Genomic DNA, 144,179 nt, shown 5'->3' on the forward strand with positions numbered 1-144,179 from the left:
TTTTTAAGCTATTAATGCGAATAACAACGATAAATACCTCAATTATATATCTTCTCTAGCGGTGAATTTCTTGGTAAATTGACTTCGTCTTCTTCTATTTGCATTCAATTATCTGCTCTTCTGTCAGCCGGCTACGTTATCGTTTCTAACCTGTAAAAGCTGATCATAACCATATTAAATAGTCTCTGTCTTTGGTCATTTGTTTTTTTAAATATCAATTGCATTTTCCCCCCTACTTTTACTCAAGTTTGATTTTAATTAGTTTCTATTCGTTTTATAAATGTATTGTTGTTACAATTTCTAAATAGATGCAATGTCTTTGCCTCAGTTTGACACTCACATGGTAACTTTGCCAACATGACACGGCCCGTTGTTGATGCGATGGAATCAAAATTAGGAAATAAAATATAACTGCATGGAAATATAAATAAACTAAAAGTGGAGAAAGCAAGGTTTCATCTTATGTAGCCATCTAGAAAGATCAAGGATCATATAAATTATATAGATTAATATCTTCAAGTGAAGAGATATCTAAAGTGAGAAAAATAAAAATTTATTTATTCTTAATTTCAAATTCGAAAGGGAAACTCTTTTGTTTTGGCTTTCTTGGACCGAGCTCGATCCTATCCTTAATTTACTGCCGAACTTGTTTCCAAAACACATTTAATGGAGATCTGATTAAGTTATTTAAATTTTGAATAAATGAAAGGTGATGAAGTAGTCAATGTTTTGTAGGTTCATAAGTCGTCCTAATCTGTTTGTGTCTTGAGGCCTGTTTCAACCACTCCATTCTTTTATTATTATTAGTTCGTATGGGACCATTGGGGTATGAGACTTGAGAGTGTCCTGATCTGGCTCATTCGTTTTTGAAATTCCATTCCTAACCGAAAGTGAAGTGAAATATATAACTAAGTCTAACTTATTGCCAAGTCATAAACACGATAAATTAAACATCAGTTATAATCAAATATAAATTTGGCTTCATCACATAAATTTATGTTGTCTATGTCTTCGAATAATGTACATGATTCTTGAACTCTTGCTGCCCCACTTCGTCACGTAGAATGTTTAGGAAATGGCGTTTAGTGTTTCACAAGGAGTTGACGACTTCAACCGTTGAAGATTGAATTTGTCACTGAATTTTTATCAAGGGTTACCCGTACAAAATTATCACCCCACTATCTTCCAATGCAAATTAAGTATGTAAAGCTTTGATTTAGATTTATCACGTAAGGATTTTTTTATAAGCTTGAATGCTAGAAAAAATTATTTTAATTGAAATGATTTGAAAATAATTTACAGTAAGTTTCAAGTTACTTTCATAAATATAAGTTAATATACTTCACTCAAACTCTTTTAAACGTGTCTGTTTGTATATTTGATACATCCAACAATTTAGTTTTGAAGAAATAAATAATTCATAAGAACTGTGAAGGAAATGAATGAGTCAAGTGCTATTATTATGTTTGGAAATGAAGAAAAAGTGTTGTTACGAAAAGGGAAGAAGTAAGGAAGTAAAAAGAATGAGAAACGAGAGAGAAAAAAAAAACAAAAAATATCATGCTTTCCATACCATTGATGAGATTGGATTACAATGTTACTAGAATTATGTAACCTTCATAAGCTCTATTTTATCCTCATTTAACGCTCAATAATATATTTTTAATATATATTTTTTATTTATTTAAAATAAAATAAAGTTTAAAATAATACTAATTATTATTTTTAATCATTATATATATAATATTTATACTACGAAATAGTCTAGGAATAAAAAATAAATTAATCTACTAAAAAAATAAATTAAGAAGCTTAATAATTAATTTCAACAAAATAATTATTTTTTAGTTTGTATGATTTTTATCTCTCCAGACAAATAGATTTAATAAATCTAGTATTTTATATTATTGATTGAAATTTACTATAAACTATAAACTATGAGTGGAGGTTCATTAATTAAAGACTGATATCACATAATTTTATCTTTGTTTTCTATAAATGTAGCCAACAATAAAGAGTTTTTAAAAGAGTATATATTAGAGAATATATTGGTAAGATTTGAACTAGGTTGGAAAAAAATAATTAAGTAAGTTAATAATAAAGGAAAAACAAATTTTAACTCAGAAATGCAGTACATCCTTAGAAATAAAATGATGTCAATTCGCTTCAACATGACAAGGTTTTTTATTGACGATTTTCAGGTGCAGGTGTTTGATCCTTCTCATCCTTTGCAAAGTTTATGTAAAGATAACATGGTATTTTGCATTGGTATTTATTCTGATCCGTAGATTTAGGATTTCTTGCCATACTTTCTCTGTATATTTTCTATTTTGGCAAATATAAAAAAAATTGTAATAAAAAAAGAAAAAAAATTCCCAAGAAATAACTGCTGGTTTTTTAAAGCGTTCTTCCTCCAGAGTCAATGCACAATTGGCTAATAGCCATCCTGAATGAAGAAGGGTTGCCACATGCTACAGATAAGGCCGTCTAAATCATAAGGTCAGTGAAACTTGTGCCTTAAGTTTTATTTTATATATTTATTAGACTATTTAATATTTATATAATAAATGTTAATTATTTATAGTGTGTACTTTGTCAAGCTTTTTAATGAAAGAGAGCCCTATCCGATTTAGTAGTTAGTCTATTCTTTATTATCTACTTAACTTTTTCAAATTATTTTTTTATTAGATCAATTTATTTCTCATATTGACACTCAGTTTTTAACAACTTTAACACTATAAAACTATTTTTAATTTTTCAATAAAAATAAAATTTTGGATAAGGATGAATTGTAAAAATAGTATTACTTTTGAAATATTTTTTTCATTAATGGCCTTGCTTTGTTTTCAGAATTAAAGATATTGAAAGAAATGACAATGAAAGAAATTAACACTCTAATATAAGTATTAAATTTAACAACATTAAATAAAGATTATATTATTGTCTAAATGTTTGTATTGCTTTTGAAATATCATTGACAACATTTATAAGAGTTTCGATAGTTGAAATTCTTTTAAAAAAGAAATTAATTACTTAAATCGTATCTCAGATCAACAATATTACGAAATATATTAAATGACCGGCTATATTCTATATTTAACTAGAGTGAAATATTAAATTACTTAATCATAATATTTAAACAAAATGATTTTGTATTTTAAAAAGATAGGAAAATAAAATAAATAATTTTTATCATATTAAGTCTCTTCAAAATCAATAATTTTATCTAAGGTCACAAAATTTTTATATACAAGCTTGGCTACAAACAGGGTATACTATTTAGCAAGATCCAGCTATTTACCGTGACTCTTGCACAAACTGTATTTTGTAGTCTAAATTTATTTAAGTATAAAATTTGTTTAAATAAATTTAACAAAAAGAGTGATTTTTTTTAAATTAAAATTATAAAATATTTTAAAACTTTATCTTCTTCTTCTCTAAACTACAAAAAAAAATTGAGAAATATATGATCATCTTTATTATTAGTCATGCATGTATAAATAACTTCATTTTCAAAAAGTCTTTAGAAAATGAAGGGCAACATAAGCCATACTGTCTAGTGTACAAATAAAAAGTTTTTCAATCTTTCCCTAACTTCATTATATCTTTTGAAAGAAAGATTTATTGAGTAAGAATTGTCATACCAAAAAAATCTAAGGTCTCAAATCATGTAATATTACAATTATTTTTCAACTAATCTCTTAAAGTCATCATCTTATAATTCTTATTATCATTTTCAATAATTTAACTCAATTTTAAATGATTACATCTCACAAATGCTTAAAACAAGTGACCTATAGATAATACATTTGAAATATTTAGTGGAATAATAATCTTTAGTAACCTAGTAGCCATTAATGAGAAATAAAGACTCCTCAACTTTTTATAGTTTAAAGAGAAAAAAGTTAAATTTTTTTAAAAATTACAATTTTAATTTAACTAAATTTTTTTAACTTAAACAAAAATAACTTTTTTACTAAATTTGCTTCAGTAAATTTTTTTAACTTAGATGAAAATTATTATTTTTCCAAATTTTGTCTTTTAAGAAAATTTAAACTGCTCATCAAAATTACAAACGATTTGTATCCTATTTATTTTATCAAACAGATTCTCCGTTCTCGTTTTAATGTATCATAATCCATTTATTTGAATTCAGCCTCGCATGAACGAGGTGATTGTTTACAATGACCGCAATATACATGTGCTAAGGATTTTGAAAATTACCCAAGTCTCTTGTAGTCAAGCCTTTGCTTACATCATGATCTCTAGCACTGATGTCTACTCTTTGAATATAGCACATTCGTTTTGTGAAAGAAAGAAAAAATTCAAGGGGTAGTTATTAGACGCTATATATCCCACAAGTTGAACATATAGAAGGACACATGATTGTCGATTTGCATATTTGTTACATTTCCTGGTTGGGTAAGGTCGTGAAATTTTATTTTAATCCCCAAAAAATGTTTTCTTGGAAACAAGTCTATTTAAATAAATTTTATTTTTTATTAATAAAGAATTATAATTTTGATAGAACTGGACCTGAGCTAGCGGAATAAAATACTGTATATACTGAAATTCTGCTACTGATACAGTGGAGCAGATTTGTACAAAAATAGTGTGACACTTGCTTTCTCTATCCACAGAACATATAAAAATGAAAAAAGATAAATAGACAGCACATTTAGATTCACGTCGTACATTTATAAACTTTTCAATATGTTTCTGAAATTAGATACATAGAATTTTTATTTTGACAATTCGAGAGGGAGGGTCATACATTTTTGTTAAAACTTTTCTTTCTTGTTCTCACTTTTCACATGCATAAACATTCTCTCCTTTCGTCGCTCTATTGTGTTCAAAAAATTGATTAGGATGACTTTATTTTCGTTGTGTCTAACTCAAAATTTTGATATTGTTTGCATCTAAACCTAACCCAATTGAAATTCATAATTTAAGAGATATAATTAGGTTAATTCAATTTATTTGACATATCTAATATTTTAAAAGAAATGTAAAATCAAAATTGAGGTATATTTTAGAAGAGTTTTGTTATTCTATACGAAAATTAATTGTTCAAAAGTACTTGAATATATGTGAGCAGTTTCTATTGGTTGTACGAAGGCTAAAATAACGAAAAGTTATCACGTGTGCATGAAAGAAAACATGGGAGATAAAAAAAACATGTTAATAATTAATAAATAATTTTAATACATACGAGAATATTAATTACATCTATTAATCTGTAAATTACAAATCTTAGTAAAAAAATAAAGATAATATATATAAGTGAAAGGCTAATACAACATGATACAACAGACTGGAGTGGATTCTCTAGCTTCATGGCAAATGAATATCCCATACTATAAAAGGTGTTAGCTTTTTGTAAATTGATGTACGTACTGCATCTTTTCCTGGCAACCACATCGTCGAAGTCAGTTATCTTCACTGATTACAGCATGTTTAAATCAATCAATTACAGCCAATATAACAAAGTACTGATAGTGGGTCTCGTTCTGATTCTACTTTAATTTCGTACAGTAGCATTATCTGAAAGTGAAGTGCTAGCTAGTGGAGTCATCACCATCGCTGCTTGTGGTCTTCCACTTCTTGATTTAAAGCCAAATATGTGAGCCCACAGCAAGAGAAGCTAGACTCAACGTTGAAAGTATAGGAAGAAAGGTGATTGGAGCTCCCTGAGTGTACAACATGTATATCAATTTAGGTGCTTCCCTAATTCCTCATCTTTTGAATACCACTCTGTTCATTCTTCTTTTGGTCTTATTATAAGATATTCGAAAAGTGCCTACATGACACTGTTCTCCTTGCTTGTTGCACATCAATAAGTTAATATGAGGCTACTACCTTTATGCGTTTATGTAAGGGTAAGGCTTTTCTAAAGTACAAAAAATAAAAAAGGTTATTAATTTAATTTCATGTATATAATGATACTAATTTACAAAAGTTTAAAAATAGACCATTTCTTAGTTTCTTATTTTATAAATAAATTTATCTTAGAGAAAGTTTTTCCCATGTGTAAATTTAGTTGTTAATACCAAAATTCTGAGTTTAGATTAATAATGTAATGTAAAATAGTAAACATATGATGTATCAATTATATATATATATATATATATATATATATAATTATATGTTAATATAATAATAGTGTAAATTTATAGTATATAAATATATAATTTATTTTTTATTAGACCAACCTATACTAACAGAATTAATTAAGTCCAATAACTAACCATTGGTAATTTATTTTTTTAGTCATACAGGACAAATTATTCATTATGTCAAGTGGACATACCACATTTATTTTCATAAATGATAACTTGTAAAATTATTTTTATCGATTTTTAGAATGAACTTTACATACTTTACAATTAGTATGTAAAATAAATTATCATTAATGAAAATACGAGAAGAATAATTTTCAGCACTCTCTAAATTATACTTCGTGAAACCTCCAAGTTTAATTCCTAAAGGAGGAGAGGGTAAGTCGAGAAAAAAAAAGTAATGCCCTGAATAAAAGTAAATTAATTAACAAAATTGTGCTTAATGTGTTTCTAAAGTGTGTTTTAGAGCCTCTAATCCAATTCACAAAAACCGCACAACATACAAGATTAATAATTGAAAGAAAAAAAGATATAAACCTAATGAATTTATTAAAATTAAAAAATATAGGAGTTAATAAAATAATAAGGTTGCTTATTATCATAATACAATCAGATCAATCAGCCGCTTTATTAAAGATTGTAAAGAACCAAACCAATAAAAGTAGCAAATAATAAATAATGATATAATATGGATTTGCAATAGTAATGAGCTGATTTCAAAAGCTACTGCAATTTGATAGGTACAACCTTAGAGAGAGAGAGAGAGAGAGAGAGAGAGAGAGAGAGAGGCCCAAATCAAAGAAAGTGGGAGGCATTTATCTGTCGACAACTAAAAACTTTGTTTGAGGTTGAAACCTTCAAGACAGGAAGAACAAGGCCAAGTTTACGTTTACATTCTTTACCTTAAAAAAATATGGATAAATAGCTAAGACGAATCATTGATTCCTTTCGCGTACACATTTGTATTCTAATCACACAAACGAAACACGGTTCTCAACATTTGGGCTGGGCTTCATTTAGACGCTCCATCCACCAACCCCTATCTAATCACAACATCAAAAGGTCAGTTCAAAAGTATTTGCTTCACTCAATTACTTACCCTCGTGCATATTGGAACATTAGGTAAGAATCACAAGTCAATTTTACCGACCACAAAATCTAGTGTTTCCTATTTATATTATATTTAGTATTTGAAGAATTGCTAAATTGTATTTAATATTGAATATGCGTGTTTAATCTTTTATTGTATATTTATTTTGCATTGTTGAAATGCTCTTGATATTTAATATTGTTTAACTTTAAGCTTTCTTGATTGATGAATATTTGACAAAAATAAATAAATTAAAACTTGTATCTTTAACAATATTTTCATTCCAAAAATTTATAATACTCATACAGTTACATTTTTTTTTCACTTGCAACCAGTTTAAGAGGGAGACCACTAAAATATATGCTTTAGATCTCTTTCTTATTGTAATTGTATATAATTAAATTATAAGAATAATAAAACCTTTGAATATACCAATAATATTGTTAATGTTTCATATTTTCTTTTCAAAAAATATATACAATTTTAAAATATTACTAGTTATCAGTAAGAACACTAATTAAAAGTAATTTTTTTCTTTAAGAAATATATTCTTTGATTTATTATATTTGAATCTCTCATTTAAAAAGCAGGTCTTTCATTTTTAACGAAAATAAAAAAAGTTTTTTATCCTCTAAAAGTAGACTTCTTATTTTATGTTAATTATTTTTTTAAAATGATCTTATAATTTAATTTAAGTTTACTGATCCTCTCCTTACTATGATAAAATCAAACTTTTACGGATCTTTTTCGAGTTACTTTTCTCAAAATATAAATTTATTTAATTCTCTTTAAACACTCTTTCGAACATATAATAGGTAATGAGGGGAACAGACAAGTAACAGGATAGAGAAAACAAAGGTTTATTGTTTGGAAGTTTAAAAATGATAGTTAGAAAGAAACCAAAATAACTTTATTTCACGATTTTCCCCTCAATATTATGTTCTCGAATAATAATTGGAATAAAATTAAATAGGATATTTTAAATTCACATAATTAAAAAATATAAAAAAAATAATTCAATATTCTCTTATCTTTTATATTATCACAAATTCTTCTCATTTTTTAATTAAACACTTATGTTCTTATATATATATATCCCGTATCTTTATTTATTTTCAAACAAGGAAAAATATTTTTTATTTCTTATATGAAGTTATCATTGTTCCGCTGTATTAAAAAATTATTTAGTTAAATACAGTATCATATATAATATAGGAAACTTATTGAGTATGAAAAAGTAATCTTAATTATTGATATTATACAATGGTAAAGTTAAAATAATGTATAATTAAATTATTGTATTTATAGCCGACTTTGCTAACTACCTGCTATGTAATATAATTTGAATATTTGTTATCATTTTCATTGATAGTCACTGGACATCTGTAGGCTTTGAGCCGCAAATTTTAGTGTTAGAATGGCATATCCCGCAGTCATCTCGGAGGAATCCATTATTATTATATATTTTTTTGGAAATCACATGTCTTAAAGACTACATGGAAAAAGGAATAAAAAAATATTTATAATTATTGAGCTTAAAAAAAGTAATTTTAAATTTTTAGTTAATTTTAATAAATTTATGTCGTGAATTAATCTTCATACAATAAAAAATATTAAATTAAATTGATTATCTTAATACATTTTGATTCCAACTTATATTTGACAAGCAAGTGGTAACCACGAGCTTAATTAGCAAGAATATCCTCATAATATGTTTTTCAGAGTTTGATCAATGCCTTTAGATTTACTACAGTGTTCAAAGAGCAAGTTTTAAAAGGTGTTTAATTTGACCATTAGCGAAACGGAACATTTTATTATGAACTGTGCTGATTAATTACTTTGAATCTGTTCTACCTTTGGAGAAAGCACATGTATTCGCTCAGATATTAAGCTTTCAAAAAAACAGTTCCAAAGGCCGACGACAACAGATAATATTATAAGATCGACAACTTGACGATAAGATATATTTTAATATTGAAAAGAATTTCAACTTGTTTGAATGAAAAATATTTTACGTAACTGTGCATAGATAGGGCCAAACACTTCGGTTAGAATATAGAATAATCAACAACTTGTTCTTAAATAACACTATGATAGGAGGATAAAAGATATTATATTCTTCATGATTCAACCAAAATAGGAATTGAGTTGCAAATATGATTCGCTCACTATTTGTGCACGTGAAGATTTCTTGCCATCTTTATCTCGATTATTTATTTTCCACATATTTCAAAGTTTCATGAGGTAAATCCATTGTGGGCCTCTCATGTTCAAACTAATATTGAAGATTTTAATTTCGAACCAGACTGTATTATGTGGTAGTAGAGAAAAGGGTGAGAAGACTCAAAGATTGCGGTGCGCACGGGTTGGTAGCTGGCACGTAGTGACTAAATACATGTTTGCAAATAATGTCAATTGAGAATTTTTCAAGTCAAAGTCATATGTCCTACTTTGTTACGGTCATCGGTCAGCTTCAAAGCCTCTGGTTACGCTTATGCCATGTTACGTGGGTTTGTCTCCCCCATCACCTGTCCCATTAAATCATTTTTCTCAATGCCCAAAAATATTTAGCATCCCTCTTATTTTATATTTTCATCTGTATTTGCAATCATTAATATAGGGATGATTTGTTTGCATAATATTCATTATTCCCCTTCTCATTAATAACCATAATTTAATAACATGCTACTGGTAAATGTGCTCCTGCAAACATTGTTAATGCTGTCCAATTAACGTTATGAATGATTAGCTTTTAAAACACATTCATAAAGACACAAACTATGTATAAATTCGAGGGCAACTCAGGACATGACGAAATGATCTATAGTGAAAAACAAAAAAACATAGTTGGTATGTTTTTTTCTTCTAGATTATTGATATCTTGACACTATATTGGACATCTAACTATTTTAATTTAGTTTTAATCATCATGAAGAATAAAGTTCCCCTTTAAATTTTAAAGCTAGCAGCTGTTGAATTTTTAAATAGGATGAAACTTATTTGTTATTTTATAAGTATTATTTATATTGTTATTTTTATTATGATTAGATAAAGCTAATCAGCATTCCCTTCCTTTTTCGCATAATTAGTTTTCATAACATAATATTGTTAGTTTTGTTTAACTATCACCGTCATGACTTTTTTAAGGTGAAAGCAATTCACGTATTAATCCTAAAGTTATAAATATCTACTACTTTGATTTTTTACGTAACAAAATCATACTTTATAAAATATCATATACATCAATTGTTATTGTGCAATGGAAAATGTAATAAAAATATTAATTAGATAAAGCTAATTAACATTCCCTTCCTTTTTTGCATATTTAGTTTTCATAACATAATATTGTTAGTTTTACATATGATGATGGTTTAACTATCACCGTCATGACTTTTTTAAGGTGAAAGTAATTCACGTATTAATCCTAAAGTTATAAATATCTACTACTTTGATTTTTTACCTAACAAAATCAAACTTTATAAAATATCATATACATCAATTCTTATTGTGCAATGGAAAATGTAATAAAAATATTAAATTAAAGTATATGGTATTTTATAAAATTAAGAACCAAAATAAGAGTTTTGGAAAATTAAAGATCCAAGTGATAGCTACGTTTACAATTTTAAATTAATTGCTCAAAGATTTCATCAAACTCCTACTCTTCTCCTCTCAACGAATATATTTTCATTTATAGTGTGATAAATGAACAATACTCTAAGAAAAGTTAAAAATTTAAAGGGAGCACTTATGTAAAATTTGTTGTATAATGCCAAGTAATTAATAAATATCTCTTTTCAAAGTCACACATTACTTGGTTCATATCTCTTTTGTTGGGAATAGAGAATGAGATCCCAACCTCGCCCCCATTGAGGATTGGTCATTTGTTAGTTTTATGAAATCTTTCCAAATTAAAGTTCTTCAATGCTACAATTTAGTGTTGGATGTCGACAGTAAAAATATAGTCAATGACAACTCTGGCAAGTTGAGCATGAAAATAGAAGAAAGAGACCCAAATTCCTAAACTACTTGTCGCAACCCCACAACTATGACCATACTTCTAATCGCAAAAGACATTTTTTTATAAAAAAATAATATTTGTTTTATATTTATGTTGAAGAGATTGTGAGAAAAAAAAAATATTGAACTCTCCAACTATTTTAGAGATTCATTTGAAGGGTATTTTTTTAATTGGGTTGCCAATCGGTTGATGTTGGAAACAGAATGATTATATGTATTCTAAAATATCTCCTTGCCGATTATCTATAATTAATTAAGGAAAACATAAACCAAACCCTGCATTTGATCAAATAGGTTTTCCCTGATCAAAGTCAAGTAATATATTTTTACACTTTTTTTCACCATACGTATATATATCACGTTGTAGCCACCCTTTTCTCTGCCATTTTGCCAAAAAATAAAGAAGCAGGGAAGTAGGGGTCGTTTTCTTACAAACTTTATGCCAATTAGAAATTAGGATCAATGCTTTCATGACTAAATTTACTAAGTTTCATAAAATCTTTGAGAATAGTCCGTTCAATATAGAGGGTGGTCGTATGTAACACCAAAAAACTGTTAGCAATTAAATATGTTCTTATTAGTATAGTTTTGTATGATATAAATTATTTAATCTGTCAATGTAAATATTTTAAGCTTATGCTATGGGCATGATATATTTATTACATTATATATATATATATATATATATAATTCAAAATAAATAATATATTAAAAAAGTTCAAAATTTTACCATAGTGAACATGTAAATCATAAAAATGGTAAAATAATCATCATTAAACTTGTTAATATATTATTTTTAGAAAATATTTTCACTTAATTATGTATAAGTCTAATTGTAATATCCATCCTTGTATTTTAAATTAATTATCATAATAGTTCTTTTAATTTTAATTAATCATATAATTTTTATAGTTTATCAATTAATTAAACTATTTTAAAAAAATTATTTAATAGTTATTTTAAATATATCAAGTATGTGATATACGATTGATGTATAGAATTTTGTAAAATAAAGTATAGGAAATGTTTGTTTAATTATTTAAGTCTCAAGCAAAGAATTAGCAGATAAAACTTAAATAATTGAGTTAAATGTATTTTTGGACTAGTTGTTTGGCCATCCACCAGTAACTAAACCCGATTCTAATGAATGTGGAACTTAGCAAGAGAGTAGCTGTTTTTAATGAGCAACACCTAATTTAGAGATAAAATAATGGTCAATTAGGCCAGTGATTGATGATGTTTCGGTAATGTTAATCCAAAACTAAAATGATGAAATGTAAAAGGGAAAAGGTTTTGTTGAATTGTGATTCGCAGATACTGGTGTCTGGGAAGACATTAAAAAGCATAAAGCACAGTTACTGTTCGATGCAAATTGAGAGTAGTGGGGTCCTCTCGTAAGTTGTTGGGTGTGTTATTGAATTTGGAAGAGACTTATCCACAATGCAGACCTCGCAATTGTGTCCACAACCGGTGTACCCGTACTGTTTCATTCGTGTCATGCTCCGAATCGTCACCCTTCCTCGCCATCGTTTTTCACCAATATCTTTTTATATATATAAATATATTTTTACTTACATTCCTCACATGCTGCTGCATAATCATCTTACCCATCCATCAATTTAAATAAACAACTAAACTTTTGTGTTATTCTTATCATGCATGAATTAATTTTTTCTTTCAATTTCCTTTATCCAAAATTACACTATATTTATTTCATAATTATCATAATTTTTTCATACATGCTAAATTAAAAAAGAAAAAAGAAAAAAGAAAAAGAGGAGGCTATATGTAGAGTATCCATTGACTAATTATTTTAATAGGACAGAATTTTCAGAACCTCATAATATTCCTAGCGGATCCATAAAAATGCAAAAGAAAGAGCTGAAAAGAAATGAAAATAGAGATAAAACGGTATAAGCAAAGATCCGGGGCGATTATTCAGCGAAAGACAAGGGAGGGAGCAAGTTGTCTGCAATGGTAAGACAAATGACGTCACAAATGTGCAATTTTCATCAGCGAAAATGGACAGAAACTCATAAACAAAGAAAAGAAAAGGGACACAAAATAAGCACGTGACAAAAATCCCCTTCCACACCCTTGCCGTTTACACTTTACACATGCGAAACTTCACCGAAGCTAACTCGACGACCCCAACACGATGCAAAAAAGCAATATAAAATAAGTCTCACCATCCACAAATAAATTAAAATAACAAAACACAGAATTCAAGAGATAAATCCAACCCCAAGTGCATGAACCTAAAGCCCCTATAAATTCCCACTTCCATTTAACCCTTTGAGTTCGAATATTCAATTCAATACCTTCTTTTAAAAAAAAAAACCACATCCCCACATCCCCACATCCCCTCGTTCCCATTCCAATTCACTCACTCTCTTTCGCAATACTAAAACCGCTAACCGGAGATGTACGGGCAAAGTACCTACGAATCAGATTTGGCCCTTTTGGATTCTATTCGCCGCCACTTGCTGGGCGAGTCCGAATCCATATTCGGAGCCCCGACGAGTGTTTCCGGTAACGCCCGTGTCTACTCTCGGAGCTCCAGTTTCAGCAGCTTGTACTCGTGTTTGAGTGATAATTGGGGCGAACTTCCGCTAAAAGAGGACGATTCCGAAGACATGGTGCTCTACGGCGTGCTCCGTGACGCCGTTAACGTTGGCTGGGTCCCATCTCTCGATGCCCGGTCACCCGAAAGCATTTCGTCGGATTTTCCTGCCGAGATTGCGGTTAAATCCGAGCCTGATGTGATGCCGCCGGCGAACAGTCCCCCAGCGGTTGTGCCCGTGATTTTGCCGGAGAAGAAGGTTTCTCCAGCGAAGGGGAAGCACTACCGCGGCGTGCGGCAACGGCCGTGGGGGAAGTTCGCGGCGGAAATTCGGGACCCGGCGAAGAACGGTGCTAGGGTTTGGCTTGGAACGTTTGAGACCGCTGAGGATGCTGCGTTGGCTTACGATCGTGCCGCGTACCGGATGCGAGGGTCGAGGGCGTTGCTGAATTTTCCGCTTCGGGTTAACTCCGGCGAACCCGACCCGGTTAGGGTTACGTCGAAACGGTCTTCGCCGGAGCGTTCGTCTTCGTCGGAGAGTGGGTCGTCGGCGAAGAGGAAGAAAGTGGGGGTGACGGGTCAGGGGCAAGTGGGAAGTCAAGTGGCGGAGTGTACACGTGGCGAACAGTTATTGGTTAGTTGATGCATAGTGCAAAGACAAGAGCCAATGTGGTTCTGTACTTGAGAAATTTTAGGGGAACCAATACTGTTGTGTTTATTAAATACACTTTGTAATTATCTGAGAGATGCGTGTGTGGCACTTACCTACCATCCAAGCCAATTTTGGAAGCAAGAATAAAAGTGGAAGATGAAAGAGAAAATTTTAGTAGAGATGATGGTGACCCCTCCAGAAGAAAAAATGGGGGTGAGAGTGGAAAATAACAAACAAATGATGAAATTTAGAAGATAACGAGGGAAGGTGAGGTTGTGTATTTTAGCATTGTGAATACCAAATTTGTTATTTGTTTGTTCAACATTAATAATGTGTTAATTCTGATAAATCAGACAAGACCTTAACTTTGATTAATCTATGATTGATTGTTGGCAATTGTCATTCTGTAAAGTATGAATCGCTAATTGGAAATCAAACACATCAAAATAAAAATATTGACACCAGTGATTAAATATACTAAAGCACAAGACAAACGCACTGAATGTGAGAATGGGTTGTAGCTATAACTAGCATGTTAAAAACTAATGCTCACTACTTGTGAAAGTATATAAATTTTATTAACTTTAATTTTTAGATATAAACTTAAATATTTTATTATATAAAATTGTAAAAGTGATAAATACTTTTTAATAAAAAATCATTATTATTAGTTACTTAAATTTATTTTTAAAAATTAATATTAATATTTTTTAAGGCATACATATGTTTTCATCATATCTTTTAACACAGCTAGTGCACCACAAGTTGATTTAAGGCAACTCACTAAACAAATTGTTTGCTTAACTTCATAATCGTTCATTATATGTTTTCGAGAAGACATGGGGGGCAATTCGGCATATGCAGCCTTGCATTCACACGTTGAAGAGCAAATAATGTCATGGGCCTTTTTCTCTATGCAAGAAAAATTGAGTCCCTAGTTATATTAATTTTAAATTATTTATTATGACACTATTTTTACGTTATTATTAGACGTTTAGGTATCACGTTATTCATCTAGTGGAGAACCCCGGAATAACAAAACAAAACATAGTAGTAAACATTATTTTTTAAAGTTAAGATTCTTATAATAATTCAGATTATTCAGTTACAATACAATAAATTATTTAAATATTTTCAAAACACGTGTGACCATATAGTTCACATTTTTCTTAATAATTTATCGTTTATTTCTGCATTATGAATAAAACAAATAAATAACGTTTTTGTTTCGTCTTTTAATGGAAACATGGTGTCCCACACCACTGTCATGGCCATCATGGTTGCGATAAATGTTTTGATTTTAAAAAACGATAAACACTTATCAATTGGTTGATAAGACCGTTTCGAAAAAAAAAAACCAATAAGTATCTCGCGCATTGGAAGATATTTTTAAATTTTAAATAAATACAAATTAAAATAATATTATAAAATATTGTAAAAAGTTACTTACAAAATTGTCATTTACTTACAAATAAAAATGATCAAATATTAAAATAGTATTTATTAATATAGTTTTTGTTTTAAAAAATGTTAGTATAAACTTTAAAAAATTATACTAACATATATTATGTATTACACTAACACTGGATATATTAATAGCATATATTAATATTTTCACAAATAAAATCATTTGTTAGTATTGTATATTATATTGATAATATAAATTTTTAAAGTTTATCCTGACAAATTATTTTTTATTAAACAAAAACTATACTAATAAAATTTATTTCAATATTTAACAAGTTTGTTTGTTGATAAATAATACTTTTTTAGTGATTATGCATAAATTAAATATGTAAAAGCTAAGTAGTTTAAATTTAGGATAAAAATAATAGATTTTAAAAAACAATTTAAAAATACTAGTTTCGATTTTATTTTTTTTTGTTTAATCATAGGCACAATAATGTTCAAGTTGAAAACATCTATAATATGATGAAATTATTTTTTCCATCATTTTTTTCATATATAAAATTTAAATTCAAAATTTTATTTAGGGAGAATCAAATATCTACTACTTAAATCAATTCCTGTTAATTAGTGAGTATGTTAAGATTTAAGGGAAAATATTTTAATATAGTCGATGAAAAAATAATTAAAGCTTGTGATCAATTCAAGGAAATATTAATTTATAAAATAAAAATAATTAATAATCTGTGAATGATGAGATATGATAAATGTTATTTTCCTTATAGAAAACGATAAACACTTGTATTGACTGATTAAATGATTTTGAATAAAAATTACCGAATTTATAAGATAGATTTTCTTGTTCATATGTGGTAATTGTCTGGTCAGAATGAAGAAAAAGAAGATGAGAGTAATTAAGCAAACAAGTGAACATATGTGAAATAAACCTTTAATTAATATGATTAAATTACTGAGTAAAATTGTTGTGGTTTGAGATAAAAATGTTAGGTGCGCTTTATTTGGCTTTGGAAAGAAGTCCAAGCAGTGTTCTGGCTTATTCTCTCATATAATTTAACAAATTCAATTCAATCAAGTATATGCAGGAAAAAATAGAAGACGAGTTAAATTTGGACTCAATGTAGTAGTATCTTTTATATTAATACAATTGAATATAATGTGTTTACACTAATAATAACCCATATACGTGTAATTAAAATGAATACAAAATAATATTAAATGTTAATCATTGAAATTAATGTAACTATTAAATTTATTGAATGGATGCATTTATTATTACCAAATGATAGTTAAATATTAAAAAACTAACTTCTGAAATATATAGTGAAATGTATATAAAAATTAATCATCATCAATTATCACTAAAAAACTACTTTATAAAACGTTGTTTAAAATGAACAAACCAAATGCATAATAAGATAATTCAGAAAAAGAATTGGTAAATGAGTATACTAATTTATCACTTGATTATTATGTTTAATTGTTATTCTAAATAAACTATAATGAGTTAATTTTAATTTAAATATATATTATAAATATTCTTCTTTTTTATATTATATATTATTCATAAGATATACTTTAATATAATAAGAAAATAATGATATAATTTCTTATTAATATAATTTTAAGATTATTTTAATAAAATTATATGTTAAATTCTAATACATTCTTATTTTATGTATAGTGAGACAACGTCTGTGAATGAAATAAATTCTTTGATACATAAATTTAGCTATAACTTGATGGTGCAAAAATATTAACAATTAAGAAGGATAAGTTATTTCAATATGAATATGAAGAGAAGAGGCCATACTCATTCTTTTATAAATTTCATTGACTATATTAATAACTAGAGTATTGGCATAATTAAAAGATCATTAAAATAATACAAAATTTTAAATAAATTTCGTAAAAGAACTAGTAATTTATGTCATGAATAATTAATTATATGATATATTTCAATAATTATATGTGTATATATAACCATATTATTAATAAAAAAAATACATATGATATTATAAATATTGTTTATTATAATTCATTTATAAAAAAAATCCTTAATTAACTAACATGTACTATGTGTTTAGTAACGAGTGAAATTAGAGTCACGCTTCTTCAACTGTATATTAATGCGTTGAAAGAGGATTTGAAAATCTCAAGAAGATAGTTAATAATTTTAATGAATATTTTTATCTTATTTTAATATTTTCAATACAATCTATCAAAGTATTACTAAATTTATTTAATAAATTTCGTAATTTAATTAATATTATAAATTATAAAAACTATTTAATTAAATATTTTACCTAAACAAACATCACATTACATTGTTAAGCCTAATATTTCCTCGTTTGAGAAGCTAAACAGCGTTCAAATTAGTTTGTTTATTTTAAATTTAACCCACTGCAAATGCAATTTTCACTTTCCAGAAAACGTTACATTGAAGTAAAGCAACTCTTCCTTTCTTTCAATTGGCGTCATAGAAACAAATAATTGAGGGTGTTGGAAGTTCAAGGCAAACAAGTGTTCTTAGGTCTCGCCAACGTTAGCACATTTATTTAGGCATAAATGAAAGAGTAAGAAATTAGCAAAGATAAATAAATATATTCAATCACAAATTCTATTTTTTATTATTAATTTATTAGGACACTGATAAGCGACTTTTCCGATTGAACAGTTTTAGAAGGATAAGTTACATTTTATGAGAATTCTCCAATGGTGATGAGGTTAACCTCAACCGCCAAAAAAAACATCGCACGTGGGTTCTTACGACAACAGTATGTAAGGCCTTGCAGGTTTGTCGCAGCTTATCCTCAACCTTTGACTTTCAAACTTTGACCTGACTTTTCTTTCCCCTATGAATTTTCAACGATTCTTGATCGCAAATGAACATTTATTTTTCTTTACTTAAAAGCAATAAGAGAGAAAGGTAGAAAAAACGATATTCTTTTGAGCTTTTTCAATATTTTGAACGCAGTATATAAACATGTACACACACACAGAGAGAGTCCCCCAAGAGAGTAGCTTTGAAGTATTAAGAAATTGATATAAACGCCTCCTCAGGCACGAAATTGGTGAAATCAATCACTTTCAAATTAGACTAATTTGGACTCATATTCGGGTCCAATTAAGCCTAAAGCAGCAAATTTGGAATTGGATCTATCCGACCCGGACATGTGACAATTTGGATATAACAGTTTAGACTCAGACTCAGCCAATATTTGGGGAATCAAGCACCCAAGCAACTACTTCTCATTGTTAGGAGAATTTATTATATGATCTAACGTGATTACGAGTATTGTTTCAGTCAATCACCAAATAATATACAACTGTTTTTAATATTTTTTATAAATTAAAAAGTTATATAATGTGTTGTTTGGTGGTTAGTCAAGATTACAAACATACAATAATCTTAGACTATAAAATAGTTTCTTCCTTACCACAGTGTTTATGGCATATTGTATAAAGAAGACGTCCATCAATTGTCAAGTATTTCTTGGTTGACTCGTGCAACGCATAAACTATACTAATTTCTTCCTCAAAGTTAACTTTTAGACGTGTTGTATGTATTTTATAATTTAATGTTATGTTAACGTATCGCTGAATTTAATATAAAACAAATAGACGACTGTTGTAAATGCATTTTGATGATGATACGATGTTATGTTATGTTTACTAGGTTCCAAATTTTGCAAAAAGTCTTATATTAAAAACTAAGAAAAATCTCAACCAAGATTTTATAAAAAAAAAATGATGGGAGCATATTAAATATTATTTATTTATTTATTAGATATTGTAACTAACTTAAATCGTTCCCCTATCAATAATATTACTGATTTAATTAGTTTCATATTCATAACATTACTATTTAGTTCGTTACTCAATAAACTTAATACTAAATTTTTTATTTAGTCATAAAAATTACAGCAAAATACATTTTTTAAGTTCCTTTGAGAGATATTTAAATTATAGTTTCCCTGTAGATTATTTTGAAATATATGTACATCTACTAAAGGAATAGCATGTAATGCATTTTAATTTATTTTAATGCAAATAAGTCTTTTAGACATCTTATTCCCTCTCATTGCAATTCTTGAAATTTAATTTTAAATATATATTATCAAATTTTGAGTTTAGAAGATGAAATAAATATTTGATAAAAATTCAAATTCAATAGTAAAAGTGTTAAAAAGCACATTCCACACCCTAAAATACCAAACAAAATAATACAAGTTCAAAATTAATAGTTAATGATACTTGAAGTTGCAGAAAAAAATGTCAACAAGATGCACATTTATAGTTATTCACTGTTGTTATATATATTGAGGGGAGGATGGAAGACATTATTCTAATGTTGTTAATTAATTTATATTTAATTATTAAAATTATATTATTTTAAACTTTAAGTTTTCAATATGTACAAATACATTAATATGCTTTTTAAAAAGGAATATGTGGTTGTAAAAAATAAAAATAAAAAAGTTAACTGGATTAAGGATGTCCTAACAACTACTAACCGAAACCAAAGAGTAGAATAGTAAAGATGTCCCTATAGCTCTTTATCCTTGCCTAATTGGGCATATATTAAGATTTGAACAACATGTATGGCATATTATGGCGCATTAGTGATAAGGGCTAAAAATCACAACTATATATGGTAGTTTTGGGAGGAACTAGTGGGCAAAACCTCGTCATAGCTTTGATTTAGGGACAGTAACAATTCTGTTTAAGATATTTAGCAAAGGTTACAGGAACCTTCCTAAGACTACTAGGAATATATGAATATAGTATCTTAATGATAAATATGAAAAAGGGTTTTGTTGGAAGAGGTTGTATTGATTTTGATAATCTCTCCATCTCGAAAGGAAATGACTTATGATTGACATTTGAAAGATACTTTCAGTGTAAAAATCCAAAACGAAACTATATGAATATAGCAAGTGAGAACGACCTATATTCAAATGGATTCTATACAGTACTACTATGAACTTAACTCATACAAAACTATAGCCTTTTAACTCTAAGCTTTCTCCAAGTGCATTCAGTGTTTGCGCGAGCTGTTGCTACCTGAACAGTGTACATCACAGGAAAATTAGATATATAGATGGGTCTGATCCAAGTTGCAGATCTAAGAAACAGTTAAGTGAATTAGTCCATACAGATAATAGACCTGCATATAAATAATTGGGCCTTTAACTTTAAACTTGTGGTGTAGAGGCAACTGTGCAAAAAAAAAAAAACAATTAAAACATAATCACAGTTAAACCAAATTGAAAAAATAATTAAAATAATGTAAGCCGAATTCTAAATTGAAAATAGGTGAAAATTTTTCTAGCTTAATCTGTAGTCTTAAAGTTTGAGGTTTCCTAAATCCATCATAGGGATACCTGTGATTTAAAAAAAAAAAAAGATTGATTTTAAACCAAATGTTTAAAAAAGGTTTGAAATTTATTTTATTTTTACAAAATTAATTTTTAAAACCAATCTTAAACTAATTTCAAAATAAATTTTGCTAAAAAACAGTTTACAAAGCAATCAAATATGGTTTCTGCCAAAGAATTTATTTTATAATTTAATATTTGTCCAATAAAAAAAAATACATGTAGATTCGTATAAAAATTGTGTAATCACCTTTCGTACTATTTAGCAGTTCTCAAATCTAGTTCATATATTTGGTTTTAAGGATTTGGTCAAAAATCAAACCAACCACGTCCCAATACTAAGCGCATGTTTTTGTTACTTTAGGATATGACTATTGCGTTATCAATGAATTTTGTTACTGTGGAGAAGAACGGTTCGAAAAGAACAAATGAGTCGTAATATGTCCAATATTTGTAGTTACTATTAGAACAAAGACCCAAACAAAATAAATTTTCCCTTTGCTTGATAAACATCAACTCATATAAATTGCTAATCTGATACAATGCTCTATGGACCACTAATCAGGTGGGTCGCTCTCTTCTTTTTTATTTTTGTACACAATTTGATATTAGACAGTTGACTTTATCTAGACTTTTGGACCAGAAAGAAAACCCTTCATCAAAGTTCATGGGATTTCTGACCCAAAAAAAAAAAAAAGCAAAATAAAATTCATTGAAGATCTCAACATCAGAATGATGTCTAATATATTTTCATTGCATAATTTACAATCTTCTTATTTTTTATGTCTATATTAATTTTCTAAATTACTAAATAAAAAACATATACATTAAATATGTTTTATATTTTTAAGATAATAAATACATATACTGTTTTATTTAATACTTATTTTATAAAATATGTAAAAAATATTATTAGAAAGTTAAATTAGAAAATATAACAAAGCTCACTCTTGGTAAGAACTAAGAAACTTAAAATTAGAAGGGGAAAAAAGAAATGGAAAGGGATATTCCATAGGAATGTTGAATCTTCTAGTAAACAAATGACTCAACCAAGTAAGTGAGGCACTCGTGATGAATCTTTCATAAATTTTTATGTTGATAAATAAACTAAGTCTGATTTGTGAAATAAAGTTTTGGTTTGTACGGGGTTTATAAAAACAAGGGACACATAGTTGTTATGGAATTTTTTAAAGAATTTTGATATTCTCTTATTGTTGAATAATAAAATATGATCAAAATGTAAAATGAAAAGCAAATTTTTATTAAATATAATTAGTGAAACTTATAGCTAATTATACTGAGTTTTATTTGATAAAATGTGCCTTTTTTTTGTAACATGATTATATCTTGTTATTTAGCAAGAGAAGATTTTAAAAAATTGATAAATGGGGCACGAAGGCCTGAAAAAAAAATAATAAATGATATCAGCCGAGGAAGATCTAGGTCTTACATTATACTTCATATGAATCCATTGCAAGCTATATGGCCAGCTATTTTGCACTCTTTTGATTTCTCTAAAAACATGAGCAATGCTAATAAATCTACATTAAGTTTTCAACTATAGATTAATTTCTCTTATCAAAGGATAGCTATTAGTCCTGAATGAGTTGATAAGTTGAACAGTGACCTTAGACCCTAATTTAATTTTGATACAATTAATCTTCTTATTCTTCACAAATGAAGGTCTTATAAGTAACACTAGAAGATCTATTTTTACAAGCGAACACGATTTTATATAGATTACTCATGAAACTTGCCGTAGACTCTTCCTATTGTTTAGGTTAGATAGACAGTATATAATTGCATACTATATCTAATTTGTTATTCTAATATGCATTAATAGTAAAATAAAATAAAAATCTATCTTGCTTTTATGCTATCTTACTTTTATCCTATTCATCAAACAGCCCTTAAAATTGTCACAAAGAGAAAGTGTGGGTGCATTGGAAGAGTAGTACTCTTTGAGACTTCCTGTTTGGACATAGTAAAACCCATTTGGAATATTGGGTAATGAAAGAGTGCTGGTTGACTTATACGAGTATGATGTTAATGCCTCAAAATGCACTGAGTCATCGATGAACATTTCACCGCCAAAATGACTTTAGATTGGCCAAGTTCTTGAAGTGGGCTATGATAGCAATCTGGTGTATTCAAGACCATGACGAAATTGGTGGACCAAAAAAAAAGACCAACATCAAATTAGGCCTACATTTGACAAAAAAAAAACTGAAAATGAAGCCCACAAGACTATCATCTTCATCCTTCCCGTAACTTCTTCAATGAGCTAGTCCCAGTAGGGTTTAGAATCCAACTACCAGGAAAAGTCTAACCCTTTTTGAAATTTGCCCTTGACATTAAAAGAAAAAATATTATTATATACTTTAAAATACATATTAAAATAAATGTTATTCTATATTGAGAAACAGTAAAAATCAAGCATTTATAAAAATATAAAGAACTTGTAAAAATAATTTATAATTCTTGCAAATTCTTTTTAATTTATTTCAATAAACTTCTTAATATTATTTATTAAACTTTTTTTTACCTTATTATTATAAATTCTATAATTAATTTATACCATAAATTCTTATGAGCTAAAAAGGTATCAAACAAATACTTAATTAAACTATGTTTTGCGTTATGGTTTTGGGAGTTCAATTAGTCCATTCGTAATATTCATAAAATTTACTCGCACTGCATCAGTGCTTAGCGAACGATGCTCAGATTGATACATCCTTGAATGAAAATAATAATAATAATAAATCAGAGCATAAATACATGGAAAGTGAATAAAAAGCTGCATGGATGACTGGGGATTATACTACAAGTAACTTCAAGAATTGCTTCCACAAGACCCCAAATTGGCTGCCTTAATGTCCATCCCTGGAATTCTTTGATATTGCAATGACATTGAAGTTGTGGGAATCAGGATTTTTCTGGATCATGCTCTGGATGACTTTAGCTGCATCCTGTTGTAAATTTAGATATACAGTAGTAATTAAAAATAACAGAGTAATGAAAGATACATGTAAGAAGGATAGCAAACCAAGTAACTTCAGCGGTTGAAAATGCCACACACACATCACATATATACAACACTAAAATCCTATATTTATAATGGTGTATGCGGGTATAAATAGGTGGCAGTAACCAAGTCCACAAGCTAATAGTTAGGCACCTCTCCATGGTTGGTCATGGCACGAAACACTGGATTTTCTACTAAACAAATCGTTGACTACTTGTTGCACTATAACTTCAGTAGTTAGTCAGTCAATTGATGTAGATCTAATAGTAATTGCATTAGATCATGATTAGACCATGGCTCTGTTCGGGTAAGCTCGTGGATAAATCTTTATAAGAGAAGAAAAAATAGAAAAGTATGGTTTTTTTATAAGAAGAGTTTTATTGTTTTTTTATATTGTTTTTCTTCTCTTAGGACAACTTATCCATAAATACACCCAAATAGGGCTCAAGCATAGTCCATAGTGTTAAAACAATTTCTACCGTTTATCAATCCCAAATTCAATTTTCTTGTAGTAACAGTATGAGAGAATAATTCACCAATAATCATACCAATTATCTCTTTGATCATGGATTCTTCACCAAAGCTCTTGCATCTACACACCTCAACAAAATATGGTTGCAAAATGTAAGCATGAACACCTTTCAAAGGTTTTCCATTCCTTGATGACGAAAAATGTTCCAAATACATATTCTGGAGGAGCTGCCCTTACCGCAGCACCACCTCACAGCAGATTACCATCAAAACCACTAAATCTTTGTACCCATATCAGCTGCTCGCTAGGCTCAAGGAGAAATATGTCCTTGACTTGTTGAAGACTAGAAAGACTGGATGCAAGCCAGCGAATACTCATTTAGAGAGAAATTGGAAGCAAAAATCCAGCAAGGATGAAGGTCTAGTAAACTAGGGATAGCTCCAAAGGTTGTTTGGGAAATTGAAACATTTGATAGTTACAAGGCCTGATATTGCCTTTAGTGTAAGTATAATAAGTTAGTCTATGGGTCAATGCTCACTTTGACATCTCTAATCTCAAGGGAACTTCACAAAGGAATTCTATTAACGAAAAACAAGACAAGGGACTCTAGGTCAACTAAAGTTAGTAGGTCTGCATCTTGCTATTGCGTGTGGGGAAACCTTGTTACATGAAGAAGCAAAATACAATCAGTTGTTACAAGGAGAGCATGGAAGCTGAGTTCATGGCAATAGCACTGGCAAGTGTGAATTAACGTGGATTGAGAGACTCCACAAGACATTAAATTCTCTAGAGGTCCTAGGAAGCAACAACAAATCAGTAACAAGCATTTCACAACCCTGTCCAGCATGATCAAATGAAACATGTAAAAATTGATAGGAATTTTATCAAAGATAAAATTGTTTCAGGAGTTTTAAATATCTTCTATATTCCAACAGGACACCACGAGGCAGACATAATCACCAAAGCATGATGAAGACCCAGGTTTGAAATTCTTATTTGGCACAATGGAAATGATTAAATATCTATTCACATGGTTGAGGAGAGTGTGGAAAGAATCTTGGTCATGGGAGGTATCACTTAATGCTAGGAGCAGTAAAGGTTGTACCATAATCTCTATCCTGATTGCAAGCTACTGCAGGTTAGGAGTAATTTCCTTACTCTTTCAACGCAATAAGGAGAATGTCTTTCTAAAGCCTTTTGTTCACTAACATTACAAAAAGCACTATCTATCGATAAAATTTCTCCTAAAAGATGGATGCTTCAATCCAGTTTAAATGCCAAAGCTACTTTCCAATAGAATTGTGGCCTTCATTCATCATTTAAATTCAAAAGTGATAACAGTACTACTTGCAGTTGTTAACCAAATCAAATCTTTTTGCTAAATACAAGTCATTAAGGAACATTATACCCTTAACATTAAAAGATATTTACCCTCAACAAAGTACTTGGGGAGGATGGACCTTGAGGTATCGGTCCCAACTTTCTTCCATCAAGCTCATACAGTTCACCTGCATATTATGATTGCAGAGAATTTAATCAGATAAAATGTAGGCATGCAAATGGGAGAACAATAAATTGATCCAGACATGTAAAAGATACCAGATAGTTTAGTTATAGGCTTTATGCTGCTGGCTCTTACGATTTAGGGTGTCCTAAGGTACACAGCTTAATTTATTAAATAAACTCCAATTACATATAGTCTTCTACTATAAATTTGACCATGAAACTTAATGGAATAAACTGAAAAAGGACTTATTTTGATTAGTTAGACTAAGATGCTTATTGAAATAACTTAAAAAGAACTTACGCAAATCATAAACCATTTTTATAATTTCTCTATAATCTCTTCTAAATGATCTAGGTTGTTACTATTTTTTTGTTTTGTTACCATTGTATCTGGGTATATTATTTTTCTCTTTTTACAAATACGACACGAGAAAATACTAATCAGTTATATAAAGAAATTACCATCAACACAAGTAAAGCAGATGAAATGGGTGTCCACATTTTCTGATGCCTGCATTACAAATAGTTTAGGGAAAAAAAAAGTCAGACAAGAAAGGAAATTATTTGAAATAAGCAATTTTGTTTGTTGTCTCAGTGTAACAACATTTGATATGAAAACACTTTTGACAGTTACATCTCCTAAAATCTCAGTAATTTACATTTTTAGCTTGTTGAACCCACCTATCTATGTGTGTGTTTGTAATATATATATATATATATATAGAGAGAGAGAGAGAGAAAGAGAGAGGAAAGCTGATAATTTTTCAGTTCACATTATGAAAAATAACTTTCCACATATGTTAGATGATAGCGTTCCCACTTTTACCAGATTTGCTCTCCCTAAAATACTACTGCTTATATAAAACTCATTCAGCTGGTAACAGAGATCTTAGTTACTTCTGATATGGATGCTAAAAACATTTATGAACTATTCTACAAAAAATATATTCTTAAGTCTAAACTATGACCCCCTCCCAGATGCTTTTAACTTGTGAGAACTTTTCGTTGATCATATGCCGCATACAACTGCAAAATCTTTCAACAAATGTACTACTAGTGTTAAGCACTGTATACTCTGGCTACACAGAGTTGGGAAAGGAGATCAGGTATTTTCATTCATTTTGCGCCATCCACACACCAAAAAAAAAAAAAAAAACTTTATGGCAATATGATTTAAGTATTTGTTCATATATTCAAAATAAAAATTATTTTTTATCCTTGACATAGCATTGTGATTATATCCTTTTGACCTAGATAACTTTTCTCTTGCTTTTTCTTGTACAAAAGAAGAAATTCATTATAACAAAAATGAAATGCTACTCAGTTCCTGAGGTTCCCTCCTAATGGGGCTAGGGAGGGTAGATGTGCGTAGCCTGGCCTCCTAAGTGGAGAGACCATTTCTAGGATTTGAATTTGCAACTTCCAAATCATAAGGCAACAACCTTATTGTTGAGCCATCACAAATATCATTAAGATGAAGAGAAGAATGTTACAATGAAAAGTTTGGGGGATAAGGTATCCTCCATCATGAAAAATAAAACAAAGAAAAAAAGAGAACACCAAAGTTACAAAGCTACCCAATCCCTCTGTATATCTGTTCCGAAAACCCTGTTAAAAAGACCATGTTCTTCACACCTAATAGAAACCAACAGCCTAATTGTATCCCAATTAAGCTACTAAATCAATGAAACCTCCTTAAAATACAATGATTATGCTGTACCCTAACCAAATGCATCAATAGAAGCATAGATTACACATTGCCACAAAAATTTAGCATTTTAGCTTCTTTACTTACACCAAAATCACTAAAGCTAGTCACCAAACATTGGTCCAAGTACTGGGCCTGTAAGCAAGAGGCTACATACATTTTATGCTGAGTTGACCATACTACTACCAGCATAAGCAAATCATTTTGAAATTTCAGAATAGCAGCTACTTCTATTTTAAAAAGAAACTTCTTAGTCCCCTTTGGCTTGTAAGAGTATGTCCTCATGTTTAAGTCATACAAATTCAAGTAGGAAGCAGTATCTACTTATAATTTTCTATCTCAAATGAAGATAAATGGTTATTTGTATGGGATGTGACAAGTTTACAAAGAACCATCTTAGTACAAACTCAGTTACCCAACTTAAATTTGAACATCGGTTCAAATCTTTAGTCCAAAAGGCCACTTCTAAATTCCCAGGATAACTTATGATAAAAGAATCTAGAAATAAAAACTATGATATGAAACTCCCAGCTCAAGTATCAGTTTATCATTTCCAAGGATTATTAATGATAACAAGTCAACAAACAACTAATATTAAAAGCAATTTTTTCCAATATTATTGAATATATTTTAAAGATAAGAAGGCCAACGCCAAACTGAACCTTTCATCACTAGAACAATATCACTAATACATCACAACATAACGCCCTCCCTCCCCCCCTCCCTCAATTTCCTGTTGCTTTAAATTTAATCAATAAAGTTAAAAAGTACCGTTGTATCACCAGCAGTGGCTGCTACTGAATGAGCAACTTCCATCTCTCTGTCATTCTCAAGAAATACAGCCCGCTGCAAGATACAACATAGTTAGAAAATACCAAATGAACATTATATTTAACTGACCAATATTGTCAGTTGCTTGCATTTATGAAATATAAGAAAGAAAGAAAAGGAGGTTCATGTAGGAAGAAAAACCTGGAACGGATCCAAGTTTGCAGTAGATTTAAAGAACTTATCGAAGAATGACCCCTCAACTGGTAACCACAAAAGTAACACAAACTGAATAAGATTTAATGGTTAATGCAATAAAAAACATAACTGAATCTATGTGAATTTTAAAAACTTACTAAGCTTGACTTCAGAAGTTATGTTCCCAAGTGCATGAAGAAGCCCGATTGTACCACAAGCATTACCCACGGTTTGCTTCATATAATACACTCTACTGCTACATTCCTACGCCAGAACAAAAATAAATCAAGGCATGTAGCTAAACAATTAACTATACAATATATGCTACCTAAATTTCAAATCGATCAGATATTGTTGAATAAAGTAATCAACAAAGCTTGTAAACCAATCCAACAACACAATACAGTCAAACAGAATGCACAATTCTTTGAAACAAGGAAAACGAATCCTCAAAATTTGATGAAAAGATTAGATAATTAGATATATCCACAAACCTTTTTTTCACCGTCCTGTTGCAACCTCTCTTCTTCTGTCTGATTAGAGAAGTAACAGATAAATATGATATGACAGTAAAAATAAAAATAAAAAAGACCCCAAATGTTAGTGGGCGTGGAAACTAACCTTAGCGGTAATGGGATAAAGAAAAAGGACGGCAAGAACTGGCTTAGGAACCATTTCCAAAAGCTCTTCATCTAAGCCATAAACATCATAGCACTCAGCCTCATCCTCTGGAAGGCCAAGACCCCAAAGGAACTACGATTCACCGAAAACCAAATAAAAAAAATGTAAAATAAAAAATGAAAGAGAGAGAGATTGGTTTGCATAATTTGTTATATGAGTAACTATGTGTTCAATAATATACTATTCCAAATCTTTGAAAGATTTAGCTCCATGAAACATAAGGAAGAGAGAAAACCTGGTTCATGACGTCAGGGTTAGCTTCAAGAGGAAGCCACCTTTTCGCAGAAGGGCGTTCGTCTAAGGTGGCCATTTTTATTCCTTTCAAGTTTCTGCGGTTGTTTTTGTGCTCTATTTCTCTCTTCCAAGTTCTCAGTCAAAGTATATAACATAGCATACCACTGCAGAAGTGAAAGTGACGCAAATATGTAATTCAAAATTAAGAAAATTAATCTTGGTAATGTAACTGGCATACGTGTGTAAATTAATTAATTTTTTAATAAAAATAATCAAATATCATAAAATTTAAATGTAAATAATATTAAATTTTATATTTTTAATTAATAATAATAATAATATTATTATTATTATATAACAAATTTAGTAACATGAAACTGAGAAAAAAAATTATATACTAACTTAGTAGTTGTGTAATGTACAATTATTTTATTTTATAATAAAAATATAATTTAGTATTAAAAATAAATTTTATGAATATAAAATATTAAAATATATTATAAACATTGAAAAATAATTCTTTATATAATTATCAAACTAATTAAATATAATATATTAATAAAAATTAAATTGATTGTATTGCATATCTCAATAAATGGATATTTTATGCATGTAATATTATGTTAAAATGATTTAAATATAATAAATTTTATCATCTTAAAAAATATATATTTTTTCATAAAATTAAAAAATATAATTATTAATTTTTTACTAAAATTATTGTCAATAATAAATTAAATATTATAAATATAAAAAAATAAAAAATTAAATGATAATTTTAATCGTTAAAGTTTAAAATAAATTAACAAAATAATAAATTAAATAACTACAACCAGAAATAATATAATTTATATGTTATTTTTAATTGACTTTAATTTTAAAATATACAAATAACGAAATTTAAAAAGAAATAATTTTAATACTTTACTTTTAAGATAATAGACTCTTAATTATAATTCAGAGTTGATAAATAAAATAAAAAATATGTAAATTATATGAATTTTTTAAAAGTTATATATAATTTTATTTTTCACAACAAGAAGTCTTGTATTGTTATTATTATTTTGTCATTGATAAAAGTTTTACTTTGTAAAGACATTTAGAACATGTTTGATTACTGTTTTGAAAATAGTTTTTTATTTTTAAAAATAAATTTTAATACAAATTTATATTGAAATTTATTTTTAAAAATAAAAAATTATTTTCAAAAGAATAATCAAACATATCCTTAATTTTTTTTGCTTAGACATGAATTTTTATATTTCAAAAAACATTTTTAGTTAAGTTATAAATAAAAAAACTGTTTCAAATTCTTAAAATCTTTATTCGTCAATCTTATTAACCTAACAAATTATTGGACACAAATATCATTTCACTAATATTGGGATCAAACCAATTGATTCAAACTTATTTTTATAATATTTGGTTGTAAGTAAAGGATAAAGTTAGCATAGGTATTGACTGCAATTTGAGGATTTTAAAAAGTGTGGACGCTTATTGTCTCGGACTCATTTGAGCATTTACTCATTTTTCAGGACTCACTGAATCCTTTAAACTAGTGATGCTTCCTTTTAATTGATTATTTTATTTCTAATAATTAATTATTTAAATATAAAAATAAACAATTCAAATGAAAGAAATTAATGTAAAGTAATCATATAACATATTTAAATATAAATATTATTTTTATAATTCATTATAATATATAATTAAAAAATCACAACTAATAAAAACACATTAACCTTTTTTCTTTTTTCATCAAATTTGCTAAACACTCTAATTTAATTATAAATGTAAGGACTCGTGATTGATTTCGTTGTTATTATTATTATTTTGAGTTGAACATTAAATCATTTTTCCAAAATTTTATTTTCAAGTAAAAAAAAAAAAAGGTAAAGAACACTCGTATCAAAGATCTTATAAAAATAGAAAAAAAAAATAAAGACAATAAAGATGTACTCGTAAATCGTATCCTATAAATTAATCAATTTACCTATTTCAAATAGCTTTTATATTTTATTTTTCTTTGAGCTTTTTTATTTAATTATTTTTTATAAAAAATGTTATTAAATTAAGACTTTTTTAAAATTAATTCTTTATTTGGAATTAAGCTAATTGTGGTGGCATAAGGTTCATTATTATTGTTGATGAAACTTAATTTTTTTTAAATAATAAATTTTGCTAATAAAATTGTGAAACTTGTAAAATTTTAACCCATGTCAAAATTTTATAAATTTCATAAATATCATAGCATATATAATTTTAAAAAAAATTAAGTTTCACTTTGAAGATAAAAAATGTCATACCTATATTTTCATATGTGTGTGTATATATATATATTTTTTTTTCTTTTATTCGTGTTGTAATAGTTCGACTGCATACATTGAAATAAGTTGTGTAAGCTGTGTAGTTGCTGAATAAAGAATTGTACAATACTATACTATGTGGTTGTTTGGCTTGTGTTGTTAATAGTGGGGGTTTGTAATTAATTGGGTTGTAAATGCTAGAGTTATATGAATTTTTACAAGTTGAAATATAATTATGAGAGTTGTGCAATTGATGTATAAGAAGTTGTGAGTTGCAGCACGGTATGATTTTATTATTTTTATTGTTTGATATGACTAGTATGGAGGGTTTTGATTAGATATTAAATATTTTGATGTAAGAGTATAACAGAGCTTTTTTGTTGTAAAACTCTTATTATAAAGCCTTTATTCTAGAAGAAATGAGAATTCTAATGCAAGGTGTCTTATTCAAGCGAAGTGGTTCTCATTCAAGTGAGATTGAGTTGTGCTAAATTAGTCATTATACAATGAAAAGCTCTCTGGATCCATTCTTGTCCAAACAAGAATGCAACTCGCTCAGGCTAGATATCTCTTGCTCAAGTAAAAATAGTATAAATTTGGATAGTTCCACTATCTAATTTTTCTTGCCCAAGCGATGATGAGGTCGCTTAAGCAAAAGAAGGGCTCACTCAAGCGAGAGTGCGCGATCTGGAGGGGTATTTAAGGAACCTCAACTTCGAAAAATCTTCATTTCTAACTAGACTGTCTTTCTCTTTACTTTTCTTTTTGTTCTCTCACCTTCTCCTTTAGAGAAAACCTTCTTGAATTCAATCTTCTTCTACATCCAAGTGGGAACATCTATTTAGTGCAGATATAGGTGACTTCTTATGACTTAATTCTCCTATTCTACTCCTTGGTTCTTGATTTTTCTTCTCAAAAGTTCTCTATTTTGAAATACTAAGAGGATCTAAGTTCTTGGGCATTGTTTACTTATGAGAAGTAGGATCTAAGAAAATGCATTTCAGGTAAAGGGAGCTTACGCTGGAAGGTCTTCGTTATTCTCTTAGGTATTATGATATTGTACATAATCTTATTTTAGCTGAGAACAAGTTGATATATGGGCAAACCTTAGGATAGAACAAGGAATACGTGTGAAGGTTCTTTGTTGTTTTGTGAATGATATGAAATTGCCCATGCTTGAGGTGAATGTTTGAAATACTGTGGTAGAACATATAACATGCTGAGAAGTCATGATATATGTGCTGAAAATGTTTAATATATACTAAAATACTTGATTAATATTGTGAGTTGCTTGGTTTTATTGTAAAAATATATAAATATAGATGTGCTGCTAAGACTTAATGAAATTATATATATGGTTGTGCTGCATTATGTTAATTTTCATAATTCTAGAGTCGAGTTACATGTTTAGATGGTTAGACATATAACGATAGAAAACATTGAGTTGTGCTTTGACTGGATCCAAATACCGGTTGCTCCCAAATCAGAAACAGTTCCTTCTAGATTACTTAGACTATAAAACTAGTTGAAACTGAAACGTTGCATTTGCATTAGATGGGCTAAACTATTGTATTGATTTGCTGACAATTGCTAATATATTAAGTCGTGTAGATAATTATATAACAGTTGTATTTATATTATGATTATGGTTGTTTGATGTGTTAATTCACCCTTGCATTTTGTCTGTGTTGATGTGTGTGTTTTGCAATGATCGTACGGTGGTATGTGAGTAGATGTGACAGATAATGCATCTACTTCTCATGCGTAGGTCTAGCTGAGAAATGTTTGGAGTCATCATGCTTTTGGGATATTGTAACTTTATTCATTTTGTTAGTTTAGGTCTTAGCGGTGGATCTAGACTATTTAACTACAATTTTCAAAAAATGTAATTTTGTTATAATTTGTATTTTGAGCTCCATGTCAAGCAACTCTGATGTAAATACTGTTAATGAATGATTATATATATGTATATTCAACGTTTCATTATGAGGCCCTATTTTATTATTGTATTGTAAGCTTTTACGCTTTGTTAAATCTTAATCCTTTTCAAAATACATAAATTTTTTACAAAGATAAATTGTTTAGTATGTCATAGATCATTTTCAAAAAGAGGTCGTGACAAGAAACTTATTTTTGTCTCGATTACTTTGCCTTGGTTCTTGCATAATTGTTTTGTATGTATTTGCATCACCTGATCCAATATAAGACAAAATATAATATTAATCTTTAGTTCAAAATGAACTTATAGTAATCTAATTTGCAATAGCATATGTAACCAAATCATTTGGTTTCAAAACCTATGCTCAAAATAGTTCATACTGACTCAATTGCTTTCTCACCCTAAGGTCTAACACTTCTTTGGTTAATTCTCTTGAGACCAAACCTTCATTTTGATCATTCAGATAATAAATGTCAAACAATTTAGTTTTTAAAATATTATATTAGTCCTTGACTTTCATCTTTGTTGGACATTTTAATCCTTAGACTTAAACACCGTCAAATAATATAATATTAACATGTTGCGTTAAGTGATACATGTAAAAGCCATTATTCAAAAGTTTCCCACTTTTCTTTCCCTAAAGAACTCTAATTTTTCCTAACCTATGGTTTTCTCTTCCGTAACCCTATGGGTTGTGTTTAGAATGCGTTGTTTGCAAAGCTAAGAGGTATGTCACCTTTACACATGAAGAGACCTTAAATTGTGTTAGAGAGAATTTCAATAATGGTGCTGTAAAATGTGATTGTGATAACATTGAAGGATATGAATGAAAGGAGTTTTCTAAAATTTGATTACTAGGTGTTGTTGATAGTGTAAAAAATTTGTGGGCAATTTAAAAAATTGAAGAAACTTATTCTAATTTTGGTTTTGGGATATTGAAGGAGGTAATGAAGATGAAGAAAATGAGAAGATCCAAGGTTTTGCATGAGTGTTCCTCTTGGGATTTGTATTAAGTTCTTAAAGTTTCCAGAACACCAACACTTTCACTCTTACCTCCTCCTTTTCACCTTGGTCTCTTCACTTTGGTCTCCTCTTAGACTTATTGGAGGTGATTACCTAAACTCAATTTTTTTCATTCTATTGAAATTTTCAAAATTAACATGCATAAGATTTTAATTGATAACTACATTAACTTGAAAAAAAAATTTGGAAAAGTATCAATAAAAAAATGTAAATGCTAAAGGTGTCCATCAATATTAATTTTTAGTGGTGATAAGAATGAAGAAGAAAAAAAAGGATAAATAGGTAAAAAGTTTTAAAAACTAAAGAGTAAAATGCACAACAAATGAGAATCTTAAGGACTAAAATACATGTCAATGATGAAAATATACATCACATTATATACAATATCATTTTTAGCACGTAATTAATCATATATGTCACTTAACATAACATATTAGCATTTTGATAATATCTAAGTTTATAAATTAAAACACCCAACAAAAATAAAAGTAAAGATTAATATAATATTTTTAATATTTCAAGAAACTAAATTACTTTACACTAATTATCTCACTAATTAAAACAAAAGTTTTATTATTTTCTTAATGCATTATTCATTAGAATAGATGTTGTAGCAAGCCACATGGGTGTACTTGGTGGGACAAGTTTTTCTATATTGCAAAACTTAACTTCTTTTTTTTATAAATTATATATTATTATTATATTTGTAAAATTTTAACACGTGTTAAAATTTTATAAATTTTGTAATTTTAGTTATAAAATTTAATTTTAAAAATAAAAAATTAATTTTTTTTATCAATATTAATGACAAAACTTATGTCATGTGTTCAGATTTATTCCACATAAATTTAGCTTTAAAGAAGGTATAATTTGTTTTCTTTAAATAATAATTAAATAAAAAAGCCTTTTATTTGAGTATATTATTTTTTTAATGAATATTTTATTATACTTATGAGTCATGTATGACTTATCCATGCCAACAAACACGAAGGTTAGAAAAACGCATAGCGATTTTCCTGGTGGCTGAAGAAGTCAATCATCTTTCAGTGAAGAAGCAGAACAGAAGTGAACTCCAATTAACCAAAACAAAGAAAATGTGCGCTTTGAGAGTGTTGAGAAGGTCGGTGTGCAACACCTCCTACGTCAAAACTTGCAAACCCTATCTCACTCTCAATTTCATCGCACATCACTACCAGCACCAGATCCGTAGAAATCTTATTCTCCAATCTTCTGCTTCTCAATTCGTAAAGCTTCAGAAGCTCACTGGCTCTGATTCCGGTAATTTGTTTTCTTGCTCCATTTATCATCACTATAAATTGATTAAAAAAATTAAAATTAAGAGCTTGTCTGTTTCTGTTTTTAAGCCGTTAAGTATCTCTTTTTTTTTTCTTCTTTTGATTGACTTTCATTTCAATTTATTTTTGGACAGGGATTATCGAGGTTAGCTTGGACAGGCCTGAAGCTAAAAATGCTATAGGGAAAGATATGCTGCGAGGCCTAAGTCACATGTTTGAATTGATTAATCAGAACTCCTATGCTAATGTTGCTATGATCCGTAGTTCAGTTCCTGGGGTGTTTTGTGCTGGGGCCGATTTAAAGGTTTATTGTTGAATTTAATAATACTTAAGAGGAGGTGTTTGGAAGAGCTTATGAAAATAGCTTATAGTTTCCAAAAAGCTGTTTTTAACTTATTTCAACAAGCTTCGTGATATAGCTTATTAGAATAAGTTATTTTTAACTTATTCCTAGAAGTTTCACGGTGAAATTTATATAAGTCCTTTATGTAGGAAAAAAACTTGTTGAATAAGTGCTTAATTGTGTTTCCCAAATGCATGAAAAGCAAGATAAAACAGTATTTTGTCAATGCATAATAGATGGGGCATAATTTGATCAATTCCCTACTGGACTCTTGCTGTTGGGCAAGCTAGTATTGATTTACTTTTACTTCTTATATTGCTAGATTAGAGTAGTTTCATGAGCCTTCAACTGCTTTTGCGTTTATTGGGTTGCAGGAGCGCAGGGCGATGAATCAATCAGATGTTAAGGCTTTTGTGAATTCTCTTCGCTCCACCTTGTCGTATCTTGAGGTTAGTTCATGCCATTCAATTATTTACATATTCTAATGGTTATGTGCTTATGAACATTGACTATGTTATGAATGTATGACAGATTAAGCAACATTGAAAATAGGTGTTTAGTTCTATTCTGTGTCTTGGGCTGCCGTTTTTTTTTCTACTCCCACTTATAGTTTGTCCTTGTGTGGTAGTAAGAAGAAATTTTGGCGATGGAAAATCTATATATGTCATGTATTTTATGCTCTGGGGCTGTAGTTAATGCATTTCGTAACATCCAATTTTTTATACTTCCCCTTGAAACTTGCATAATATTTATTTCTTATTCAGGCTGTTTGTGTACCAACTATTGCCGTTATTGAGGGAGTAGCTCTTGGTGGTGGACTTGAAATGGCTCTGGCATGTGACATTCGAATATGTGGTAGTTATATTGCAGCACTTTTGAAATTGGATTGTATTTGTTTGTAGCATTGTTTGGATGCTTCAGAGTGTGATGCAAGTATTAGACTCTTATTTTATTTATTTTGTTTTTCTTCTTTCATGGCATAGGAGAAAATGCTCTGATGGGTTTGCCAGAGACAGGACTTGCAATAATCCCTGGGTATGCTGTATACTTCTTCTATGCAGCGTATTGTATCTTTCACACTGTCCATTATTCCATTGCAGCTTCATATCACTTCAGTTCTGTTATCAAATAATGAAATAAATAAATAAATTTTAACATAGTTTGTAAAGAACATACCTAAAAAAAAATATAGCTATTTATAAATATAATGGTGGATTTGAATAATTGAATTGTTTTTATTCTTTTTATGAATGAATGCAATAATGTTAGCTTTATATTCTTGTATTGATACAGAGCAGGTGGAACACAACGACTACCTAGATTGGTTGGAAAAGCAATAGCAAAAGATATTATATTTACTGGTCGAAAGATTGATGGAAAAGAGGCACTGTCCATGGGTATGTAGATTAGTCACTCAGCTTCTTTCTTTCTCTAATTAGTAAAGACATCATCAAGCAGAGATGTGTCGGAAGAGTATCTTGAAAACACACTACATGCTTAGTGTTTCTGTGAACTTACAATTTCACTTTAAAAACATTCAAGGCATCATAAAGTTATAGTTTATGTCTGTCAAATTTACTTTGTCTTGAGAGTTCATTGCCAACACTGGGGCTGTGTTAGTCTAAGTTGTCTCATGTTGAACTCCAGGAAAACAAAGTGAAAGATCACTGCAGTTGTGCAACCTTCAATGAAAAAAAAAAAAGAAGAAATTTTTGTCATCAGATATGAAATAAAACTTCATGCTGCTTGTTTTCATTAATAAAGTATACTCTCTTTTTCTTCCCCAACAAATATTATGATACAGAGCTTCATAACAATTCAATAATGCAGGTCTTGTCAATTACTGTGTTCCTGCTGATGAAGCTTATCCAAAAGCACTTGCAGTTGCTCGGGATATCAATCAGAAGGTATCTTCATGGGAAATGTATCATTCCAAAATTGATATAGCTGTGGTTTACGACATTTAGAAATGCATGGATCAGGGCTTTTGTCATTGAATGTCCATGTATAAATGACAGTGACTAAATTTTTAAAATGTTGATTTTTCATTTTTGTTCTTTTGAAAAAGTTGATCTATTAAGGAAAATAATAAGATAGCTCATGTTATTAAGTACATTATTACAATTTTACATTCTGTGCAAAGACCCACAAATGATTCAGTTGCTGCCATTGATCCGTGTGATCCATCTAAACTTGCCATTTAAGAGAACATTTTGATAATTTGTCCAAAATAACTTTTGATTAGAAAGTATTTTTGAAGAATTATTTATCGAACAATATTTTTGTATTTGAGAGTGTTAGCATAAAATTAATTTTGTGAAATGGATTATCGTGGATGCTATAAAGTGAAATTACTATTAGGTGTGAAATTTCTAAATTAAACAACTTTTTATTGAGAATGTGATTTTTGAGATTAAACTTAATTGTTATAATTAAAATTTTGACAGGGTCCTGTAGCTATAAGGATGGCTAAAAGAGCTATTAACGAGGGAGTTGAGACTGATCTAACATCAGGTTTATTTTTGGAAGAAGATTGCTATGATGAGGTGTTGAATACTAAAGATCGACTAGAAGGCTTGGCTGCATTTGCTGAGAAGCGGAAACCAAGGTATACTGGTGAGTGAAAGGATTGGTCTTTGCTAATTGGCTCTCTATGTTGCTAGGGAGGAATGTCTACCATGTAGATTAGAGTGATCTAGAGCCTGGAATCAACTTCATTAGGAACTTTCACTACGATGCTCTTGGGACAATCTTTTCCCCTTTGAGTACAGTCATATTCCCGAAGCTGAAAAGCGCCTCTAAAATCATGCACCTTGGACACTATTCCCACTGAATCAATCATTTTCATTTATTTTTTCAATGAAGTGGCCTTGGGGTTTTCTTCATCATTTATATTATTGTTGTAAAGGTTAATTTTTTCTTTTGGATTTTTGCCGGCAATAAATTAATCTGTTTGGGAACTTGTATCATACACTTGTGGTGATTCAGCTTAAAGAAAAAGTCCATTTGGATAAACAATATATTACTATTCAATAATTGATGGATGGTAAAACTGTTGACTTGTAGCTTGTTTGGACAAGCATTGGTCAACTTCAAAATCACGTTTGAGGAGGATGGAGGATGATGTTTGGTTGTTACAAACAAAATTTGCCTTTGCTCATAAGGATATGTTTAACAATGAAATTGAATGAGATGGAATGAAATAGTGTAATAAAATGAAATTATCATGCTTATTAATTTAGTCCAGTTTTTGAGACTTGTTTATGAATAAAATTAAATATAAAACCAGAAGTATTAGTGGTCTTATATTTTAATTTAAATTAATCAAGTGTCATATTTTGTCTCGACAATTGTTGTGGACCTCCAATTTAGTCATCAGCTTGTGACTAAAATCAGTATTGTATTTTATACGGTCTATTCAAATAGACATTAGTACAATCAATACCTGTACTAAGTTTTATCCTCTACTTATAACCAGATATTGAAAAAAAAAATAGTTTGATTCAATTGATCCAAAAATTAGTGAAATGATATTTGTGTCCAATTTGTTAGGTTAATAAATTTGACGGATAAGAGTTGGCTGTCTAAAAAAATCAACAAATTCATTAACTTAATAAGCTGTCTTCACTACACAAGCTAATATGGAATTTTTGGATCCAAATTCTCTCTAGTTGTGGCAGAAATTGAATATCTAATTTTATTTTTGCTTGAGCGAAAATACAGAAAACGATAAAAAAATTTTATGCAAAATTAGTTTAAGTGAATTATTTTAGCTTAAGCAAATTTTGTGCATTTGAGGAGATGAAGACTGTGTATAAGGGAAAGAGACAACTGAGAATGGAAAGAGATAAGGAGAGCAAGTGGTATAGGAATGATGGTAGAGGAAGAATAATATGGAGAATTAGGTATAGAGGAAAGATGAAGAGATAAGTATGGGGTAGTGTGAGAGTGAAAAGAGAAAGAAATGAGTTAGGCATAGAATGGAAGGAAGAGAAAGTTGGAAGAGGAAAAGATGAATTGAATATGAGAAAAGGAAGAAAGTTGAATATAAAGGCTAAAGAGTGTTTAATATGAAAGTTGAAGAGAGAGTGTTAAGCATCAGCAGAAGAAGAAAAGAAGATTGAAAGAAAAGAAATAAAATTTACTTAAACTAAAAAAATTAACTTAAACTAATTTTACATAAAAAAAATTATCATATTTTTACTTAAAAAAATAAAATTAGATGTTTCAGTTCTCGCTAGAACTAAAGAAAATCTAGATCCAAAATCTTTCTCATCATAAATGAAATAAAACTTCTTGTTACTTCTTTTCATAAATATAGTTTTGCATTGGTTGGCTATGAACAAATTAAAGACTATATATATACTAAGGTATTTTTTTTTTCAATTTAAAATTATCTAAAGAATTTTAAATAAAGAGGCCACCCAAGTTTAGTCCAACTGTCCAACAAGAAAATAAAAAAGAATTTTAGAAAGTACGATGAGAATGTGGGGTTAGATTTCCTCTAACAACTATTGGGTACTTCAGCTCATTTGTTTTTCAGTGATATGATTTTGGGGCAGACCAAGAGTAATTATTTAGTTAGCCCAAGATGCTTAAAGTTTTTTCTAAAAGTTATGAGGCTGCAGTACAGCTAAAGTTTCGGCCCTCTTGTACCTTAAGGTCGATGAACACCTTGGCCCACTTTCCTTTTGATCAATGAATTATGGTTCACCAAATATATATACCTCCCTTACTTTTATGTACAAAGCAAACAAATAATACCTTTAAAAGTTTATAAAAAAAATAAACAAACAAAGATGATAGGTGTAGTTTTTAAATGAAGTAATGTTTAGATATAATTACTGCTAAATTCAGACAAAGTTCGAGTAATTATATATAAAGAAAAGTATAAAATTAGCTTTATTTGTTTGTGTGCAGATACATAGTAGTTGAGACCAATCGGTAAGAATTTAATATAATAAATTTGATAAAAATTATTTTTGACATTAAAAAATGTCTTTATCTTATTAATTTATTTGTCAAATAATCAAGGAAAATAATTGTATATATGAATTATTATAATTAGAACTAATAAATTTATAGAAGACTATATTTAACAATATGTTATTTATTGTTGGTATGATAGAGTTGCATCCAACTTGTCCAACCTCAATATCTATAGGTTGAACTGAAGTTGTGAGGATTCAGGGATCCCTGGTTCGGCATTAAGAGTCCTAATCCTAATCATATATACTTTTTATTTTTTCTTAATTGAGACTAAATCATATTATCATAATATCCTTTGAACTCTTATTTTTAAGTGAAATCAGTGTAAATTTTCTGTAAACGTTTTTAAAGTTTAATATTTTTTTTTCTATTTGAAAATAGAACATTGTTTCTCTTTTTAAAAATTTTGTCACCTATATTATCACCTATAAAAAAAAAAAATATGTTTAAGATAGAATTTAGGTAAAATTACAAATTACTCTTTTTATTCTTTAATTTTAAAGTAAAGTTTTGGTTCATTTTAGTATTCTAACTTTTCAAAAAATTTCAAATAGGTCCTTTTTTGTTAAAAACTTAACTCCGTTAAAAAGTTTTTTATGCAACGTGTATTGTATATTACTATTCATCGTCTTTCTCTTCATATCTCTAATTTTGTTTTCGGCACCTTTTTTTATTCTTTCTTCCTTTTATCTTCATTTTCTTATACTCAAAATTTCATTTTCTTGCCACTAACACCAAGCACCCACCCCAAATCCCAAACCATAAATAACCTAACTTTTTAATACTCATTTTTCATAAAATTTCAGTCATCTTGTTCCCTCTTCTCTAATGAAAAATTTATGCTCTCATTAACTTCGAGTCTGAAAACTCATTTACGTTTGTTTCATAGTTTGTCACAATAGTAGGTTCATCCAACGCTGACGATTGTAAAGGAGATAGAATTGTCATCGTCGGTGAATCCACTTATTTGTATCCTAATTCTGTTCCGGTTGTATTTTTCCAAACTCACTTACCCTATTATTTGTACTCCGATTTTGTTCTTCTTATTCATATAAACACTCTTTCCAGGTCCTTACCTCACATGTATTCCTTCTCCTGCTGTCACTCCTCTATCATTTTCACTAAAGAAACAAACTATAAAAATATTCAATTCTTTTATAAATTAATTGGTTTATCAAAGATAAGCCTTAAATTTAATTAAAAGAAATGTGATTCAATTTCTTTTTACCAAAAAACTAGATAGTTAATAGAGGGTATAAATTTTTTTAATCATATTGCATTTTGTCTAAAGACATTCAAATCAAAGATAAAATTCTAGGAAAAGAAGAGGAAAACATGGCTAGAGAAGACTGTTCTTTAGCTTTGAATGTGAATTCTTTAACAAGAAAATTGAGTTTTGAAAATAAGAAGAAAATGAAGATGAAAGGGAGAAAGAAGAAGAAGATATGACAAAGATAAGATCGAAGATCTAAGGAGAAAGATGATGAACAATAATACACAGTACATGTGATATAAAATAATAAATTTTTTTAACAAAGTTAGGGTCTTTAATAAAAAATGACCTATTTAAAACTTTTTGAAAAGTTAAAGGATTAAAATGAAGAGGAAAAAAGTTAAAAGATAAAAATAAATTTTATACTAAAATTAAGGGACAAAAAAAGTAATTTTTGTCTAGAATTTACAATACGACAAAATTAAATTTTCAGCGAGATTTCTTTTCATTCACAGGGATAATCTTAATCTAATTCAGGTCTATTTATTTAAAATATAGGAAATTTATTGTGATATATTCTATACATTTTTTTAATTTTATAATTTTAACTTATCAAGAAGTACTAAAACGTTTTCTTTTAATAAAATTTTTTAAAAAATTACACAATTCTAATTAAAAATATACATAATTTGTAGGGAAATTCTAATTAAAAACACATTTTTTCAAAACATATATTTCAATTAAAAATATATTTCTTAAAAAAGACAGTTCAAACGAACAAATCCTCTGGCCTATACTTTAAAATTAAAATACTTAGCCAAAAAGTCTAATTAGACGACCCAATGACCAAAATCCATTTTTCTTAAAGAAAACGCAATTTCCAAAATTTTAAAATATAGTTTAAAACAATTTCAAGATATTTCCGTAAGCACTTTTTTAATATATAGCAAGCGCAATACTTTTCTCAAAAGTCAAAATGAATGACTTTTGAAAAAAAATATAAAAATACATTTTTCAAAGTTATCAAGACATCAACATTTTACTGAAATAAATCCTAAGCTGACAGTGGTGAAAAAGAAATCCACGAAATATAAAGAATTACTCTAAAATTATTTTTCTCCTTCAAAACTGCGTAATTGAATAATTAATAAGCTATAGACTTGACCATGGGATATTATTCAATATATCTATATGCTCCTGTAATTTAAAACCATGGGAAATGATTCGATATAATTAATATACTTTTAATTATAAATTTAAAATAGTGTGCAAATTATATGTTCTTGTACTCTTTTAAAGAGGAATATTTTTAAGCCTATAAACAACCATTGATATGGAGATTAAAAAATAGATTTCACATGCATGTAGCTTCACAAAATTTATTAATATTGACCAGTTCATTAAATAGTACTTTGATAGGAGTTAAGTATAATGATCTTATGCTAGCTGTATTAGGAGGGTATAATTAAATTCAAAGTCAAGCCGTTTATATCTATCTGAAAAAAATTTCCGAATCATGCTTCCCCACCCCAAACAAATGAATACAATTATCATACGACATCAAGATCAAGTTGTCGAGCAATTTTGAAACAAAACATTTCGTGTATTTCATTCCTTTAAAACATCATCTACAATCTACATTGTCAAGTCACAGTTAACCGCAAAATGAAAAAAATAAAAATAAAAATGGCATGTATATGGAAATAATGTAATATTTAATTTGATTAAAGTATTTATATAATATTTACAACCATACTTCTTTACCTTTACACGATAACAATTTTTAAAGAAAGTGTGAAAATTTAAGGATGTAACAACTTGATGTCGTCCTGCTTACTTCCCCGTCAACATCCTGCTTAGGTAGGTAAGAAAAAGCTTTCTTAAAACTCTTTTTCAACAATACGTACTCGGTTACGGAGACCATGAACGAGTGATCAACAATAAACAAATAGTACACGAAATATTGTTGATGCAACACATTATTGACAATAACGTTTGTAGTTTCCTTGCTGCTTATTAGCGAATCCATCACTGGGGAAACGGGGGAACAAACCGCTCTAACTTAGCCAAACAAGAAACAGATTAATCTGACCAAAATACTTTTGAACGTTGAAACCGATCCATTCATTTTTAATTTTAAGGAGACGAAGACCAATTAAATAAAGTGCAGTGTGCATGTTACACAAACTCATTCTATATGCAAATCTCACAGCCGCAAGTTATCAGTAATTGAATATCTACCAAACACCAGGCTCTTTGCCCCCGGATAAGGGTTGGCCATTTTCCATTCAATTCATTGCGAAGAAAATTCGAAATTATTCCTAAACCCTAACTTTTACTAAAATAATATAAAATCATCACATATACATAATTAGAATCGGAGTCAATTGAAAATTATAAATTTCTCATTTATACGATTTATCATAAATAATTTCTGAATGCTTCAAGTCGTAGTTATTTTCTTCGTAGTTGCAGCTTTATTTTTAATGATATAAAATTCATAAAAGATCAGTACTTTCATTGGAAAGCGAAGCACTCACACACAAACCACTTTAGTAAAATTTTTAACATTCATTTGTAACTTAATTTTTACACATCCTTAAATGATGTCAGATTTATTATTAAAAGGGTCTCCATACCCTACTGTTTCTCAATCGATTAATACATATATTATTTTGTGTTTAATTTATTGATTAAATAGTTTTTTTGTTAAGAATATAAATGTATAGTTGACTTGTATATATTTGTCAACTTACAACCGATTAGTATTAATTGATATCCTGTGGTAGAGTTTAAACACAGTTAGCTTTTACTTGTTTTGAGGTTGACCTGTTTTATTTTTATTTTTTAAGTTGACTTGTTAAACATTACCAACACAAACCAACATTCACGGAGGAGAAAAATATACACATATATAGTTAATTAATGGTACATCGGTTTAACTTAATTAATCTTTCAAGAAATACTCAATAATAACTTTTCGCGTAGAAATTTACATAATTACATGTGAAATGGTGGAAATATTATAATAATAGTGGCAAATGTAATTTATTCCATAAATGATCACTTGAGCTACCCAATCAAATTAGATTGATTTGGTAAACAAAGTGAAAGAACATCAACATATGTCTTGATCGCAAAGATATTGAGTCAAGCACCAAATAAAGCTTAGGTTCTTCGTAGTAACATGTCACACATGTGAACACGAGCTGCGACTCTGATGAGTAACGGCGAAGAAGCTACGTAGAATGGACTTGGAGGTTAAGGTTGCATCATGCTTTACTCTTTTTCATGCTTTGCATTATTTGTCTCTTTGGGGTGCCACGTGAAGTCGATCTCTTGACTCACTTTCCATTATAGTTTCAGCCGAATATAATTTGGAATTTAATAGAATTAATATATACTGCTATAGCGAGTTCTTATCAGAGGAGTCCCCAAATTTGTAAGGTCGTGGTCGTGGTCGTGGTCTTCTGGAACATTGGTCTCAAGCTGAAGGAGTACGAGGTCCAAAATCCAGATACAATGGATTTAGAGAACAGCCATAATAATTGATTGACACAGTGTCTTAACTTTCAATTTAAAAATTTAAAGCATTAAGTTTTCACCCTTTTTTTGTTTTATTCATTTTTTTTTAAGTATAACTCACGCACACATGTACAACACTAATTTGATAAAAATAAATAAAAAGTAAAGTAGAACTAGAAGAAGGAAAAAACTAGCTAGACTCCAAAGACATATATGTATTGAAAGCACGTGCCTTTTGCATGGACCACTGTGTTTTGCGATGCTTCAGAATTGCATGAGGTGTAGTTATTAAATGGAAATTAAAGAAAAATTACAAATTAAATTTTATAATTGTTTTAAAATATAAGAGGTTATATAATTATCAATATCAAAACTTTTTATATCTTTAAATTTGGAATATATAATTTTAAATGTAATACATTATTAATTTAAATCTCTTTAACATATTTTTATACAATGAAATAGAAGAATTATTTTTATAAAAATATTTTTTATCATATTTTATTCTTCCTCTTTCTTGATTATTTATTATGGAGTATGTTTTTATTTTTAATTGTTTTTTAAAATTTATCTAAATTTAAAAGACGGGTACATTATACAAAACTTTCAATGTTTATTTCTGTTTAAATAGTTATAAATTAACATCTATTTTAATATTATTAATTATAAATTTTATATTAAATTTATATTTACAAATTCTTTCACGTATTTTCAAATACAATTTAAAGTTACCTCGATCATTGTCGCCCTAATTGATGCAATTGATTATTGACTGAATTCACTGTGTGCATGGAACACAGCCCTACGACCTAATAAATTCATGAGGTCAATATGGATGGAGCTTAAGGAACCGATTTCTAATAATAAAGTCACAGTCATTGGTAATCTAAAATTATAGAGAAAGAGAATGAAGACCATGAATTTGAATCCGAAGGAGGTTTTGAATGTTGATATTTTAATCTTAATAATTCATAATAAATTTTGTAAAACTTATTTAAATTTAATAAAATTAATTCAAAATTTCTAATGATGTAAATATTTTGATTTTATCATTTAATCATAAATTATTAATTTTATCAATAAGAATCATTAATTTATGTCATAGATATATAAAAATTACACCTATGATACATTAATTTTAGTTGATTGAAAATATAAAATCTAATATATATATAATTAAACTCAACTTATTATATTATATAAATACTTCAGCAAGGGTTTAATCAAACTCAAAAAAATGACTTATAACATTTATAAGTTATGATAATTTTTAATTTATTTTGATAAAATTTATTAAAATAAGCTTATGTAGTAAATAATATATTATTAAATAAGTATTGAATTAAATTATTCATATAAACCTTTTCTTAATTACATTAAAAGTTATCATGTATTTTTTATTAATAAATTATTTTTTAAATTCTGTGACAATGACAAGTTCATTTACATTACAATTCCCTCAGATCCCTTATTTCAACTCGAGCGTACAACTTTTCATGTGAATCCATTGATAACCAACCAGGTCTAATTGTACTTTAAAAAGTGAGTAAATAATTTAACCAACACTTGTACTTTTAAAATTACTTTTTTATATTTATGTTTACCTTTTTTTTTCTTTTTCGTTTTATTATTTCATTTTTATTTTTATCTCTTTTTAAATTTTTTCTGTCTCTCTTTTCTTTCTTTCTTTCTTTTTTGCTAATGTCTCTCTTTTCTTTCACATATTTAACATTCAAAATTTGAATGCCATGATATCATTTTCCATAATGTAATTTCGAAACACTTTACAAACTTTTTTTAAAATATTCCACAAAGTTTTATTTACTGTAGTTTGTATACATCCGTTCCATGCAGGAAAAAAGAAAAATACCACACGCGCACACGTATAGGAAGATGCTACAAACTAAAAACTCATTTACTAAGTCTATGAACAGATAATGATCTCGCGGTGTTGAAAAATACTGGCATTAGGTTTATGGGTGCAATCTGCAAATCTACTGATTTTAAAAGTTTTAAACTTTGATAATTATATTTTATAATGAAATAACATACTTAATGAATGGCATTTTGTACAATTGATTCACATGAGAATGGAATTATATAACTTTACATGCACTTTTATATTTTCTATTAATTCATGTAATTATTATATTTCGGTATAAGGGAACCCAGAAAGACATGCAGTATAAATTTGAAACTGCAAAATACTTAATGCAGAGATTAAAATTCTTGATTTACCTAATAAAAATAAATAAATTCGTGATAATTTCATATTAACCATGTTTATCACTTTTGTGTTCTGTAATTTGTCTTAATTATTACAAGCTTATGTTCTGACTTGGTCGGCGGTCCTGTATCAAGTCCAACTTCCCAGTACCTATAATCTTCTGTCACGTGCTACATGCTTAATTTATTGCATCACATCGTCTTTTTATTTTTCTCATTTTCATTTGCACAATATTTTATCAGTATAGCAATGATTTTCCTTCTTATTACGTGAGTTTTTTTTTTAATTCAACTAAAAACTAAATAAAGGATTCATTTCAACTAAACAAACAAAAATTAACCGTTAAATCTTACATGAATAATTAAAAATAAAATATAAAAATGTGAATTTGTATACGATGATGTAACATTTAAAAAATATTTGTTTTATTTAATTTGATACATAATAGAGAAAAAATAACTCCAAGATAAAAAAGAAAACTAACTACGAACCAAACGAGGTAATGGTGCCCTCGCATCATCTTTCCAAAAATGAAGACATTTAAGTAGTTTTAAAATTTGATTATAAACAAGAAATTATATAATTAATATTATTTCATTCCTAAATAAAATATTCCTGACTCAAGATATTCCCTATAATGAGAACAATTAATCTTAACATTATAATTATACATATATAATTAAGATTTATTAGATATTTAATCTTAAATTTAATAACTACCATCATTTAGCAAAAATAAATAAATTAATAACTACCATCGATCTACATATTTGTATGGAAATTTGAGAACCGTGTTCCGACCACCTGCGTGTTAACGATTGGTTTCGTTTTCCACGTTTACGTAATGGTCGGCGGTCTCCCTTTCTCAGCTAAATAGTGAAAAATAATAATAATTTCACAAAATGAAATCAAATATTCAGATAATATATTTTAATATAAAATGAAGCAATATTGTGCTCATCTTCTGACACATAAAAACTTCGGAGGTATAGTTTTCGTTATGGGTGGTATTGGAGCTTTGGAATCATAATTACAGTATGATAAATATACGTTGAGAAATTAATTTTTTAAAGTTAAAATAATAATTATTAAAGTATTGATGAAAGATTCATTTTTTTAAATATTTACTTCTTAAAAATAAACAATGTTAATCATACATTAAGATTAGAATAATCGCTGTTTCTGTAATTTTTGTTAGTAAGGTTAAGGCATCAACTTGGGAAGCATACATAGCCCGTTGCATCAGATGCTAAGTATCTATGGGGTTCGACTAAAAAGTTACGATGGATTCATCTTAATTTTTAACTGATTAAAAATGTTAATAAAATTATTCATTGCAGCTTAATCTGAACTTGAAAATACATAAAATACACTTATTATTAATAAAACATAGTTATTACAAATATATGTTTTAAAATAATATAAATATTAGGATGAATCACAAATATTTTAAATATAAATTAAACTCCTAAACTTATTCTTAAAATACACTTATTTTAAATTCATCAAAATTGTTTTGGACTAGAAACAGTCAGACAGATTAATAAGATGGGACGCCTCATGACGAATTAGTAAACGATTTGTGAACATGACTAGGGACAGTACCCGCGAACCCCCCAGTTTCCTTCTGTCGGTGGTTCAATTTAAAGTTAATATGATTCTTAAATTTGATTGGTGGTTAATTATTTTATAATATTTAATTTTCTTTCTGTTTAGTAAAATTTTCCGAAAAAACCTTCTTACTATTAGTATGCGATGTTTTAAAGATATTTATATATTTAAATATATAAAAATAATAATAAAGTATATTATATATAATATTACCGAGTTCATTTAATACTAAGAGAAATAAATGAGTGGTATAAATTATGTTCACACTTTACATAGTATGTTTGACTGAACTGAATCCGTCGTATTTGGAACCAGCAATTCCCACTGCACTTCGCAGTCGTGCTGCGGAAGAAAAGGATCAGAATTAATTAAAATGAACTGATTTAATTTAATTCGATTTTTATAATATTTTATCATATTTGAACTGAATTAACTATTTTAAATTAGTTTAAGTGTCTTTATCTACTTTGGTGAACCTTCGGTATACTTACATCGAAATCGTGAAACTCGATTTTGATTATTTACCAAATGGGCCGTAAAACTAGATTTGAAAGAACGTGATTTTATATTTATTTTAATTTAATGTTATTAATTGTAATTTTTTGTTACATTTATATTTGTAATTCTTTTTGCGTATTTTTTATAGCACACTTTTATTTATACACTTATCAATGGAGGTTTAGCGATAAACTTAAATTTTTTTAATTATTTATTATCTGAATTAGGCTTTTTTTCCTATATTGGATAAACAGAGAAACAATTTTTTTAAATAAAATATTTTTAAAATAAATTTATTGTCTAAAACAAATAATGTTGCGTGAAAAAAGTGTTGAAAGATGTAATGTTGATACAAAATAATTTTTTTTATTAAAAATATCTTCAAACTTCTTATCAACACCAGCTAAAAAAGGACACGTATTGTGCCACTAACAAGAAAATTTTAAAAAAATTGATCTAGGACTGCAATTTAAACACGTGAAAATTTTCTAATGTGTTAGACGATTTAGATCCGACTTTGGTGTCAACACTGATTAGGCCGACATGAATGTCAGCATGTTTAGGACTAACACATTGTTGATTGATTCACGTGGCATATTTTCAAAAAAAAAAATTTGTGTGCTCCCTCTTTTTCCTGCTTCTTCTCCACTTCATCTTCTTCATTGAGAAAATAATAGAAGGTGGTAGAAAAAAATATGCATAGTACTGGAAGAAGATATCATTTTATAGGATTTTGCTATTTTAAAAATTTGTAAAGTAAGAAGAAGTTATTTTCTTTTATATTAAATATAAATATTAATATATTTTTAAAAAAATAATGCTCTTTTTTTTGTTACTAAAATTTTTTTTTATAGGAACCATTAACTTTGAGTAAGAGTGAAGGGGTTGTTTGATCCAGCATTTGAATACCAAAGGTTAGTAAAAATTTAAATTATATTATTTTTTTTAATTTTTTGCATGTGAAAAATAGAAAAATATGAAAATAGAAAAATAAAGATATAGAAAAATAGAATAATAGGAAAATAGAAAATTATATTTTTAAATCAAAATTATCAAATATATAATTAAAATATTTAATATATTTAATTTTTATGTAGAAAACTGTATTTAAAAGTAAAAAAAATGTTGATATTATTTATATATATAAATATTATTATGTTAAAATAACTAAAGTTTAAACATATATAAATATAAATTAAATGAGAAATATAAAATAATTAAATTAGATAAATATATCAATTAGAATTATATGTGATTGTTAGTAGGTTACTAAAATAAATAAATATTTATAACAAAATAAAATTAAAATAATAAAAAATAAATATATTAATTAATAAATTATATTATTAAAAAAACTGCAATTGTTAAATTTGTAAAAATAATTTTAAAAAATATTTTATCACATAATTAAGAAATAGTAAATAATTTAAAATTTTAAAAGATAAAAATATAGTTACTAATCACTTAATTATAAATTTGATTATTTTGAAAAAAATTTAGAGTAAAAGAATAAGGAATTAAGTGAAAAAAACATAAATCTATTAAATTTTAAATAAAATTGAAAATGTTAATTTAAAATATAAAATACTGAAATCAAATAAATTAGATAATTAGTAATTTAAATATTTGAATCTTTTAAAAAAATTATAGTTATTTATATGATTTAGAGTCAAAAAATTGTCCAACATATAGTGCATCTCCTTGTATTTATGATTGTGATGAATGCAACTAAAAAAATTTAATTTTTGATCAAGATATTATCAATTAATAACAGTGTAGTATAAAATTATATTCTAAAAAAATGTTAACGAATCTGTATTAAACTCAATTAATGTTAGTTAAATTTTTTTTTAACAATTTATGTATTATATAAAATTATACCTGTTAATTGTCTTTGCATATCATTATTTCTTTCAATGTTTGAAATATTGATCATTGAATCAAAATTACAATCCAAATCTAAATCAATATCATAAGAATTGTCTAAAGGAATTTCTCCTTCATCTTCATAGTCATCATCTTAGTTATCTTATTCATCTGTAACTGTAGCAGCACATATTTATTAATAAATTAGTAAATTTGAAACATAATATTATTTAAATAAATATTATACATTACCTCTTTAGTTGCATACTTTTTTTCATTGTCACTTAACATTAATAGTTGGGAGTGATAATTTTAAACCTAATAATTATGCAATAATATGAGAAGTTTTACCAATCGCAATATTCATATATAATTCAACTACATTTCTTTAATGTCGTTATTGACATGCATTTATCATGCAGTCAATATTTTCATCATCACATACATATAAAATTGTGTAGTTTTAACTCCTTGCATCAACTAAAATTTATAAAATTAGTCTAAAAATTACATTACTGCTGCACAATTTCAATTTTGTATGTTTTTTTTCAGCATATCAAAAGTAATTTCACATTTTATTTTAATCATCTTCTTATTTCCTTCAAATACTATACCCTCATTTCTTTCGTACACTCTTCCATTCAAATATAAAATAACCATAATTTTAGTCATCTGCATATCAAATTAAAAAATACACAAAAATATTACAAAAAGAAATTAATTACTTTAACAAATACTAATAGAAAATATTACGAGAATATTAAATTAAAAGAGATTTATATTTACATTTTTAATATTGTATTTACATTAAATAAATTAACATAGTACCATAAATATTTTAATTTCATAAATTAATAATAATATTAATATTATTATTTCAAACTTAATTGTAAAAGTTAAAAAATTAAACAATAAATTAATAAAATTCTAACCTTCAACTTTTCCTACTCTTCAGCTTCTTTTAAATTTTTTTGCAACCAATATACATACGTCGATCTATATATATATATATATATTTTAAATTGGATAAAAATTAGTAGATAAAAAAGTGTAATATGATTTATCATTAGAATAAATCTGCAAGTTATGGCATAATACACTAGGCAAGTGTCAGTATCAAAGTAATGACAAATTGTAAGTGTCTAATAGACACATAAGTGTTTGACTACTACAACTGATACATTTATCTCGTAGCAAAAATTTAAATCAGTATCGATAATTTCTTTGCTAACACCTTTAATTTATATTAAATTGATTTAGTGTCATTATATGTAAGCTAATATTATATATTGTGTAGACTAAAAATTTTACAACAATTTTTTATTTCATCCTAGACACAACATTTGTTTCACATTCATCCTATTTGGAGAAATTTTTTGTCTGATAACCGCATATAGGAAAAAAAAAAACTCAGAATTATCAGTTAATAAAAACAGGCTGTAAGATTATGTCGATTTTTAGTTCACTGATACGTGGTTTTATTTTTATAATTTGAGAAAAGGTTCATGTTGATTGATTCAACCGCTTTTTAGGCAAAAGCATATTGTGGCATAAATATAAGGAATTGTAAAATTAAATAATAATAATAAAAAAGGAGATTGGGGCAATTTATTTAATTAATCGTATCCTTTTCTGAAACAATTGTGTTGTGTATATAACAATACGAGAGAGGTGATGTTAAAGTTTATTAGCTCGAATAATAAATTATTAAATGTAACAGTGTTATATACACAGTACTTAATAATAAATAATAACAATTTTAATCTTCATTTCTTTAAACGTTGGATATCTAAATTTTCTATAACTTAGTTATTAAAATATAATTTAAATTATTTTATCATCTGATGTCAATTAGAAAATTTTCAAATATAATTTTATAATAACTACAAAAAAACATAGTATTTTATCTAATAAATAAAAAAATAATTATAAAAAAATTAAATATCATGTGAAGTTTTGAAGTCAAAATATTAAAGTTAAATGTTATAAATATCATAATAATAATAATAATAATAATAATAATAATAATAATAATAAGTGATCAGAATTTGCACGCGCGGCTCGTGACTCGCTAGGCTTGAATTCAAAGAGCAAAGGGAATGCTCGTGCTCAACAAACATCTGTCTAAGAGCATTTTCAAATCAAAAAATAAAACTAAAAATGATACCTTCATCGAAAATTTTCAGATCAAGAAAATTTCAAGTCGGGAAAAGAATTTTCAAGTTCAATAAAATTCTATTACCATCATACTTTCATATTTTGAGTATTTTGTCCAATAAGAATATTTAACGATTAAAAATTATCATTTTAAAATAAATATAATTAAAAATATTATCTTACTAAAATTGGCTGCACTTAATGATACTTGATATATATATTTTTAATTTATTCATTGAATTATATTAATTGTATTTATTAATAATTATATATTAATTTTAAACATATAATTTAATAATAGTTTTTTTATTTTAAATAACATATTATACACTAACATAACATAATAAGTCAAAAAATAATTATATTAATTTGGACTTATTAAGTGTCGTTTATCAAATTTAATACCTAATGCCAATTCACCATGCTTCTTCCACATGCACACACAATGCTAATTTATACCTTTCAATAGAAAAATGATTTTGGCAAGGTTTCAGAAACAGATGCACTTAGGGCATTGCAAGTATTAGTTAATTGGTGGTTGACTACTAAGAATCGCACTTTGTAGAGTTATTACATTTACATATAATGTTTCATGTGTGGTACTATACGTAGTGTGGCACTATCAACTCTCCCAAAGTTAATTTTCACGGTGGGGTAACGTGAAAAGGGAAAAGAAAAGTGGGTGGAAATAATGGCTGTTAGGGCTGTTGCATTTATAAAGATGTAGAAAATTGAAATCGTTTTACTATTTTTTTAATCAATAAAAATATTACATTTCTATTTATATTTTTATTGAATAATATTTTATTAATTAAAAATATTAAATATTTTAAAGTACTAATTACAATTTTAAATATTTTTAATAAAAATACTACCAAATAAATTTTATTAAGTTTATAATATAATTTTACTGTTATTTTTTAATAAAAGCATTTTAGTTATTATTTTTTAATTAATGTTTGTATAACACCACTCGTTGATTAGACTCTATGTTTGCTAGGATAACATTTTCTTAAATGAAATAGAAAAATTGTTTCAAATGCGACATTATTAAAGATGTATGTGATGGGAGAGGGAAACCCATCGAATTAAAGTGTTAAATGTCTCTGGTTTTGAGCATTCCCGTTGCACGAATAATTTAAATTAATTCAAGTCAGATAGTGGGAGTTATAATCAGCACCTCGCTAGTGGAAACCACACAATAATTTAGTATTTCTTTTGTTTATATTGGGAGACAAGCAATCATAGATAAGGCCATATCCAAGGCTGGTCCCTTAAAATTTCTCACTATCTATTAACAATACACAGCTTTTAGGACTAAAATTATGTTTTTTTATTCAATATAGAGATTAAATTAAATGTTTTATAGAAAATAAAATAAAATAATTATAACATCTTTAAGAAATTATTACTTGTATTAAATCATTAATTTTATTTTACAATTTTTAATATTTAAATTTAAATAATCATTTAAATAAATTTCTGAATATTAGTTCTGAAAATTTAATTTAAATATTTATAAGTGATAAATTTTTATTAGCAATAGTTCAAATTTAAAAATATTAAAATCGTGATAATGTTTTTTAAAATAAAAAAATATTTATCTCTGAGTGTTTAAAATTAATCATTATTAAAAAATGTTTAAAATTCAAAGTACGTAATATATATGATAAATCATTTAAATGTGGAATAATTAATTTTAAAAATTAATATTAAAATTATATAATTCTATATTATTTATTAAAATTTATAATAATCACGGTAATTTGAATTATTTATATAGGATTAAATGATATATAAACACACTTTTGACGGGAATTAAAGCGAAACATAATCAAAGTAAACCGAAAAAAGGAATGGGAAAAGATAAGAAAACAATATCCAATATCTGACTAGAATTCAACTGCAACCGGCGGCATTTAGGTCAAAGCCTTGTTCATGTACACGTTACATTAGGCCATTGGATAAATTTATGTTATTAACAAACTGAAAAGCAGCGATCCCTTTCTTATGTATGTTAAAAATGGAAATATTTCCTTCATACCTTGTTCATTGTTAAATGACTAGAATGAGAAGCGAGATAAGACTATATATAAAAGATATAAATGATCAAAATAAAAATATAAAATGCAACAATAGCTAATATAAAAAATTAATTAAGTGATATAAATATTCAGTGTGAATAGATTCTACTTATTGTGTATATATATATAAGGATAATTTATAAAAGGGTTTATTTTTAAAGACGGGACAGACTCGTTAAAACTTTTGAATAACTAGCTAGGTTTTGAATGATTACTTGACTACAGCTTAGAATGCGAGTAATACTACGTCAGAAATTGTGTAATAATCGAGCCTCAATGAGTTCAGCGATTACACACACTACCTGTATAACGAAGATGAACGTACTAGCTAACTACAAATTCTTTTCCCGGAATTGCCTTTCGTGCAATTTGACTTTAACTGCTCTATTTATTTTATATTCAAAGTTCAAACTCTAAACAAAGATTCTCCGATCAAACTTTTAGGCCATGAACTCTTGAAATAATCAACTTATACATGTTACTACAATATGCTATGCATCAAAGATGTATATATATACGAGATCATTTGGAAAAAAATGCACGTATTATTTGGAAGAAAAATCACCTAATTTTAACTGAATAGAATAATTAAGATGACCATGTCGTTGAGAGGAACGAACCTGTTTTGACTTCAAAAGAAATTCAAGATTTCACACACACACAAATATGTATAAACACGTATTCGAGATCAACAACCATCTTCATGTTCTAATTATATTAATTATTAGACAGTAAAATATATCAACTATGATGTTTAAACTATTAATTTGTATGTTTAACAACCATAAAGGATACGAAAATTGGAAACACGCATGAACACATTCCGATGGGGAAAATTCGGTAGGGTGATCTCAACAACTATCTATATCATAGTATCAAATTTTAATCTTAGTTTTATCCGAAAGGAACAAAAGATCCGTACGCTAAGTTGACAACGAACAAAATTCACAACAGTAGAAGTAGTTGGCGTGATACGAAAAGTCAAACCCAACCGCATATTTCCAACTTAATACTTTTGACATCGTATTTCCCAAAGGATAAATCAGTCAATTCAGGCTAAAACCGAGTGACACCGTTTTGCATTCGTCGCAGTCGTTTGTGGAACATGACCATTGGCTTCATGTCGAAACGGATTCAATTTAATTACATCATGTTACTAAACCATCGCCACATTGAGTTCATTTTTAAATTAAATTATAACATTATATAATATGATATTTTAATTTTAAAAATTTAAAATCACCACATTACTTTCTTACTTTATAAAATTTTATTTTTATTAATATTTTTTAAGTATAAAATGATAAGTAAAAATAAATAAATAAAAATATATACTTTTTATAAATTAAGGATTAGTAGAGAATTTTTAAAATTTTTAAAACTGAATATCTGTATCATATAATTTCACAGTTTAATTGAGAAGTTGATTCCATAATAGTTCTATGAATAAGATTTAGCTTTCTTTCTTAAATTAATAAGATTTTACCTTGATGTATCGCGCACAATAAAATTATTTAACTATACATTGGCGAATTATTATCGTCTTTATCATCGTAAATATCATACATTTATAGTTTTAACAATGTATCAATTCATTATTAAACAATAATATAAAAACCTTTATCTACGATTCTTTTATAATTTATGTCTTCGGGTACATTCAAACTTGAGCTTTTATGAAAATAATTTATTTGCTTCAACCAAATATTTTGTTATGTTAGCTTTCTATTTTCGTAAAATGTTTATTAATTTTGAAAATTAATTTAACTATCATTCTATTAAAATATAAAGAATTTATTTTACTTAAAAAAAAATAAAATGTGAGTTTTGAGAGTAAAAAAATTGAAGAATCTCGTCTTCTTAAATAAATCTTCTTAACTCAGTTTTGCTAATAGAAATTCAAAAATTAACTTACAGGGCCAGAAAAAACTGTATAATGTTATTTTGTTGAACAGCATTTTATTATAACATACAACTAATGAAGAAAAAAAAAACGGTTTGTTTAATGATCACTGAAAATCGAACTAGAAGTCATACCAAACTCAAATTTAGGTGAAAAAATAAAAAATAAAAACTTAAATTCATTTGTAATTAATTTTTAAAATTTTAATTAATCATATTTAGTTCTCATTATTTTAATTATTTAAATTAAAATTTTCACTTTAAAATTTTGTTCAATAATTAATGAAAATATAGTATGTTATTAATTTATATAAATTCTTAATATATATATATATGCACAATATTTAGATAAAAATAATAAATAATATATATTATTAATTGTAGACCAAAATTTTAATTTAAAAAATTTCACTTAAGTAATTAAAAAATATAAAAACCAAACTAAAAAATAAAATCACGTGAATGAAAGTATAATTAAGCTAGAATTTAAAATTTCATTACCCAATTATTATTATTTTTTATTTTCACTTTAAAATTTTATATTGCCCATAACTTTCTTTCTTTCTGAAACAAAATAATGATAAAGTGCACCTAGAGAGAAAGTGTGTGATAACATAATATTTTCTCCACCTTTTATTTACTATATCGCCACGTAGACGATGACGATGGCTCTTTCCGTAATACACAAGCAAAACGGATGGCAATAACGAAACACCCTTCCTTTAAATACATTCCTTTGTTCCCTCCGATGTTACTTGGTTTAGAGTTGCAGCAGTTTCTTGGGCATCGAGGAATTGACGCTGTCTTCTTATCATCTCTTCATCGAACAACCTTCATCCTTATTAACCATGATGCAGATCAGCTCCACCATCCCAGCACACAATCTTCACATGTTCCAGACAAGACGCGCCAGCTTCAGATGTCGAGCTTCTCCGTTAAACCCTTCAACCAACCCAGTCCCCTCCTCAACCTCTTCTCAGTGTCTCAAACCCCTCACCTCCACCGACTCCACGCGCTTGCACCTCTCCAACCTTGACAAACTCCTCCAGAAGGAATCACCCCCTCAACAACCCCAACAACAACTACCCATTCCAAACGACAACCCCAAAACGACGGAGAAGAAAGCAAAAAACATTCTGGAAGGTCTCAATCTTGCGAGGCTGTGGCCGGATATGAAAGCCACGGAGGAAATGTCGCCGCGCCACCTCAACCGCCTCCAGCGGTTGCTTTCGAAGACGGCGGAGTATTCGCCGCGAAACGCTCTGGGAAGCCGGTGGAGAGAATACCACGGAATCAACGATTGGAAAGGCATGCTTGATCCTCTGGACGAGAATCTCCGGCGAGAGGTTGTTCGGTACGGCGAATTCGTCCAAGCCGCGTATCATTCCTTTCACTCTAACCCCGAAATGTCAGCGGAAGAACCCCCACTTCCACGTCACATGGTGTTACCAGATAGATCTTATAGGGTCACGAAAAGCCTCTATGCGACGTCATCAATCGGGTTACCGAAATGGGTGGACGACGTGGCTCCGGATCTCGGCTGGATGACCCAACGTTCTAGTTGGATCGGATACGTGGCCGTTTGCGATGACCGGAGGGAGATTGCGCGTTTGGGAAGGAGAGATATTGTTATCTCTCTCCGAGGAACCGCCACGTGTCTTGAATGGGCTGAGAATATGCGGGCCCAGTTAATAGACATGCCAGAAGGGACTAATGAAGAGGGCGAAGGAAAGGCCAAAGTGGAGTGCGGGTTCATGAGCCTGTACAGGACACGTGGAACTCACGTGCCGAGCATGGCTGAGTCGGTGATTGAAGAGGTGAAGCGGCTAATGGAAGTGTATAAAGGGGAAACCCTGAGCATTACGATAACCGGGCACAGCTTGGGCGCGGCACTGGCTCTGTTGGTCGCTGATGACGTCAGCAGTTGTAGCCCAGAGGTGCCCCCCGTGGCTGTTTTTTCCTTTGGTGGGCCGAGGGTTGGCAACAAGGCCTTTGGGGACAAAATTACGGCCCAAAATGTTAAAGTCCTAAGAATAGTTAATTCTCAAGATGTTATCACCAGAGTTCCGGGAATGTTTGTGAGCGAAGAGCTTGAGCGAAAGCTAAGAAACTCCAAGGTTGGGGGTGTACTTGACATGTTGGATGAGTACTCCCACACTGGAACGGAGCTCCGTTTGGATACGAAGATGTCACCGTATCTGAAGCCTGATGCGGACATGGCATGTTGTCATGACTTGGAGGCTTATCTGCACTTGGTGGATGGGTTCTTGGCTTCTAATTGCCCTTTTAGAGCCAATGCTAAGAGAAGCTTGGCTCGATTAATGCAAGATCAAAGTGCTAATGTCAAAAAATTGTATACTAGCAAGGCTAAAGCCTTGAGTGTCAACCTTGAAAGACAAGGCTCCTTTTCTCTCTCTGGTTGTTTGCCTAGTCCATCATAAACCATCAATGTGAATACAAAAAACGTTTTATACACCATGCGTTACGCATGTCTCTCTTGTTTATATTTATCGTCAATTTAACATGCTGCACTGTGCATATATTCTAAATCTAAGGGGGATGTTCATGAATATGAATTCTAAGAGTTATGACAGATAGATCTTGTAAAAGGATGATATCGAAACAGAGGTAAGTAAGTAGGGACACAGAATGTCAGTCATAATCTGAATAGTTTGAAAAGAAAAAGTGCACCAAACCCCGAAGAACAAATTTCATAATTTATCTATTGGGCGCCGAGAGCCACGAAACACCTACCGTGTTTAAACTGTTGACGACACTGGAATTCAGCGCTAAGATCATCATGATTACGAAAATGTTTCGTGTACAACACATTTTTTTAATGTCTTTTTTCCTTTTTTTTAGAATCTTTTTACGAATGAGTATATCAATATATATATTCAAAAATAAAATAAACACCATTAAATATAATATTACATTTGACATATATTAATTTTTAAATATTCAAATAACAGAATTATTACAGGTAATGACACAAACAAGTACTCGATCTAATAAATTATATTTATTTACACATTATTTTTTGAATATTTTTATTTTTATTTTTATTGACGAATAGTCTAAAGTTATTTTAAAATTTAATAATATTTTTTTTTATCAAAATACACATTAGAGATATATTAATTATGAAAATTCAGTAATAATATATTTATATAAAAATAATTTTAATTTCTTAATAGTTCTCTAAAAGAATAAGTTAACATTTTTTCTAATTATTTAATTTTCTAATATTTGATATTTCCTATTCTAGAAATTTATACTTTTATTAATAAATTGATATATTAAAATATCTGTGAAACTCAGTTATTCCTCTTTTATCTCATCAAATTTTTAAAAGATAAAAAATGAGGAAAAGAAAACATTCCGTTGTGTTAATTAAAAAAAAAAAACTGTTAGGACTTACATTTCTTTTTTTAAATTGCAAAATTTAGTCGTTTATCTATTTACATTTTGTTATAAACTATTATAAAAACATTTAACACATTTTTTTAATTGAAAATAAAATGTTTGTTTGTTCCTATTTCTTCTTTATTCTAATAAAAAATAGGAGATTAATTTGTTTTACTTTGTATTTAATATTTTTTCTAATTAATTCGATGCACGGCTAAGCTTCACACGTACTATTTTTACATCACTTTAACTCTGCTACTGGATTCATATTTTCTTTAGTTTGGGTGAAAACTAAATGCCCAGTTCTTATATTTTGTATTAGAAGACTATTTTTATTATTATTATTTTTCTTAATTTATTCAATATTCATTTAAGCTTACCAAAATTTAAGCAGACCAAAATTTGTTTTAAGTTATTTTTCTTTCATTTAAGTGGAATCAATCTAGCTTAAGCAAATAAAAATATTTAAGATATGGTACTATCTGTATAATATTAATTTAAATTATTTTCTATTAATTAAAGCAAAATCAAGCTCGTTTAAGCTATTTAAAAGTCATCTAAGTAAATAAGAATATCTAAAATATAATATTTTTTGTTTAATTTTTACTTAAAAAATTTATAATTTGGTTAAGCAAATTAGAGTTCGCTTAAATAAAAAGTATTTCATTTAAATGCGCAACAAGGTTTAAAATATAGTATTTTTTTGTCTAATTTTTACTCAACAATTTTAATATTCACTTAAGTGGAATTGTTATTGCTTAAGCAAAAGTAGCTACTACCATTCTAAATTTACTTTAACATTTGCTTAAATTGGTATAAACTTAGTAGTAGATTAATCACAATCTAATAAAGAAGTATTTAGGTTATAGACATAACAAAAAAAAATCATCAATATCTACCGTTATTACAGTATTAATCAGTTTAAAGAGTATTTTAAGTGAGATATTATTCAAGTTATGCCAACCCATTTCTTTAACTCACTCCAACCCGCTTGAGTTATCCAATTACAAGCTATGCTATAAATGCAAGTTGGCCAATAATGGACCAGGTATGATTCAAAGTTAAGAAACTATTAACTGGCTTATAGCTTAAATCCTATGTAGGTTACAAGCTATTCAATAAGCTTTGTGTTTTACGTACAAAATAAATATGGGTTATCTAAATCACCTCGTAAAGTAAATAATTCATCTTAAATAGATTAATATAAGTTTTTCTATAAAAAAATTGATACCTGATATAAAATGGTAGATGGTGTCATTTCCTTCACCACGCAAGGCAATATATACTCCTTATCAGCATTAAGCATTGCATGAAAAGCTTTTCTATGCAAGTAACATATAGCTTAGTTGTACCTTAAAATCATGATAACTTGTAAAAAATAATTGTGATTTAGACAATTTTTTTTTATAATTTTATAAAAGCTACAGGATCCAATTTCGATCCTTACTCAACTTAACTTATCTGACCATTAGAACATTATGCTAATCCAAATAAATTTCATCTTCAACAATTGAAATCTCAAAATATTCCAGAGCTTAATATTCTTATATTCGTGGGTATTGTTGCCAACACTAAGAAATAGAAATGATGGAGGGAGAAAAATCATTGCTGTTCCACTATCATATTTGTTTACTCCCCAAATTTAACTTTATTGATTACAATTAATAATTAAATGACAACATTTCAAAAGCATTGTCGATAACCCCAGGAATGATTTTCATTTTCTTCTCTCAATTTATTTGCTTATTTTTTCATCTAATCAATAAAATTATTTTATAATATAAACTTTATTTTAAAAGTATCACTGTTTTGAAATTTAATTAACTAATATTTTGTCCATTTCCTATAAAAAAATAGAGAGGATCTATTTTAAAATTAATTACATCCAATGTACCCGATATGTGATCACTCTAGCACGTGGCTTTCAACACACTGCTTTTTTTCTCTGCTACACATGCTGCACATACTTTTATTCTTTCTTTCTTTCTTTTCTCACCACAATCACAACATTTCAAAATTAAAAGAAAGGATGCTGCACGTTTTGTTTAACTATTTAAAAAACAATTATTTTATTGGGGGAAATTTTTATAATATTTTTTCTTAAAAGATAATTTCTTTCTTGAAATTATGCTTTCTTATCTCAAAATTTGTCACGACCCAAAATTTTGTGAAAAACCCAAAAGAGTGAGAGTAGAGGACAACTGCTACACAACACACGGTTTTCATGTTTTTCTTTGTTTAGGTTTAAAAAAGGATAAGTATTTAAGTAAAGCCACATCAACTATTAGATTACAAGATTAGTTAATGAAGATTGTTCTGCCTTAATCAAAAGTTCTGAGGTTAAGCTTTTAAAATATATTGGAAAGCAAACAAACTTATAGTCTAAATACTGGTGATAAAAAAAATGAAGTCACATTATTTGTAATGAAATAATGTAAAAAAAATAGGGTCACTTGGCAAGCTAAAACATGTGCGAATTAGTTTAATTACTTAGAGATTAATAATGGTTAAATTCAAATTCTGACACTCCACACAAATTTTGACCTTTTGAGTCAGCAAGAGAAAAAGAAGACAGAAAGGAAGTGGTGTGTCATCCAATAAAAAGAAAAACCAATGCCAATACGCTATCAAAACGGGACTTCGGAACTCACATAAGAACAACCACTAAAGTTCAAATTAATTGTTTGCGGGTGTTTGATTTTTTTTTTTTTGTTTAAGAGAAATGAATTTTTTTTGTTTAATTTTTAAAAATAATAATAAAATTCTTTTTATTAATCTTTCTGGAAACAATTCTCACTTAACATTTATTTATTTTAAAAATTAATTACCTTTTTCTACTAATTATTTGATAAAATTTTTGAAAAAAAAATAGTTTTTCTAAACAATTGTTCCCAAACATGTAATAAACGTGTTTTGCGTATTGTTATACTTATAGTCAACTAATCTGATCCATTCCGTATTTTATGAGTTTAAATTCAAGACATTATTATTATGGTGATTAGTTTTTACAACGTCAATTAATTAAAAAAATATAGTAAATAAATATGACTTCAAAATGATTATTATAAATATCATTATTTTTTTTCTTCTATTAGACAGGGCTTACAAAGCCCAAAAAACATAACACAACTAGACTAAAATTCTATGCCAAGAGACTTGAAGAGCATCCAATCTTAAAAAAGACTCTAGAGAAGTGGAAACTTTGTTAAAATAATAAAAAGACAACCTAATTTCATCTCCTAATTTAGCTATCCAATCAGCACATGATTAACTTCTCTAAAAATATGGTTAAATCTAATAAAACAGAAATTTCTAAGAAGGTCTCTAATTTCCTTAATAACAAAGTACAAAAGATGATCACTATTCTGAACATCAATAATTAAAAGAAGGACATCCTTACAATCACAATCAATTCAGAGAACATGAATATGATTTGAAATAGTCAGCTTAAGGCCTCAAACAAGATCCCAGAGTTTAGCCTAAAGGGGATTGCAAAAATGAAGAAACTTGTAAAACTAGTTATGAAATCGCCTTTGTGATTCTAAATAAGGCCTCTACAACTAGCTTTTCCTAAATATTGAAAGACAGAACCATCACTATTAGGTTTGAACTGCTTCTCAGGAGGGGTTGCCATCTAATTTGACCCTGAGGCTGCAGCCTACAACCATGAACAACACCAGAATTCCTACCATAAGATAGCAGATACTCAATCTCAAACACAATCTTATTCAGCAAACAATCATTGTTTAAAGGAAAATTTTGAAATATAACACAATTCCTATTCTTCCAAAGATTACAAGTAACAATAGCAAACATAGATTTCTAAAAAGGATACAAGGCAAAATTTTGAGAAGTCAAATTTAAAAGAAACCAATTAGTCAGCCCCATGCTAAAAAATGAAAACCATTTATTAAGAGGAAGGAGTTTGAGCCAAATCTGAGACGCCCACTAGCAATCCCTTAAAACATGAATCAAAAATTCTGGGGCAGCATTACATCTAGCACACAAAGGAGAGCTAATCATTTTACGATTAAATCTTTCTTCATTAGTTAAAAGTCTACCATGAGCAACTTTCTAAAGGAAAACAAATAAACTAGAAGGGCCCTTTCCAGTCCTAAATAAGCTCAAAAACCTTATTATTACTACTATTAACACTCATATTATCTTTAGAGACTAGATCATAGGCTGATTTAATTGAGAATAACCCATTATTATTAAGCTTCCAAAAAACTTGGTCCTTATTATTAGATAAAACATGCAGCTCAATAAGAGTAATTGAATCACAAATGAATCTAGGGAGAAATTCTTTATATTTCACCCAATCCCAGCTACCCTGTAGAGAATAAAGAGTCACTGGATCATCCAACTCATTCTCAAGAATAGGAAAACAAGAACAGCTAGAAAGCTTAGAAAACCCGGGGATCTAGCTATCCTGCCAAAATTTTACAGTCATGCCATTACCTAAAACCCAGCCAAGTCCAAGTGAAAAATAGTCCCAAACGACTACCATACCTTTTCATAAAGGCAAAGCATGCAGGCTATTGGGAACTCTAGGGGATTTGCCTAAGACAAAGCTATATTTGTTACACATAACCTGGGACTAAAGATCACTAGGATAAGCTACAAGTCTCCAACACAGTTTCATTATGAAAGCTTTATTGAGTATATTAATGTCTCTAAAACTCAAGCCCCCTTCACTCTTAGGTTTGCAAATAGTCCTCCAATTAATTAAGTGGTATTTCCTCCCATTTAATGAACCCTAAATAAATTTTTTACAGATTCTATCAATTTCTTTACAAACAGTTTTAGGAATAGTGATAGCATGCATAAAATAATTAGGAATACTCATTAAATAAGATTGAGCAAGGGTGATTCTGCTAGCCATAGACAAGGAATTCATTTTCTAAATTGAGAATATCTTCCTAATTTTATCTATAATGAACTGAAAATTTGCTCTAGTAGGGAGCAGGGGGCTAATAGGAATACCAAGATACTTACCAAACTGATCAGAGCTCATAATACCTAGTCTCCTACTCAGATCCATTTGTAGGACATAATTACAACATTTAGAAAAATAAACAAAAGACTTGTCCAAATTTACAGAAAGACCTGAGGCAGAGCAAAAAGTATTTAAAACTTCAAAAATAATACTAGCATTGACAGAATCAGCCTTAGTAACCAAAATTATATCATCAGCAAAAAAGAGATGAGAAATAAAGGGACTCTTATTGTTGAAAGGAAAAGACACCCATCTACCATCATTAACCCTATCTTGAATCATATGAGCCAACCTCTCAATACACATAACAAAAAGATAAGGAGAAATAGGATCCCCTTGTCTAATTCCTCTATGAGGCTTAAAGTATTCAGTTCTATCATTATTCCAATTAATGGACATAGAAGAAGTTGAGATACAGTGACTTATAAAGGAAGAGAATTTAGGGCTGAGACCAATAACCTGTATCGTATCATTAATGAAACTCCACCTAAGTCTATCGTAAGCTTTTTCCAGATCAATTTCAATTATCATATAATTATTTCTATTTTTAAGCTTATGAAAAGAGTGAACAAGTTCTTGCAAAATTAGGGTATTATCAATATCTTGCCTCACAAGGATGAAACTAGATTAGTTGGCTAAGATAATATGAGGAAAGATTTCTCTAATCCTATTAGTCAGGGTTTTGGTTATAATTTTATAACTAATATTACAAAGAGATATAGGCCTAAATTGCTTAATATGTTCAAGAGACTTAACTTTAGGAATTAAGGAAAGGACAATATCATTAACCATAGAAATTCTATCAGGGTTATTAAAAATATTAAAAACAAACTGAAGTAGAAAATGAGCTAAAATGTCCCATTGAGATTTGTAAAAAAGGGCATGAAGCCCATATGGGCCAAGAGATTTGAAGTTGTTTATACTGAATAAGGCAGCCTTGATTTCAGCTAAACTGGAAATAGAATCCAGCAGGGAAACATCAATATCCCTAAGGGCTGGAAACCTAGAACTATTCAGTAAAGGATGACTAATAAAACATTGGTCAGAATAAATATTTCTAAAATATTCAACAACAAGAGATTGGAGGTTAGAAGAATCTAACTTCCACTCACCTTCATTATTTCTAAGGGTCTCAATATAATTATTTTTCCTATGAATTACCACTGCTTTATGAGAAAATTTATTGTTCCTATCCCCAAATTGAATCCAGCTGGATTTATAATGATGGAACCAGAATAATTCTTTAGTGTTCATAATTTTCTGGTACTCCAGCCATAAGGATTTCATAAGATTTTTAAGAAAAAAATTATCTTGGACAACTAACTTATTAGAAATGCCTCTAATTCTATTTAATATCCTTCTTTTTTTCTAAAAAATATTCCCAAAAACATTTAAATTCTAATTAGTAATATTTTTTCTAAAGTTATTAACATTTTTAGTCAAGGATCTAGAACTGATCTAAGAGTTCTTGATTTGATTTTTGAAATCATCATGGGCCAACTAAGGAGCTAAGAACCTAAACGGTCTATGACTAGACCTATCACTAACCTTACCTCTAATTTTAAACCATAAGGTATCATGATCAGATTTTAAAATGGGAAGATAGATAATAAAACTATTCTGAAATAACATTATCTAGGAATCATTAACCACAACTCTATCAAGTCTCTCCTCAATATTTCCTCTATGCCAGGTAAATGGATTCCCTTGAATCCCAAGTGCTGCAGCTCACAAGTGTTAAGACAAGTAGCAAATTGATTAATGAGGTTCAAATTAGCAGATCGACCCCCAGATTTCTCACTTTCAAAAAGAATAGAGTTAAAGTCCTCAGCAATACACCAGAGACACTGAACTGAATTACTAAAATTAATGAGTGACTCCCAATACTTAGTTCTCAACCCTTCTAAAGGATTAGCATATACAGAAGAAAGAACCTAATCTCTATGACCATTATGGATTTTTAAATGAATGAAATACTTCTTTTTTTCCAAAATAGTAACCTTTATTTTCCTACTATTCCAACAACACCAAATCCCCCTTGAGAAGCCTATAGCATCAACCCTAGTAAAGCCATCCAAAATAAATTTCTTAATGACTCGGTTAGCCCTTTGCATACTAATTCTAGGTTCAAAAATGGTAACAAAATCTAAATTATAAATCTTAATAAGGTCATTGATAAGCCTAGAGAAGGTCATACCCCCAACACCCCTACAATTCCAAAAAACACAATTCATAAATTCAGGGATGAAAAATTAGAAGCATATGAAAGATGCTGAGATAAACCTGCAGTATTCCCTACAACATGCCTCTCACTAGGTTGATTATGCCCCGGTTTACAATCATTATTTGCATCCACCTTTAAAGGCAGATATGGGGGCTTATCAGTAGGCTTTAGACAAGGAAAATTCTGGTGTTTCCAAAGATCCTAAGTATTAAGGCCAATTAAATCCTAAATACTATTACCCAAAGTTTTATTATTTTGAATATTATGTTCATAAATTTTCATTAAAGAAAAGATTTCCTTACTCCCCTGCCTAGAATCTCTCTTTAGATTGTCATGCTCATTACCACTAATGCTTTCCATCTCAATTTGAGAAGAATTACTTCTACCTTTGCCAGTGACTACTTTATGGGTCAATCTTGGTTTGGTTCCTTTCCTAACAGGTTCACTAGACTTATTAGAAGTATGGTGCTTGAATTATCTATTAGGGAAATCAACTTTAGGCACTGCACCCGTAGACTGAAGGAAACTTGAGGGCCTAGGATCATGAACATCAGCTACCTGATCTAGGTCTATATCAGAATCACCTAAAACATCAAATCTAGAACTTGCATAACTTTCTTTAACTTTCCCAATTTTGGAAGAACTCCTATTATGAAGTAAAGAATTATGTTTTCTCCTAGGTTATTTTTTTGCTAGCATTCAGGGTCCAAAAAATCCTCTTTGTTTACCACCCCATTTCCATCATAGTTTATAGCCATATCCTTATTTTGAATGGAATTATGCCCTGAAAGGTCCTTACTACCAATTGAATTATTAGTTATATTAGCCCTAGATACCATACCAACCTGACTAGATTTAGGATTCTCAACACATTGTTCTTGTTTATGCTCGTATTTACCACAATGAAAATAGATAAAATGTAATCCCTTATATTCTACCTTAAATTCTTGACCTAAAGCCTTAAAACCAGGAACCAATTTCTTCCTAAGGTCTATTTCATCACAAATCCTAGCGAATTTCTCCTAGAGAGCAGAGAAGTAAAAGGGTCCACTTTCAGCCCCCAAACTGGATCCAACCTGCCAAAGAAATTTATTGTTGTATAATTCAAGCGGCAAATCAAGGATTTTCACCCAAGCAACAATCTTTCTAAGATTATAGTCTTTAGTTCTAAGGAGGTAGTGATATAGGATTAGCCATGGTTCTTCAAATAGAGCAAGATTGTAATCATCAATGTTTTCAAATTTTACTAAAAAGAATTCTTTATTTAAATCCAGAATTGATAGTCTCGTGTTCCCCATATACTATTTAGTCTTTGATTAAGGTAACTCAAATTAACATTTTTACCTAAAAGTTTCACTATAAGAGTAAATCTTCAAGGGGCACCCCACCCCTCATATTCCTCTAAAGGAATCTTGAGATCAGGACACAAGTTCTGGACAATAGAAGTTGGTTTCATGTTATCTTCAAGTTCAAATATGATATTAAAATCATCTAATATTGATTTTAAAATTTCTTCATCATTTAAGACTAAATCTATATTTTTAGACCCTAAAACTTTATCCTTATACGCACCTAGTCTGGCCTCTGACTTGTCATTGTGAGATCTTCGATCATGGAGTATGAGAGCGGCATCTGCTCCTCTAAAAGACCAGCAGAGTCAATCTTCACTTTTTTTCGTGCTATGATCCGTCAAGTCCTTCTCTTCTATAGATATCTTCTCACATTTGTTTCTCTCCATTCGTCAAAGATCACTAAAGTTAAAGCTTGGATTCAAGTTACACCCACCTCCAAGCACCTCCTTCCACACTCCAGAGTCGCGAAGAAGCTAGGGTGAGAGCCCTAGCGGGGCCGACACAACCTTTGTGAAAGAATGAGAGAAACTTTCTTAAATAAAAATCCTAAAAGTAAAAAGTTAATCTACGTTCAATTTTAACAACTAATATATTAGACATTTTTATTTATAAATATCATTATTTTTAATTATATAATAATTAATGATCAAATGATAATGTATAAAACATTCATATTGACAATGAATTTTAATTAAATTTATTCTATATTTTATTTATAAAGTGTAATTAATTAACAAAATAATTAACAATTCCGTTGTAGTCTAGTTAGTCAGGAGATTCGGCTCTCACCCGAAAGACCCGGGTTCAAGTCCCGGCAACGGAATGTGAATACACCTTTTTATTATTGTTTTTCAATCCTGTAATGTTTGGCACACTTTTTTTTTCTTTCTTTTTTCTTTTTATTTAATCTGTTAGTTACTTACACTACAGATGAAAAACCTGAATTCGTCTTCACAGTGAAACGGAAACAGGAAAAAGAATCAATAATTATAATCCATCGATACATGTATTGTTTTCGATTATTGAGGAAGAAGAAGCAAAACCTTTTGTCAACATCTTTCTTTGTTGCACTAAGCAAACACCAAACACTAACTTTCGCCACCACAACTCACCAACATGTTTTGTCACATACCCATCAACGCGAAATTAACTACGTCATTGCCTCGAACAAGCTCATCACAAGCTACGTTCGAGGCGGTGACATAGATTCTGCTTTTCGTGTGTTTGAGAACATGAAAGTGAAGTCCACTGTTTCATGGAACTCTATGCTATCTGCTTTTGCGAAGAAACCTGGCAACTTTGAACATGCTTGCCAAGTGTTTGAAAAAATTCCCCAACCAAATACTGTTTCCTATAATATAATGTTGGCATGTCGTTTGCACCATTTTGGGGTAGATAATGCCCGTGAATTCTTTGACAGCATGCTCGTGAAGGATAGTGCATCATGGAACACCATGATTTCGGGTTATGCTCAGGTCGGACTCATGGGTGAGGCGAGAAGGTTGTTCGTGGCCATGCCGGAGAAAAACTGTGTTTCGTGGAGTGCAATGGTGTCTGGATATGTGGGTTGTGGGGATTTAGATTCTGCTGTGGAATGTTTCTACGCTGCGAATGTGAGGAGTGTGATTACATGGACTGCCATGATTACTGGGTACTTGAAGTTTGGGAGGGTTGAATTGGCAGAAAGATTGTTCCGGGACATGTCAATGAAGACATTGGTGACATGGAATGCTATGATTGCTGGGTACGTTGAGAATGGTAGGGCAGAGGATGGGTTAAAGATTTTTAAGACAATGTTAGAAACTGGGGTTAAGCCTAATGCTTTGAGTTTGACTAGTGTCTTGTTGGGTTGTAGTAATTTATCAGCGTTGCAGCTGGGTAAACAAGTTCATCAATTAGTTTGTAAATCTCCATTGAGTAGTGATACGACGGCAGGAACTTCGTTAATTAGCATGTATTACAAGTGTGGGGATCTAAATGATGCTTGGGAATTGTTCGTTCAGATTCCGCAGAAAGATGTTGTATGTTGGAATGCAATGATTTCTGGCTATGCTCAACATGGAGCTGGTGAAAAAGCTCTTCATTTGTTTGATAAGATGAAAAGTGAAGACATGAAACCAGATTGGATTACTTTTGTTGCAGTATTGTTAGCTTGTAACCATGCAGGATTGGTAGATCTTGGGGTTGAATATTTTAAAGCAATGGTAAGGGATTTTAGGATTGAAACTAAGCCAGAACACTATGCATGCATGGTTGACCTTCTTGGTCGAGCTGGTAAGTTATCTGAGGCAGTAGATTTGATAAAAAGTATGCCTTTTAAGCCCCATCCTGCAATATTTGGAACACTTCTCGGTGCTTGTAGGATCCATAAAAACTTACACCTGGCTGAGTTTGCTGCCAAGAACCTGCTGGAGCTCGATCCAACTAGTGCAACTGGATATGTTCAATTGGCTAATGTTTATGCAGCACAAAACAGATGGGACCAAGTTGCTAGGATCCGAAGATCCATGAAAGAAAATAATGTAGTGAAGATACCTGGATACAGTTGGATTGAAATAAACAGTGTGGTCCATGAGTTTAGATCTAGTGACAGATTGCACCCTGAATTGGCTTCTATACATGAAAAACTAAATAAATTGGAGAAGAAAATGAAGTTGGCTGGTTATGTGCCAGACCTTGAATTTGCATTGCATGATGTAGGAGAGGAGTTGAAAGAACAGCTTCTTTTATGGCACAGTGAGAAACTGGCAATTGCATTTGGACTTCTAAAGGTACCACTTGGGGTTCCAATCCTGGTGTTCAAAAACTTGAGAGTTTGTGGAGATTGCCACTCTGCAATCAAATACATCTCAGCTATTGAAGGTAGAGAAATCATAGTAAGGGATACTATAAGATTTCATCATTTCAAGGATGGGCTCTGCTCCTGCAGAGATTACTGGTAAGACTAATGCTATTGAATTTGAAGGGTATGCGCTATTGTTCCAAGAGCAAGTTGTCATGCTCCACACCTTGAAGCTGATTTGATTTCAATTGTACACAGAAAGGAATACTATACTAGAGACTAAGAAAAGTGCCCTTAATTGCTCTAGCATTGCATTAAAGTTCCAGCTGAACTAATTGGCTATGACGCTGGAAATTAACTGCAAAGTCCTTTTACCCACACCTAAGTTGTTTGATTAGCAGCCTTTTGGACAGTTTATAAGTTCCACAGGCTCTAGACAGACTATGACCAAGAGAAAGCAATTGATTGCAGTTTGTCAGGAGTCCATAAATAAATGCTTACCAAATGCTGCCCCCAGAAGGAAGAACGACTTATTTTAAGTTCAAAATCAAATGGCTATATGGGTTGTGGAGGAGTTCAACATTAGTCATCTTAGTGCGTGGTCTGCACTTGCAAGTTGGGGATGTTGGAGACAGAACCAAGCTATGATCTTTATCGTCGAACCTTGAATTGCTGAGTTGGGGTTTCTACACTACTATGTTAGGCACTATGCAGTCCTACCCCGAATTGATTTTGTATTAAAATTCTTTAAATTTAGAAAAGCTATTCACTAATTAGAATCTAGAATAGGAAACATGGCCTGAGGCACTTAAAACTTTTTTTGGCCTATTTGCTTACTTGAATGAAATGGCAATGCGATGACACTTCTTTTTTGGGTCGGAACCACATTATAATATTTTGAAAACATCAGCGAGCACCCTCATTTGAGAGGTAGTGTGATGGCAATGCAACAACACTCTAAAATGCTAACCTATGAACAGTAAATCGGAAAGAATAATTAAGCTTCTAAATTAATTTCCGAGATTACATAAATCTTCTTTTAGTCTTTTAATGTTAGAAAAAGACATTCAATTTAATCCATTTTTTAATTATAAATTAACTGAAACAATTTTTAAAAATATATATAAAGTTAAATTTTATTAGAATTTATTAAATCTTATAAAATATACCAAAAATAAAGTAAAATTCAAATGGTTTACCTCGTCTAATATTTCCCCTCAACGCTACCTTAAATGACGCTTGACGTTCTTTTCTAGAGCAAAAAATATACTCAATAAAGAAACAAAGAGAGACAAACTGATAGAGAACGATATGAAATGATAACAAGGGAACATTTTTCAAAATATAAAAAATCCAGTTTTCTATTATTTTATTTCATAAACTTACAAGAGTGGTTGCAATTAAACAAGATTCTACTCCTACAGAGACAAGTGATTGAGGGCGTTGATATGAGGTGAAATGGGCATATGGGACAAAGAACAAGGCAAATACTGCTATTCACCAATATTCCTAATTTTGTACAAATGTTTTTTGAAAATCAAATACATTGAAAAGAATGGAAGTTTCAACAAAGACTTAACGATAAGGATCAAATCATGACGAACAATCTTCATATTAAAGCATTATGTGAAAAACTAGTTTTACATGCCACTGAGACACATAAACGTCTAAGACCACAAATACTTTGTCTCTAAGTCGAGCAGCAACCAGACTTCTGGTTCACTGGCTGTCCCCGAATTTGAACTGTCGGAGGCCTGGCATTGCTCGCTGGTTGGCTTGCCATTCTGTGGAAAGGAACCAAGGAGAAGCAAAGAGGTCAATCATAAACAAAATTCATGCAAACTCACAAAAAAAAGCTCAACAAACATCAGTAACAGGAACAAAAATGCCTTCAATGACATTTTAATGACATTGCACACAGAAATACAGCACCTATTTTTTATTTCAGCAGCCATGGCCATGAAAGCCTGTTCCACATTGGTGGCATTTTTAGCACTAGTTTCCATGAATGGTATTCCAATTTCATCCGCAAACGCCTGGAAAGATAAAACAGAAAGCACAAACTTCAAAAACACTAGACAAAATCACAAAAGAAAGGATTCAACAGATGTCAGTGGGAAATATACACAACATAAACCAACACATTCAGAATCACCTTTGCTGTCTCATAGGACACAACTTTATTTGCCGTGAGATCGCACTTGTTTCCAACTAGAAGCTTGTTGACATTTTCACTCGCATAGCGGTCAATTTCATTCAGCCACTGCTTAACATTGTTGAAGCTCTCTTGGTCAGTGACATCATAAACAACCTGCCAAAAAAAACAGAATAGTAATAGGGTTACACCACCGTTACCCAAAAAACAAAGGAAATAGCACAATAAGAAGAACCAGTTTAAATAACTCACAATAAATAGCACAATAAGAAGAACCAGTTTAAATAACTCACAATAATGCCGTGAGCCCCACGATAGTAGCTGCTAGTGATTGTCCGGAAACGTTCCTGACCCGCAGTGTCCCACTATATGGTAAAAAAAATGCAGAAAAATTTGTCAACAATTACAAAATACAGTAAAGCAGCACACTCCCAGATAATTGGACAAGCGTGTTTTGAAAAAAATAATTTCCATTTTTTTTCCGAGGGTAACCTTAAGCCCTCAAATATTACTGTTCAAATATACAAAGGACATGTTTGGTGACCAGAAATGACTTGGAATGATTCTCTTACTCAACAAATCACGTGATTATTTCGTTAAACTTAAAAAGAGACATTCTTAAGTAAGTGAATGATAACTTCAGATTGAGCATTTTTCCTAGGCAGATTCAAATTGATTTCCATATAATTATAGAGACAATTACATAAGACGTAATTTAGATGTAGAAAACAAATTGACATGTAATCAGAACCAGAAACTTGTGTGTCAAAGTTCAACATTCAAATAGCATTAATATGATAATGGACTTACAATTTGAAGTTTAATAGTCTTCCCATCCTGCTCCACTGTGCGGATTTTCTATAAAAGGGAGTGAGGAAAATAATTAGTCAGATATTTGTGCTGAAAAAAAAATGGAAATAAAGCTAAATGGTGAACTTAAATGCTTACAAAGTCCACTCCAATGGTACTGATATAGCTGTCAAGGTATGAATCATCCTGTTTCACAACAAAATAAAATATTAAGAAGTGCAACCTCCACTTCATAAAATAAACTCAAAGTAAAAAGTTTTGATTCGCATTGCAAACTCCAGCAACACACACACACACTACTATATAGTATATATTTCAACGCCTAAAATGGGACTCCAAAGTTATGAAGAAAGAATTCAATAATTACCACCCACAGTCCCACGCCATATGTAAAACTTGAATCTCTAATTCTTCATTAAATTTGGAACTTTGCAATATAAGGAAGTGGAATAGTGGGAATATCCAACTTCGTTTTTCATTAATTGAAAAAAAATAAGTGACCATGAAACATAAAGGATAGGCTAGGAACTTACAGCAAACCTCAGGAGGAGACATGATTTGCCTACACCAGAATCGCCAATTAGCAAAAGTTTGAACAAATAGTCACTGCAAAAAACATAATGAAGCTCCAATCAATAATAGGAAAATAGTAAGAAAATGTCTTATTCTTTTCTCTAAGAGAATACAGCAATATAACGCATAGCACGAGCACAGGTGCAATATGTGCAATATCATACCAGGTATATATTACATCATTTATAATCGTTGATATACAAGTCATGCACCGACAACACAATCTTCACTATTAAAATTGTTCTCAAGATGTGCAATATTTGTCTACACAAATTCAGAAGAACAAGCTTTGCACAAATTCGTGGGATTTTTTTCTAATAAACTCTTTTGTCCATTTAACATCACCCTAGTAGAGGATCCTCAACAAGAGGCAATTGAGGTGGACCCTCAGCAAGAATCAACAACTAGAAAAGCCTTCATATTTCTAAATCAACTTATTTTCTGGAGGACCAATAGATGCTCAACCATCATATTCGTAGATCTAACTATAGAACTTCAACAACCCCCACCCCCTTATGCACTGAAGAAGAATCAAACTAATAAATTATAACAACCCTAAGTAAAAACACAATAAAACTAATCACCGCCACCAAATGAAAAAAAAAAAAAGTGATTCCTTCTCTAAATAACCGTTTTAAGATAGTCATTAATGCTGGTATTTTTTCAAGGTATCAATTTTAAGAAATTCACTAGTCACAACCATCATCTAGTCCTCAGAACTTGCATAAGTTTAGCTAGTGGACAAGCTGGCATCATTTTCTACATGGTAGACACTAACCCAATTTCAGTAGTTATTCATCTTATATCACCATTGCAAAAAAATAAAAAAAATCCTATAACTAATATGATATTTTTTTTAATTCCCAACCAGGATCAGAGAATCAAACATTCCTAAAATAGCTCAAACATAATTGAACACGCGCTAACGGATCTGTAGTCTAGAAAAACAGATCTAAATCAGTAACAAAGTTTTCAGAAGCGCGATCCACTACAACGTCCGAGACAAAACTCACAAAACCGAGTCAGCACTTGACAAAATCGAAATTCACCACTACCGCACGAAGACTAAACCGGATCTGAACGAGCTTGATTTATAACAAAACACACGAATCAATATTTTCCATAATTGAAGCAGAAACGGAAGCAGCAAGGGGAATTTGGACTTACTACTCAGGATTCATGGCGGTGCAAGGTTAGGAACGATTCGAATCGGAAAGAACTCGACAGAGGAGAGAAGAGTACGGGTCTGCCGGCGAGAGGAGTGACCGGAATCTGAGATCGTCGCCGGAGAGAGAGAGAGAGAGAGAGAGAGAGAGAGAGAGAGCGAAGAGAGAAGATGGAAGAAGAAATAGAGGAAACGCGTTAGAGAGTGGCGTTTAAAATGACCCGCGGGTGTCGGAGCTCTACGGATCAATGAGTGCGAGTGGGATGACGTATCAACAGGATCAACACCTGCCACGTGTCTTCCACCATTTTTAATTTGTCAAATTGGATACTTTCTTTCTTCTCCCTTCACTTGATAATAGCCACGTTGTTCGTATTGCCCTTTTTAACAAAAATGAATTCGGCTTCTTATTTTATCACACTTTTTTTTTTAATTCAGTTAAAATAAAAAAAAATACAAGTATAATGCAAGTAAAAGAGGATTTTTCACTCAAAATAATTAAAAGAGGGATTGGATTTGAAATTAAAAAAAATTAAAATGGCACACCATTTTTATACGAGAAGAACATAAGTATTTAGATTATTTTAAAGTAAATATAACTATAATTAATATTTAATTTTTACTTTAAATCCCAATTCTATGCCCAATTTATACGCTAAATAAATACTTAAAATGAAAAATATACTACTATCGTATAATATATTATCATATTTTTTAATGAAGTTAACATGTTAAGTATTCAATAACATATTTATAAAATATTTAAGAGGGGTGAAAAAAAAAAGTTTAGTAATATAGTAACATTGGAGACTATATAAATACAAATTAAATTCTTAAATGACGTGATAATGCATTAATAAACAATGGTGTAATTTGTTTTCATTGGCTGTGTATTCAAATTAAACAATGAAAATACACGGACATTTAATTTCTAGAATTATATATATATAAAGAGAAAGAGGTCTATCTCTAAATATCTTAAAAAGAATATTATTATATTATCTTATAGATATTTTTAATAATCTATTTATTATTTATAAATTATATATATAATAATATAAATATTTATTATCTTAAAAATATAAAAATATTTATTTTTTCAAAAATTATAAATAAAAGATACAAAATTAATTTTATTCGTTTAAAAGTATTAGAAGGTAAGATCGCATCGCTAAAAGAAAATGATATTTTTTTAATGAAAAAGGAGAGTGATTTGCGCTCCAGTTAACATAATAAATAATAATTGTCTTGTATTGATGGCGTTAAGGACAAAGGATAAAGGCATAAACCATATCGAGATAATGGAATACACTGTATACGCTTCAGATTGCTCTTTTAGTTAAGAGAGTGCTGTCTATCACAATTACAATAATAATGAAAAGTATAATTCTATCTTTACATGTATTGGTCTGTTCACTCAATTGATACTTAGGTAATCTTTTTGTGTTAAAAAGAGTATTGTTATAGATTTATTGTATATTTATATGTATTTAAAATCATTTTTTAAATGAAAATGTTTGTAACAGTTATTTAAATAATTACACTTTAAGTAAAATTTATTATCATTTTATTATAACGTGTGACTTTTTTATATTTGATATTTATTTTATTTATTTATAATAAACAATGTAAAAATCTGCTTAATGATTTGGGATCGAGTATACATATATACTAGAAAAATATCGATGACTATAAATATAAGCACCATAAAATTTATAATTATTTATTGTCCTCCTCCCACACACCACGACTTTAAATGAATAAATTTGTCTTAAAAAATATTTTTTATTTGACATTTTTTAAATACATTCTTATTTAATTGATATTTTTGTTTTATTAATTTATAAAATAAATATTAAGTGATATCACATTTCATTTAATAAACTACAAGCAACGGTAGAAATAAGTAAAAAACTTTAGATATGGAAACGAAAATAATAATATATATCTATTTATACCCTACCTTGTATAATTTATGCACAGAAAGGTTTCAAACAACACGTGTTCATTATTAAAAATTAAAAAAATTTGAGGATATGATTAATTAATTGTTAAAAGTATAAATATAAATCCAATATAAATATAAATACAAAATACAAATGTTGAAAAAATATTTAAAACAACAAAAATAGTTTAGAGGATAAGAAAATAAAATATTTTTTTATTAAAAGTTGAGCATTTTTATTTTTCACTTAAATTAAAATATCTTTTTATAGGAGTGAATAAGTTTTTTATATAATTTATTTAGTTTTCTTTCACCTTTTTATTTTTAACTCATTTAAATAAATAAAAAATATCTATTTTTCTTATTTCTATTCATTCGATTGACATATCTTTTTCATTTTTTTCTCACATTTATCGCCATCCTATTTCTTCTTTTATTCAAATATAATTATATCTCTAATCCTTTTTAGAAGAATTATTTTGAAAAATTTATTTTGAACCTTTCTGTAACTCTCATTTCAAATTGTGTCTTACATTATTATTTTCTTAAATTATTATTATTTTTTTTTACTTTCTTTCTCTTTCTCTCGCGAAAATAGGAGAAGATGATTTGCCATAGTTGTCTCTCATTTATATTAATTAATTATGTAAAAGTAAATTAAAAATATCATGTAAATTATTGTGAAATTTAATGTATTAATAAAATAAATTAAATTCAAGACTTATATATAAGTTCAGTGTTCAGAGATAGAATTTTAGCTCGGGTTTTCGGACAATTCGGCCCAAATAGTGATCCGTTTTACTGTTGACGTTAGTCCTAACGTGCTTTGAAATGCTACAGAAAAATGTATAATTAATTGGATACAAATCACGACCAAAAAATAATTGGACGATAATAATTTTACATCATATTAATAGGTGTGAAATAAAAAAAGGAGACATGATAAATAATTTATATTTATATTGTACATAAAAAGAATTATTCAGGTAATTCTCTTACGTAAATTTTATTTTATTTTTACTGTATAGATTCTTAATTTTACTATTTGATAGTAGTTATGTTATTTTTAAGGTTTAATTTATCATTTTTATAAATATAAAATTAATTATATTTATTTTTTAGTTTTTTTTATCGACGCTTCTTTTAAAAACCAAAACAATACAATAAAAAAGTATATACATGTGTAGAAAATATTAAAATAATATCATAATATGTGCTGAATAATTGATATAATTTTTTAATTGTAATGCAATATTTATAGATTTATTCTTATAAATTCAAAAATATTTAATATTAAAAATATGTATTATACTATACATAATATTACAAATTAGTTTTGACTGCAACTTAGAAAGATAGAGAAATAATTTTCAAAACCAACAATAATTAAGATGATATGAAATAAATTTGTTTCATTAAGTATGTGTAACTAACAAGAGTATATTTTATATTAACAATTGTTTTTTATAAATAATACTTTCTCATTATAAATATATTCTAATAATATATTTTATTCAATATGTATAGTAATATATTTGTTGTTAAATTTAAAAATATATGATTTAACATTTTTATATTTTTAACTTAATATTAGGAAGAAAGGATTAAGAAAAGAGAGTGAAAATGAATACAAGATAAAATAAGTGTTAAAATATAAGAATCTTTACTAATTTTAAAAATAATTTAAATTTAAATTTAAATAATGAATTTAAAATTAATATATTTTAAAAATATTTTTTTCTCCCAGAAATTTGCTCTCGCGATGAAAATGTTTGAAGTATCCAAAACAAGAAAAGATTTTAGTTGTCATCTAAAAAGAATCATAAGAAGGATTATTGCTTAAGGGGATTATTCCTTGTGAACGAAGGAATGAAAGAAAAGGACAATTACGCGTCTCTCTGTTGCTTAGCCTCACAGGCTCGCATGATCCTATCCTACGCGCAGTTACAAAGATGAGAAAGAACGCGTGTTGTGCAACGCAAATTGAGTAATCATAAAATAATGGTAATGGATATTGATTAGAAAAATGTTTCGTCAATATAAAATAATAAAATATTTTCTCTTTGATTTTATAATATATAATGGGAATCAATACGTCCTTATTAGTTTGTTTCTCCGTCTTTTGTTTTAACTGTAATTAGTTGGTTTGTTTTATATAACTCTGCATATTGAACTTACACATCTGAGATTTCTTCACTGAAAGAAAATAAAAATGAAAATTACACACTGAGAAAAAAATGATTTTATTAATATGTTGAAAATTGTACAACTCAATATTTCTAGATATGCATATAAAGATAAAAACTATTATAAAGCAATTAGTAACGAAATTGTTAACTAACTAGTTACAAAACAAACTAATTACATTTAAACCACTTGAGAAAAGCAAGCTAATTTGCAAGTGTTGAATTTCTTTCAACACTCGGCTCTTCCATTAATGTACTTTTTATATGTGTATAAAAAATAAAATATATAATATTATATATTATGTTAAGTTTTTAACATTTAAATGATAAAATTCTGTATTGTAAATAGAGCAAAGGTTAAGTAGCTCTGATCCTTATGAAAATTGAGCTTTTATTCAAAATCATGGTAGATGATATAACACAATCTGCTTAAAATTGTATATCGCTTTTTTTTATGAAATAAAAAATTTGTTAAATAATCTTAATCCTGAGAAATATAATAATTTAAATAACTTATCTTTTATACTGTTTAATTGTATTATCCTCTATAATAAATTTATTTAATGAAAGTTAAAGTTACAAAGACCGTTAAAAAAATACTATATATCAAGCAAATTATGTATTATACATGAAAAGAAGTTCTGTAAAGTTTTAATTAAAAATTATAAAATTTAATACATTGATATTATTACGTGCTAAATAAGAAACAATAATGGGATAAGAATTCTTTTATATATATATATATATATATATATATATATCCTAAAAAAATTATAGAAATAAAAATTCTATTTATAGAGTAATTGTCTAAAATAATTCCTATAAACATGCTAATTTAATTTTCTTTGATTCGCTGTGATTTGTTTTATCAAAGCTCATCACTAATTTTAATAACATAATTTTATGATTATTATTAATATTATTATTCAATTTTTGATTCTTAATTGGTGGATAAAGATAATGAATACTTAACTTGTTAAGTAAGGAATGAAATTAACCACGAAAAAATAATTACTTTTTTATGAGAATATCAGCTAATTGTGTCTGAGCAAAGACATAGGAAGGTCGAATGATGCGAACAAAAATTTTATTGTGAACAAAATAACAATCAACTTTAATATTTTTAGTGCATTAATGAAAAACTTGGTTCTTAGCAATATAAAGCACAATTTGTCTATCACAAAAGAGTTGAATAGGTTGCAAATGAGATATTCTAAGACAATGTAAGATGCTTTACAACTATTTGAGTTCACTCGTGGAAGTATCCATAGACTGGTACTTAACCTCTAGTAAGGAGCTAGACATTGTGTGTTGTTTCTTGGTCTTCTAAAAGATTAGGAAGTTACCAAATCCCTTAGATTGGGTTTCCTTTCAAGTATTGAACTACATGCAAAACAAAATTTCAATGATCATTTTTCAATTGTTGCATAACTTAGGAAATTGTATGAGTGCAATAAGATAACTCTAGCATCACAAAGCATAAATAGGTGAGACACCCAATTACACTCCAATAAAGGTCTATATGAGACAACAATAGTCCATCAGCTAAAGAAATATAGTGATTATGTTTCAGGATAGTCATAGCAGGTTTGGGGTCGTAAAAGACCAGTTTTGCTAATAATATCTAACACGTATTTCCTTTGACATAGAAAAATTCTAGTGTCTAAGTGAGCAACCTCAACTCAAAGAAAATATTTGAGAGAGCCCAAGCCTTTCATGTGAAAACAGGAATGTAGGTATGCTTTAAAGCTATCAATGGCAGCATGGTTATCCCTAGTCATGAGCGCATGACACAATTTAGCAAATCAACAACGAGATACCTACCTAAATCCATAGAGAGATTTTCTAAGCTTGCAAACCATCCTAAGTTGAGAAACATTGAAGCTCGATGGTAGGTTCATGAAAACCTCTTCTTGCAAATCACTGTGCGAGATAGCATTATGCACATCCATTTGGTTCAATTCCTAGCCTGTAACAACTGCCACGTAAGGACAACACACATTGTTATCATTTTGGCAACCAAAGCAAAAATTTTGGTATAATCAATGCCTTCAACTTAATGGTTTCCAATAATGACTAAACGCGTCTGAAACCTTTCAATCATGCCATCAAATTTCTTTTTTATTTTGTAAATCCATCAACATATAAAAGTCTTTTTCCCAATACGTAGGCGCATCATCGTCCAAGTTTGGTTGTTCTTAAGCGCATGAATTTCATTCCATATTGCCTCTTGTCCCTTGGGATCTTTCATTGCTTCAATGTAAGTCATATGTTCAGTTTCTTGTTCAAGAGTTGCAAGAAATGCCTATTGTGCCAATATGATAATTTACATATTTTGTGATGGAGTAAGAAGTATCTAAGGATGAGGACAGGAAGGTAAACGATTAGATGACTTAGCACGTGAATTGTGTTGGTGACATAGTCACGTAGTTTGGAGGAAGGTTTTTTAATTCTTCACCAACCCATTTGTTTATATCCTATGGAGTAAAAATACCCTATGTGATGCTCAATAAAGACATCATTGGTGATTCCTTGTCCATAAGTGTTGTGTTAGTGCAATCTAAATTGTTGGACAAAGGCACTATGGGCACCTCAATAGCCTTAGGCATCGCATAATTGAATTTGCACCCTTGACATTGAGGGTCCTACTGTTAGCAAGATTCCTATCAATAGTATGTTGACCATTGCAACATGAGTCATTATTGAGCATGCCTTGGTGGTAAGCATGTGGTTGAGCATGCCTTCTCTCAAATATATTGTGCCTTCCTTTATGGCATTTGTATGGCTCCATCTTGCAAACCTATTACACATGATACAATATTATGCACTTCGTACATCTCTTTCATACTTCTAGTCATATGGTTAGAGCCCCAATGTCAATAATCCATGAGGTGGATTGGAATTTACTTGTCATCTTCTCATTAATTTCTACTTTGCTTAACATTTCCATCAACTTTTATCATTGATTCATACTCAATCCAGTGAGACCAACTTTGTCTGTGTCTGTTCTAGGTCTAGTTGCACCATCGTTTGTACTTGTCTATGCAGCATTGACTTTGACACTTGCTCCTCTCCCTTGTCCCATACTAATATGTTGCAACGTCTTATTTTTCTCAGTAGCTTTCCTGTTATTTTTGGGCTTCTCTTCCCACCATTCAAGGTTTTCGATCAACTGAAAATAATTATTGGTGTAATGTCTTGTTCTGCTGCAGTTGGTGCAAATATGAGATTTATCTTCGGCCTTTCTGCAACTTCTACCTCTAGCCTGTGCCACAAGTCCCACAATTTCTCCTTTTCCTCCTTTGCTCTAGTGATTGTTCTTACACATTCTTCTTGAATTATGGTTAAGTATACCGGATTTCAAGGAAGGTAGTAGATCACATGTAAGTAAACTTGAGCGAACTATCCCATATATGGCATTATCTAGGCCTATAAGGAATTGATGCACCTTCTTCTTATCTCTACTTCTCCATCTTAGTGGATATATCACAAGTGAAACTTGTATATGCGTACACCACTATTTGCTCATAGTTGGCTAATTCATCCCACAAGATTTTCAATTTGTTGTAGTATGCAACTATGGTCATGCCTCTTTGCTTGCAATTTGCCAATTATGACTTGAGTTAGTGTATTCTTACACTATTAGTAATTAAAAATCTTTTCTTGATATTATTTGACAAGTCCTTCACATTCTCCACATATAAGATCTCAGATTTGGCTCTATGGTGTTTAGAATCCATGTTACTAGCATCTATTGACTTATCCAGCCGTCCTTTAGTTTTATTATCCCTTCCTTTGGTTGTCCAATTATTCCCTCAATAAATCTCCACTTCCTTTTAGCATGCAAGGATATTTTCATATTACGAGCATACTCCTCATAATTCTCGCCTACCATGTAGCTAACCTTAAGTGAGGATTTTGCTGCATTATCATTGAAGTTGGGATCATATGGAGAAAACACAAGTTTCCCTTGGTCACTTACCATGTTAGCCATTTGTTGATCAATATTTCAACATATAAAGGTCGCACTTTGATACCAAAATAAAACACAATTTCTAGAAAAACCAATTACAAAAGTAGCAATCTTATTTACAGAGTAATTGCCTAAACAATTGCTATAAACATATTAACTTGGTTCTTTGGCTATGATTTGTTTGACCAAATCTCAAACTATTTTCGATTATATAATCTCATAATTATTGTTGATATTATTGTTTAATTTCAATATCACCTTATTACTGATATTAATTTTTTAAAAAAAATTATTAGATGCAATTTTTTATTATGTGTAATATAATTACACGTATAGATTAAAATATCGTTAATGAAATTATTTTAAAAATTTATTTGAAAATAGAAAAAAGATTTGTACTTGAATATTTCACACGCAATAGAAAATGTTTTAATATTTTTATAATTCTTATTAAAAAAACTATCACTAATATTTTTATAAAGATTAATTCAAGTTCTAGAAAGCTTATTACAAGTCTTACACTAAAATATCATCTCCTTTAAGTAACATAACAGGATCTTGTTGAAGAAAGAAAAATATATTTTAAATTAAACTAATTAATCTATTATAATTAATTGTAAAATTTACTAATTAAATTCAATAAAAAAATGTTTTTTTCTTTCTCTAACATCATTTATCATGTAATATTATCATTTTCTTAATAAAAAAAGGAAATATGAGTTCAATTAATATTTTGTAAAAAGAAAAAAATATTGTACAAGGTATCTATGTTGCCATCTCTATTCTCGGATTCAAAAGTGCAAACTAGTTATTTAATTAACACTCGAGCAACTCTTGTTTGCGTGTTGGTAAACATTCGCAAATAATAGAGCTACTACTTAACTTAACTACTATTCCTAGTAAGCTATTGAGAAAGATTAGATTAGTTGGATTACCAAATTTTGCATGAACACCCAAACAGGCAATCTTTCTAGTTGCGGGATAAGACCATCGTGTGCAAATGTTAGATAAGTCCGTATACCAAATTTATACAAATCATTATTTTAATCTGCCCCAACATTATGAACGTAGGATAGTGGCCAGTGGCAATCCAACTACCAATCCGCATATTCACATTTTATTAAGCTTAAACTTTGCACATTTTTTAATAAAAATTCATCATGCTCGTAATTCTTAAACAGAAAATTATTATTTTAAAATTATAATAATATAAAATAAAAGGCATTATTATATGTTGGAAAATTAGTCCAAAGACTAAAGTTTTTCCTATAAATATGTCCTAGGAAGTGTCAGGCCACGATGAAAGTGACGCTGCATTTGTTCAAGAAACAATGTCTGTGCCTGTGAGTGTTCATGATGGTACCCATAGCCTCCCAAAGTTGCAGATTGAAGCGGTGTTGAGTGTGTCTCCGCTAAAGGTGACAGAACCACGGCGAGTTCGCCAGGTTTTGATGAGTGAAAACTCACAAACCTTTGGTGGGTGCTATGAAATAGTTCTCTACTATGAGAAACTGAACGAGGACTGTGATAGTGTTTTGGCTGGTTGGATCGTAGAGTCACTGGGTAGGGCTCTAGTGGAGCACCCACTTCTTGCTGGGAGACTCCATAGGAAGGAACAAGGTGACACCGATAACATGGGATTATGGGAAATTGTGTCTAATGATTCGGGCGTTCGACTCTACGAGGCACAGTTCCCCATGATGTTATCAGAGTTTCTTGCCTTGAGTGAAAAGGAACATCTTGAGGCTGAGCTTGTCTTCTGGAAGGAAATTGATGAGCACAATCCTCAGTTTTCTCCACTGTTTTATGTTCAGGCAAGTACTGCATGCATGCCGTGTTTTTCCACGCTTGATCGATACTTCAGGAATATAAAACCATTCATTTCACCCACAACTAAAAGCATCTTTATTCATGCAAGAAGAGAAAAAGTACATAACTTTTTACTTCAAATTTGTGCTTGCGGAATTATCATTTTCTAACATGTAACGGTTACTAACGTAAATAATCACGAAAAGCCTGTAACTTTTAATACCAAAAACTAATATATAAATGAATGTTAAATATTCATAAAGACCATACGTGTATTTTATTTTATTTTTAAAATTTATAAAGTAATATAATTACTTATTTTTAAGTAAGTCTTATTAAAGTTGTCATAAGATTTTGAAATAATTTATTTGTGATATGGTATTAGTGTTTCTGATCAAGTGGTCTAGAATTTTGGGTTTCATTGTTCCCATTCTTCAAATAAAAAAATAAAATTTTGCATATATAAGATAAGTAAGGTTGTGCATTAACCGCGCTCCAAGTCCGAAGAGCTCAATTTATTTTTGTTTGTTAAGGTGACTCATTTTGAATGTGGAGGATACTCGGTTGGGATTGGCTGTAGCCTCCTCTTGGCAGATATTTTGATCTTAGAGAACTTCCTCAAGAAATGGACCGAAATTCACAACAGTGTGTTAATCCAAAATGAAGAGATCAAAACTCCTTTATTTTACCACCCTCTTCTCACACAAAATCATGAGTCTCTCCCCACTGATTTGATCAGCCGCACCCCCAGCAAAAATGAAATTCACACTATGATATTCAAGTTCACTGCCAAAGACCTAAATTTCAACAAGGAATTGTGGAGGGAATTAGCCATGCAATGTGTTGCGGAAGCGGAGCAAAAGCTTTGCAAAAAAGTGGGGTCAAATTTTAGTGTGTTAGTGAAAGAATCCTCTGAGGTCATCAAAATTGTAAAAAGTGGTTATAGTACGGGTATGGAGATGTTGCAGCTAAACCTAAATAATGAAATAATTGGTGCAACGTGGAATGATTTTGGAGACTACGATGTAACATTTTATGAAGGAAACAAGCCGGTCATTGTTTCTCGTTGGATTGGATCAGTTGCTGATGGACACGTTTCAGTAATCCCATGCCAAGAGGACAATGTCTCTGCTGTGATTATAGTCTCCCTGTAGAAAAAACCAACCTGGAAAATGGTTTTGATTGTAACATTATCACTGATGCAATTATTCATAATCACCACGAAAGCTTCCTTGGGCATTATTGACACTTCATATATTTATTTCAATTTCTGCAGTCATATACTCAAACTTCCGTTTCTTTTTCCTTGGGTTCTATTTTTAAAACTTACAACATCTTTTATAATTCTAAATTTTAAATATACTGCATAAATTCATAATCCTTTTCAGATAAAAATATTTAACTCTTAAACAAAATGACAGTATTCTAATGAAAATATTATAAAATTGTGATTAGAAAGGAATTTGTGGGAAAAAAGTACTCAACATTTTCATGTATTATAAAGCGACAAAACCTCACCAAATGATAATTATAGATAAATAAAATAAATAAGGAGTTAAACTAACTATAATATACAAATTAATATTTTTATTTTTTTAAAAATTATCATTTAAAAAACTAATATTTTTTTAAAAAATTAAAATATTATTTATAAAATAGTACGAGGGAGTAAGAGAAACAAAATCTTTAAAATGGAAAAACTTAAAAAAATTAACTTTTAGAAAGTTTCGGAGGATTTAGAAAAAAAATTCCAAAACTTTCTTTATTAATTAAGTAACTCTCAAAATTAAACTCTTTCTAACTCCTTCATTCCCTTCCTCTCTCTTCCTAAATTCAACTTTCAAAAATAATCTAAAACTTCTTAAAAAGTGTCTTGTCTCATAAGGAAAAATCCTGTCACACAATATTAATCCAATGGACAGTGTCGTAATGGGAGACCAAACCTTGAGAAGACGAGAACGCAAGGTTTGTCAGACTCAAAAACTTCACAATCTAAGACTCTTCCTAACTTTAGCGTTTGAGTATTTTTTATAGGATCACTTACAACTCCATTGCCAGATTACTTTGAACACACACCAACGAAGAACCACTTCAAGACAAATATCACCAATGTCAAAGATACTATGTTCAAGTCTCCCTCTACACTTTTATCATTAAATGTGTAAATTAATTAATTAAGAGTTATTTTAACTTGATGAATAGTATGAAATTTAAATTTTAAAAATGTAATTTCTTTAAATAAAATAAAAACAACTTTAACGATCAAATTATATAGAGGTATTTTACTTGAGTTGAAACTTAGCCTAATTCAATCAACTCATTCAAATCATAGGTAAGAAAAGTGGGGGTAAAAGTAGATAAACTAGTTTATTAGAGATTTATTGCTTGACATTTAAATAAAAAAAAATTAGTTAAATAGGTTAAACTTTAGACTTTCACTGAAAGGTTTTGATGCACGGCATGGTGATTTTAGTTTTTATGTTTATATTTATAGATAGATAGGTTGATAAAAGGTTTTGATGTATGACATCTTGATTTATATAATACATATAAATATTATATATACATGCTCAATTAAGTAATTAGTTTTATAAATATTATTATTTTTATTTTAGTTCTTATAAAACTTAATTTTATTTTAATTTTTAAAAAATAAAAAATAAAAAGTTTTAATCTTTGACAAGGGACTAAAATCATATTTTTTATTATTAAATATAGAGACCAAAATTAAATAAATTTTTCATATGAATTGAAACAAAAAATAATTATATTTTTAGAGACTAATTATTTAATTATGACATGTATATATATAATTTAAAAATTTTATATTATATGTATAAATATATATAGTTTAAAAATATATAACTAATTTAATTTTAATTTCATTTCAATTTAAATTTAATGTATTAATAGCGTCAAATTTTTTGACATTGTCATTTAAATATGGTTTATCATATTAATAAAAAAAATAATTTTTATAATAATTTATTTAAAAAATATTTATCGTATAGTCTAAATGATTAATAAAATAAAAAATTATAGTAATAATCCGTTAAAATTAAACTATTTTACATTAATTGTCATGTTATAATCATATTCTTTTGTCAGCATGTTTATAGTTTAGGTCCGATAACTTGTTCCGAGTGTAGGGGCCTATTTATAGGTATTATTAGGCGGGTTTTTAAATGGATATTTAAATTATACTAAACTTTTACAAAAATTATATTAAATCTTTAAAAGAGGTTTGTATCAAATAAAAATGTTAATTTTGAACTTTGTATGATATAATAATTTATACCTTTTATGAGCAAAGTTTGGTGTAGGGTTCCAAAGGCCAATTTGTTTTTGGACGATTATTTTTGATCGATTAAAGGCCATTTTAATGAAATGGAGATAACACTGCTAGGGTACGACTACTAATTAGCTGATTGTGATGTGAACTTATTTATGAAGTCGATGCATAGCAATATAATTTTGTCAATTATAATAAATGAGCCCTATTACTCAAAACTTTAAGATAAAAAGTAATTTGTGTATCTTTAATAAATTAAAAGAAAACTGAATAAACTGGGCCTGAAGTAGTAGCGATGTTTGATTCATTTAAGATTAATAATATTAATTTTGATGCAGTTAATTTTAAATTGTTAAATGTTCTTGAGATATATCTAAATTAATTCAAATCATATATATTTATTAAACCATGTATTTTTTTGTTTTTGGCCAAAAGTCAAAAGTAAGAATGCTTCGTTACATAGTTATTGTCTGTTTACTGACTGGGCCTTTATGGGCTATTGTTGGGCTCCTCTTGTCCTGAATTATGGACCAAATAACAAAACTGTCTCACACTCTCACTTCTGCTTTCTCGCTGGAATGCGGAACAAACAAATCTTCTTGGTAAATCTACTTAGTCAAAAGATGCAAACAACCCATTAACCAAAAAAAAAAAAAAGAGGAAAAAGACAAGCAAATCCAAAGCAATATTTTGACCAAAAAAATGAAAAATTCTAAAGCAATATTGGTGGAATCTAAAGAACCACTTAATTGAGTCAAAAACCCTATAAAATGATTAGGGTGACAAGGACAACGTGTTCCCCTTCCCAGATCACAATTCATTAGTGGGCTTTGTTTGGAATAATTGTCAACCAAATATTGACCACACATTCAGCTTGCAAGTCAATATAACTAGGAGAGACATATGGACAAAGAAATAGTCGTGTCTTTTATCATGACCAGATCATTAAACCATCATAAACAATTTGTATGCATTGCCTTTTCATGTAATCTCTCTGTGAAATTGTGTAGCCAGGACAGAGACATGTGCAATTGTGCACATCACTTTCTTTTTCTTTTCTTTTCCTGTTGTGTGGTTACAAGTGTTCCACTCACATTGAATTGCCACTTGAAAGGTCCACTGATGCAATCCTCTTCTTATTCTTTCACCACTAGAACTAGTCGTTCCGTTTACTTCACCTTTTTTCCATTTCATTTACAGTCACATGCAATTCCAGAGAGCCACATTTCCAACACCAAAAGCAAACTCAGCTTCAACGCTTTCTCCAACATATTCCTCTCTCCACAGCTAGCATCTAACCTTTTTCTGTCTCCCATTCCTCCCTCTCCCCCCACATAATATTGACCTCAAAATTTATGCCACTTGCGACGCTTCATCGTGTCTATCTACCCTTTACACGTTCAGAATTTGTGTAACCGAGTTTCAGTTCCCAGTGGACTACAATTATTTGTTTTCCACGAAATTGAACCACTATGAATGACAGTGATAAAGTCAACTTTAAATAAATTTTTAGATAAGTGCTTATAAGAAAATAATAAAACAAATTCACTAGTTAAAATTATTTTATACCCTTAAAGTTTTGAAAAAATTAAATAAAAAGGTTTATAAACAGTTGAAAAACTAAAATGGTTTTACGTTATGAAAGAATTTAATTCATTTTACTTTTTCATTTTTATTTTCACTCAAAAATTTGTCTAATCTGAGGCAAATTCATCTTTCTCAGAAAACCGGTTATGGTTATAATACAAACATTCTCTAATGAAGAATGAAAGCACCTTTGGACGGAAAAAAAAAACGAAGAAAGGAAGCACCTTCCAAACAATAAACTATGAGCCTGTTTGAATCCACGATGTGAAGTCAATAATCGATTTTACGTATTTGGATGGACGGTTTGTAGTTTTATTTTCATGAAATCCAAAGAATGTTAGTATTGATAAAGTACCGCTTCTGGCAAAATCGATTCTGGTTTTGGCACAAGCAGGCTATATACTATTAAGAATAAAAGATAACACCCTCCACTCGATCTTTGCGTGAAGTTTCCTATATAGGCTTTAATACCATGCAAAATATTTTAGGTTAATTTACTATTACAAATTAACTTAAATAATTGTCAAAGTCTTTTTTAATCAACGGAAAATATTTTAACCTTAACAATGTATATATAATTAAGCGAGAAGTTGATATTGTTTGTGTACTTATGAAACAAAATTTCAAGTGTATACTCATTTAATTTAATAATTTTTTAATGTGTTCAAAGTCCATAATAAAAACAGTTAATTAAAAATTAATTATATATATATATATATATATATATATATATATATATATAAACCGCTAAAATAAGACAATGGATGGAAAAAAAAGGATAAAAAACGAAATCTTTCTTATTGGGTGAGCTACAAAATGCTAAAATGTGACAAAAGGGCATGTAAGGGCAACATGGCTTCAATCTCTAACAAGGGAGTGAAGATAGATCCCAAGAGTCATCCACGGAATCCAAATGAAAAGAAAACACAGGAGGAGGTAGAAAAAAAAGGTAGACAAACGAAGAGATGTCCCAAAGTGTAAGTTAAATTCAAGGAAGAACGAGAAGCAGTCCTGCAAATAGTGGTAGCATGAAGCCAAAGCCAGCTCCATGTAGGAACGCGCTGTTCGGGCTTGTGGGCGCCGGAGATTCCGCAACGGACGGTGACAATGGCGAAGGAGATGGGCCTGGGCTTTGGGCACTTGGGGGCGATGAAAGTGGGGAGGTTGGAGGAGGAGAAGAAGTGGTAGGGGCCAGTGTTGATGAGCCCGTGGGTGTGGGTGTAGGTGCGGGTGAGGGGGCTTGGGCTGTGGACATTGTCACGAGAATTAAGGACATGGCCAGCATGAGCACGGCACGTGCCATCGCCATCGCTATACAACGCTCAATTGTGGGTATCTGAGGAAACTGCGGTAACACAGAGAGATGTTTGACACGAACGACAGCAGAGGGAGTGAGTGGTTCTCAACACGAAGAGGGCAAAGGGGCTTTCAGATTTATATATAACACCAAAAGCAAAGTTAATAAGTCTACGGTTGGGTTGGGTGACACTGAAATACACCAATGCTCTTTGTAAGAATTCTTTTATTTAAATTTTTTCTAAATTTCTTTCTTGTTAAATAAAAAATTAAATTTATTATTATATACTTTTGAAACATTAAATTTATTTATATTTATATTTAATGTTTATTTAATAAAATATTAGTATAGTTTATTGTTTGAACATTTAAATGTGAACACTTAAAGATATTTTTTTGTATTTATAATATATTTTAAAATGTGTATATAAAAAATTAAAAATTGAAAATATAATATTAATTTTTAATATTTTAAATAACAGAAATAATAATAATAAATTAATATTATTCTTCCGTATATAATCATCATGTGTAAGACTCTGAGGTTGACACCCATTGAGGGGAAGCGGGTTAGAATAAATAATTTAAAATTGAATAAATTTTTATATTTTTATTTCTATTTCATTTTATTATTATTTTTTAGTTTTCTTCTTCAATGACTGAATACACTCACACGCTTGCAAACATATTATTTTCCTAATAAAATTATTGTTTTCAAATTTGATATGATTTTGTATGTTCTTATCTGACAATTGGAAGAAATTTATTTGGATTAATGAATTAGTTTTATATCTTGTAATTTTTTTTAGTTTGTTTTAATAGATTTTATGAAAAAATTATTAAAATAAAATTTCACAATAATTAAATCAAGTAAAAGGGACTAAATCTCTTACCAAGTGACGAATGGAAATTTCCATTTTAGAATTTAACTGGCCATATTCAATGCACGATCATATCTTGAATAGGATTCTCTCTTACAAAACATGTTTGCGAATTTTTTTAAAAACTTATTTTAATGAGTTTCGGTTAAGTTTACGAATAAATTATCATTTGATAAGAGTGTATTAAAAAAAATTTGGTAATGAAATAAATAATTTAGATGCATCATAACTTTGTTAAACTTTTATGTCTTTTATAAAGAAATTATTGCATGAATTTGACAATCCTATCATGTATGTTGAGAGTCAAATAACCAATCCTCATTTTCTATCTTTCAATTGAAATATGACATTTTAGAAGAAAAAATTAATAACTAAGAGATAGTATTATTTTTTTAACCTATTTAAAGATAAAAAAAAATAAAAATAAAGAAATGTGATTTTAAACCTATGCTAAGAAGAGTAGTCTTTTAAATGTATCAATACGCTAATATTTCCCTCTCCTTTTAAATGAAATGGTTGTGTTGAGAATGTACCTAAATGTTTAAATTCCTTTAAAGTATATTTTATTTTTAAGTTTTAAAATTATATAGTATGTATGAAAAAAATAAAAGATTAATACAATAAATTTATGCTAATACATTATGAATTATTTTAAAACAATTATAAAATTAGAAAATGTTATTTAAAAATATATCTTTTCCTCTTTCTTTTCTGAAAGATTTCATTAGGTAATTGAGAACTTTGATGAATTACATGATTAACTTTTAATTTCTTTTTGAGTGAACTTTACAGTCTTTTGTATGTAAATATGAAAATGCAATATTGAAATTTCATAGAAGAACAGGAAAACAATTTAAGATGAGCATAATTGGAACCTTTGTTTTGGTCCAAAGCATAATTGAAGCTTACCCTCGCAGGCCCAGCGCGGGTAGGGAAAGGGCTTTAGGTAAAAGGACGAAAAATACAAGTCTCTGATGCAAGAAAAGGGACTTTGTGGAAGGGATATAAAGAAATAAAGTTTCATATCCCTTTCTTTGCGATGAAAAATACATATATTCAGTTGTGGCGTGATGGGGCTTGCAAAATATATGATTAGTATTTTCCACTATTTTTCGAGAACTTTGCTTAGTTATTATCTTAATTGAAAGGTTGCTTTGACGGTTAGATTCATGAAAATACTCCATCAAATACAACTATTATTATTTCCCAGTCGTATTTTGATTGTTCACTTTGTACCCATAACAGATATTAATGGACTCACATAATCCATGTCACGTGCTGGGTTGTGTAATGAACTTTCACAGAAATCCCATGCTCGTTATGTAGCTTTTCTTTCTTTTTTGTATGCCTTCTGTGCTTGTCATTAGATGTTTCAATTTATGGCAATTTGGCCCATTTGGGATGGTTCATCCTAGGCCAGCAAAATTTTTGAATTGAGTTAGATTAATTTAATTATAGATTAAATTTATTAATCTAGCTCTATCTATTATAAAATATAAGTTAAATGATTTAATCTACGAGCTCACCTTTTTTCTTTTTGTTTATAAATTGTTTCACAATTACATTTATAATATAACAATTAACATATAAATGAAAATTTAATTTTCTGTCACAATATTCTACTGTCATATTTTTATATTCATATTTAATATATTTATAATTTATTTATTTTTATAATTTTTCTATTTTCATGTTAATTTTGGCGATGAGTTAAAAAATTTAGCTCACTTTATAATATTTTATATATATATATATATATATGATATTAGTGTTAACCTCTTAATTTTAGTATATTATATAAAATTTTATTTAATTGTATTATATATTATAAAATTAAAAGGAACTGAACAAACGAAATTAAAAGGATAATTATGATAAAGTTGTAAACCATTTTTATTAGAGGCATAACACCACTTCTATAATCTTAACCAAACACCTTAGTTCTGTTGCGCCTTCAAGGATATGGCCATTTTCAGAAACAGGAAAATGAACGGCATCCTCGAAACAAAAGTTTAGGTTGAAATGTACATTATGCCTTCATTCAATTCATGTTCATAATCTTTATCAGTTAGCTCTCACCTTCGAATAATTTCCTTAGTAATTCATAAAGGTAGCCTAAAATGCTGACCAGAAAATAATGATCTACCCGTTACTCATATATCAAGCAGGATTTACAAACAAGACTAAACACACGTATCATAATTAGTGTGTACCGTGATTAATTTATTTATTTGCATACACAAGTCAAATTGTCGAAATCTGATGATAACAAGATTTGAGATGGGTGGAGGGGGATTCAGGTTGTGAAACTTTGGTGTATATCCTAATCTGCTACAAAATTGAAAAGGGAGGCTCCATAAATGTGTGTTGTGACACAAGAATTAAGGCAAAAAGCAAACTGCATGTAAAATCAGTTTGGAAGATCTAGTGTCACGAAGTGAGTAGAAGCAGTATCAGCCTCCACAATTAATCCCCTTAGGAAAGTCAATTCACCATGAGAAAGGAAGCAATTTCCATTCCCAATTGTGGAGCCATGATCCTCCTTTAATTGGAAACCTTCTAGAGACTAGACAACAAACTGATCGGAGAGCTGAATGAATGGATGTAAGTCTACTTGTTCATTTGCTCATCAGCAACATGAACAATGAAGTGGGTGCTATCTGCAAGCTAGAGTCATAGTCATTAACAAAATCTTACTACTTTCTCATATTAAAACCCAAGTTTTGAGCATTATGCTTGACAATTCATCAGGTCCTGATCAGTGTCACCTTTCCTCCTCCAGAAGCGGTTGAGATGCAGTGGCTGCAAAAGATCAACGGTATGTCAAAAATATTACAAGGGATGATTGATGTAGACAAATTCATAATTCAAAATGCAAGATCCGAGTTTCATGTAATTCAGACATGAGAGTTCTATTTCTTAATATTATGGGCAAAGAAAATGAAGTAACGAACACAGAAGGTGGGACACCATGCTGGCATGCAATTTCAAAGGAGAATGGCTAGATACTATATTTATATATACATAATTTTTTATTCCTTAAACTCGGAATGTAAACAATAACTATCCATTGAATAGATTTCTTCATGAGCAAGGAACTAGATTCTCTGAGGACAAAATTTATGTGCGGTTTTGTAAGTATACTTTCAATACTGTTCTTCAATTAAAATTAGAGTTTCACCTTGATATTCTGCATAGTAAAAATTGACAAACATTTCGGAGAAGAAACTCCAATTTTGATTAGAGAATATCAAAGCACTTGTGAACTTTTGTCCATCATAAATGCAAGAAACAGATTATCTGTTAATCTTTTAACAGATTTACAAACTCGAGAAATATTACCTTGAGGATTTTGCTGTCCGCTGGATAAAGTTTTGCCAGTTTTTTCTGCAATTTCAGCCATGATCAAACGTGACAAAAGAAGCCCGGCAATAAAAGCCCCAATAATTAGCATAGTGAAAACCTGATCCCATCCCTTTGTTGATATGAACCCTGTAAGAAGAGGGCCAAGAGCTGCACCAACTGATCCAGTACCATCTATAATAGCGGTTACCGTAGCTAGAGCTCGAGAATCTCCTTTGAGAGAACTGTGTGTACCCAAGTCAGCTGAAACAGCAGTGGTGATAAGTGCATAAGGCCCATTTACCAATAATCCAGTCACTATCATAAGTCCAATGTTGGCATTCATAGAAACACTTCCATAATGTCGGTATAAAAGCATGGCAGGAATGGCTGCATACATGAAACTGGCCGCTATTATAGCACGGGCATTGAGTTTATCAGATATGTACCCAGCAAGAATACCCCCAACAATACCCCCTACATCGAACATCGTTGAAAGGTTTCCAGCAGATTTAACTGAGATATACTTCCCTCCAATTTCTGCAACGTCAAAATCACCCTTTATATCGCATATATAAAGATAGAAAAGCATCATTATGTAGTCTCACTGAGTGTATAACCGTAATAAAAGATAAACAAATGAGAACAGAGAAGGAAAATATATGATAAGTAAAGCAGCAACACTGATATAAAGAAGAAAAAAATATAATCGCATAATTTTTCTATAAATTAAAAAGATAAGAAAAAGGTGTAAGAGAATGAATGATAAGATAAAATAAATAAATAAATAAAATTTTCGACGGTATTGTAAAAAATTGTTAAAAAAGACTTGCTTGAACAAATAACCCCCCTGATATTTTTAAAAACAACAAATAAATTACTTGCGAGAAAATATTATCTTGATTAGAAGAAGAAAACTATTAAACAACTTACGATGAATCATGCCTTAAAAGAAGAAGAAGAAACAAAAAACTTAGGGTGGATGATCACCTGTCTGAGTCAAGTAAAATGGTAACCAATAAAGAAACGTGTAGGCAACAAGCTTGGCGAAGAAAAGGCACAAAGCAAAAGGTATTACACCAGGAATCAAGCACGCATCGAGAAGGCCAATGCTCTTCTTACTGACGGAACCTTCTCTGGAAAGACCAACACTTCTTCTCCTCTGAGCCTCTTCATCACCATGAATGGAAGAGAAGCCAACGTCTTCAGGATAAGCAGCCAAGAACAAATAAACAATAATCCCACCAAAAATAATAAAAGCTGCAGGAACCAAAAAAGACCAGCCCCAACCATAATCCAAAACGCTAGCAGCAAGAAGAGAACCGCTAATGTTACCAACAGAAGTATGGGCATTCCAAACCCCCATTATAAGACCCCTCTTCCTCTTCCCAAACCAATTACCAATAACAGCCACAACGGAAGGCCAACCCGTGGCTTGAAACATTCCTGCAATCATTTGCATGGAAAGGTAGAACCAAAACTCATGAACATTCCAGAAATACCCCATTCCGAATAGCCCCACGAAGATTCCACTCCCCACCATTCCCGTCGCTAAAAACAACCGAAGGTCGAGGGTATCTCCCAAATGCCCCGCCACATACATTCCGACAGAGTAACACGCCAAAAACGCCACGTCGATCTCCCCCAACTTCGACGTCCCATCGTGACCGTTGAATGGCCTCCACCCCTGCCGAGCCCTCTGATGCTCCGGGCACAACACGCTCTTCACTATCCCCGTCGGCTTTCTTGACGCGTGGTAGCACGCGTACGCCACGAACGTAATCAACAGCACCGTGTAACGGTGCGTGTTCAGGCTCCATTCTTTCCCTCTTATTAGGAGAAATCCATTCTTTGACATGGTTGTTTGGTATGTTCCAATTGAGCGCGTGGGAACGCTTCGGATTAGAGTGGAAGCCAAATGCGTTTGGGAGAGATATGAGGAAGAGCGAGAATGTCGCCAGAGAGGAGGAAAACGTGGCAATAGTTTATGAACTCGTGAATTGCCACGTGGATTTCTTGACGGGTGGTGTAGAATGACTCGGCCGTCCACCACCGTTCACTTTGGCGGCTACACCTGGCTTCTCGTTCCGCTACTCTTTTACATTCTCATTTCATGTGTAACTAAAATTACTACGATTTTCTTCTACAAAAATTTACACGTGTTTGAAATTATGCAGACAGAGATGAGCCCTTATTTTCTTGCTCAGAGTTCGGTGTCAAAATAGCGGTGTTTCATTGGGTTTAATTCTGTTCGAAGACACTCGACACGTTCATTACAGGGAAAGATGGATCGATATGTTTGGACTTTGGAGCAACTTTGTGACGGTAAATACTGTTCTGACATGAAGATTAATTAATATACTATTTTTTTAATATTATTTTTCTCTTTTAAACTTTATATTATATTATTTTATTTTATAAAAAGTATATACATATGATATTCTTTATCTCTGTTGGTTTTCCTTATAATATTTTTTAAGATGCTAATCTTAAATTTTTACAGTTTAAGAAATTTTATTAAAAATTTATTTATCACTTTAAAAATGAAAATACAATAACTGTTATTATTTTAAATATTTAATTTCAATCTTGAAAACTAAAGTAAACAATTGTTTTCTAATGCAAAAGCTACTCTAGCTGCATGACACTGACCGTGAAGGCCTGATATTCTAATCTATATAATAACATTTCACTTATGTATATAATGGTATATTAACATGAAGTGGTGCATAACAAAGTCTGATATTCTTATCCATCACGCACATCTCTTAGGATTATTTGTGATCATGAATCATGCCTCTTTTAAAATTGACAAACCTTTGAAGTGATATTTATGACTTGGGACTATGATTCTAAAGCTTCATGTTTTAAGATGAAAATTCAAGATGAACAGTCTCTTTAACACCTTTGCTTGAGTATTAGCCAAACATTGTCTCATTTGTTTCCTTTTACTACACTATATAAGGAATTACACAAATAATAAACGTAATTATTAAAATTTTTACTAACCTTTTATTGAAGACAAATAAACTTTAGAAGATAAAAGTCTAATTTTTTTTTCAACTGATTTCAAATAAATTATAAAAATTTAATAATTATAATTAATTATTTATTATTTTATAAAATAAAAATAAATTTTAAATCATGTCAAATCAAAATTGATAATGGTTGAATGGTAATTGTCTAAAGAATATTTTAGTATGCTACGATATATATATATATATACGTAAGACGTAACTTGTTAACATATATTAATTCAAAAAGTTGATTGGAAATAGTTTAAAGTCTCTTACAATAAGACTTAAGAATTTATTAAATAATCTTACATCATCTTTTTAGAACCAGTTGTTTCTGAAGGAAGGGAGAAACCAAACATCATTTTTTTAGAGTTGTTTAATTTTTTTTATTTATAAATCAAAATTTAGTATATAAATAAAAAAAATTAAATTTAAATGTATTATAATAGTATAATAATTTTACCAACTATGTTACTTTTTTAATGCAATACTGACTGCGATTATTATATTAAAAACTCAAAAGTTACTCTTTATAAATTACAAGTAAATAAAAGTAAGTGATAAACATAAATCTGAAATTAGTTACAAAAGTACCTAAGAAAGTGCATAAGGTCTTTCGTTGACAGTAATATTCTAGTATCTCTAGATAGCTACGTTGCGTGAATACGGGTATGGTACCAATATCGCGTACGGGTACAGGATATGCTAATTTTTTTAAAACTAGGGTACGGGTATGTCTATATATAATATAAATAAATAAATAAAATTTAATATAAACATAATTAAATAGCATAAAATTATCTAACAATTCATTCAAAATGATATAACATAAAGTAAATTATATAGTTCAATAAATAAGATTCCAATAAAAATAAATTTATAAATTGTTCTACAATCAACAACAAAAAGGTTAAACATTTATATTCTAACAGTGTCAATCTCATCATTCCCTTCTTTACCATCAGTAAAAAGCACTGCTTCTAAATTTGGTTCATCAAGGGAAAGAGTAGCAACTTCAAGAAAAGCAACATTTGCAAATGGATCCCACTCATCACTACCAATATCCCACATTTTGGTCTCACCCTCATAATAATTTTTACTCTTTTTTTAGAGCAATCAAAGATTTGTATGTATAAAAACTAAATCTTCAGCCCTCTTAGGGTTGAGCCTATTTCTTTTCATGGAATGAATGAAAGAATATGTGCTCCAATTTCACTCACAACAAGAAGAAGATGATGGTTGTGAAAGGACCTTTAAAGCAATGGTTTGAAGTTTAGGAAGTGCAGCACCATACATGACCCACCATTCTTTTGGCTTCAAGTTCCACCTATCTTGTAAACAATCAAATTTTCCAATCTCTTCTCCACCACTTGAGAATTTAACAAACTCCTGTGTTGCGTCTAATCTTTTCCTTGGATACAAAAAGTAGCTTCTTAAACATTTGTTTCTCCCTATACAAATCTCATTGTCCTTGTGTGGAGGTACTCGATTTGGTGCTTCATTAAGCCATTGCCTACAATAAAACCTATCAATAACTTAAAGTTAGTTCACTATAACCTAACAAGTAAAATAAATTAAAATATGCAAATTAATTAACTTTACCTAAGATTTAGTGAATGAGCCAAGCAATGAAGTGGTGTGTTACTTTTAGTCCACCTATCAATCAAAATGTTATACATCACTTCATAAAAGGATGAATGTTCATTTAACTCCTTGCCCTCGTGTTGATATATTGCATATTTCACTTGCTTAATCATGGCATCCCATTTTTCATAAACCAAATGAAGAGTTGGTTCATCGGTGTCACAAGAATGAAGCATCTCATACATAGGGTTCGTGAAGCTTAAGATATAAGCAATCTTATCCCAAAAACTGTCATCTGGAATTGTTTCTTTCATAAGGGTAACTCTTGGGACATCATCTTCTTTATAATGAGACCATTGCTCACTAATCACCATAGTTTGAAGACCATGCTTAAGGGTTCTCAACCTTTTAAGCATTATAATAGTTGATGCAAATCGAGTCTCAGCAATGGAAAATAATTTTAAATTATTAAATTGATTTAACATGGCAAGTCTCATAGAATGATTCATAATGAAATTTCTTATGAAGTATGCATCATCAGGAAGTTGAGAGATCCAACTACACTCATTATAAGCAACCTCATTAGCTGGTGTATTTTTCGGAGAACAAATACCTTTGAGTGTAAGATTTACTGTGTGCACAACACAAGGTGTCCAAAAAATATGAGGATGCACAGATTCCACAATAGATCCAACAGCTTTGCAAACAGGTGCATTATCTGTGATTATTTGGACAACATTTTGTGCTCCAACTTCATCAATGGTAGATAGAATGAGGTTTGTTATATAATTCTTGTCCTTATATTCACCAAATCCATCAATTGCTTTAAAAAACATAGGACCTGAATCACATGCCGCCATGAAGTTAATTAGTGGTCTTCTTTGTGCATCAGTCCAACCATCACTAATTATGCTCAGACTTTTTTTTGGCCAAGTGTCTTTGATAGGTTGGAGTAACTTTACTATGTTGGCATTTTCCTTTTGCAAGAGTGAAGTTCTTATAGCATTGTAACCCGGTGGAAGAAAACCTAAGATTTGAGTGTTAGCAGCAAATGTGTAGGAACTAACAAAATATGGATTACGAGCAATATTGAATGACAAACCGGCTGAATAAAACATTCTAGCAATTTCACAAGTCAAGTGATCTCTAGCCGTATTGTTAAACACCCTTTCCAATGGTCCTCCTCTTCTTCTCTTGCTCCCATCCACAGGTGGATTCAAACTTGTTGTTCCAGTAGGTAAAGGCACTTGCACAGGTTTAGCTTTCTCAACAGCCATTCTCTCAACTTGTTTCATTTCTTCAATACATTCATTTGACACTTCTGTACAAATTGCTACATCGCGTCCCTTTCCCTCAACAAATGATTCTTAACTCTAGAGTAAGAACCATTGTAAATTGCATTGCAATAATTTCATTTTCATCTAGCATTCCCTCCTCCATCTTTTTTACTTTGTACAATTGTCACATAGGCCCAAAGAGGACATTAACCCTCAACACTTCCAAAAGCAAATTTACTACTATTGGATATAGAAGAGACAGGGGAGATATTTGTAGACCCACTACTGGAATGGTGTGAAGAAGACATTTTGACAAATCAACATAACCATTCAATCATACAATAAGCATCCAAAGGTAAATTTAATAATAAAAAAAATTGCATAAAACTTTTTACCAAATCAAATGCCTAAAATTTTTTTTGTTATGATTAATAAATTAAATTTAACAAGAAGAAACTATCTATCATAAGCCCAAATCAAAACAACAATACAATTGTAGCAGAATAAAAATTAAAATTGGTGTCAATTAAAATACAGCAGTCAAACTTGAAATTGAAAAGGGAGGATACACGTCTGACGCTAGAGATGAAAGTTGGCCACCTCCTTGGCTTGCTCACTAAGTTGGTCTACTAGGCAAAGACACTGCAGAACATAAAAATGCAATTAAATCAAGAATATTCATGAAAACAGAAAACAGACCCAAGTTGTTAACTTTTTTCTAATCAAGAATATTCATGAAACCCAATTGCCTGCATGGTGACATGGTCACTTTCCTTTGTGCGGATCCACCAGTTCTCGTTGAACCCCAGAGACCTAGTAAACTTGGTGACTAACAACGTGTTTGAATTCACGTTTAATTAACAATGAAACCACATTTACTTCAACACTGCATATTGTAACTTTTACGTTTCCAGCTTTTGAATTAAGATTTGTTTTTCAAACGTGTTTCCAAACACACATTGATTCTACAGAGTAACAATTGCATACACCCCAAATGGAGAAACATAGAAGAACAAGTAAAAATCGAAACTTTTTGAAGTTGTAATAGAAATTAAAGATAAGTCCAAAATAGAAATGTGACTCACCGAAAGGAAGTGGCATGTGGAGGAAGAGAAAGATTGGTTTTTTGGGGAAAATGAGAAGTGAGGTTGAAGGGAAGTAAAGTTCTATGAGGTGTGAGATGAAAAGAGGAAGTTTGCGTTGCCTCCACCAGCTGTGTTCGGATTTGAGATTTAGCGCACAAAGACATAAAAAGAAGAAACTGAAAAAGCAGAGTATTAATAATTAAAAAATGACATTTTTTTAATAGATACATGTATCAAAAATATACCTAATATGTACCCACAATGTACCTTTTTTTTTTTTTGAAAATATTTTTCGGTACGTACCGGGTACATACCCAACAAGTACTAGTACCGGATATTTGGTACCAATACATCTCCTATTTTGGCATACCCGTGCTTCGGAGCTAGATAGATAATGTACCACACCAATTAGGGCCTCCAATTAAAATGACATAACTTTGGGCTAATTGTTGTTAATGATCGGTTTTATCTCCATAAAGTTTTGCTGCCAGTGAAAACTTGATAGGAATAAATAAAAAGACTAGATAATCAATATTTAAACAAAAGGATTGCACAAAATAACTTTGAAGATTAACATGTAAACTTAGGTTTCTTCTCAAACACACATTTACACTAGTTTCGTTATGATTTTGGATAATATTTTACACTCAGTTTTTAGTCCATGAATATGGTTTTTATTTTTTTCCCTTCTGAAAAAAATTCTATTTACGTAATTTTTTTCACCAATTTAATTGATTTTTGTCATCCATTTGTATGATTTTTTCCCCCTACACGCATATGAGACATTAATCACTGAAATCAGATAATCATTTATGTGAAATGTCTATTTGGACAATGATTCTCTATGCATATGAAATGTAGGTAATTAAACCAAGATTTATGTGGCATTCAGTTAAATTTGTTTGTAAAGAATTATTATGTGAATTTATTTCTTTTAAGGTTTAGTTTGAATTGATGAATCAACTGTGGTAGATCAAATCAGGGTAGATTTTATCATATAAAATTACTTTTTAGATTAAATTATTGCTAGGATCATATTAAAAAAGATTATAGATGATATTTTATTTTCAAATTTTGTTTTAATAAATATTGAATGAATTATGAAAATATGTATGGCACGGAAAATTAGCCTAATAGTTTTTTTTTCAAGCTTAAAGATTCTCACAATTCTTATAGCTTTTCAAATCTTGAAATGAGGATCGATGTAAGTGTTTTTAAGTAAATTCTTATTTTTGGTCTTGAGAAGATAAGCTTCAATTATTTTAGTTTTTTATCAAACGAAATTTTTAATTAATTTAATTTGTAAAATATCCCTTATTTTTTCTTTATTTTGTCTTTCGTGTAATTTTTCTACAAAAAAACAAAATTAAATTTCATTTTTAAAATTAGTAATTAAAGTTAAAATTTTATAAAATCATGAATTAAATTAAAGGATTGATGTTTTCTAGAGACTAGAATGAGAATTTATTTCAAAAATTTTGTTTAAGTTTATTCACATTTCACCAAATTTAGACGCACCATAAAGATTAAAAAAATATATAGTTGATACACACAAGGGTTTTTTTTTCATATATTTATAAAAAAAATAATTAATACCATTTAATTTTATTTTTCATAAGAAATCATTAAAATATAATTTTTTAAAATATTTATAGATAAAATGATATGATGTTTTTATAATTATTTAAAAATAATAATTTTAAAAGAAAGCAAAACCTGTTATTTAAGATAAAATTACCACACTTAAAATTTAAAGATTAAAGCCATTCAATTCAACTATATTGATGAGTAACTTTTTTTGGTTTTAGTATGTATATAAGAACATATAATAAAATAATAATAAATGGTCAATTTGTATTAGTAATATATTCAAATCATTATATAATTTAATATATTAAATTTGTAATTTGTAAATTCTTATGATTTGTTTTAAAACAGTAATCATTAAAATAAACAATTTACTAAACAACTCCATCTATTGGCGTCCAAACGAGTATACACACTGTATACTTTAATTCTAGTGGCGTCCATTTTTATTTTTATTTTTATTTTTGCTTCCGCTTTCACTTTAATCAAAAGTATTTGGTTGGAATGTTGATACTGCCAATCATTTCGAGTGGATTACGCATCAAGAAAAGGAAAAATAACATTGAAAGCTCCATGTAACAGAAACGTGGAATCTTAAATCTAATTTATTCTTGTTTAGTATTTGAGCTTACCGTAATAATACCCCTCCAATAATAATTAGAGAGTGACGTTCATATTTTTAATAATAATTTTATTGTTGTGAACATTTTATAAATTAAAAATACATTTAATATGTTAAATATGTAAAATGCATTTGATATTTTCATTTAATAACTAGCAAATTCTCAATATAATTTAAAAAATATTCTTAGAATATCATTAAAATAATAATAATGATGATGAAATACGCATGATTCATGCCACGTAGGACCGGGTGTCTGAGTGACACGTCATATAAATCTAAAGTCGCACTTATGACCGGACGTAAAAGTTACCTCCATTGGACACGTGTCATGAGTTCTCTCTCTCATTGTTCTGTTCTGTCATACCCATTGGAGAGAGGTCGGGGTGCGCAACCCAACACCGCACCAAACCCTCTCGTTCTCTGCAAAAACCGGAAACAAACACAGAAGCATTTGTACTCAGTAAATACGAGGTTTTTTGTTCTGACCAAGCGATCTCTGTGGCTACAAACTTGGAATTATTTTATTTATTTATTTATTTATTTTTGCATTATTTGGTGCCCCGTGCTCCTCGTTCCACCGCAAATTGTGATCCCAATTCCATTTCTCTATTCTCTCTCTCTCTCTCTCTCTCGTCACGCACCCTTTTGCCTCTCACGTGGGTATTGTGTTTTGTGCATGTTGACGTTGATGTCGATGTCGATGTTGATGTTGGTGCCAACTGATTGGTGATTGCTGCAAGCTTGATCTCTTCGTCATGACTGCTTCTGTTGCAAATTCGTTGATAACAGTTAATCCTGATGAGCTCCGCTTCCAATGTCTGTAATGCACCCTATCGCTCTTCTCTTTTCTTTTCATTATTCTCTTGTTCCAACCATTTTCCAATTTAAATAATAATAATCACTTCATGTCACCAAGGGTTGATAACCCAAGTGCAATTTTGTCTGAGAGCATTCTTGTTTTCTATATAATCTCTCTTTTCCCTTTACGAATGCTGTTCGGAAATATTATAATTTTGGTAAGGGTTACAGCCAGGGTTGTGTGTTCAAATTAATTACCGTATAGGTATGATGAAGTGATCGGTTTTGCTTCTAGTTAAAAAAAATTAAGGATAAAATATTAATTTAATTCTTTTAGTTTATATTTATTTATGAATTAGTTTTATATTTAATAATATTTATATTTTATTCTATGTACCAGTTCTTCATTATGTTTTATTTATATTTAAAAATATAAAACCTTTTAAAAAATGTAACTTAATGAATAGTAACTTTTACTATAAAGGTTACAATTTAAACATAATGAAACATTCTTATAAAAAGAATAAAATATATGTTTTTTTAATACAAGAACTAATTTATAACTGAATATCATATATACTCAAATATGTATTTCAATAAAAAAAATTACTTTTAGTATTATTTTGACGAATAATATGTTTATAACTAAACAATAAATTTGAATGAAAAAAAAATACTAACAATACAGTCTTGATATTTTGTAATCTATAAAAAAATAATTAATAATAAAAAGTACATTAAAAAAATGTTAAAAAGTATCCTTAAAAAAGGCAGTATAATTTTTTGTGCAACCCAAGGTAGAACGAATTAGCTAGCAACACGTCGAACTAACTGGCACACAAAGTTTTGGGGGTAAGGGTAGCGTAGAAGTATTGCAGTTGTTAGTACCTAGTCATTTTTCATAATATCATATATTGTTAATAACTGATGTTTGTCTAGATATCGAGTCCTTCAATTTTTTTAACCAAAAACAAGGATTTTGAAGTGATTGGATGCTGACAAAAGGAGACATGCTTGCATATGGCAGAAATTTAAACAGTGAAACGAGTGTAAATAAAAATATCGAGGTTAAACATGTAATTCTACCGGCGTTTCTTTACCCATTGAAGTTGGATTGGTTTTGTGCATTTGTATTTGGGAATTCTCAGAGAATAAGGAGCATCTCTGTTTCTCTCTGTTTCAAGATTGCACTGTGGTTTTCCCTATTTGGTATATCAAATAGGAAAACCATATACACTAATAATAATAATATTAATCGTAATGCTTACAAATTTCAGTTAGTGTATATAAAGCAGAAATTTGAATTCTTGTTCGGTTATGCTAATTATGTTCATGTAAAACAGTTGAGTTGGAGAAGCAAACATTTTGCGATCTTAAAGTCCTGAATAACACAGAGCACTACGTTGCCTTTAAGGTACTCTATTGACTCCCCATATATTAACAAAGGCAATGTTTTTGGATATGCTTTTCTCCAGCTAATATTTAGTATATTCGGACTGCATTTTATTCAAGTGTTATCTTATTTAACTTTTTGTCAGGTCAAAACCACTTCACCAAAGAAGTACTTTGTACGACCTAATACTGGTGTTATACATCCATGGGATTCGTGTATCATAAGAGGTGCTTCTTGTTACTATTGCCCAAGCAATTTTAGTTACTTTAATAATTTGGGGGGGAAAAACTAGGATCAGATCTTTGATAATTTGAAATGTTGGACAACTAAAGACAGCTTAACAAAGGGTTTCTGTATTCCGTTCAGGAGATTTGCATAAAACAAATAACTGAATGCCCATCAAAGAGCCATAAATTGGAAAATGTTTTTCATTTTCATATTAGACATGAGTAGGAGGAGAAAGAAAAATTAATTAAACTGGTGAACTTTGATCTATGAAGCCTGATAACTACAACCAATCGAAGGTCACAAAGATGGAATTATTTTCCATGTAATTAAGAATTAGGAAGAGTATGCTAAAACCCAGTTTGGTTAAAGTTTTAAAGAAGTTTTTATAAGAAACGAAAATGTATGTGTGTGCGTGTGTAGCATCTATCAATACTCTTGTTTGTGTTGTGCAGTCACCCTCCAAGCCCAACAAGAATACCCTCAAGACATGCAATGCAAAGATAAGTTTCTCTTGCAGACTATCATAGTGAGTCCAAACACTGACGTTGATGAGCTTCCACCAGATACTGTAAGAGAGTCAGCACTGTCGTTTTGTAGGATCAGTTCTAATTTTTTTTTTTAAAAAATGATCAACATCATTGCATATTTTGGCTTGCAGTTTAATAAGGACAGTGGAAAGTCAATAGAGGAATTGAAACTAAGAGTGGTATATATCTCGCCTACCTCACCCCACGGAAGCACAGAAGATGATACTGTAATGAACTCCACGCAAGTGAGTTGCTCTCGTTCACCCTCCCTTTGTTGAATCAGTTTGAAGTTTTATTTTTATACCGGATAATTTTGTGTAGTTTGCCATATATATATAGTTAGGAATCGTATAGTAAATTTAGAAAGTATGGATGTGATTCGTCATCTTTTTACATCTTTTGCTTCACTATGAACCATTTCCTGCACTGTAGCATTTAATCCCCCATGTTCAAACTCGTTAAAGAATCAAAACTTACTTTTTCTTAATTCTTATATCAATACTTTTAGCACAATAGTTAATAAGACCTTATTGTTTTTTCTTTTTATCTCAATCTAGAATCATCTCACTTATCTCACACTTCTCTCTGCTCTCTTTCCATCACTATTGTTATGTAAACTCTGTTGTGAGTGTGTTATGTAAAAATATTAAAATAACATTACTCACCTCTTTGGTTAAGCATTGATTCTTAACTGAAATAATGTTTTTTTTTAAGAGTCAAATCATACAGCGCCTGAAGGAGGAAAGAGATGCCACTGTTAGACAAACACGGCAACTGCAACAAGAACTGGTACTTAAACTACATTATTTCCTCAATGCCACATACTAACATATTCTTTGATATTCTCTGGTTTAACACATTCTTTATCAATTAATGAATTTTCTGCGAGTTTCATTAAAAATTCTAGGTCAACATTCACCTAATTAATGATAAAACAATTTTATAAAAAGAATATCATAAAATATTTTGCGAGCATTTATTATTCTTGCATTACTTCATAACAATAAGGTTTGAGTCAATATTTGATATAGAAGTTTACTGTCAAAGATATATTATTACATATTTTATCAATGGTAATGAAAGAGACGAAAGATAAAATATCAATGTGATTTTAATTTTTATGCCATGTTTACTTTACTATTATAGAGAGTACTTATATTATTTCTTTGTAAACCTGACTTTTTTAATGTCATTTTCGTTATGGAGTGTTTATTAAGCTGGTATTTTTATTCTATAGCTAATGAAAACCTCAATGGTGTTACCTTTCTTACTCTTAACCAAGGAGACATTGACGGAAATTTGTGGCATACGTATACATAATGCGTGTTTGGATTAGCTTTAAGAAAATAATAATTTTTACTGGTTTAAGAAAATATATTCTTACACTAAAATTGGTCATGAAGGGAATAACAGTTAAATGTCTAAATATTTACCTTCTTTTTTTTTCTTTTTTATTTCATCTCTCAACATATAGTACATATGCATGAGTTTATTTATTTATTTATTTATTGAGATCAACTCTTGCAAAAATATTTATAAATCTGATCCATCTTGATATGAGTAGGATATGCTGAAAAGGCGAAGAAATCGTAGAAGCGATCCAGGGTTTTCCTTCACTTTTGCCATGTTCGTGGGTCTCATTGGATTATTGTTTGGTTTGCTTTTGAAACTTTCATTGTCTTCACCACCTACAGAATGATCATACTGTTCAGAATGCTGACCCTTACGTTATAATTCACTGTAAAGTTTTGTTTTGTGTTTGAATGGATTGGATAATAACAAAGACCCGCTAAGGCATCAAACCTACTATTCTACTAAAACTTTTATCTCTTCTATCTTAAGATTTGGTGGATGGTACGAAATATTTTGCATTTTCCATTTGGGAGCTGACCTGTCAACTCATTTTGGATAAGTTATGTGATTAATGGAAGAAAAAGAAGAAAGTGATAATAGAAAAAATAATAAAAATTGATATAAAAAGCATCGATTTAAAAATATAAGAGTTGTTTGATTATTTTTCAAAATAAATTTTATATATTTAACTAATTAAAATATATTATAAATATAATTTTTATATTAATTATCACAAAAGTTATCAATCCTTGCTAACATAATAATTAATTTTTGAATGATGGTATAAAAGTTATTTATACAGTCGGTTATTTAAATTATATTATATACATTTTAAAACAATTTAAAAATTGAAATTTATAAAGCTTAGTTGAGAAACAACTGAAAGTAGTTATTTGGATTGCAAATTAATATCCCACTTATTCTTTGAAAAACCTAAACATACATAACAACAACAAATAACAATAATAAGCAACAAATACAAAATAAAAAAAATAATATACATATATGACTGATTGTTGTTCACCTCTAAAGTGTACTTAAATAAAGTTTAAAAAATAAAATAAAATAAATACACGAAGGAACACGATAAAGTCAAAAAGATAATGACAATGAACAACAAACTCACCAATACAAATAAAGTTTTAGTTTTATTTACTTTTCACTTCTTTTAATCCATGAAGTTTTGGATTAGAAGTATTATTCTCAACCATAAAATAAAATATTTAAGAAAAAAATAAAGTAAATTTCATAAACTATTGTGTAATAAAAAATAAGAATAAAAAAGTGAATTAAAGAAAAATATATAAAATGAACACTTAAATTCATAGGAAAGAGACAAAATTTTCAAATAAATTATCCTAAAATAACATGATAAAACGCTCAATGAGACTAAAAAAATGGAACAAATAATTTTTTTTATCAACATATTACCATTTTTTTTTCTTATCAAATTTTACCATTTTTATAGAATTGTCAAATCTTGAGTCATACCCTTTTCATCAAACTATATAAAATAAAAGAACAAAATAAAATACACCAAAAAAAAAAAATCTACTACTTGTAAATAATGACAAAGTACAGTTGCTAAGAATGAGTCATTAAATGATAAACAAATGTGTCTGTTATATATTTAAATACTCATACAAAAAATTTGTCACTCCTCTTGCTTGTATTGCCTGTGGTTACTTTTTGGGTATAAAATAGATTTACTTCTTTTGTTCTTACTAACATGATTGTTACATTATTATTTATTATTAAACACTGTTACTAAGGAATTATAATAAACATAAATTCTTGCCTTAATATAATTTAGTAAAATGTAAAACGGTTGAGAATTTATAAGATATTTATTTATTTTATTGCAACAAAGTTACATAGTGTTTTTGAATTATATATTAATATCTTCCTATTTTTAAAAAATCGAAACATATACAGTAACAATAAAGAATAAATATAAAATAAAAAACTTACCACATTTGAATTTAAAAATTAAAAAGGTTAAATGAAAAATAATACTCACAAAAGTCATTTTAAAAATTTAAATTTAAAAATTTATTATAATTCTTAAAAGTCGTAAAAGAAGTTAATTTTATAAAAAGTTGGAAGCAACAATAATTTATAAAATATAATATATAAATATTTCTCTTATAAATAATAGATACAGAAATATTTTTTTAACAAAAGTATAAAAATTAATTTTAAAATTTTAAACCAGATAAGGTGGAAATAGGATGTGATTGGATAAGCATTTTAAGCTTTGAAAATCGATTCCAATTTGTTTAAAAAAATAAAAATAAAAAGATTAAAAATACTTCTTATCACCAGTTGTTAATTTTTAACAACTTATATTTGTTTATCTCAGCGGAGAAACAATCGGCACTTAAGACGAAGATTAGTTGATACGGATTTGAGAACTTATCACGTGATAAAAGACGACGCGTCGTCCATTCTGGAGAGAACTAGAACTTTTTGTCAAATTCAACTATATATACTATCCCGCTCCTAACTCTTCTCAAACAATTAATTTGCGTTTTGCGTTTTGCATTTGCTTGTATCAATGGACGCGTTCTTCGGTTCCCAATCGTCTTCGAGAACCCGCTGGAGTTCTGATTCTCTCAAGAACTTCCGTCAGATTTCTCCCCTCGTTCAGAAGCACATCACGCGAGTAATTCATCTTTTAATAATTATTATTTAACCCACAACATTACAATTACATAACGGACTATTGGGTTTTCAACAATTTCAACTTGGTTATGTTGGTGATTAATGGCAGGTTTATTTTACACTATGTTGCGCTGTGGTTGCTGCTGCTGTTGGAGCCTTTCTTCATGTGCTGTGGAACATTGGAGGTTTTCTCACTACTGTGGCTTCCATTGGAAGCGTTATTTGGTTGCTCTCAACTCCTCCTTTTGAAGAGGTATGAACAGGAGTTTCCCCCCTTTTGTTTCTCTTTGTAAGCCTTCTGTATTGTCTTTCTCACTCCTTGTTTTGTGGTTTTGCAGCAAAAGAGGGTGTTTCTGTTGATGGCTTTGGCCCTGTTTCAGGGCGCTTCCATTGGACCTTTGATTGATTTGGCCATCGCAATTGATCCTAGGTATGCATCTATTTTCCTTAATTACGATTATGCCTTTTGATTGTGGAGTTTATTTGGACTTATTGACTGCATATGATTTGAATTTGAATAAATGGTATGTCATGAGTTGTGTTATTCTTAATCATAAGTTCTATGCCAAACGCGCGCATCTTCCTTATTGGAATGAGAGAGAGGAGAAAGTGTTGCTCTAAATGTGTTTCTCTCTCTCTCTCTTTTTCATGCAAGCATAGTTATTAATCTACAAGTGTTTGTTATTATCATCATTATTTAAGGATTCATTGATACAAATAACTGCAAAAAATTGTTTTGAATCTGCTTTGTGACATATGGAAGGTGGCTCCTTATGCTAATTTTGAGTTTTAGATGATATTCTGACATTTTTTGTTCAATTTTCAAGCCTTATCTTCAGCGCATTTGTGGGAACTTCTCTGGCTTTTGCTTGTTTCTCAGCGGCAGCTTTAGTAGCAAGGCGGAGGGAGTATCTCTACCTTGGTGGCTTGCTTTCTTCTGGGATTTCCATTCTTCTGTGGCTGCACTTTGCTTCCTCTGTTTTTGGAGGCCCAATAGCGCTCTTTAAGTTTGAGGTATGTGACAATGCTATTATTTTCCCTGGAAAAAAATCCCTTGTATTATGGGTATATATTTTGTAATGTTATATGCTATAAGATATCTTACACGGGTCTTATTTGCAATTTCTGTAGTTGTACTTTGGGCTTTTGGTATTTGTAGGCTACGTTATAGTAGATACCCAAGAAATTATTGAGAGGGCTCACTTTGGCGACCTGGATTATGTGAAGCATGCATTGACACTATTCACTGACTTGGCTGCAATTTTTGTGCGGATTCTTATTATAATGGTGAGTTGGATTCGAGAATAGCTTTTCAGGATTCTTCAGTTTTTCTCACGATGAATTGGTATTTGACTTTTTTATTATTCATTCACAGTTGAAGAATTCAGTTGAGAGAAATGAGAAGAAGAAGAAGAGGAGAGATTAATAATCTGACTCACTGGCTCGGGCTTCTCTTCAGTAATTTAGTTTGTGGAGGCAACATTGTTAGCTGTTTATAAAGTTGTTTATCCTCACGTGTAGTTAAGTTGTACACTTTAGTGGTAAATGTCAGGATTTCTTCTGAATATCTCGATTAACTATTTTCTAATAAGCAGTAATCAATCGTTTATAGTCTGTTACATCTTTTGTTTACGCAGCATGTGAATGAAGCCTTTAGTCTACTCTATTTCTCGATTTTATGCTTGCGCGTGTTTAGTTACTCTGTAGTCTGCATAACGTAACGCTATAGTGGTAGAAAGTGTTATTAAGTGAAGTGGTACCGATGCGATATTTTGAGTCGTTAGGCTTAGCCCTCTCAAGATGTTTCAATGGACTTTATTTTAACAACAGGTCGACCGAAGCAAGAGAAAGAAAAAAATTGAACAGAAGTTTTAGTTGAGGATTACTAACAATCTTTGTATTTTTTTAGTAATTTTTTTTAATTAACGAGCGAAATTCCACGTTTCACTAAATAACATGGGTTGATTCTTTTATTGATTCCAGTATTTAATATTATAAAATTATTTAAATTCTGTAATTTTTAATAAAAAATATAATTTTTATTGTATTTTTGACATTTTTAAAAAATATTTATTTAATAATGAAGCATTGAGAATATGTTGGAATATTCTGTGGATAGTGAAATGAAATAGAAAGAAATAAACGAAATTTATAATTTTGTTGTATAGATACTTTAAATTTAATGGTAGAAAGGAGAAAAAGACTTATTTCATTTTATTGTCCAAATTAGAAGGGAAGAAAATGTAAGATATAAAATAAAATGTAAGATATTTCATAGAGTTTTAAAATGATTTCTTTTCCCCATTCCACTCTATTCTTACCTTTTTCATAAGATGAAATTACAAGTAGTTTTGCATAGTATAATTTTTCCTACTCTATTTCATTTTATTTTTTCCTTTAAATTCAAACCTAACTTTAGGTGAAAGAAAAGGTTAGAGCATATACCTTAATGATAAAGTTAGAGAGATATTTGAGGTAACTTATAAATTTATTCTTTTTCACACGTTACAACATTATTTTTGGATAATTTTTTTTAACATTAAGAGTGTAACTTACTTACTTTTTAAAATATATATGTATATATATATATATATATATATATATATATATATATATATATACAAATATATAGTTGTTAAATTTTTTATATTTTTTATATATGATAGTCGACTTTTTAATATTAAATAAAAATTCAATCGTTAAACATTTGAAAATTTTAGTAGTTTCATATTATATTTATGTTTTCTAATATGAAATCACAAATTTAATTTTTAAAACAATTTATAAATTTTAAATTTTAAAAAAATATTAAAATTGTACCTTATATACATATAATATGAAAAGTGCATGTTGATAAATTTAGAGTATTGACAAAAAAAAAAAATACATCACTTTTCAACTAAAATAGTGAAATATTATACAACACATATAGAGTTTTGTGTGAAAGTGTTTTAAATGAAGGGCTATTATTTTCTTAGTTGCTCCATATCATTTATCCTACATTTTTTTTAGTTCTATCTATTTGATTTTTATAATTTTTTCTTAAATTTAAAAAATTTTCTGTTTAATTTTGTCCTATTTAATATGATAAATATATTTATTATAATAAAAGTATTTACTCTTTTAAAAATTTATAAAATTCATGTAATATAATTTTATTTTTTTATTCAAACACTTATTTTAATTTTAAATAAATGTTAACTTCAATTTTATGGACCGACTTTAACCAACTAACAAAAGTAAAATTTAAATTTTAAAAATAATTATTACACTCACACAATTTTAAATGGATGTGTTATTTTGCAATACAAATTTATTACTTGTATGGGATGCTTAAACTATCCAAATCCTTAATTTGATAATATTATATAATGCATAAAAATTTGTTGAATATATATTAAAAACACATTAATTTTTTATGTGTAATTTCTCATAAAAATTATATAATTATTTATAGTAAAATAGAAGATTTAAAAATGAAACATCCATATATTTTACTGCTACTTATAAATATGATGATAAATGGTAACAAAAGTCTTGCTTAATATTAAACCTAAATTATTTACCAACGAAAGTTAGTTCAAGTAACAAGTGACATCGTTTAAGTAAATTTTTAAGTTTGAGTTTTTGTATATATAAAAAAAATTTAATAGTAAATTAATTTACCACATCTAGATGCGCGATTTAGGTCGGATCTACATTAAACTAGATGGAAAAATTTTAAAAAAATCTTAAATTTTTTTCGTATTAAACCAAATAGAATACCAAAATTAAAAAAGAAAAAAACCTAAATTATCATGCATCATTGTTGAAGGGTTTGTTTTAACAGCCTTTTCTAAGCATTACATTCGTTCAAGAGTTTCTACTTGGCCAGGGTTTCCGAGGACTAGATCATTCAGGATTTCAAACTCTTGAAAATGTTCCATAATTAACATCATTATGGGTACATATACGGATTTGATTAAAAAAAAGTGATTTATAAATTACCTACTCAATTTGAAGGATTTTAGTGCCTTTATTGTACGATTCATTTAATACAGATTAAACATGTGAATTCAGTTTGACATATAATTTATGATATATTTTTTTTATATTTGATAAACCATTTTGTAATTGTAATTACAAAAATAAATTTACAGGACAAGATTCATTTCAAAATTTGCTAAACTCTAAAGTTAAATACGATAATTATGTTTTAACTTTTAATTAGAAGTAAAAAATTAATTATATCTAAATTCTATGATTTTTATTTTTTCACATCTTCACCATGAGAAAAAGTGTAAAGTAAATCAATAGTATAACTCTTAAATTCATGAATGGAAGGCAGAAATTGAGCATTTTATAGCATCTAAGAAGAATTTTTTAAACTAACTTTGAGATGAGATAATTTTTTTTCAAAAGAAGGTTGTTGATAGAGTCACAACTCATTTGTTTACATTGAAAAAGATAAACTAAATCTTGTGACGTTGATTAGACGGGTTGAACCTAATCTAGTGTGTTTTCTCTAATCTAAACTGAATATCTACACTTGGGGGCTTGTATTTGCTTATTTGTTGCAATTTTTCCGAATAAAGGTTTCAAATTTCCAACCTCGTACCAGATGATTATTCTTTTGCAACTTGAATAAGTTTTCAAGACAAACCTTGAAATTATTTTCGCACAAGGGCCCAGGTTTTAATTCAATTATTTTGTTATAATAATATTAGGTTTTGTTGAAGAGTTAATTTTTTAAGTGAGAAATAAAAATTTATGTAATAATTTTTTTTTGTTTTTAAATGAAAAAAAAGAAAGATTTTATAATCTCTTAAAATTCTTTTAATTTTATATTTTTAAATTCTCTCGTATTAAACAATTTTGTATTAATTCACATTCCTCTTCCTTTTCTCCATTATCGTTCAAACTATTTTTTCCCCTACAAATTCTGAGACAAAATCTTTAGGTTTAGGGTTTATAATATTAATTATAGGGTTATTGTATAGTTTTAAACTTTTAAATATTATTTTTCATTAATTCACCTATGAAAAATATTTAATTGGTTAAGTTTTAGAGTTTCCATAATTTTTTTCTTAGAAGATTTGTTAGATGTATATATCCATGCTACGAAGATGCTTGACAGAATAATTAACTGGACTGTAACGTATTTGGTTGAACTCAAATTTAAAAGTTCTGTTAATCCTTGTTTAAAAAGAACTAAAAAATGAAAAATAATTTTAAAAATACATTAAAAAGTATAATGATTATGTAACTACAGTTAATATGTTTCTATTTTTCTTTTCTTTTTTTATAAAAAAAAAAACTAGAGTAAATATGTATTTAATAGTATTTTTAATATATTTTTTTTGTTTCTCAACCCAAATACTCGTAATGGATTAGCATTTGTCCAAATTCCAAAAAACAATAATTTTTAATAAATTGTTAATTTTTTTAAAAAAGAGTAGAACAAAATATCCACTTGGTTTGATGCCGCTACTTTGGAAGTTTTACAATCACCGCTTGTTCTTAGGGTGTTAAAATTTCTTAGAATTGAATATGAAAATAATATGGAGTTCAGTTTAATTTTAATATAATATTAAAATTAAAATAATTCATAAAAGAGTTTAAGAATTAAAAAATAAAAAATTATATATTCAAGAAAATAATGATATAAATAATTAATATTATATATAATAAAATAAAAATATAAGCATATTATAGGCTCAACTCAATTTAGTTTGATTCAATTTTGTCGTAGGAATTAAAAATTGAATTGAATTGAATTCCAATAATACATACATATATATTAGTTTTGACATTTTTGAAAATCCAATAATAATTTAATTCGATTTTGAACTTTTCTAATTCTTCCTCTCACTAGTCATAGGTAAAATAGTTCAATTTTGTTAAGATTTTGAAATTTTTTTAATGAGCTTTAATATGGTGATAATTTTTCAGGTGAACCAAAATTCGTCAATTTTTTATGGGTCTATAAAAAGAGCCCAAAAAGAGAAGGAAAGCAACACTCTATACCTACTTGCATAGATTAGTTTTGACAGAAAAAAAAAAAAGATTTTGTGACAATTCATTTTGCAACAACATTTTGATAAAGATGAAAATAGATTAATAAAACATCAAGCGAGAAGCCTAACATGTAATAAAAAAAAAAGACCCAACCTTGTCTCTTTTTTTCATAAATTATTTACCTTAGTATCAAGTTTATACCTATTCTTGCTGATTTACTACTCGTTTAATACTTTCTGATTTTATAGTTTTTTCTGATTTATTAATTTGCTGTTGAGTCTCCTTTACTTCACTTTCCTTTGCTAAATTTTCAATAATTTGTGATTTGGTTACTGAATTGATTCTTTGAGTGATCCTTAAGTTCTTTGAAGAACCCTATTTTAGTCAAGTTACAAACCCAATCACACCTTTAAAAAACTAGTCAGTCTAGATGAGTCAACAGGAAGCATTACAGAACTCCTTGCAGGAATTAAACCTTCAAACCCTTGTAGATGTTTATGTCTTTAACCTGTTTGCCTTTGTATAGCAAGACCATATTAATATTTTTTTTTATTACAATTAGCATCAGTAGTAGAATAACAATACTGGCAATTACAAATCTGCGTCTCCTCTTCAACCTTTTTATGTGAAACCATCTCCATTTGCTCCTCAAGTTCTTTGGAAAAACCAAAATTAAATTGTGTCAATGTTTCTTTGTGGTTTTCAATTGGAAACAAAACTTTGATTTAGTTGAACCCTATTTGACTTTCGTAGGTTTTTGTTGAAAGAAGACCCATGTTGACAACATGATTGGAAGTAGCAAGGAATGATTTTTTGGATCCACCACAAGTAGCACCTGGTGGGATCTTTATTTCTTTGAGCAAGATGTTGTTTGGATGAGTGTTGAACTTTAGGTTGGAAGAATCTTTTTTTGTCAAAAAGTTATCAAAAAGTAGGTTGTGAGATGCCATATGGAAAACTTTAGATAGTTATGATTTAGTATCTAATGTAGATAACTTTAACAAAGTCATTTTCATTCAATTTCAATAAGTATTTAATGGCTAGAAAAATGTTGGAATAGAAACTATTATGTAAAATTTAATAATAAAAAAAGTTAAGAGAAATAAGCTCAGATTGAAAAGATAACATATCAACTTTAATATATATATATATATATATATATATATATATATATATATATATATTATGTAGTTTTATACTTACAATGTTTTTATATTGTGATAATATATGATTGGATGGAATTTAAATTCTTTAAAATTATACAACTATGTGTACATAATATAGCTTATGAGATTGTCATAAACATTTATTTAATACTATATTTTTTAATTAAAACTTTTATCTTAATGTATACAATATTAAATGTAATGCTTGTTTTATACGTTAAAGCAAATATTATTAAATAATGAAAGAGAATAAAAAAATTAACTTAGAAAAAAAAAGACAAAGAAGACAAAGAAAAAAAGTTTTAAAAAATTATGAATTGAACAATAATTAAAGGAAAAAAAAACCCTAAACTGTTGGCTAAATAATATATGAGAGAATTGTGTGAATCAATTATATATTTAGATTATAAATTATAAAATATTTGATGAATTATATGTGCAGAAGATAATTATATTTGATGAAATTATTTGATTGAATTGAAAACAAATTTCGGTATCATTTAAACTATTTTAAAGTTATTTTTGTTATTTAAAAAAAATATGATTGCATATTAAAATATTAATATTTTATTGAAATTTTAAATATTGCTTTAATTTATGATTTAAATTTACAACAATAATACTTGATTGATTATTTTCTTCTACATTAACAACTAAATTTAAAATTTTAATATTAATTTCATTTGATTGAAAGCAAATATTCACACTGTTATGGAAACTGATAAAAATAATTTAAAAATAAAAGCATTTTTTATCAGAAAAATAAACATGGTACTATCATGTAACTTGAGCTGTAAATATAAATCTTTATATATAGTATAACTTATATGAGGCATCAAATAATATATTTGGATTTGGATGCTTTAAGCATTGAACAAAATACGCATCCAAATAAGCTATGACACTGTTCTGCAATCCTCAACTCTCACCTCAAGCTCGCTCTGTCCTCAATTTTTATTATGGCTAATTTATTTTTTTTTCTGTCTCCGATCTTTGAGTCTCTACAAATATCAGTGGAAATCTTTGAAGTTATATTAAAAGTTGAAAAAAAAATTATAAAAAATATTTAAGGACAACATATGTATTGCAATTGTTTTATTTTGTTTGTTGAATATCTTTATATTATATTTTACATTTAATATACAATTAAAATAAATAAAAATAATATACGTAATATTAATATATTATGTAGTGTGTAAAACTAGCAAGGTGGGGAAAATAATCTCTATCCCTGATTCCAAATTTCTATTGGTAGAATTTTTGTCTCTATCCTTACATGTAAAAGAAATTAGATATCATATGTCCAAATGTCTATTTTATATCTAAAATTGGTGGTTGTACGAAATGATTTATACTATATACTTATTCCAAACTGATATATAGAATCTCTGAATCCTTCTACAAAATTGTAGTCCCTATTTGCAAACCTAAAAATGAAAGATGCTGATATAAAGCTCTCTAGGGTGAATATAGACTCGGAAGCCCAGAAAGAAATGAAAATGAACCAGCTCTATGCAATTCAATATCAACACAATCTTATATATATATTTTTAAGCACGTGTCTTCAATTATTAACATCCATGAAAATTCCAACAATCAATTTCAGATTGGCAATTCCCATTAAAAATGAAACCAATAATGAAAGGAAAATCAATAATCACACCTTTAGTTGTTTTCAAGCGAGACAATATTATGCACCACTCAACTTTCATTATTTGTCCAACCTTTGCTGTATGCCTATCCCATGAATTCATGAATTATTTATATGAAAATACAAACCAATGGTAAAAAGTATATTTAGATGTAGTTGCATAAAATTAAACACAATAATTCAGCTAAATATTTAAGACCCAAGGGTTTATTAGATTTATTTAGATAGAAGGTAATGTTGGTAAAAAGAAAAAGGTGAAAATAGACGTACTTATAACATTTAAATTAGTATGTGTTCTAGCAAAGTAATAATATAAAAAATGAGAACCTATTTGATAGTATAAAGGTATTCTTTTATATTACTTGGATATGGGAGAGTCACAACTATAAAATTTAATGGCAACCATAAAGTAATTTCAATATAAAGTGGGTTCTTAACTGTTAACTATTTACGCATAAGAGATGTCAATAGATGCTTTGATTCTTTGCTTTCTTCTATTAAAAACTTTACACGACTCCTTCATTTAATAAAATATTTAGACAAAACTACATTGAGTAAAGTTCTACTGGATTGGGCCTAATCGTGTAAACTATATATATATAACACTTACACTATTCAACTTTTTATAAAAACAAAATTAGTCAATTTAATTAGTAGTTTAACATTTTTTAGCAACTAAATCAATTTTATAAAAAAATTGAATAAATATTTTATTATATTACTTTATTTTATCATATAATGTTAAATATCAAATTTTGAATTAATATATTTATAAATGTCTAAATTATATAAAATTTAATATATATAATTACAAAAATAATTTAACAAATTAATTAATTAATCTCTAATTTTATAATTTTTTAAAAATAATATAAATATTTAAATTTATATATCTAGAAGTAACTCTTTATTTATCTATACACACTTTAGGTTTAATGCGAGTTGATACGTATATAGGTTGGGTATACAATTAAAAACCAAATAATGGGAAGGAAAGTGATTACTTCTGTGTGAAACGTTGTGCGGTGAAAATCCAATGCTTCATCGCTAAGGCATCTGATGAGACGAGACGAAGGCCAAACAATAAAATAAATATTTATTGCGACATATATGTCAATTTCTTGATGATATTGGACAAGGTCCAAGTCCCTATTTACGGCTCATAGACTTTATGTTGATTGTCCATTTATTTTATATTTTATTAGTTTATAATTTAATTTTTATCTTTTACATTTTTCAATTATATTTCTGACTAAGTTTTTGTTAAAATTTACATCTTTTAATTTAACCTTATTCTTAAATCATTTAAATATTTATAATTAAGCTTTTATACGGCTAAAAATTCTTAATAAAAATTGTTAAATTCAAAAAATCAATTGCAAAATTTTTAAAATATAAAAAATTATTTACGACTTTACAAAGAGTTCATGAATTTATAAAGTAAATTAAAATTTATTTTATTAATAACCTTGAAAGGGTATGCCAGAGCTAGATAGTGTATAAAAAAAAATTGATTTGTGATATTGGAAGATAAGGAAAACATCTTTCAGCGTGCCCTTTTCATCATCCTAGTCGGAACACGTTTCCTTTGCTATAAGTAAACTAATGGATAGTTTTGTTTTATATTTCTTATGTTCTTTATGGGAAAATTTTTGTTAATGATGTATGAATTTGTTTTCATCGTATACTATAATTCATTCTATTAAAAATAATGAATGCGATAACGATGTTAGACAAACAATTTATGAGACTTTACGACTTCTCTGATATCTTTTCCATATAATGATTTGTCAAAATCAAACAACAGGTTACACGAAATTTCAAGTTAACAATCAATTTATCAAACCACCAGTAAAAAAAATTCTAAACAACAATAATAATAATAATTATTAGTATTATTTAAAATTTAATTAAAATATATTAATAGTATATACTATCATTTGATTATGCATTCACATATTAAACAATTTTTAATTTTATAATAATTGATTTAAAAATTATATTTATAACATATTATAGTTATATTATTTAAATGTGTCCATTCATTTATAAAAAAAGAGAAAATAATACTTTTTCTCATAGATTTAGAAAGCAAGGTAACAAACATATTGTGGGGAAAAAAAATTTCAATATTCAATCCCAATAAAACAACAATGAGCGTATTCTTCTGCAAATTATGCCGTCAAAGCATGTTATTATAAACAGATAAAATATAAATATAATATTATAGGTGTTGTTGGTACTTTTTTTAATCAAAACTAAAAGTTTTACTGCAATAATTTGTATAACAAAGGCTAATATTAAATATCAACATATTAATATTAAAACTTCACACACATTGTTAAAATAAAATTTCACTTTTAATTAAAAAAATAAGATCAACAATAATTGTGATAATGCATATAAGTTTTGTCTATTATAAAATAAATAATACTATAATAGATTAATTATTTCAAATGACATGAAGGAGGAAGATAAGATTGAAATGACACTAAAATATCATCTTATTTTCTTGCAAATTAAAAAAGTCTTGAAAAAAAAAACTTAGTCTCCATTTTTATGTTTTGTTTTTGTTTTTGTTCTATGTATATTTATTTTTTCTTCATTCTTTATTTATTATTTTTGTTCTATATCCATTTCTTATATATTCTCTTATTATTCTGTTGTGTGTGATAATAAATAAAAACTAAAAATAATAAAAGAAAAAGGAGTGTGTTAGGTTACATCCTCAAATCCTAGATTGAGTTAACATTTAAAATTTAATATGATATCAAAATCTAATTCAAGAGAAAAAGTTAATAAAATAAGTATGCTTATGACATTTTTTTTAAAAATTATAAAAAAACATAAGCCTAGACAATAAAAAGAGAGAGATGGAATAGGACTTGATGTAGAAGTCTAAACATGAAATGCATGTCCAAACTAGAGAGAGAATTATAATACACATCATAGATAAATTAAAATATTACAGGAAAAAATATTAAAAAATATTGTATATTATTTTAGATAGTGGTTCAAAACATTCTAATAACATTGTTATAATAAACATTGTTATTTACGATGGATGTGTTTGAAAAACATTTTAGAGAACCATCTTTATAATCATTCTACAAAATATGAATTATAAATGTGAAATTTTTTTATTATAAATTAAAATTAATTTATTATTATATTTAAATTTGAGTTTATATATTTAAATGTTGTGTTATCCAAATAGCTTATAGCTAAATGAATAAAACATTGGTAAAAAAAATAAAATCAAAATAATATAAGTTTAAGGGTACACTCCCAAACATGATCATCCAATTTCATCTTAATTATACTCTTTTTAGTTGCTAACCCTTTTCTCATTATCTCCATCGATGTCCTCACCATTTACTACCCTTAAAAATTGTCAACAACAGAATGGTACGACAAAAACGTATTTAAGAAAAATATTTTTTAAGAACAGAAATAATTTTCTAAAAATTAGAGGAGTCGCTATCAAAGTTTATTTTAAAAAAACTTTAGAAAAACTTTAAAATAATATGATCTTTGAAACAAAAAATAAATTCAGGAGTCATTTGTATAGGAAAGGTATTAGCACCATACAACGTCCGTTTCAAAACGGTTACCTAAATTTAATTATACAAATTTATTTTAATTTTAAAAAATATTTACTTAACCCCTAAACAATATTTATTTTTATTTTTATTTTAGAAGAAGAAAAATTATTCATTAAAATATTAGTTAGTATCTTAAAAGAAAAAAAATTATTCTAAAAATTATTTTGAGGTGCAATGGAGAACTCAAAGTCACATAGTTCTGTATAAAAAAATTACGAAATTGATTGATTAAAATTAAGTTTAGTAAAAGAAAATTTATTTTAAAATTAAAATTATTTTCATAAAATTATAATGTTTAGGATACAAGATAACGCGGTTACACATGTGCCCACGAGAAACAATACAAAAAGTGAAAGAAGATCACACAACTATATTACAAATCGTTAAAAAAATTAATAATAATAATAATAATAAAAATATTATAGTTTGTAAATGAGAAAAAGTTTGAATTTGAAGATTCATATTAAAAGAGAATTTAAGATAGCGTAAGCTATACATAAATCCCTCGTAATTTATTGGATAATTGAAGACAATATAAATTACATATCGATATTGTATAAATTTGTATAAATAAGTAAAGAAATATTTAATTATTTAATTTATCAAAATTAGAAGTATGACTTAAGAAATTTTAAATTATGAAATTAATTTTATTTTAATAAAAAATTTATTTAAATTGATTAAAAAAGATACTTATTTAATAAAAAGATTAAAAACTTCATTTGATAGATTTATATTATATAAAACCTAAGGTAACGTTAGTACAAATAAGTTTTTGACAATTTATAATACATAAAGGTAGAGTCGTTACACATTAGCATTATAAATTATTTCTTTAATAAAATAATTTAAATTTAAACTAGTTGATTGATCGTAAGTTAGTATTTAGAAGAGGAATATATCTTAATTTATTATTAAAATGATTAATCAATTAATTAAAGATAACATATGATAAATTGAAGTTGCATAAAGTCTTGACAACGTAGGTAAACATAAATTTTATTAATTTATAATACATGACAATAGAGAAGTTATACATTATTATTATAAATTGATGTAATTATATTATTATTTATTAATTAATTATATAAAAAAGAAGTAATTTACTATTCACAATATAAAAGTAAGTAATCTTAGATATAAAATTAAATCACATTAATATTCTATAAATATACAATAAATGAAATAAAAGATAACAATCTTAAAGAATAAATAATCAACATGATAATTAAGATATAAACAATGAAATAAAAAAAAATAAAAATATTTATTGTTAATGTTAGAATGAAATAAATTAAAAAAATAACTCAAATATAATATTGCAAAGTAAATAATATTAAGAAAATTAAAATAAATAAATAAATTCAAATCAAAACTTTTTTATCTAAATTAGGCTAACAAAATAAAAAAATAATAATAATAACTCATTCATTAAACAAATTAATAATCATAATAATAAATAATATTATTATTAAAATAATAATAATGATAAATAAAAAATAAAAACTGGAAAATATATATTGAATTAATTAAATAAAAAAATCAGAAGAGAAAAAAAATAAAAAATTTGTACTAAAAAAAGTAAAAAATAAAAAAGAGTAAAAAATTTAAATTTAAAAATTTTCAGATTTGAAAGAAGAAGGATTTTAGGATTAGGAGGTATGTTTTTCTCCAAGAAAAGAAGGGAGACCATGAAAGTATGAAAGTGTGGAAGTAAAGTTAATGGAAGCCATGTTTTTGGGTAGTAGAAGTTAATGCGAGAAAAAGGAAGAAAAAGGAGGAAGGGTAGAAAAGAAGCTTTTATGACAAGTTTTGTGTTTGAGAACGATGATGGATGGAGAAATGGGTGAAGAGATAGTAGGTCTTAATGCTTGAAGTGGTAGTATGAAACAAAAAATGAATGAAAAAAAAAGATAAATTTTTGGGTGGTTGAAGGTAGTGTGGTTTGAAAAAAAAAAAAAAAGATAAAGAATGGTAGAGATTTTTTCTTTTTTTGCCATTTGGGATTAATTTGATATATGAAATGTTCATTCAAAATATTAATATACATGAAAAAGAAAAAAAATGTATAAAAAGCATGATAAAACTTACACGTTCTTGAAATTTTTTCTTACTTTTCTTTTTGCTTCTATCTTCCTTCAACTTCTTTCTCTCTAAGTTTAAAATATATTTCCTCAAGTAAAATTTTCAGCTCCCTTTGATGCCTCCTCTCTCCATGGTTCTTTTTCCCTCTTATTGCTAGGATTTTCATAAAATGCCAAAAATTCTGAATTTTTTCTTTTTTATGTATAAAGTAGCATTGATTTAAGAGTTTGATTATTTGTAATATTTTATTTTCCTTTAAAAATTAATTCTGAAAATTTCTTATTTATTAAGACAAATTTTTATTTTTTCTTTAAAATCATTTGTTTCCATTCTCCTTTTGTAATATTAAAATTTAGAATTTTTTTAAAATCAAAATTTTAGTGTTCACAATGAGTAAATGAACAAGATTTTATTTGTCTAAATTAAGGAAGAGAAAATGATTTTTCTTTTTCCTACAATGGAATGTACCAAATAATTTAGAATTCAAATCATCTCCAATTTTAGCAAAAAATTGTAGCTTGTAATCTAAATTCGTTTAAGTAAATTTAGGAAAAAATTAATTTTTATTTAAACTAACAAAATTCATTTAAACAAATTTAGTAAAAAAAAGTAATTTTTGCTTAAGTTAAAAAAATTAGTTTAAGCTAAAATCGCAAAAAAATTAAAACTCTATCTTCTTCTTTTTTAAACTACAAAAAATTTGAAAATTTTTTATACAAGATCAATGTCTACTTAGTTATTAAAGACCTTTTACATATATAATCTCACAAAATATTTTAAATGTATTGTCTAACATGCTATTTGTACTAAGCATTGGTGGTGTGTAATTATTTAGAATTGAGTTAAATTATTTAAAATGATAATAAAAACTATAAAGATGACAACTTTAAAAAATGGGTTGAGAAATAGTCATAGTATTACATGATTTGAGACTTTTAGGTCTTTGTAATATGACAATTTCTACTTGATGAGTCTTTTATTCAAAAGATATAATGGAATCAAGGGTATTAAAAAACTTTTGATTGACATACTTGTAATTTTTATTACTCTTCACTTTTTAAAGAGACTATTTGAAAATGAAGTCATTTATATATGTATGACTAACAATAAAGATGACCACAAAATACGATTATATGATCTTGCACAAATATTTCTAAAAATTTGTTCGTAATTTAGAGAATAAGAATATGAAGTTTTAAAATTTTTCACAATTTTAACTTAAGTAAAAATTACCTTTTCATTAAATTTATTTAAGCAAAATTTTTTGGGTTAAGAAAAAATGACTTATTTATCAAATTCACTTAAACAAATTTAGATTACAAATTGTAGTTCTCATCAAAACTGCAAAGTATCTTAATCCATAATTGAAGTTCATGACTCAATCCAAATACTCCTTGACATGTGTTAAGTACAAATACATCCTAAAAAAATGCTAATATATTTTGTTATTCATTAAAATTTATCAGAACTTGCAGAATGATGTAAGTTTTTTTTTTTTATTATTTATGAATCATGCTCATAATTTCACATATTTAAAAGTATTTTATCTAATAATAAAGAATATATTATAAAGACTATGCTAAATCATACAGTTCATATTTCTCTGCATGAAAACATTTTTTCCATTTTTTTTAGTGGGGACACGCTATATTATGAGGAGCCTTTAAAGTCGTCCTTTCTTAAACGTAAGTCATAGACCTAATAAAGTATTGTTAGTAGCTTCTATTTGTATAGTTAAGCTTGTCTGTGTTTTGTTTCTGTTAGGTTTTGTGGATTGCAGCTCTTGCCTAAGTGATTGAGCTTTTGTCTTAATTGACATTATTAAACACTTATATAATTAAAATTATTTTGCATCTTATGGTGCGTTCTATCTACTTATACTTTTAACATTTTCATTGTACTTTGACATCTACTAACTCTTTCTATTCTCTTAATTTCTCTGTTTTTTCTTAGATTCCCCGTTTCTCAAAACTTTTTGGTCACCTTCAATTTTCCTATTGAATTTATATTACTACTCTCTTGACTCATAACATACGCAAGGGTGGAGTGGCATGAGTGGTGCGAAGTCGATGCCCAAAGAAGCACTGTTAAATGGGCTTTTTTGGTCTTTCTAGAAAATAAAGGGATACATGATATAGTCCCTTCGTATATACCTGAAGAATAAAGTTGTGCACGTGATATTTATAATATTTAAAAATTACTAAAATTTAATATTTATAAAAATCTAAGTTTATCAAATTTGATATCTACTGTTAATTATTTTTTTAATCATGTTATTAAAATTTGTTTTGTGTGTAATTGTTTGTATTTATATATATATTTTTTAAATTTTCATATAAGTTTACTGTATTTAGCTAAAGAATTGATGCACCGTGAACGCCCAATCTTAGTAGGCCAACTTCAAACATACATAATAACATTTTATAATTTCTAAAAGAAAACATTTTAATAATTACTAATAAATATTTTATCATATTAAATAAAGATAAATTAAAAAAATCAAAATTTAACTGAAGATTGAATTAAAAATATTAAATGTTCAGTGCAGAATGTCACATAACATAATAAAGAAAGAATTAACTCCTAAAACATTTTTATTTAAGAGATAATTTGTTTAACTAATGATATAATTTTATTATAAATACAATGCTAAAATTAAGTCAAGTTAAAGTTATGTTAGTAGGTTAATGACAATCGAATAAAGGACAAATGAATACAACAGTTATAAATTAAGAATGACATAAAAGGCTTTATAGTCTCAAATTGTAAACAAGTAAAAGTTTAAAATATATAGTTTCATGAGCTTAAAGGTTGCTCAGTTTGTTGGGAAATATTCTCCATCCTACCAAAACCAGTGGTGATAAGAGACAAGAAAAGGTTTTGTAGCTCCCAATAGAACATGTTATAATACCTTTTCTTTTTGGTTCATGAGCGTGATATATTATGAAATATAATTCTGTATCACATGATCGCACCATAAATGTTTGAAACACTACAATATCATCCCATAAAATTTGTCTCCATTTAACTAATATTATCCTTATAATCAGAGTACCAACGAGATAATATATTCATTATTAGGAGACAAATAGGCGTGATTCGTTGCTTCACTAGTCAGGCCATTATTATTTATCAATACTAACTATGGTTTCACTAAAATGTTATATTTAAAACAGAAAACAACAAGCAAGCTTGGAACAATGAAGCTGAAAACAAGGCTGTTTGAGACATCTAAGATGCACCTAATATGAAGACTTATTTAGGTTTCCTTATCAAATATTTTATTGCTCCCATGATGTCCAAATTATGCATCTCAGATCCACCTACTTATCCTTCCCTGTGTCTTATTATTGACTAGATGCGTCTAAGTGCTCTCATTACAAATAATGCTTGCTTCTTCCTTTATATATAATTGTTCCATTTCTCAACCTGTTAACATGATTTGAAGTTTTACCCTTTCTTTTTTCACTTTCTTAACCATTAATAAACGTTTATACATGACACTCCACACGGTCAGATGTGGCGACACGTTTATTATTATGATCATACTTAAGCTTAATATTCATATATGAGAAATGCCCAGATTTTTTTTAATTTGGAATTTTTTGGGTTTTATATGGACGTTTTGCACTATAAAAAAATTAGTAAAAAATGCTTCAATAAATTTATTAAAGTAAAATAAAAAGTACCCAGAATATTAAAAACAATAATAATAACGAAAATTCACCAAGTATTTTAAACAGCTGTTTTTAATTTCATTTATTAAATGGATAAGGACTTACATCACACACTTAAAATATACCAAACAAAAACGTTTTTTAAATAGAAAATTGACAGTTCCAATTTTAATGTCGTATTAAAAACATTTTATTTTATTATACATTAAAGACTTAATAGCGATAAACATATTTTGAACAAGATAATCAATTGAGAAATTTGTACCCTCATAAAAGAGAAATGGTATTATGAGTACGTTTGGTCAGTCATTTTATTTATGTTATAGTATATTTGAACAACATATAAAAAAGTTTCATAAACGATTTTATCTCATTGTCTAATACTTTTTTTAAAATATTAATTAAAATAATGTTTAATTTATAACTTATAATTTTTTATTTCAATATCTTAATAAAAATTTTCATTTATTTTATCCTTCAATATTACATTACTTATTTTAATAAATTTTCTTTTAATATTAAACGATTCATTCTGGTTTTTAATTAAATATTTAATTTTAAATAAATAGTTTAAAAATAATTTACAAAATATAAAATTATGAGTATCAAAATATTTTGTATCTACATAATGAGAAATTATAAAAAAAAATCATCTATTAGTTTAACAACAATTTTTATTAAACATTTTTATTTAATAACTTTTAACTAAAGATTATCTTTTAATCAATCTCCAAAAGCAAAACAGAATAAAAAGAAAATTTTATTGTGAATAAGAATAATTAAAATGAGATAAAATTTGTTACTTTATTATAAATGACATACATACAAGACAAAAACATTCAACAAATAAAATAAAAGGCGGTTCAAATAAGAATTTTAAGGTTTTAAACGAAAGAGATAAAAAATGAAATAATATTTTCAAAAATTCTTCTTTATTCAACTGTGAAATGATGATGGGAAAGTTGATGGTCGAAAAGATGAAGGTGATTCACAACTCAAGTGCTTTGTTATATTGATCAATTGTACAAATGTAAATTTTCATCAAATCATGTTATCAATAAAAATTAATATTGTTAATAGATTTCAAACGATAATGACTAATTTGCTAATTTTTACTTATATAAGGATTAAATTGTACACTTTTTTAGCATAGAAAATAAATTAAAAAAACATGTCAAATATAAGATTAAATATATAATTTAACCATTAAAATATTTGAGTTATTAAGTGTATAAATATTTGTATAAAAATACTTAAAAAATATAACAATTTTAGTATAAAACCATTTCACAGTGAAAATCTTGACAATAAGGATGCAATTGGAATTATAAGGTAAACTAATATAAATTTTAGTGTTCTTATTTCTTACTTCCTTTTTCTATTTGTTTTAACTAAACTAAAACAAGTTTTGAATTGAACTCTTATTTATACTTGGCCTAAATAGTTTTGTGTGTAATAACTGATTCACAATGCCCTAAAAAATTATTTATAAACTATCATTTTCAAAAACCCATGAGTTCTCTCATCTTACTTTCACTTGTGCAGTGATAATCTATCTTTATCTTGTATCCAAACTAAACTAAATCTCTTGACATATTGTATTCCTGTTGCGCCTATTTGGACATCTATTATTCTAGATAATAAGTTGAGTAATTTTTTTTTACTGTTACTTGGAATGATTGGATGAATGATAGTTTGATAGCTTATAATAATAATTGCTCCTTTTCCAAATTGGACAACTTTGTTTAGTAATTTTCTTTGAGACATTTGAAAGGAGAAGAATAAAATGGTATGAGGGGATATATATATATATATATATATTTGGTTTCAATTATATCTCATATAATTGATGTTCTGATGAATATTTTTAACTTCAAACGAATCTTGTTCTTATTTTGTCTTTCAAAGATATAAGAGGTATTGATATTTGTTGAACATTTTCCTCAATAATTGTGTGTAAAGTTAATGTTGATGGATTAGTATACACGTTAACTAATTGTGGTGGTGTGCTAAGGGATGTTACTGAATTTTGGTTACGTGGATTTGTTGAAGACATTGGCTTCTTTACTTTTTATGGCTAAATTATATGGAGCATTGACTCTATCTGTTTCATGTTAGTTGGAATACAGGCTTCACTCACCTCATATCGAATGTGATTCATATATTTTAAATACAGCTTATAACTAATGGATAGGAGACATCTCATTTTTATGCCACAGTTTTGTAAAGTATTTCTTTTTTTTAAGTAGGTGATACACTAACATTTTGCTCATTTTTATAGAAAAGCTAATATGGTGACTAATTTTCTTGCAAATTATGCTACTCGCAACCTCTTTTACTTTATCTTTGAAATTCTCTTAAAACATACATGTTCCTGGTAACCAATGTACAGTTATGCTAAATATTTGGTTTCAAGCTCATTAGCCTTTAACACCTTCACACCCAACACTTTGTAGACACTTGCTATGGGAAATCATAATTAAAAAGTCATGGTTTTTCACCCTAGAGATCCAAACCTTCTACAATTAAGCCATGTTGGATTGTGCCTCGTGGTATTTATATAACCAATCACCCTTTAATCCTCGATTTCAAATTCATTAATATTACAACAGACTTATTACTCAACTTGATTGGGTTTGGCATCCTTAAACCTATTTAGAGTGACACTAGATCTAATAATAATAATAATAATAATAATGAAAAATGCTAAAGGAATAGCCCAATTTATTGTGATCATAACTCAGAGTTGATTAATTAAAATTAAATTATTAGGTGAAATTATCATTAGATTATTCAGGTCAATTCATCAAATTCAGCACATATTAAAGTCCTAGTTATGCATAACGCAAATTTTTTACGTAATTGTTAAATATTTTACAATATCTTCTAATACTATTTTATGCAAGTTAGTGAAAAAAGTATAGTAAAATAAAAAGTATCGTTTAAAAATACAAATAGAAGATATAAGCTAATATTTTTAAATAGTTTTTGTTATAATAGTTATATTAATTTTATAACTTTTTTATTTAATTTACAAATTGTGTTAACTTTTTTGTTAAAATGAGTAAAACTTGAAGATACTGTAATTAAAATTTATCATAAAATTTAATCCCTTTAAGAAAACTTCACTCTAAAATTTCGACCACATAAAACTTAATTAGCAAAAACCTCCAAATCACTAATTATCTCTCTTTCTAAATGCATATCCAACGAAAGAAAAAAATCAACGTGTGGTTTAGGTGAGAGATTGTCATAATTTTAGATCAGTAAAAACAACAAAACGAAAAAGAACAAGAAAGGGGCATTGACAAAGGAAGTGCATATGGATATCTATTCTTTTCCCTTAACAAATTTAAAAAATTGGTCATTGGTTACGCCGGGGATTAGGTTTTGCTCTCAGGCCACAACCATTGGATAAAACGACACGAAGCTTTCTTTGGCAAATTATTCCAACCTGCACCTTAGCACTTTAGCTGTACACGTGTCCCAAAAATAAGTCATTGCCACTGGGCCCACATAATAATAATAATAATAATAATAATAATAATAATAATATATTATTATTATTATTATTATTATTATTATCGAAATAGAAGATAGGCTCTACGGGACGTACTGACCTCACCATTCAAAAGGTCGCACACCCAATAGTAACCCTTTAAAGGAAAAACTAAGAGGTCCATCTGGGACAAGCGGCTGTGCATTTTATCCAAGAGTACAAGACCCATCGATGACCCTGACTACTATGTCTTTAAATTTACTTGTATAATTTTTCACTTCATTTCTTATAATATATTATTTAGTTAAAGTTAATCTTCAAAATTTTTAATTTAAAATTTTAGTTCTTAAAATTAACCATTATCAATTGTGTTAGTTTTTACAGTTAAAATTGAGTAATAAAGTGATAATTTATCACATATTTTATTTTAAATAAAAAATAACATAGTTTTATAATCCTTTAAAAATAATTCAATTTTGTCACTAACTTTTAATATTTTGAAACAATAAAGTTTTTAGTTCACCTTCTTACATAATGTTTTCTTTTTTTTATCTGATCATCACTATAATAATATTTTTTTTATATAAATATGTTTTGTTTTTTTTTCACTACATTAGCTTCATTTTCTCTTTCTCTCCATAATTCTCTTTTTTTTTTAACCTAAAATCTCATATTTTCTCTCTCAAATACAATTCAACTATTTTAAGTTCTCATCAATTTAAATATCATTACTCAAACACATCTTTCTCCTCACCCTTACACTTGTTAAAATTACCTTCAAATATAACCTTTTCTACCCACCTACTCCACATCCTGCACTCCTTCAGACTCTATCCTCCTTCAACTCTTCTAATATTGCCCCTCTCCTTCAACTCTTCTAATATTGCCCCTCCTGATTATAGAAAATCATCCTTTAACTTTAACAAATTTAATATTTATTATGTTTTCTTTTTCATCTAATTTGTATAATTTAAAACATTGATTGAAACCTCCAAACTCGAGACTTGAATCTAGTAGTTCATATGACAAAATCTAAGATGAAGGAGCTTTGTAACATGAACACTATGACAGGGTGGTCAGAGAAAAGAAAAAGATATTGTGAAAGAAAGGCAAAACAAAAGACAAAAAAATATGTTATTACTTGAAAATGTCAAAAAATTAGATAAAAATAAATTATTTTTACATGTCACTTAATATGATATATCATTATTTCTCAATTTTAATGTTTTTAACTACAAAAGCTAACGTAATTAACAATTATTAATTTTAGAAACCAAAATTTCAAATTCAAAGAATTGATTTAATGAAATTACATATTTTAGAGATTAAAATAAATATTTACTCAAATTTATGTATTTTCTACAAGTTTAAAATTTAAATAATAAATCTTCTTAGTTTAATTGTATAAAAGACAATTTAATTTCGTGATTCTTCAATCAATTTCAATATGTCTTTTAATTATTATATTTTTTTTCTTTTATTTTTCCTCTAAAACAAGTTTTAAGGATGACGTTAAACGTTCACCAAAAAGTCAAAATAAAAAAAATTATGTACATGGAGTTAACATAAACCGTATATAATGGCTATTAATAGGATATGTCTTGGCCTACGAATTAAAAATAATTTATGTATTCATTGATTCTATCAATTTTCATTTGAAAAACTGAATTTATTTATTTGAATTTTTTATTTAATTTATATCTATTAGATTATAATTTATTATTTTATTAATTATTAGATGTAAATTAAATAAAATGTTTAAATTAAATGTAAGAGTTTTTAAACTTGTAGGGTAAGAAAATCTTGTTTTATATATATATATATATATGAAAAATTATGAGAGTTTTGTAGAGCAGTTGTTACTTAATAAAGTATAATGATATTACTTAATTATAATGCACTATACATTAATGGTGTAAAAAAGGATGATTAATGGTAAAATAGGTGGATCAGATAATGTATTTATTAAGATATAGAAAAGGATTGGGGGAGAAGAGTAGCTTGTTTAACAAGACCTACTAGTCTAATATCGGGACAAGTGAATAAACGTGACACGTTTATACTCGTTTTCAAGAAGTAAGGTGACACACAAAATTTTAAAACTTTAAAAAACAATCTCATGAATTATACTATAATGCTCTGGGAGAGAGTAACTGAGAGGATATTGATCATAGAAGTTATATACATGAAAGAATGTTTATTATTATTATTTTAAAGGATGATAGTATATTTAGAAAAACTTTATAGAAGGCTTAAAAGAAGTAAAAGGTGTGATAAAATTATACCAAATTTAATAAAATGATATTTTAAATATTAATTGATTCAATAGATTAAATTTATAAAATTTTATACAATGCGATACTTTATCATTCTATTTTGTTAAAATATTACATCATTTAAATGTTAAATTGATAAAATATATTTATTATAGAAATAGTAGTATAGACATCTTGACATTCAATACTATTTTAACCAGTACTGTATGTATGCTTTATGATATTATAATTGTTAAAAATTATCATATTAATAAGATTGCGTGTTGAAATGTCTGTTTCATCTGCAATGTAAAGGGCTATAAATTGACCTGGCTGAATTTAACAGTCTGGATGCAAGATCTGACCAGTTGGTGATTTTTGAATTCTTAAAGGGCTCTATGAATGAAGAACATGCATTTTAATAATTCTGGATGACTCTTCTTTTGTTTTAATAAAAGAAGAAATTTTATTTTTTAACAAAGCAAGATATGTTCTTGGGAATGACTTTGAGCCAATGGGTTGGTCTTTCATTGAAGCTTTCTCACCATTGATTTGATCTAGGTTTTAGAAAGGGTGTGGGTTGCATATATCATTTTGTTTTTGGGTAAAACTCACCATCTTTGGATGTAAAGAGGCAAGTAATCTAGTGGCTGCAACTCCACAATGTCCTTAGTCAATCAAAATGACCGAATTGGAGATGGGTTGGACCAATTTTCTTTACGCAAAGTAAACAGACTCCACCCTCAATAGCCTTTTCCCATCCTAAGATTAAAGGGGAAAAAACACTAAAAGATAAGGAAATTCACAAGGCACCAAATTAGTCAAATTCATGAGATACCCACTATGTATCATGGGCACACTGTTTGTCATATTGTCTTCTTAGAATTTGAGTTCATTAAATAAAGAAAGAGAGAAAAAAGAACCTCTCCTTTGATGTGGAGGAGAAAATTTAAAATCCATGAATTTCAATTGGACTATTTCATTTTTACAAGTCCTTAATTTTTCCTTTTTGGTTTGGTCTAATGCTAGTCCTAACTTGATAATTGATGTAGTGTGTCTTGGGCGTTTGCTTTGAATGATTGAGTGCGAGATTCATGTGGCTAGTGCTATAAGCTTCCTTAATCACCGTTGGTTTGAAATCAATTTTTTTTAAAACTAACTAAAGCAAAAGCATATTTCTGAAGGGTGGCCCCAATATCAACCGCCCTGGCTTAATCAACGGTGTTGATTGGGTTATGACAACAAATTGTCACACAGGTATTTTTCTCTGTAAAGACCCACCAAAAAATCATTGAGAGTATAAAATTATGAATATCTATGATCAATTATATCTCATAAAAAATATAGTAGGAAAAGATTTATGATCAATATTGAGTTATTTAGTTATTATGAATCGAAACTGTTTGACTAAAATCCATATTGTGAAGATAAGTATACAGTCTACAAGATATATGAAAAAATATATTAGTTTTATCTCTCTTATCAGTTTCTTTTAACATGTCTAATATTTATATACAATAATTTGATTTTAATGCACTCATTTAGTTATTATAAATTTATAATATCTATACATTGTCAACTAATTATAATATATTATAAATATAAAATGTATATTAATTATTACAAAAATTAACAATGTTCATTCACATGATCTATAATTTAGTAAGGGTGTAAATGTTATTGTATTTAAATTATATTATATATAATATTAATTTTGTTTTATTAAACTTTTTATATGACATTTTTATAAATTTTTATTTTTAATTTTTAAATATAATTTCATTTATTTCATATTATTCATTTTTCATTTATTTTATGTATATATCTTTTGACTTTTTTTAGTTATTTTATGTATATGTTGCTTGAATTTTTATAATTTCAATCTTTTAATTTTTAATTTTTTAGTTATTTTATCAATTTATAAAATATTTTTTATTATATATGTTAATCTTAAATTTAAAATAATATAAACTATATATTCATACAATATTCATTAAGTTTTATTTGTCACTTATTTATAAATTATATTCTTTGATTTTACATATAATATTATATTTCTTGTTTATTTTTTACATTACATAAAATTGTAAGTTAATAAAAATAATCAATTAAAATAATTTTAATAAATAAATAATTTTCAAATATTTCATAGACAATTTTAATAAAATAGTTTTGGCATTGTTTATAGATAAATTATAACTAAAAATATTAGCTTAAATATTATAATTTATACTGTGTCAATACAAAATACAAATATTGAAGTTATAATAAATATTTTATCTAGTTAATAATTAAAAAATAAATAATTTATATTACAAGTTATTAGATAACATATTGTTTACATGTAAAAACATTAGTCTCATAAATATCTTGTTAAATATTACCATTTGTGTGTCTAATTTTTAAAAATACATTTCTTAGTTTAAAACGTACAAATTCAGTAATTTATTTTATATGGGAAACCCAAAGTTTTAAATTTTAATTATTTTAAAAGAATTTAAATTTTACTTTGATACATATTTGAAACATTTATTTTAACAAAATGGAAACTGAAAAAACAAAAATGAAATCTTTCAAATAACAACGACAAATAACAAATAAAAAAATAAAAACAGAGAAATAGGGGAGAAGGTGGGTTAAAAAAAATAAAGAAAAAGCTGAACATTTACTTCTTGTACAATACAACAAGAGGTCACATACACATACCTTCCTCTCTCTTTCTCTTTCTCTTTCTCTCTCTCCATTGCACCTTCCCTTCTTCTTTTCTCTGCCATTTTTGAGATTCCTTCACTGGTCTTTTCTCTTCCATTGGATTGTATAGATTACCACCTAAAATACCCACCTATCAATCTCTGTAATTCTATTTGATTTGTGTGAAAAAAACTTTTAAGGACTGTAAAACACAAACTCTTCTTCTGGGTCTATAGGCTACTGCACTTTTATTGCAAACTATTTTCTAGGTTTGCTGCAGAATTAAGCCTTCAATACCCACTACTACAGACCGCATATAAACCTTCAAAACAACTGTTATATTTTCAGAAAAATTTCATTTTTCTTTGACTTTATTTTTTTTTTTGTTAATAAATTATTTTGCCCCCTTTTTCTGCAATTTTTTCATATATATAATTTTTCCTTCGCTTGACGAAAAGATTGAGACATGGGCAAGCAAGGGCCTTGCTATCACTGTGGAGTTACAAGTGAGTTCTTGTTTCTCCAAGATACAATTTTTTGTTTCTACTTTTTTTTTGGGGAGTTATTGACCTTTTCAAACTTTGTCCTCTATTAATTCTAAGTGTCTTGCAACCGATGGCATGGATTGTGATTTTGATAAAATAGATATATGTGCTATGGGACGAGTTGTTGCTGAACAAATAAACGAACAAGACAATTTTATTGTAATGTTCTTCTTTTGTATTCATTGGAATTAAAGAGTACAAGTGTTCTCTTTGCTTAGAATTGAAAGTTCAGGAAAATTCTATTTATTTCCTCCTTTTGATGTGTTTTGTGTCACTCCTTTGTGGGTCTTTGGTTTACTTGACTATGTCTGAAGTTGAATAAATGTAATTGGTGCAAAATTAAGCTTGGAATCTATTGATTGTTAGACTGGAGTGGACCTGTTTGTTGATAGGAAGAACACCAATTGTTGTTAAAGATGTTTATCAAAAGAGTCAATTAACACTTCGCTTATCCTCATTTGGATTATGTTCAGATAATCCAGAGTGAAAAATAAAGTAGGACAATTATGCTTTTGCAAAATGTCCATGATTAATTCACTCGTGTTTTGAAAGGATTTATGGAGTTGTCTGTTGCCACTTTCTCTATGCAGCAACTTCTCACTTTATCTTAGGATATTGGTCCTTGCATTGTATTCTTCCTCCAGACAAGTGTTACCCTCTTGCATTTTGGCTGGGAAAGAAAACATGTTCCTTGTTTATTCATTATTACATTTTCAAGCCTTCTGGATTTGAGACAACTATTTTGTTTATAGTGATCACCTTGACAGAACTTATCCTGCAACTTAAGTAATATATATGTTCATTGTTTTTCTGATGAATTTAAAAATGGTGTCTTAAGTGTTGAAGCCGTTGCTATCGCTTTTCACTTCAAAACTGTATTGACTGTGTTTTGAGTACAGTGATTTCGGTCCCAAAATATGAGAAATTTTTAGTTAGTTTGCCTTAACGTTCATGCGATGATACTGAGCAAATAAGTGTTAATTCTTTTAGTTCAAATGCGAACATCGTCTTCACTACCATCCTACACTTCATAATTTGAGTTCACCCCCATATCTGCTTGGGGAATGTAACATGTAGACTAATATCCTGATAGGCAGATGGTCAACAATTCAGGTAGGAGTGATTGGTTGATGATAATGAATACTGACAGATGCTGCTATCTCAACCTTACAATGTTTGTTGAGTTCTGTTTTCTAGTATATCTGCACAATATGAATGTGGTTGTTGTTTATTCAATCAGAGATACTTTCTATTCTTATTTAAAAGGTCTTTTAAATTTCATAGATTTCTGACAAATAAGCCTTCAATAGGCACACCACTTTGGCGTAATGGACCACCTGAGAAGCCAGTACTTTGCAATGCCTGTGGATCTCGATGGAGGACAAAGGGAACACTTGCAAATTATACCCCTTTACATGCTCGGGCAGAAACTGTTGACCAGGAGGATCAAAGGGTTTCCAGGATAAAGAGCATGCCATTAAATAAGAACAAAGAAGTGAAATTGGTCAAACGAAAGCAGAACTATGACGATAATACTGCATCTGGCCTTGTCCTAGATTATAATCAAGGATTCCGAAAGGCTATGGATGAGGATACAAGCAATAGATCAAGCTCAGGATCCGCAATCTCTAACACGGAGAGCTGTGCTCAATTTGGTGGCATAGATGCTAGTGATTTGACAGGTTGGACAAATTCTGTTGCCAATTTCATCTTCATAACTGATTACTGCAGCATTGTCGATTCCATTGCAACAATGTGAATTTAATGACAGTCCTGATTTATGCGAGCATAATCAAGATGTAGATAATGAACTTGGGGGAAAGGGATAGAAATTTTTTGGAATTGCAGATCAACTTACATGACCTTGATTTTCCTGAAAGAAGACAAATTATTCTTGCTTCTAATTGCACATCATACATATGAGTGCTTTGGTGACAAAAAGTATTCAAGAGGTGATTAAAAATAATTTTTGCAATGAAGGTCGAGTCGTGTCTCAAAGTAGATGTGATGGCAAGTATTATGATGAAACACAAATTATCAACTATTCATTGTTGTATATCTATATTCCCTAGACAATACTTTTCTATTTAAAGTGATTAGTCAAATTTTACACCTATGACATAACCTGCTCATTCTTCATGATTTGCTGACTTGGATAAAAAAACTTTTAGTCTGTTATTGTTCTAAAAATGTAACCTGCTGCTGTTCAAATCAGATGCCTTTGTTTCTTTAATAAAAGCGAGTTATTCTAAGATAGATAATTTGTTTAAT

General features: G+C 28.5%; 13 protein-coding genes and 1 non-coding gene across 17 annotated transcripts in view; 9 read left to right on the forward strand and 5 right to left on the reverse strand.

Annotated features, from left to right (window-relative positions):
• Positions 1–13,536: 13,536 nt before the first annotated feature.
• LOC113849212 (ethylene-responsive transcription factor 1A-like) lies at positions 13,537–27,003 on the forward strand. The gene is made up of 2 exons (XM_027478948.1): positions 13,537–14,618; positions 26,992–27,003. The coding sequence occupies exon 1, from the start codon at positions 13,653–13,655 to the stop codon at positions 14,433–14,435; it is 783 nt and encodes a 260-aa protein (XP_027334749.1). The 5' UTR covers positions 13,537–13,652; the 3' UTR covers positions 14,436–14,618; positions 26,992–27,003.
• Positions 23,892–29,973, reverse strand: LOC113849213 (ubiquitin carboxyl-terminal hydrolase 3-like). Of its 3 annotated transcripts, none has more exons than XM_027478951.1 (9): positions 29,844–29,973; positions 29,549–29,680; positions 29,422–29,464; positions 29,086–29,191; positions 28,934–28,992; positions 28,733–28,807; positions 26,716–26,764; positions 26,179–26,255; positions 23,892–24,219 (listed from the first exon to the last, which is right to left on the reverse strand). In XM_027478951.1, exons 2-9 carry the CDS (start codon positions 29,617–29,619, stop codon positions 24,121–24,123), a joined length of 579 nt encoding a protein of 192 aa, XP_027334752.1. In that variant the 5' UTR covers positions 29,620–29,680; positions 29,844–29,973; the 3' UTR covers positions 23,892–24,120. The 3 variants fall into 3 exon arrangements, with proteins under 3 accessions (XP_027334752.1, XP_027334750.1, XP_027334751.1); XM_027478949.1 differs by having other exon boundaries at positions 29,422–29,460; positions 29,844–29,967; XM_027478950.1 differs by lacking the exon at positions 29,422–29,464 and having other exon boundaries at positions 29,844–29,967.
• A 6,112-nt stretch (positions 29,974–36,085) lies between these two features.
• Positions 36,086–39,772, forward strand: LOC113850146 (probable enoyl-CoA hydratase 2, mitochondrial). Its single transcript, XM_027480534.1, has 8 exons — positions 36,086–36,388; positions 36,540–36,709; positions 37,123–37,197; positions 37,513–37,603; positions 37,732–37,783; positions 38,042–38,145; positions 38,579–38,655; positions 39,196–39,772. Exons 1-8 carry the CDS (start codon positions 36,205–36,207, stop codon positions 39,370–39,372), a joined length of 930 nt encoding a protein of 309 aa, XP_027336335.1. The 5' UTR covers positions 36,086–36,204; the 3' UTR covers positions 39,373–39,772.
• Positions 39,773–59,588: 19,816 nt separating this feature from the next.
• LOC113851583 (phospholipase A1-Ibeta2, chloroplastic) lies at positions 59,589–61,284 on the forward strand. Its single transcript, XM_027482099.1, has one exon. It carries the CDS (start codon positions 59,669–59,671, stop codon positions 61,259–61,261), a length of 1,593 nt encoding a protein of 530 aa, XP_027337900.1. The 5' UTR covers positions 59,589–59,668; the 3' UTR covers positions 61,262–61,284.
• A 10,269-nt stretch (positions 61,285–71,553) lies between these two features.
• On the forward strand, positions 71,554–71,626 carry TRNAE-CUC. The gene has a single exon. It is a non-coding gene; the product is annotated as a tRNA-Glu (tRNA).
• Positions 71,627–71,677: 51 nt separating this feature from the next.
• LOC113849851 (pentatricopeptide repeat-containing protein At4g16835, mitochondrial) lies at positions 71,678–74,886 on the forward strand. Its single transcript, XM_027480054.1, has one exon. It carries the CDS (start codon positions 71,808–71,810, stop codon positions 73,743–73,745), a length of 1,938 nt encoding a protein of 645 aa, XP_027335855.1. The 5' UTR covers positions 71,678–71,807; the 3' UTR covers positions 73,746–74,886.
• Positions 74,887–74,907: 21 nt separating this feature from the next.
• LOC113849852 (GTP-binding protein YPTM2) lies at positions 74,908–78,492 on the reverse strand. Its single transcript, XM_027480056.1, has 8 exons — positions 78,291–78,492; positions 77,084–77,156; positions 76,689–76,736; positions 76,551–76,598; positions 76,034–76,105; positions 75,741–75,896; positions 75,518–75,621; positions 74,908–75,369 (listed from the first exon to the last, which is right to left on the reverse strand). Exons 1-8 carry the CDS (start codon positions 78,302–78,304, stop codon positions 75,276–75,278), a joined length of 609 nt encoding a protein of 202 aa, XP_027335857.1. The 5' UTR covers positions 78,305–78,492; the 3' UTR covers positions 74,908–75,275.
• A 9,231-nt stretch (positions 78,493–87,723) lies between these two features.
• On the forward strand, positions 87,724–89,355 carry LOC113851163 (acetyl-CoA-benzylalcohol acetyltransferase-like). Its single transcript, XM_027481641.1, has 2 exons — positions 87,724–88,206; positions 88,735–89,355. The coding sequence occupies exons 1-2, from the start codon at positions 87,724–87,726 to the stop codon at positions 89,353–89,355; spliced, it is 1,104 nt and encodes a 367-aa protein (XP_027337442.1).
• A 4,562-nt stretch (positions 89,356–93,917) lies between these two features.
• On the reverse strand, positions 93,918–94,540 carry LOC113851402 (classical arabinogalactan protein 1-like). Its single transcript, XM_027481867.1, has one exon. The coding sequence runs from the start codon at positions 94,387–94,389 to the stop codon at positions 94,069–94,071; it is 321 nt and encodes a 106-aa protein (XP_027337668.1). The 5' UTR covers positions 94,390–94,540; the 3' UTR covers positions 93,918–94,068.
• Positions 94,541–97,303: 2,763 nt separating this feature from the next.
• Positions 97,304–100,547, reverse strand: LOC113849621 (putative glycerol-3-phosphate transporter 4). Its single transcript, XM_027479650.1, has 3 exons — positions 99,590–100,547; positions 98,600–99,139; positions 97,304–98,059 (listed from the first exon to the last, which is right to left on the reverse strand). The coding sequence occupies exons 1-3, from the start codon at positions 100,455–100,457 to the stop codon at positions 98,022–98,024; spliced, it is 1,446 nt and encodes a 481-aa protein (XP_027335451.1). The 5' UTR covers positions 100,458–100,547; the 3' UTR covers positions 97,304–98,021.
• A 2,281-nt stretch (positions 100,548–102,828) lies between these two features.
• LOC113851164 lies at positions 102,829–104,477 on the reverse strand. Its single transcript, XM_027481642.1, has 2 exons — positions 103,219–104,477; positions 102,829–103,129 (listed from the first exon to the last, which is right to left on the reverse strand). Exons 1-2 carry the CDS (start codon positions 104,475–104,477, stop codon positions 102,829–102,831), a joined length of 1,560 nt encoding a protein of 519 aa, XP_027337443.1.
• Positions 104,478–108,529: 4,052 nt separating this feature from the next.
• On the forward strand, positions 108,530–112,419 carry LOC113851394 (vesicle-associated protein 2-1-like). The gene is made up of 7 exons (XM_027481860.1): positions 108,530–108,590; positions 109,916–109,986; positions 110,111–110,192; positions 110,646–110,761; positions 110,852–110,965; positions 111,435–111,509; positions 112,285–112,419. The coding sequence occupies exons 1-7, from the start codon at positions 108,530–108,532 to the stop codon at positions 112,417–112,419; spliced, it is 654 nt and encodes a 217-aa protein (XP_027337661.1).
• A 2,021-nt stretch (positions 112,420–114,440) lies between these two features.
• Positions 114,441–116,349, forward strand: LOC113850204 (bax inhibitor 1-like). The gene is made up of 6 exons (XM_027480624.1): positions 114,441–114,738; positions 114,847–114,990; positions 115,076–115,167; positions 115,565–115,751; positions 115,869–116,024; positions 116,113–116,349. Exons 1-6 carry the CDS (start codon positions 114,631–114,633, stop codon positions 116,161–116,163), a joined length of 738 nt encoding a protein of 245 aa, XP_027336425.1. The 5' UTR covers positions 114,441–114,630; the 3' UTR covers positions 116,164–116,349.
• Positions 116,350–141,346: 24,997 nt separating this feature from the next.
• Positions 141,347–144,179, forward strand: part of LOC113849088 (GATA transcription factor 26-like) — a 6,273-nt gene continuing 3,440 nt past the window's right edge. Inside the window, exons 1-2 of one of the 2 annotated variants that reach the window (XM_027478696.1) lie at positions 141,347–141,869; positions 143,219–143,590. In XM_027478696.1, the coding sequence (XP_027334497.1) occupies positions 141,830–141,869; positions 143,219–143,590 (412 nt within the window). In that variant the 5' untranslated portion in view covers positions 141,347–141,829. Of the gene's footprint in view, positions 141,870–143,001; positions 143,591–144,179 lie in introns of both variants that reach the window. The other variant, XM_027478697.1, reaches the window with a different exon arrangement.

Source organism: Abrus precatorius, unplaced genomic scaffold (genome assembly GCF_003935025.1).
Source record: "Abrus precatorius isolate BTA unplaced genomic scaffold, Abrus_2018 Scaffold9, whole genome shotgun sequence".
In the NCBI taxonomy this organism is placed as follows: domain Eukaryota; kingdom Viridiplantae; phylum Streptophyta; class Magnoliopsida; order Fabales; family Fabaceae; genus Abrus; species Abrus precatorius.

Coding starts and splice junctions, on each gene's coding strand:
- LOC113849212 (XM_027478948.1), top strand. CDS start 13,653: ATGTACGGGCAAAGTACCTACGAATCAGATTTGGCCCTTTTGGATTCT.
- LOC113849213 (XM_027478949.1), bottom strand. CDS start 29,918: ATGGCCACCTTAGACGAACGCCCTTCTGCGAAAAGGTGGCTTCCTCTT. Junction 29,461..29,548: donor TTTATCCCATTACCGCTAAG/GTTAGTTTCCAC, acceptor TTCTCTAATCAG/ACAGAAGAAGAGAGGTTGCA. Junction 26,765..28,732: donor CCACTGCTGGTGATACAACG/GTACTTTTTAAC, acceptor TTTGTAATGCAG/GCATCAGAAAATGTGGACAC.
- LOC113850146 (XM_027480534.1), top strand. CDS start 36,205: ATGTGCGCTTTGAGAGTGTTGAGAAGGTCGGTGTGCAACACCTCCTAC. Junction 36,389..36,539: donor GCTCACTGGCTCTGATTCCG/GTAATTTGTTTT, acceptor ATTTTTGGACAG/GGATTATCGAGGTTAGCTTG. Junction 38,656..39,195: donor CTCGGGATATCAATCAGAAG/GTATCTTCATGG, acceptor AAATTTTGACAG/GGTCCTGTAGCTATAAGGAT.
- LOC113851583 (XM_027482099.1), top strand. CDS start 59,669: ATGATGCAGATCAGCTCCACCATCCCAGCACACAATCTTCACATGTTC.
- LOC113849851 (XM_027480054.1), top strand. CDS start 71,808: ATGTATTGTTTTCGATTATTGAGGAAGAAGAAGCAAAACCTTTTGTCA.
- LOC113849852 (XM_027480056.1), bottom strand. Junction 76,737..77,083: donor GTCTCCTCCTGAGGTTTGCT/GTAAGTTCCTAG, acceptor GTTGTGAAACAG/GATGATTCATACCTTGACAG. Junction 76,599..76,688: donor GTACCATTGGAGTGGACTTT/GTAAGCATTTAA, acceptor TCCCTTTTATAG/AAAATCCGCACAGTGGAGCA.
- LOC113851163 (XM_027481641.1), top strand. CDS start 87,724: ATGTCTGTGCCTGTGAGTGTTCATGATGGTACCCATAGCCTCCCAAAG. Junction 88,207..88,734: donor CTCCACTGTTTTATGTTCAG/GCAAGTACTGCA, acceptor TTGTTTGTTAAG/GTGACTCATTTTGAATGTGG.
- LOC113851402 (XM_027481867.1), bottom strand. CDS start 94,389: ATGGCGATGGCACGTGCCGTGCTCATGCTGGCCATGTCCTTAATTCTC.
- LOC113849621 (XM_027479650.1), bottom strand. CDS start 100,457: ATGTCAAAGAATGGATTTCTCCTAATAAGAGGGAAAGAATGGAGCCTG. Junction 99,140..99,589: donor ATTTTACTTGACTCAGACAG/GTGATCATCCAC, acceptor TTGACGTTGCAG/AAATTGGAGGGAAGTATATC. Junction 98,060..98,599: donor CGGACAGCAAAATCCTCAAG/GTAATATTTCTC, acceptor GATCTTTTGCAG/CCACTGCATCTCAACCGCTT.
- LOC113851164 (XM_027481642.1), bottom strand. CDS start 104,477: ATGGCTGTTGAGAAAGCTAAACCTGTGCAAGTGCCTTTACCTACTGGA. Junction 103,130..103,218: donor GCTCATTCACTAAATCTTAG/GTAAAGTTAATT, acceptor GTTTTATTGTAG/GCAATGGCTTAATGAAGCAC.
- LOC113851394 (XM_027481860.1), top strand. CDS start 108,530: ATGACTGCTTCTGTTGCAAATTCGTTGATAACAGTTAATCCTGATGAG. Junction 110,193..110,645: donor GGATTCGTGTATCATAAGAG/GTGCTTCTTGTT, acceptor TGTGTTGTGCAG/TCACCCTCCAAGCCCAACAA. Junction 110,966..111,434: donor CTGTAATGAACTCCACGCAA/GTGAGTTGCTCT, acceptor TTTTTTTTTAAG/AGTCAAATCATACAGCGCCT.
- LOC113850204 (XM_027480624.1), top strand. CDS start 114,631: ATGGACGCGTTCTTCGGTTCCCAATCGTCTTCGAGAACCCGCTGGAGT. Junction 114,739..114,846: donor TTCAGAAGCACATCACGCGA/GTAATTCATCTT, acceptor GATTAATGGCAG/GTTTATTTTACACTATGTTG. Junction 114,991..115,075: donor CAACTCCTCCTTTTGAAGAG/GTATGAACAGGA, acceptor GTGGTTTTGCAG/CAAAAGAGGGTGTTTCTGTT.